Genomic DNA, 144,179 nt, shown 5'->3' on the forward strand with positions numbered 1-144,179 from the left:
TACAATATTTATTTTACAATTTGTAGTGGACTCTTTTAAATTTTTACTCAAATTGAATTAAATATTTCATTAATTGTAAATATTTTCAGCGTAATTTAATCAATTATTAAAAAATTGACCACCATATGGTATCCGCCATTTAAAATTTTTTAAATCTTATAATTTTTGAAAAATATTTCATTCTATTAGATTCGCCATAGTGAATTTTGAAAATCTGACAATAAATTTGTATAAGTAGCGAAACATAAAACTTTCGAATGATGATGTTTAAGCATTCTCGAATAATTTTGAAATGATTAGCGCCATTTTTGATTTGACATTTTGAATTTTGAAAAACTATCAACGGATTCGTAATTCCTGACTCCGAAAATCTTAGAATGATTATTTTCAAGCAGATCCAATCTATTTTTAAAATAATTGCTGCCATATTGCATCCGCAATTTTGAATTTCGAAAACCTGATAATGAACTTGTAATCAGCGACCAGGAAAACTCAAAAGTTGTGATTTTTAAGAGAAAAAATTGGTCAAAAATAGATTGCTATTTTAACCAATTTTTCGCCATATTAGAGACACCATTTTGAATTTACAAAAAAAAATTAAAATTTAATTATATATTATAAATTTAATAAATTTATAAAAAATTAACAAAAAATCTGTTTGTATTCGTGATCAATGACCCTAAATACACTTTAGTTTCAGAGCAAACCTTATACATATATGCGCATCACTATTTTCTTATTAACATATTATTATTATTATTTGTTATTATTATTATTATATTATTATTATTATTTTCGGACTAAAAATAATTTTTTTTAACATCTGTGATCTTTCCTATTAAAGCCTAGTTGGAGCCATGGCAGAATACATTCTCATAAAAATTTAGGCAATTGAAAAGTCAAGTCTGACTGTGAACACGTGCAATATGTCTTTCAAGCACGCTACGTACATAAACTATTTTTAGTCAGTATTTTAAACAATTCGAGGAAAGCATTGGAGCTTGCATTGATTTTGTCGCACAGTATTTTCTTTAACATAATTTCGCACCTTTATTGCAAAAATTTATCTAAATTAGATATACAAATTTATTAAAATAATTCCCAACAAATTATATATCTAAAAAATATATTTATTAAATAGTATTGAGGTTTAGGTGGACCGAGTAAAAAACATTGTACTACACAAGATTAATATTTATTATAAAGGGCAAGATAATTAAGAAAAGAGTTATACAAAAAACTACGATAGCATCGCGTCGTGTTCACTTGAACATTGATAAAACATTAGAAAGAACACTCGACAATATAGGTGGCGCACCAATCTGCATTACAAAGGAAATTGTCCTGAATCGTAAAATAACCGCGAATTGTAAAATAATAGTTATTCAACACTCCCCCTCGATTTAGGGACACTGTACACTAAGCAGTTAATTTCACAATTCCGAGATGATTGAGACATTTCGTGTGTTTGGGTTTTGGTAATCCTTTAGTGAGTACGTCGGCTGCCATTTCTTCTGTTGGAAGATACTCGATCACGATATCTCCTTTTTCTAGGGTTTCTCGAATATAATGATGACATACATCGATATGCTTCGTCCTATTATGGAATATTGGATTTTCTGCAATCTTTCGAGCGCTGTTGTTATCGCAATGAATTTTGATCTTTTTATTTACAGTGAATCCCAATTCACCGAAAAATCTCCTTAAGTACGTAGCCTCCTTTGCAGCTTCCGATAGAGCCATGTACTCGGCTTCCGTAGATGAGAGAGCCACAGTCTTTTGCTTCCTCGATTCCCAAGAAATAGCACACGAGCCGAGCAAGAAAGCAAATCCTGTGTAGGATTTCCTATCATTAGGACAATTCGCCCAGTGTGCATCCACGAGTCCTTCCAGATCTTTTCCTGATTTTTGGAACCATAATCCCGTCTCTTGTGTTCCCTGCAAATATCTGAGAACACGCTTTGCTGCTACCCAATGGCTGTGGTCGAAACAATTATTAAATTGGCTGAGATAGCTAGTTGCGTAAGCAATGTCTGGTCGTGTGCAGACAGATAAGTACATTAGAGCACCGACCAGCTCACGATATGGAAGTGTCTGTTCTTCTTGGCTTTGTTCTCTTCTAGCCTGCAACATCGTCCCAGGATCCAAAGGTGTAGAAACGGGTTTTGAGCCCGACGTTCCAAAACGCTGTAGGATATTTTCTATGTATCCACCTTGACTGATTTTTATACCTTCCCAGCTTACGTCGAATTCCATTCCGAGGCAATTTTTCACTGTCCTGAGGTTCCTGACTTCGAAAACCTTCGAAAGATGTCGTTCGAATTCTGTGATCCTGTTTTTCTTTTGAGAGGCGACTAAAAAATCATCGACATACATTGAAATGATGATTTAATCCTCCCCTTCTCCTTTCAAATAAACACATGGATCTGCAGAGGATTTCTTCGCTCCCAATTTTCTTAGTTCTTTGTCAATTTTAATGTTCCAGCAGCGTCCAGCTTGACGAAGACCGTAGATTGCTTTCTTTAACAATAGAACCTTTTCACCTTTCTTGAGTTCATTAAGCATTTGCTTAGCTTTTGTTCCTAGTTCACTGTTAACTTCTTCAACCACAATGTTCTCTAGGGCCTTGATAGTGTATTTTGGTACTTGCATGTACACTTTTTCTTCAAGTAGGCCGTTTAAATAGGCGATAGTTATGTCGAATTGTTGTATTGTCATCTTGTTTTCTACTGCCAATGCTGCTATCCTTCTGATCGAACTAAGACGTGCAACTGGTGCGAAAGTTTCGTCGAAATCGATGCCAGGTCTTTGAGCAAAACCCCTGGCTATGATACGAGCTTTTCTTCGCTCCAGTGTGCCGTCTTCCTTAAACTTGTTCCTCAACACTATTCTGCTGCCAATCACCTTTTAACCTTCGGGTTTGTCAACAACGATCCAAGTATCGTTTTTGATTATCGATTTCAGTTCGTCTGAGATGGCGAAACTCCATTCCTGTGCGTCCAGCCCATTTACGGCTTTTTCGATGGGAATTTCGGTGAGTGATGCCATTTCTTGTGCTTCTTCTGAAGAATTTATGAGCTTATATTGCTTCGTAGGTCTCCACCTCAGACCAGTCCTGATAATTGTCGGCCTACCTGGACCTCTTCGTTGTTGATTGTTTGATCGTTGACTTCACTTCTTTCTAAAATGTTCTCGTCGTTCTCACGGTTCGGTTCTTCTTGGTCGTCTCTTGAGTTGTCTTCTTCACTTTCCGGATTGCTCCAATTATCTTCTGCGTCATTCCAGTCACTATCAGTTTCGCTCTGATCGTGCTCGTTGTGATGATGAAGGTTGCTATTGATTCTAGGGGTGAGAATCAATTCCATCTGTGTGTTTCTGTCGACGATTTCCGGAACGTCGTTACCATTTTCTTTCGATATGATTTTTCTGGGAAGTCCAATGAATTTTACGTCTCTGGAAATGTCGATTCGTTGCTCGTCGGGAATCCAAATTCGATATGCTTTGGACTATTGCGAGTAACCGACGAATATTCCTTTCTTTGCACGAGATTCCAGTTTTGCCTTCGTAGGTGATCTGCTCAACGTATACACTTCTGATCCGAAAATTTGAAAATGACTGACATCAGGAACTCGACCTGTCCATTTTTCATAGGATGTCATTCCTTCAATGCTCCTGGATGGACATCGATTTCGGATGTAGTTGGCTGTGTTCATGGCCTCTGCCCAGAAAATAAGAGGAAGAGATGACTGTTTGAGGAGACACCCGGTAAGAAGGCTTGAATAAAAAGGTATTAAAAATTATTTCATCATCAATAAAAAGACGAAAATTTTAAATACTTCTGAATTCCTTTTTTGTCCGCTAAATTTAATACTTCTATTAAGTCAAATTCTACTATAAAATGAATCCTTTTCAATGCCCAAAGTTTACAATATTAGAATGAATACTTTTTAATCACTTAAAGTGGAATAAATTTGTGATCTATCTAATGCCTTTTAAATCCTTGTAAATCAAATGCTTGCTGGTGACAAAACAAAAATTGACCAATCAAAATCCAAGTTACTTGAGAAAAGAATGAAAAAAGAAAAGAAAATGGCTCTGTTCATTAACAGTTGTAATGTGCTTGACTTTGTAACTGGTGATAAATGGCGTCAACTGCGACTGTCCACGTGCATATAATCGGGTGCAAATTACCAAAGTGCAAATAAAATCCCACATAGCACCGAGAATTTCTCTAAACTAGACAGGATCTCGCCCAGTGAGGTTATAAATATTGCGTGGTAAAAGTCATGGAGAATGTGAGTAATAAGAATGTAATAATAAGGAAATATTGAATATCAAACTTGAGCAAAAATTTTACTGTGAATAATAACTTGACATGTTCAGGCAATATTGTATCAATGTTGCATGCAATATTCGCCCAATTATTAAATTTTCGTCTGCTAATATAAACTGAGCGATTTCCTGTCAAGTTTCAAGAAATTTTTGGTGCTGTGTGATTTTTATGTAAATCACGTATAATGTAAAACTTTTATTAAAACTTTATTTAATTTTAATTATTACTTTCCTTTATTTCACTTACTCGTAAAAAATTGACTTCCTGAGCATCACATTTTCCATAAATACCTATATTTAAAATTGAATACCTTTCTACACCTAACCTAAAATTATGTGCTTTTTAATTCCTTTCTTATACCTTGGTCCCCTTGATCAACGTTTATGTGACGATATTAAAGGGAATTAAAAATCTTTTATTTGTATACTTTTATTGGGAATTCGAAACTCAGGACAAAAAAGGAATTAAAAGGAATTCAATTTTTTCAATACTTTTTAATGCAAGCCTTTTTACCGGGCACCTTGTCTTACTCATCAACGTCAAATTCCGTCTCTCCGCTACTCCATTTTGTTGTGGTGTGTAAGTCGTCGTCAGTCTTCTCTTTATTCCATTTTCTTTTAGGAAGTTGTCAAATGCCGTATTCACGTATTTCTTTCCATTATCCGATTGGATAAACTGAATTTTGCATCCATGCTTGTTTTCCGCTTCGGCCTTGAAATCTTGGAACGCAGACAGAACGTCACTTTTCTTCTTCAAAATGTATATTTGACACCATCGAGAGTAATCGTCTATGAATGTTGCTACATATCTGCCTTTGCCTACGGAAGACACACGCATGGGACCACATACGTCTGTATGAATTATTTCCAGCACTTTTGATTGTCTAGTTGATGATTTCGGAAAAGAGGCTCTCGTCATCTTCTCACTGAGACAAATTTCACAATTACCAACGTCCTGCACATTTCCCAGACTCAAACCGCGCACTGTATCGTTTCGATCACTACCAAAAAGATCGCGAATGTTTAAATGTCCCATTTTCATATGCCATTTGGCTGTCTCATTATAACTTTGTTTTTCAATTTCGACATTCGAATTTCGTTCACTAACACTGTTTGTTTCCTGCACATAATAAAGACCGTCTTTTCGTAGAGCTGTGAGTACTTTGTTGCCATTTTCGTTGATGACCTCAGCTTTTTCTTTATCGAAGATAACTGTACAATTTCGATCAGTAATTTTTCCGACAGACAACAAATTTACACGTAATTTCGGAACGCACAACACTTCGCGAACTTCCACGTTTTTAGCGTTTCCATTTAGATCTGCACAAATAGTAACGGAACCTTTTCCTTCGATTGAAATCGACGATTTTTCACCGGCGTTTCACATTTCCCACACACGGTTGAATTTCACTTACGAATTCGGCGTCATTATTTGCCATGTGCGTTGAACAACCGCTGTCCAAGCAATACGATTTATTTTCTTGAGAATTTTCCGTTCCTAGGGCTTTCAATTCATTTACGACTATCACATGTGTATTTAAACAAAAGTCTTCCGCCGTGTTGGCGTTACCTTTATTTCCTTTCTATTTACAATTGATGGCTTTATGGCCAACTTTTCCACATCAATGACATCTGAATTTGAAAGGTTCACCTTTATGTCCATTTTCACTTTTTTCGCGATCGTTTTTCTGAGGGGCTTCACGAGGTTTACCGAATTTTTTCTTAACGAACAACGCTTTAGAATTGTCTTGGTTTCCGTGTTTTCGCGCATCGTGTTCTTCGACGATTTTAACTCGCAACACTTCGGGACTTGATAATTCGTCGCGGGACTCGAGGGCGCAACGAAAATTTTCGAAAGTGGGAGGAAGACTATAGTTTTTTCAATAGCGTGGCTTTCCGTTCTGGTCGGCTAGATTGATAAATCGATTTCAGTCTAAGCCACGCTTCTCTTGACGTATTGTATCCTTTGACTTGTTTCAATTCCGATGGTTTAATAGCGAGAATAATATCCGATCTAGCTTTCTTATCTTCGATCTGCCAAATTCTTACCGCTTCAGCCGACTCCGCGTTTCCTGCGACAACTTCGGGTTTAACCTTTTTCCCACTGATGTATCCCCACGCGTCGTTTTTCGTTAAAATCGCTTCCATTTGCATAGCCCAAGTGTCATAATTATCTTTGAAAAGTTGATCAATTCGAACTGATGTAGACGTCGCCATTTTTCGTTCACGCTTCCAAACAAAAAAAATGTCTACTGTGACTGTTCGTTTCACTGATCACACTTTTCACTATTCCTATGCTTTTACTTTATTTCCGGCCTGGGCCCATAACATATTGAGGTTTAGGTGGACCGAGTAAAAAACATTGTACTACACAAGATTAATATTTATTATAAAGGACAAGATAATTAAGAAAAGAGTTATACAAAAAACTACGATAGCATCGCGTCGTGTTCACTTGAACATTGATAAAACATTAAAAAGAACACTCGACAATATAGGTGGCGCACCAATCTGCATTACAAAGGAAATTGTCCTGAATCTTAAAATAACCGCGAATTGTAAAATAATAGTAATTCAACAAATAGAAAGGGATATTTGCAAATAAAAATATGTAAACGAATGAAATTTGGGAAACTAAATTTATTAAAGTATAAGAATGAATGAACTTATTTATTTATTAATGCAATTAAAATAAGAAAATGAAAAAATTTTTGGAGATTTTTTTTTGTAAATTATGAAATACGAAACAAGAGACATCTTTCTAAAGGCGTGCAAAGATTAATTATAAAATTAGGAAGACAAGTGATCGTTTAAAGTTGAAAGAGATTCGCCTATAAGAAACAATGTATATTTCACCAGCAATCGCGATATACTTTTTTTCAATTCTGATCCATATAAGTGAAGCATTTTATAGGATTAAATTTTGTCAATTATTTTCTATTTTATATTTTCTTAAATATTTCTTAAATCTTAGGATCATCAATGGCACAAATATATAAAATAAACACTAAAATCTAGACTAAAATATATTAAGAGCAAATTAATAATTCTTAAGAAAAAAGCACTATTTTTTGTTATGAAAAATTGTTAGATACAATTGTGAGAGTTTCTACATTTTAAGAAAAATTAAGGAAAATTAAATAATTACTTTCTATTGTCTTCGAAATCGTTTGAAACTGAGAACACCTTTTCGAGCAACAATCAATATTATTTTCGCAAGAATGCACATTTTCAATACACTTTGATAATTTAGTGTTAATCATCGTTAGTGTTAAAAATAATACACAAAATAGTATAAAAAATCTTAATAAAATTTTCATTTTGATGTCTGCGAAAATTGAAATTGAAAGACTAAGAAAATAGTTTATAAAAAAATTTTTTTTTTTTAAACAAATTATTTAAAAAATAATTTTTAAATAAACAATTTTTTGAAAAGTGCAATTTTTTTTGCTTTCAATAACAATAATTCGATTCCCACTAATTTCACGAATATTTTCCAAAAAAAAAATTGATGGAGGGTCTGAAACTTTAGGAGATATTGAATTTTTTGTCCTTGCGCGCAACCGTTAAAAGCGCATTTTCAGGCTATACTCAACATACAAACTAATGTTCAAAATCACCTATAATTCGTAAATTTTAACCGAATTCAATTTTTAGTAGATAAGCAGTGCCGGTTCTAACTAGAGATCCCTGCACCGACATGTTACCGACACTTTTAGCCCAGACTCAAACCATTTAGTCAAGACTCAAACCATTGTGTGTGGGGCGGAAATGACGTCATTCACAGATTCCTGCACCGACACTTTTAGCCCAGACTCAAACCATTTGGGGGAGGGTGCGATTCAGACCATGATTCTGAGGCGGATATGACATCACGGGGGAGGGTGTGATTCAGACCATGATGCTGAGATGGATATGGCGTCACACTTCCTAGAATTTTTGCTTGAGCAATTTGATATATTCTTATCTAAGGAATTTTTACCATTTACTTGTTGTTTATAATGTCTTTGATTTATCTAAGGAATTTTTCCCACATGTAATTTGATACCTATGTATTTCTTGGAATTATTGTCTTTATTTAAGCTATTGTTTTACATGTAATTCGATATCTTGTTTATTAGATTCTTATCTAAGGAATTCTTCCCATGTACTTGTTGTTTATGATATCTTTGATTTATTGCTTCCGGTCAACATTTTCGGTACTTTTCATAAAAATGCTTTTGATCTTACCGCAATTCTAAGAAAACTATAATTAAATTCAAGGTTAAATAGGTCATATCTTGTGTATATAAAGAGAGCTATTTTTCTAAACGAAATCATTCCTTCAGTTTAAGTTGGCTGATGAACATATTATTAGCAAAGCATAGTGAAATTCAAGTGCGATTAAACAAATTAATACAAGAAATTGATAAAGTTAAAAGTTTAATTGAAGAAAGGTCACAGTTAAATATTTTAGTGAAAAAATTGAAGTGATAAAAATGAATTTCAATAAATTAAACAAGGCAAAGTCTTGGTCACCAAAACCATAAAGGAGTTAACCATCGATGCATTCTATAAAGTAACAGACATTCGAAAAATTGATACGAAATTTGGTCCGAAAATTATTGCTGAAATAAATAATGAATTTAACATTAATGTAAAGTGTACAAAACATGCCACGGATTTTTTTAAAAAACATTACAGTAGAATACTTCAAAAAGTGATGGGAAGAACTAATGTTTTAAATTTAGAGACATTATTGCTGGAACTTGTCACATTTCACTGTAAACAAATATCAAATGAAGCTATTCAACAAATGTCAAATATTCAATATATCAATGGTAAATTATTGTAAAGAGAGGATAAATAAATACAAAAATGCATACAATTCAATTTATTTTTATTTTAACCTTTCTTAAATACATTATAATTCAGATTCGTTTATCCAACTGTTATGAGAATTATCAAAACCCAACCATTTTACAAATACATTAGATCCTCGCTTTTTTAATACTTTTTCAACTAAATATACATCTGGATATTTAACTTTAGAAAGTTCTTGCTCGTAAAAACATCCACTTATTACATTTTCCTGATAATCCTTCAAGATATATGTTTTTGGATTAGTATTTTTTACATCGCTTATAGTAAATATTTCCGTAGTCCAATTTGGCGTATAACCTTTTTCAAAAACATGCTTAACTTTACTTATACGTACTCTATCTCCAACTTTAAATTTCTTATTATATTTCCTGTTTACTGCAACTTTTTTAAATACATTTAACAATAAATTATTTTCATTTTGAGCATTTACATCTATTGGTTTCATTTTTATTGTTCGATGTTTACTATTATTATACGCATTTACTAAATCACTTAATAAATCTATCCATTTGTAATTACCGCGTAAACTAAATTGCATCCACATTTTATTCTTCAAAGTACGATTAAATCGTTCACAAATTGACGCTTTCAAATTACTATGAGTAGAATACAAATTAATGTTATAATTTTTAATAAGATTTTCAAAATGTGAATTATAAAATTCTTTTTCTTTATCTACTTGCAAATTTTTCGGTATGCGTTTTTTAATTAAAATAGATTTCATTGCCGCAGTCACATCTTCACCTTTTTTAGACTTTACTGGAACAGCCCAGGCAAACTTTGAAAATGTATCAATGACGGTTAACAGGTACTTGTAACCTTTATTTTCTCTCGCATAAGGTTGCATTTCAACAAGATCAGCTTGCCAAGTCTCGTCAAAACCTCGAATGTCAACACTTCTTCGCTTATAATTTTTTCTCGCTGGTTTATGTAACTCTTTCACCAACTGTAGTTTTTGATCCTCCATTGCTAATTACCTTCAAGTGTGCGCAGTCTGCTGTCTAATTGTAAAATAATGTCTTTGTTGGTAGACATCATCTCTATATTTCTTTCAATACTGATTCTTAGATTTTCAAAATATTTTTTTATCAAATCTTCTAAATCTAAAATCTTTACTACATTGTCATTTACATCATTTCTCACGGAACCGATTACATCATAGATGGCGTTCGCTTTAGATTCAATAACTTTGTTTACAATATTCAAGTTTACTGCATCACCGTTGCTCTCGGCAACAGCTACGTTACAAAGTTTCCTATTTTCAATAGTAAAATCTCCTTCAGCAGTCAACTTAAAACCAAGTCCTGGTGGACCTCGATTTGAAGTTTCTGTGCTTTTAAACTGACGTCCGAATATGTCGATACTCATCATGAAAATGATAAAAATTTCTACAACTGTTAATTAATAAACAATTCCAGCTTCTCTCAACTCTTCAATAATTGATATAATCTCATTATTATGACTGGGATTTCCAGCTGCTTGAGATGCCAAGAGCAATCTTAAACGATCAACCAATTCATTAGGATCATCCCAATAAACATAATCAATTTTTGCATCTTCTTGTTGAGTCATATATTCTGGAATTAAACCTTCACCAGAATGTACTGCTATATAGTTTAGATATTTTAAACTCTTTTTATCTCTAACAGCGCCATCTGCTTTGTAATATTTTTTATGAGCATTAGTTGATATTACAATATTTTTATAATTTTCCCGATCAACTACACTTAAATCAGCTTCTTCTGGAACTTTTTTGAATAAAAGCTCAAGTAAACCTTTCGTTGCAGGATATGTTTTATTACCTACACTAATATTATTTTGTTCAAAATTTATTCCTGAATTACCAATCATTAATTGCCCTTTAGATAATTTACGAACTCCATATGAAGGATCTAAATCTTTTCCCTTTTCATCCAACATTTGAAGATATAAAATAGCACCATCTTTCTCTGATTTATCTCCATCTCCATTATCATCTCCATCATCATCATCATAATCATCACCGTTATCGTCATCATCAGCAGCTGTTGCAAATGATAAGTCATCTCTTAAAAATGAATCATTTTCTCTCTTAACTTCTTGATCTTCTTCAAACTCTAAAGGAAGGTCTCCCTCTCTTTCAATTTTTACTGGTCGAATTTGTTTGACAATTTCAATGTCGTCAACTAATTTCTGAATTGGTGTCACTATAGGTTTAAAGGTATTATTTAAAGTCTGTTCAATTTCTTCCTTGCCCAATTTCATCAGTCTATGCTTTCGTCGAATAGCATCACTGGCTTTTGCAATTTGACCAAGAATATCTTTTTGTTTTCGCAAATGTTTCAAGTGTGTAGAAGACATGTTGATTGACCAATGTCTTGAATGAAACTGTTTATAAAGAATATCATTTCTCTAATTTTATAAAACAATCAAAACACTTTCTATATCTGCCTTCATTGATATCACGATCTTTATCAATCACTATAAAATCATGCTTATTTTTCCAACAAGAGTTGCAAAGTTTTTTAAATTCCATAAATGTCATATCAGTATTTACATGATCATCATAAATATGTCTAAGATTCATTTCATCTTGTTTGAATAAAACTAGTAAATTAACATTGTCACGTATTAAATGTTTTGGAATGCGCGCATATGTTTGACATAAATAAAAGCAATCCACCGCTTTGTGTCTTCCCATAGCAAAAAAAGCTTTAATATTATCTTGTTTTTTACATGCTACGTCATCAAATATAAATATTGAGTTTGGTAACGCATTGTTTGGGTCTACAACATCCACATGTTCATTAAATGGAAAGTAGCCAACACCCTCTACTGGTTGCAAAATGTTTTCTAAAAATTTGTATTTTGGTTGATATAACGATTTTGAGTACACATAAACATTTTCAAATCATAATCCATTGGGATGTATTAAAAGAGCAAGTAAAGCATTTGTCTCTCCACAATTTGACGGTCCACAAAATATTGCTCGCACACTATTTGGCAATAAATTTCCATGACGATTATCTGTTTTTTTATTACAATCTTGAACAAGAGTGTCAAAATTGTAAACTGGTAATTTAATCGATTGTGCTTCGAACTCCATTCTTACGATAACTGAGGTTAAAACTATAAATACAAGGTTTTTAATAGTTTCAATGTCAGTTTACTGTAGTCGCTTGTAACGTTTGCATGCAAGTCCAATAATAAGGTCCATGCTACTTTACAGCATCTGATTGCTAGGTCTAGTTTTTTAGGAGAGGTTTGCGATTTGGTGTCGATCGTCAACTCTTTCATGCTTTGGGCAAGGTCCACGTTTCCTACTGTCGGAGGCAATTAGGATAATTGACTATTACTGTGATAATTGACTATTGCTGTCATAATTTTTTTGTTAGATCATTAAAGGTCGACTGTTTGTAGTCAAATGGCAAAAAACTATAAATACATTGGTTATATAGATTTCCCCTTTAGTCTTGAAAAAGTTTTCTAACCGTAAAGAATATAAATATGGGTGTAAATAAAAAACAAATTAGTTTAAAGAAAACTTCGAAAAGAGTAAGACGAGGTAGAGGTATTTTGAATAAAATTATCAATAAATTACCTTTCGAACTTCATATACCTGGCTATCAATACTGTGGTCCAGGAACAAAATTAGCAAAGAGATTAGCACGAGGTGATCCAGGAATCAACCCTCTCGACGCTGCTTGTAAACAGCACGATATTTCTTATTCAAAAAATAGGGAAAGTGTAGAAGCGAGAAACGCAGCTGATAGAGTACTTGCTGATAAAGCTTGGCATCGTGTGTTTGCTCCTGACGCAAATTATAGTGAAAGAGCTGCAGCTTACGCAATAACAAATGCAATGAAGGTCAAATCAAAATTGGGTATGGGAATCAAGTCAAAAGAAAATATGAAGAAAAAGAGGGAAAATAAAAAATCAACGTTGAGGAAGATTGTAACCGCAGCTAAAAAATCTATGAAATTGGATACAAATGCCCAGTCTACTATTAAATCAGCACTTGAAGGTGCACGTTTGGCAGTTAAAATTGCTGGTGGCAGGCGAAAAATTAATAAACCTCGAGTTTTACCGATACCTTCTAAAGTGGGAGGAATTTTACCTTTTCTTATTCCTTTGTTTGCGGGTTTAAGTGCAACAGGGGCTCTAGCAGGGGGAGCAGCTGGCATAGCTAAAGCTGTAAATGATGCAAATTCTGCAAAACGTCAACTAGAGGAAAGCAAGCAACACAATCAAACAATGGAGTCTATTGCCTTAGGAAAAGGGCTCTATTTAAAACCATATAGGACAGGTCTAGGGTTACACCTTAAACCTTATAAAGCAGGACAAGGATGCAAGTCAAAAAACTTGAAGTAAAGCTACCTCACCGAGCCCTAACCGACTTAGATTTACTTAAATTTGCAAAGCTTTTAAAAATTCCATATTTTCGAGGAGTTTTTATGCGAAATGAACTACCTATGCGTGGTCCTAAAGAAACTGAATTTGAAATTATTAATCTAGATGATAAAAATGGTCCCGGTACACATTGGTGTGCATATAAAAAGAATAAAGATAAAATCGTATATTTTGATAGCTTCGGTAATCTTCGACCACCTTCGGATCTTGTTAAATATTTTGGTGTTGGTAGCATAAAATATAATCATAAACGATATCAAAACTATAATACATATGTATGCGGACATTTATGTCTTAAATTTTTATGTAAACAATTGAATATTCCTGATTTGTATACTCTGCATATAAATAAATGATATTCTTAGTTTAAACGTTAGTTATTACTTTGACCTCATCATGGACGATTCACTTATTTTAACGTTGTCTGGAAATTCTTCCATCTTAGAATCTCAATTTTTTCCACCAATAGAGTTGTCTAATTTTAAAAATTATGCTCTTGGTCTTGTTGAATTTTTAACTTTTAATTCTATTCCTAATATAGATGTTGGAAAGAATAAATTTTACGTAGGAAATGAAGAAATTATTATACCCACAGGAAGTTATGAAGTTAGTGATATTGATCAAGTTTTGCATTTAATTTTAAAAAATAAAGGAATTAATTTTAGAATCAAACCAAACAATAATACATTGAAATGTACAGTTTATTGTGATGAAGAAATTAATTTCAAACCCAATGATTCTATAGGTAGTTTGTTAGGATTTTCTCCTCGCAAATTAAAAGCTCAAGAATACCATGAGTCTGATCAACCAGTATCAATCATTAAAATAAATTCATTAAGAGTAGAATGTAATATAACAACGGGAGCATACATTAATGGTGAAAAAGTGCATACAATTCATGAATTTTTTCCTATTGTTCCACCAGGATATAAAATAGTGGAAGTACCAAATCACGTCATTTACTTGCCAGTCGCTGTCAAGACAATAGACTATATTCAATTGCGAATTGTAGACCAAGACGGAAATTTAGTTAATTTTCGAGGGGAAACTTTAACAATAAGGCTTCATATTAAATCCTTAAAGTAATGGGTATTGTTTTTAATAATAGAAAAAGGATTGGTTTTGGTTATAAAATTAAGACACCATGCCAGAAGCAAATCAGTCGTCGGCGAATCTTGAAGAGATTAACACCTCAGAACCTACAACTACTAAAAAATCTCGGTCTAAGGATTGTAAAAAAAGGAAGAGAGTAAAAAAGAGATTTAAGGTTATTTTTACTTGTATTTGTGCCTTTGTATTTCAACGTATTATTATTTGCTATGGAAGGGGAAATTTTAAATATTGATTCACCAGTAATTTTTGATGAATCTATTGCTCATTATGAAGTTCATGCGCAACAACCATACACCTCATCAACATACAACAATAGTGACGAAATCCGCATCACGGTACAGAATCAGGATCATTGCTTATTTCCAAGCAAAAGCTCGATTCACATCACTGGAAAACTTGTGAAACCTGATGGAACAGCTCTAGAGCGTACAAATTTAATTTCTAATGGCATATGTCATTTATTTGAAGAAGCAAAGTATGAACTTAATGGTGTAGAAATTGATAAAAATAAAAATGTTGGTCTTACAAGTTTAATGAAAAATTATATTTCTCTGGATGCTAGTCAAAATAAATTTCTTGAAAATGTTGGCTGGTTAGAATTTACGAATGAACCAACCTTAACAAATGCACAAGGTTATTTTGATGTTTGTATTCCTTTAAGTATGATTTTTGGTTTTGCTAAAGATTACCAAAAAGTTATTATTAACGCAAAACATGAGCTTATTTTAATCAGATCAAGAACTGATGCTAACGCAGTGTTGCAAGTAGCACCTTTAGAAGAGTTTAAAATTGTTATTGAAAAAATTGAATGGTTATTACCATACATAAAATTATCAGATGCTCGAAAATTTAAATTATTAAAATATATTGAAAAAGATCCATCTATTCCAATAAGTTTTAGAACTTGGGAATTGTATGAATATCCTTTATTACCAATTACTCCTAAGCATATTTGGAGTGTAAAAACTTCAAGTCAATTAGAGAAACCTAGATTTATTGTATTAGGGTTTCAGAGAAACAGAAAAAATAATACAGTTCAAAACTCTAGTTGTTTCGATCATTGTGATTTATCTGATGTAAAATTATTTTTAAATTCACAATGTTATCCTTATGGTAACATGAATCTGAATATTGGTAGAAATCAGTACTCTACTTTATATGAAATGTTTACAAATTTTCAAGCATCTTATTATAGTAAAGAGTCTCAACCAATTTTATCAAAAAAAGAATTTTTACAATATGCTCCTTTAGTTGTAGTAGATTGTTCAAAACAAAATTAGTCTTTAAAAAGTGGACCAGTTGATATCCGCTTAGAATTTGAATCAAAAGAAAATTTTCCCGCCAATACTTCAGCTTATTGCTTAGTTTTGCATGACCGCATCGTTGAATATAAACCAATCAGTGGAATTGTCAAAAAAATTGTTTAACTTTAAGCTTATATATATTTAACTCTTTACGCGTAATGAGATTAGTTGATTTAAAAATGCAGTACTTGATGGATGTGCAAGGATTTAAATTGCCAATTAATAAATTTGTTTTAAAAGAATTAGCTATAGTTTCTGTAAATAATGATTCAATACCAATAAATATGGTTTTCCAACCTCCTTGTCCATGGAATTGCGTCACAAACAAATATAAATGTATCAATCGTTGGTTAGAAAATAATTTCCATGGTATTCGTTGGAATGCTGGTGATGTACCGTACGTTTATTTAAAAGAAATTTTAGAAAATGTGTTTAAAGAAGCAAAGACAATTTATGTTAAAGGTTTAGAGAAGAAAAAATGGTTAAAAAGCTTAATCGATGAAAAATATTGTATAGAAATTATCGATATGAATGATTTAAATTGTCCTTTATTAAAAAAATTAAACATTGAAACATGTATTGGAACTTGTTCAAAACATTTAATCAACAAGAAAACTTTTACTTGTGCTCTTCAGAATGTTATAAACTTAAAAACTTGGTTCTGCAAAAACTGTAATATTTGAGTATTTTAGTTGAAAATGTATTCTATTTTTTTCCTCAATAAAATTATAAAATATCAATTGCACTGTAATTATTATTTCTAACCTAACCTTATTGTTTTCAGGAATAAGAAACGACATTTATTTTAAATACATTTATTTATTATAATAAATTACAATATTTTTTAAGTATAATTTATTGTAAAAATTGTATAAATCGAATAGCAGAGAACTAATACAAACTACATTTTAAATAAATATTTACATTTTATACATCAATTTCATCTATTTCTATTGGATCATGCTGTTGGTAACCCCAAGGAAAGGTGTCAGTTTTCCCTGGTATCAAAATTCTTTTATCATCCTGCCAACTGAGAGCAATTTTATTTTGTTTGACAGTAAATACTTCATGTTTTTTGCTGCGTATAAAGTGCTGAGATCGGATCAGGTTTTCATTTTCATTGAGAGTATGCTTAAAATCATCGAAACCTATTTTTTTTAAAGTTGAATATTTTACCCCTTTTGCTTTCTTTTTAGCTTCCTCATCACCCCATAACTTGAATGCATATAGTTTTGATCTTAAACCTATAAATTCGTCTACAATTTTACCGTTATTTTCGTCTTTCATAAGACCCAGGATTTTCTTGTTTGCAAGTGGTATATTATAAATGTTGTTTTCAGGATAATCGGATGTGTCGAATTTATGTAAATCTCTTTTAATATAATCATAAAAATTTGGCACTGTAATATGATAAGCAAGACTGTCAGTATCTGTGTAGAGTAATTTTGCAGAATCACTGAAAGTCTCTTTAATGTAATTGTAATGAAAGTCATATGTTATTATTTTTGATATGTCTAGAATAGTGAATCCTATGTAAATTGGTTTGTTAAAGTATACCTTTGTTTTATTCATCTCAATAATGACCATATCTTTATCGAATATGGTGCAACTATGAAAGTTTGGTTGAGCAATCAAATTTTTCGCGCAATACCTTCCCTCCCATTTTGTTATTAATCTAACATCTTTGTGTTTTCTAACATTTTCCATTGTCTTGCCAAATACGGAATTGTTCATTAGCTTGTAAAAATTCTTCTCAAATTCATTACTCGATTTTTTTCGAAGCTCGGTATTTAAATCAATGTAGGGTTTTAACCATTGCTTTTGCTTAAATTTTAAAACTCTATGTATTTTAGTTAATTTCATTCCCAAAGATAAATATAGCTTTAAATTTCTATAGTGAATTGTATAGTTCTTCTTTGGTAATAAATTTGGAATTAATTTAGGGATCGTACATTTTGGGAGAGGAGGTATGAAATGTTCAGGGCATAACGGCAAGTCTTTATGTGAATCATGAAGTTGAGTTAGATAATCTAAATCTACTTCAAGAATATATCCTTCAGGAGAATCATCTGGAATATTCAAGAAAAAGTCATTACTATAATTTTCTAACCATTCAAAATCTGTATATGGCAAACTTTCGCTCATAGAAGCACCATACTGATTATTTATATCGAAATACATGATATAAGATTCTGGTATTAAGGGATTAAAATCTTTTTCCATAAATCTATTATTAGCTTTCGCGTATCTGTTGGAGCATTGTGAAACTCCACCTCTTATTCCCTTTTCAATAAAAAGCAACATTTCCACATCTGTCAACAAATCAAGTTTTATGTCTGTGTACTTGAGCATAGCGTCAAATGCCAGTCCTGGGGCAGTGTAGTAATGTAACGCGTCCAAGTTATAAGTTGTAAAACATGTTTTTCTAAAATTTTCAAAAATGTCGGCAAGTAGTAGAACGTCAGTCTGTAAATACAAGTCAGAGTATTCTCCTATTGTTTTTAAATTAAACGTTTTCCATACATTACAAGCATGTTCATAGTCTTCGTCTGAAATATGAGCGTCATTTAATTTAGAGTAGAAAGAGTCTTTTACTGGCAATTGACCTTCTTCTAATTTCTCCCAGCTACTAACATATTCGTAAGGAAATATTCCTTTTCTTGTCAATAAATTAAACTCGTCCATATTTTTACAATACTTTTTTGTAATTGTTTTCTCATCGTTTTCAAGATAGGAGGATAATTTGTCTAAACTGCTTGGCATAAACCTAAATGAATCCAGAAATCTTAATACTACTTTGGTACCCTTCACATATTTTGAAAATGAAATGTACTTTTCTTTGTTTATTGGTAACAGTTTTATTTCACCCTCAAAAGACGTTGCTAAAGCTTTAATAATGAAATGTGCATCATATCCTGACAAGTTGTGAAAAATTATGGGAACAACATGTGAATCTTTATAATTTACATTGCAACCTTGATGTGCCGGACCACGATATTTTCCCGTGAAATGACAATGATCGCGGTGTTTAATGTCATCTTTTTTAAAAGGTTTTTCACAAATATGACAAACTGTTGCAGTATTAAATTGAATTTGTTGTAAAATAGTTAAATTTTCCATTGGAATAATATTTGTAAAATAAGAATTTGCTTTTTCAGCTAATTGTTTTAATTCTGTCATGAACCAATCAACACAATCTGGACCCCGATATGATTTAAATTCTGAAAGAGATTCATCAAAATTGCAATGTACATAGAAAGCAAAACTTGTCGGGATATGTTTTTGGTATGTTGATGTGTTTGTGTGTGTACTTGCTATAGGTTCTAAGAGACTTTCAGTGTCAGCATACACGACAAAGGGAACACTTTCTTTATTTCTATAGTTTTTAAATTTTAAAATTTTATCCTCTTCTTTAGGCAAAATTACTCGACACTTGTTTATTTTATCACAATCCAATTTATGATTATTAAATGATTTTTCGTGTACAAAATGGCATAAACACCTATCACAAAGTAACATTCTATGACTGTTTTTTGAGATCTGTGAATTTACTAATCGAGATAAATTATTGATTAATGCAAAATGATAAACTTTGTTATTTTGAAAATTATTATCATTATCATCATCGTCTAAATCAATTTCAGTATTTTCAATCATTAACAAATGATAAGTAGGTTCATTTGAGTTGTTTTTACTTAAATAAAGTGGAACAATTTCATTCTTTTTATTACTTTTATCAATTCCATAAACATTAATACTCAGGTTGTTTAATTTTTCAAATTTTGGAATATCGCTGAGAGAAATGGGGAATTCAAAATCATCAAACTTTAAATCAGTATCTTTAAAGTGAGGGTATGAACTTGTAAGGTCATGGTTCTTTTTAGCTGGATAACGTTGGGCAATAATAGACCATAAAAAACAGTATTTATCAAAATTTTTAACATTAATCACAGCTCTTTTCTCAATTATAAACTTTGGCATTCTTATAAAAGTTGAGTACCCAGCCGCAAGAGGGACATATTTATTTATATTAACACTTAAATTTATAATTTCATTTAAAGACCAACCTGACTTTTTTTGTTGAAAATCATCAATCTTAACTAGAAGCTTTTCACGAATTTTATGATCAAACCATTCGTTAAAATTTGTTGATTCTAAAATTTTTGAATTTTTAGTATTGAAATACTTAATATCTTCAATTGCCCTACCCTCTTCTAGAGCACTAAAATTTGCCGCAAGAATAACATTAACTTTCATGTTTCCCTTTTTTTTAAACGCATTTTTTAATCGAGAAATAATCATTTTTTTTGCATCACTAAGAAAACTGTCTATATTTTTATGTTTTAAATTAATAACTACACCTGTTCTAATTCGATTCTCAAAAGCATTCTCTAATTCTTCCCACCTGATCCATCTTTCATCCTTTTTAAATAAACCAGTTCCTGTTCTTCTTAATTTCTTAAACTTTCTGCTGTTTGCTTTCAATAGTCCAATAGTTGACAAAATCTTTCTTTTCTCTCCACATGACACGGATCCATTTCTTAACAATTTATTCAGCAATCTAATGTTCTTTACACTATTATTTATCCAAAAATTTAATTCCTCCGTTGTAGTTTTTTTACGTAATGTTTTAAAAGCATCGTTCATAATTTTCACAAACTCTTTACAATAACTGGAGCTTTTATCAGTTCCCATAACTTTGCTTGCTTTGTTTAATTTATCGAAATTCATTTTTATCACTTGTATTTAAACTGTCAATTTTTCACTACAATGATTAACTCCAATCAGACTAAAATTGAACTTTTAACTATAGCGATTTTTTAAAACGAGATGTTTAAGCGCACTTGAATTTCACTATGCTTTGCTAATAATATGTTCATCAGCCAACTTAAACTGAAGGAATGATTTCGTTTAGAAAAATAGCTCTCTTTATATACACAAGATATGACCTATTTAACCTTGAATTTAATTATAGTTTTCTTAGAATTGCGGTAAGATCAAAAACATTTTTAAGAAAAGTACCGAAAATGTTGACCGGAAGCAATAAATCAAAGATATCATAAACAACAAGTACATGGGAAGAATTCCTTAGATAAGAATCTAATAAACAAGATATCGAATTACATGTAAAACAATAGCTTAAATAAAGACAATAATTCCAAGAAATACATAGGTATCAAATTACATGTGGGAAAAATTCCTTAGATAAATCAAAGACATTATAAACAACAAGTAAATGGTAAAAATTCCTTAGATAAGAATATATCAAATTGCTCAAGCAAAAATTCTAGGAAGTGTGACGCCATATCCATCTCAGCATCATGGTCTGAATCACACCCTCCCCCGTGATGTCATATCCGCCTCAGAATCATAGTCTGAATCGCACCCTCCCCCTGAATCACACCCTCCCCCGTGATGTCATATCCGCCTCAGAATCATGGTCTGAATCGCACCCTCCCCCAAATGGTTTGAGTCTGGGCTAAAAGTGTCGGTGCAGGAATCTGTGAATGACGTCATTTCCGCCCCACACACAATGGTTTGAGTCTTGACTAAATGGTTTGAGTCTGGGCTAAAAGTGTCGGTAACATGTCGGTGCAGGGATCTCTAGTTAGAACCGGCACTGCTTATCTACTATTTTTCTTTTTGGAAAACGCCAGGCAATAAATTTTTAAGAATACTGTGCATTTTTTAAATTTCTATTTGTTTAAATAAATTATTATTATTGTTATTAATTACTAACTTGTTACATATTGTACCTATAGAGAGGTGTATTTGTTTCTAATTTTGCAATTTACCGGACCTTGCATAAATACCAATGCAGATTTAAAACATAATTTAAAAAATGTACAGTATTCTTACAAATTTATTGCCTGGCATTTTTCAAAAAGAAAAATTGAATTCAGTTAAAATTTACGAATTGTAGGTAATTTTGAACATTAGTTTGTATGTTGAGTATAGCCTGAAAATGCGCTTTTAACGATTGCGCGCAAGGACAAAAAATTCAATATCTCCTAAAGTTTCAGACCCTCCATTAATTTTTTTTTTGGAAAATACTCGTGAAATTAGTATAGGAATCGAATCATTGTTATTAAAAGCAAAAAAAATTGCACTTTTTAAAAAATTGTTTATTTAAAAATTATTTTTTAACCCTTTAATGGCCAAGTTTTTTGCCGTTATTATAATTGTACAATGTTTAGTAAATTCGATTATTCTATTATTCAATATGAGAAAACAGTTTTTTTAACATGTTCGACCCCTTAAAACCACCCCTAACGTATATTAGGTACTACCCAAAAAAATTGATAATTAATCTAGGTGATAAATTAAATATTTTTTAGCTCCTGTCTGCTTTATAATTATTTATAAATATTCTCTGGTTGTTCAAAAATGAAAAATAATTATAAATAACCACTTGAACACCACCCTCCAAGTCAAATAGCCACCCCTGGACGATAATAGTTTTTGTTAATATTTAAAAAAAATCGATACATTTTAAATGCATCTAAATTATAAAAAAGTGTTTCTAAGTGACACAAATATGGATAATAATCACACCCCCTTAGAAACACCCCCCTTAGAACCCACCCCTATTTCATAATTATTCTTACATACTGTCAATAGTTTTGAACAATTAAAAAAATAATTTTCATTGATTCTATACGTTTCGAAAATACGAAAAAATATTTTTATGATGACTAGGTAATGATAGTAAATATAAACTAAAAAAATAACACAGATATGGATAATATTAATAAGTACCCCCGTCAAAACCACCCCTATTGCATAACAAGATTCAGGCGAATCTGCTAATTTTTTATTTTTATGTCCGCCATATTGGATCTGCCATTTTGAATTTTTAAAAACTGACATCGGATTCGTAATAAGCGACCCCGAAATCCCCGGGTCACAAATTTTATGCGAATTTGGTAGATTTTTAAATTTATCGTCCGCCATATTGGATCCGCCATTTTGAATTTTTAAAAACTGACATCGGATTCGTAATCAGCGACCCCAAAAACCCCCGAGTAACAATTTTTAGACGAATCTGATGAGTTTTTAATTTATCGTCCGCCATATTGGATCCGCCATTATGAATTTTTGAAAACTAACATCGGATTCGTAAACAGCGATCCCGAAAACCCCCAAGTAACAAATTTTAGTCGAATTTGATAGATTTTTAAATTGTTTCGTTTTTTGGGGTAGTTTTCATTAATTTTTTTTACCCTGAGGTAAAATTTTGTTATTAATTTTTTTTCACAAAGTTTACAATATTCTAAAACATATTTTACTTTGAAAGCCGAAAAAAAAAATTTTTTCTTGAATTTATACCTTTTTAATTTTTGTCATTAAAAATTTTTTTTTTCAAATTTTTTGTGTCAGCAGGAGGTATAAGCTAACATATATCATAGTCAGTTTCTCAAAATTATCACTTACGTTAAAGAAATTTCAGTTTTACCAAAGTGCAATTTTATGATTTTTAAAAATGTTGGGGAATTGTGGGCCACTGCCTAAATTGAGTTCAAAATAAAAAATAACGATAAAATATATTTATTACATGGTTAGAAATATTAAAAATGTTTAATTACTAGTTTAAAATTCGAAAAGAAAAAGTAAGAAAATAAAATTAATCACAATCACAATTAATTAATTACAAATTTTTAAGTAAACAGCTTTATCGCATGAATCGCAATGAAACGAATGGTTTTTGTTAAATTACTATAACTATGAGTGATTTTAATAATATTTGCAATTAAATCTCCAAAAACAAGCAATAAATACTACCCCTAAAAAAAGTGGCCCACAATTCCCCAAATGCTTCATTTTACAAAAAGCTTTGTATTATTTATTCATTTTAATTTGATGCAAAGTTTTTTTTAGACTCAAAGTACCAATCCCACACAATAATTAAAATAATATTTTTCATAATTTATTCTTGAAAATCCTTGTAAAAACAATAAAAACATGAAGGTCCAAAATAAATATTTGAATGCAATTTTTCAGGTGATTTTTGTTTACGGTTTATATGTAATTATAAAGCGTTGTAAAGTAATGAAATGCTAATAAAAAATTTACTTTGGATGAACAAAAGAAAATAAAAAAAATTGGATGATCAAACTTATAAATATTATTAAATAATTGAGGTGGCCCACAATTCCCCAATCTCCCCTAGTATTTTGGAAAATGGTATTCATATGTAGTTGTTACTCTCGCTCACCCCTTGAAAATGAGACCTTAGCGGAGTTGATCCGTTAAGTTTTAAGACAGTTATGATTTTTTGAAGGAGGTGGTACGTATGTGTACCACTGGCCCTTAAAGGGTGAAATAATTTGTTTAAAAAAAATTTTTTTTATAAACTGTTTTCTTAAATTGTCTGTAAATAATAAACATTTCCTGAAAATTTCATTTATTTTTCTTTGAGATATATCATTTTCAAAATTAAAAAAAAAATTTAAAAACCTCGTAAATCCAATATTTTTCGAAATCAATTTTGGGCTTTTTATTGGCATGTATTCCACTTCAAAATTTCGAAGTTTCAACAAAATCGAATAAGTAGGGGACAACTTTGATTTTTTAGGCATGAACCTACCCACGTACAAAACAAAAAATTTGGTGGAATTATAATGACGTTTTTTATTGAAATAGGGAGTTTTAAAAATTTGTAAACTTGTGATTTATTTCACTTAGGGTGTCAACTTCAATATTCCGATGTGAAAAAGGATTTTAAATCTTACATAAATTTATTATAAACAATTTTGGTTGTGAATATCATGTGAGTGAACTGTGAAGAACTGTGAATATCACAGTGAGTGCGGTATCATTGAACCACCCGAAAAAGCATAGAATTTTTAATTTTAAGAGTGGTAAAGTTGTCTGCTCTATGTACTAATTAGTAAGAAAAATACTGAAAGACATGCTTTCATCACATTTGTCAACGTGATAAACTTAAACTGTCACTATTGTTACGTAACCTGACATCAAAATATATTAATCTCCTGTATTAACAAATAATACCTATTTTACAAATTTTCTATTTTTTTGAGTAGAAAATAAGACATTTTACAATGTGTAAGTGGAAATATTATTTTTGAAGTAAATTGTAGTGTTTTATTAGAGGTGGTTCAATGTAGACACACATCCTTCAAAATAAGAAAAGTGTAACTGGTTAGAAAAAAATTAAATTTAATTATTTAATCATAATATTTTTTGTTCGTAACGTGTGTATTAACTAAAGGAGTACTTCAGTTTTTGATGTTCTAAAAAGAATAATTTATTTTCAACACACAATAACTATTCCGGCAAATGCCACTATAGTGAAACCTGTCAACTTGGTTTTTAAAATTTGATTACAGTAAACAATCCTTAAAAAATTAATTTATGTATAATTTAATTTTGTCAAATTTTTATAATATTCTAGAACTAAGTGAAAATAATTCTTGTTGTACATTTTTAAATACAAAAAAAAAATTTAAATAGAGTTCCTAGTTTCTACTACTATATCAGGAAAATTTTGTCATGGCGCAAGAGTTGGAACAACAATTTAAAAAAATTGTTTAGTTTTGATTGCTTTAAAAATTATTTTTTGTATATTGGACAGGATTTCTTGGCGCAAAAAATTCTACTATACTTATTTTAAATTATTTAGTTTCGAATGCTTTAAAACTTTTCTACTGAATTGGATAAGATTTTTTGGCCCAATACACCTAGAGAAATGGTACATTTGGCTCAGAAATAACTAGACTTTTTATTTGTTCCAAATAAATTTTATTTGGCTCAAATATGTTTTATTTATGTCGAATAAAATTTTTATTTAAAAGAAATAAAAAGTCTAGTTGGTTCTGAGACAAATATACGTTTATTTAACTCAAATAAAATATATTTGGTTTAAATAATAATTTTCTCCGGGTGTAGTTTTAATAATTTAGAGAAATTTTTTAGTTTCGAATAATTAAAAAAATTACTTCTGAATTAGATAAGATTTCTTGCCTCAAGAATTTCAATAATTTTTTTAAATTCTTTGGTTTCGAAAATTTCAAAGCTCACTTTCATTATTAGACAAGCTTTTTGGCTCAAGAGATCCACTTCTTATATAAAATTGCTGGATTTCGAATATGTTAAAGATAATTTTCTTTACTAGACAAGATTTCTTGGCTTAAAAAAAATAATTTGAAAAATTGTCTGGTTTTGAATACTTCAAAGTTAAATTTCTTTTTTAGTTAAGATTTCCTAGTGCAAAAAAGTTATTTTAAAGTTTTTTCTTTTGGATAAGATTTTGTTTAGAGGAGAAATAGACAAAAAATTCATATATGTACCTTAATTTCTGATTAAAAGAAAACAAATATTTTTACCGAGTTTTTAAAGATACAAATTTTCGGAGTCATATAGGAAAAGAGAAGTAAAAGCAAATATAAAGGAATATGAAATGTTTTTATTTTATTTTTAAATAATTAACAATTTTAAGGCAGCAAATCACCTTTTTTTATATAAAGTGTTTTTTTTTGTTCTCTTGTGCTTAAAGGCACATAAACAATACACATGTATACTTTAATCATATGTATATTATTCACAAAAAAAGTATTCATTAAAAAGCCACGTATATAATAAAATTCGTACAAAATCATTTGTATAACAAAAACAGAAAAGTACGTCTAACATTGAGTATCTAAGCACTTTCCACAGCGCAAGTCTTGATTTTCTTTTTTTTCATTGACCATTTTCATAAAAATCTAAAAACTACATACACATACATTCTCTGAGTATATACCATCTAATTATCGCATTTTTCTTACACACTAACTATCTACATTCATTTTTTACTTTTTTTCTTTTAAAAACTAATATTGGCCTTCATGAATTGTATTTTGAGGTTTCATTTTTATAAATGTCGCTGACGGTCGTTTTTACAATGCGACCAAAAATTTTATCAAAATATTATCTTTTTTTCGTTTTTATTTTCTTCTATCACAGCGTCTACCACTCGGGCGAATAATGTAAATTAAACAAAAAAAAATTCACAAATTTTCTAAAATGAATTAGAATTTTTAAAAATACAAAATGCAAGATGGTTTTTTGGGTTCAGTGAGAACCTTAAGGCACAGTGTGAAGCCACAATTCGTGTGAAATTTTTTCATTTTTAATATCTAGATCATTTTATTTCTCTAACTCGTTTATCAGAAATTTATTTAGTAACCGGGATTTTGAATTTAAATTTTAAAAATTATAATTACTGTGCAAAACTGATTACTTTTGTCAAATTGATTAGTATATTTTGATATCCATTTGATTTGATAACCTTTTAATCCATTTGATTAGTGATAAATCGTAAGAGAGATAATAATCCCACCGCTGTCACCAAAAAGTTGATAATTTTTTAAGTAATCAGATAGCAATTTAATTCCACATGGGAATTAAAGGAGAATTTATTTTCCAAAATGATCAGCAAGAATATCTACTATTAAATCTATAATTTAAAATGTATTTTATTTTGGAATATAAAAATTTCGGATTTTGGATATCAAAATTAATATCTAACCAACGTCTTCAGTTTGCAAATTTCACACGAGTTCTTTAACCCTAAACTCCCTAATTGTGGTCTTTTGGTTCCAAAGAAGTCGATTTATGTTGACGTATTTTTTTTGACAATTTAGAAATTTTTTAGTACATTTTTACTTTTTTCAATTTTTTTACCACATTTTTCGAGATATCAAAAAACGAAGAAAATGCATCGTATTAAACTTTTTCTTGAATAAATAGAAACGTTTCTTGAACGAAATAATTTTGGGGTAGTTTAGTACCCCAATAACGTCTTTGTTTTGCAGTAACGTCTGAGTTTGCTATATTAGAGAGTCTAGGATTAGCAATTATTGTCTACTGAATCATTTGCAAATAACGATTTTCTTCGAGCAAAGAGCTGAGAGAAGATGTCATGTCATTGACGATCATATTAGCACTTGCTGGAAGAGGCTGCGGTAACGACATGGGATGGGTGGAGCTGGAGACACTTGCTTCATGAACTTGAGCAGTACCAGACCAATTTCTACATTGTTGAACATATTCAAGAGTCCTTCGATATGAATCCTGTCTCATTCCCTGCGGTGGTTTCATTGGAGATCCCTGTTGTGATTGACTGATATCCCTGCATTGAATTTCTTGTGTATTTCCAGACTGATTGTGATAACACTGATCGGCGCCATAATCCCATTGACATCCGTTTGTACAGTTGTAACGCGATGGATCATTAGTTTGCCCATGGCATCCATGAGAGCAGAATTGAACATGACAGTTATTTTCAGAGCAACCTCTTACTTCCTTAGGAGCATTGATTGCCGGTACTGTAAGATTGGAGCGATTTGGATGAGGACAGTTACCGACAATTTGGGGACAGGGAGATGTTTGCATTCGTTGTGGCGATTGAACACTCGTCATTAATGAATCCCGATTCATTGATTGTTTTTGATTGACGAGTCCCGATGGTGAACAGACGGGACCGACTCGATGGCACTGTTCCACAACTGTCATGGGTTGAACTGATGTTGGTGGTTTTGGAATATGTCTGTGCGGTTCGGAAATGTGCATCTGCTGATGGCATTGATCACTGGCGGGCGACATAGCGCATTGATTGTGGACCATGTTGCTAGGGATGGGTCGATGGTTTTGTAGTTGTTGGTCAGGGCAATGGGGTGAGAGAGGTTGGCAAGGTAGTGGACCACCAACTGGTCTGGACATATGTGCCGCTGAACAAGATTGTGGGGTTTGGGTGTGTAATGGAGAACAGGGTTGAGTGTTCATTTGTTGATTGTTGCAGTTGACGTTCGCTTGACCCTGACAGTAGCCTGGATAGAAGGCGTGATCGTTGTTTTGAGTGCAGTTTCTACTTAATTGAGCAGTGTTGTTTTGAAGATTTTGCTGTGCTTGTTGAGGGGGAAGAGCACCAGCCGCTGGGGAGTTAATTGGCTGATCGCTGATGTGGCTCGGTGCATAATGAGATCCTGGCGACATTACTTGAACAGATCCTGGACTAGCGATTTGTGAGGAACAATTTTGAGAGGGGAAATTTTGTGGTGGACAATAGGATTGTTGGGCAATGCGGGAATTTTGACATTGGTTGTAGGAGGAGGTGTTTCCGTAGTCGGAGCAATTTTGTTGTTGATTCGATTGTTGGGACATGTAGCAACGGGATATTTGATGCTGTTGATTGTAATTACAAGTTTGTTGTTGTCGTTGACAATGGAGTGGGTTTGTACAGATTGGAGAACGACAATTCGGTAGGGGACTTCCTCGATAACTGATTTGATTTCCACCCGCTTGGACTTGATTTAGATACTGTAGGAATTCGTCTGGCATGACGAGTTTATTCTCCACCATTTCTCCCTCGCCGACCTCGTCTAGAATTACTTCCTGATTGGGATGCAGTTCTGGTAATTGGGCTGATCTTGGTCTTGGAGGCATGGGTGGCGAGACTCTTTGTCCTAACTGCCTGGCGGGTTCGGACATTCGTCGATCTGCTGACGGTTGTTGAAAGTGACTCGTTGACATCCAGTCACTGGTAATACCCTGAGGACCCTGTAGAAGTATGTGAATGTTAGTTTCATCTAAAAAAATTATTTGCTAGTAAGTAATTAGTTGTTAGTAAGCTGTAAGTATACGAACCTGGAGTGACATGTTCTGGGTTTGGACGACTAAATTGCTGGTGGAGTAGGGTCCTTGAAGATGTACCGCAGGATTCATTCGACTGGAGGCTGTGCTCATTTGACTACTTCTCCTAGAAGTACCGGGACTGATGGGATCATAGAAACTTCCAGGTCCCATGGTTCCAATTCTGCCCATAACACTAACTCCACTAGCCTGGCTACTTCTTCTGCTACTGAAGTCTGTGGATTTCATGCTTCCGTAATAAGTACTGACAGTGCTGTTGCTGTCCCTTCGCGGCTCACTTAGGGGTTGCAGTCTCAATTGCAAGTCAGATAGACTCGTTTGTCTATTGGGTGCGCCCTCCATTTTGAGATCAGTGATTCTCTTGTTTAGGTCACCAATATTTCCCTGGGGTTCCATTAGTCCGCGGCTTCCTCTGATGCCTCCGGATGATATCTGGGAAATTGATGATGGTTTCGAACTCAATCTTCCCTTCAAACGGTTCCTTGAAAGGGGCTGAAGTTGTTGAACCTCGAGACCGCCAACCATAGCCCGAAGAGCGACTGGAAGATCAGCGATGTCCAGATCTTCTGGTTCTTCATTAAACGGCTCTTCGGCAAAGACGACTCCATCGGCGGACACTGGACCGATATTTACTCCATTCGAGTCTTCATTGCAGGTGGCTACGTGAAGAGGACTTCCTTGTTGTTGCATCATACTCGGAGGACTGTTGGCTTCACTTTCAGACTTGATGCTCGGACTCGATAAACTCGGAGTCTTGGGATGAAGATAGTCACTTCTGCTTGGACTGCTCTGACCTCCCATTCCAGGTTCATCACTTCCAGTTCCATCACCACCTCCTCCATTACCACCGCCACCACTTCCACCACCACTCGATCCACTTCCACTCCCGCCCTTGTGCTTCTTGTTCGCATAGAACTCTGCTCCATGAACTGTCTTGACGTGCTTTCGCAGGGATGACGGATCTGTATATCTCTTCGAACAACCTGGTGCCTTACAGACATACGGTTTCTGAAAAAGATTTCATTTTAATTCTCTTTCCGTTTACTACTCCGGGAAATTACATTGAAAGGAATTTCCACTCACCTCATTAGAATGTGTTCTGTTCTGATGTTTGGCTCTATCGCTGGCGTTGCTAAACGCTTTCTGACAATGAGGATATTCACAGGTGTACGGTTTCTCACCGGTATGAGATCGTAAATGCGTCTTTAGGTTCTCTAACCTCGAGTACGCCTTGAAACAGCCTTCGAACTACAAAAGAAGAAGAAGAAATAAGATTTCCAAGTTCAACTCCTAAAATTAATTTTCATCATCTGATACTGATCATCATTGCTGATACTTACAGTACATTTGTGTGGCTTTTCTCCTGTATGCCTTCTCATATGAACAACCAACATGTATTGAGCCTTGAACGGTTTTTCCTTCCTGGAACAATCTTCCCATCCACAAACGAAGCTCTTTTTGTTCGCATGGATATGATCGTTATTGATGTGCTTAACTAGTTCGTCCTGTTGAAATAAATCCACGTTAGAAAACCCCGAAAAGATTATCAGATTTTAATCAGATGTAAAAAAGTTATTTTTCAAAAGAAAAATTCAGCGAATTATGACAATTACCTGCGATGGAAACTCTTGACCACAATCCCTCCAATGACAATTGGTTTCAATAAAATCACCGGGTTCATCACGAAGGTCTTCACTTGGACTGTTACCTTGAGGATGACTTGGAGGTATCGTCGTCGTGGTAGTTGTTGTCGTGGCTGGCTCTTTCTTCACCTTTGTCGATGTCCTTCGACTCGATGTATCAGCCTCAGCGGTGATGGATCTACTCGAGACATCTGATGCTTTTCTACACGAATCCACATTCTGGAAAAAAAAAGTTGAGAAATTATTTGGAATGAAGATTTTAAATTGAAGATTTTATAGAATAAAGATTCAATTAAAATCGGATATAATTCTTAAAAATAGTCTAAATATAGTCTTGTATTATTGGATCGCTTTTTTGGGTAATTTTTCTAAAAGGAGAAATGTTATTGATATTTACAAACTATCGTAAAACATTAAAGAAGTCGAGTTCCCTGATATAGACGTAACTCCGGATACCCGTCTGAACGCGTGCACGTGCAAGTACGTGACTCCCCGCTACGCCCCTGGCAAAGAGCCTTTTTGCATTTTTCTTTCTCTTTTTCTACCCTCCCTCTATCAAGAGACAAACACAGACCCAAGCTTTAGATTTCTCTCTCTCCTTCTTCACTCGCGTGTTTTGTTTTTCCTTCTATAACCCCTCCATCACTTCATTCTCCCTACCATTTCTCATACCTGTGGCGAGCACAACAGTGCACACCATACTGAAAAGTATGCAGAAGCATCCACAACTCTAATGCCAAAAGGAGAGTAAAGGAGCGAAGTACAAGCCGATACAATCGGACTCGAGGCAGAGAGATGAACGAAGAAATAGGGGGTGGGGAGGGATTTACGAAAGGTTCTGAGATAAAAAATGAAAACGCCGCCGCGGATGTAAATAAATCAGGATGAAAAGAAAAAAGGAATTGTATGAAGACTGAAGCGAAATAATGTGCACGAGATTGGTTGTAACCCGAGGACTGTGCATAGTAACCCAATCCGTTTCAAAGAGGACCAAAAAGCAAAGTTCGAAGAACATTTTTTTTCGCAAAAGAATAAGTGAAGCGAAACAGTAGAACTGCAAAAAAAGAGAGAAAAACATGCCAACAGCATTTTGAAACGATTATTCAATATTATTTGTTTGTAATCTTTCTGTTTAGTTAGTCAACACTTGTCTCACTCGTCCACCTGTTTGGATTTATGCTTGTATTTTGCAAACAAGTTTATTTTCCCATCGTCTTAATGTTTTATTGATGCAATAATTTATCTCTTGTTTAATTTTTTGTAATAATTACAATTTCTTATTTTAAACAAAGTTTTGTTTTCTAGACTCTGTAATTGACAAAAATGCGCGCGCATTTTGTGGAAAAACCGTTGACCAATGAAACTTGGGTAAGGGGATGCGCGCGAATTTTCTGCAGGGGTTCTCAATTAGAAATTTATTTAAACTGAACTTAGAGATTTTTTTCAAATACTTACTTCGCTTTTGGTGGGTACTCCTCCAGCGTGGTTTGCGATGGCGGTCGTTCCCGTGGAATGTGGTGACACTGGGAAGAGCTGGGTGTGCGGACTGAGATTATGAGAATGACCATGTGAATGGACGTGGGGATGAGGATGGGAATGTGAATGTGGGTGTGAATGCCCATGGGGATGAGTGGCTTGTGCCGGTGGCGGTGGTGGAGGATGGGGTGGTTGTAAGGGATGAGCGTGTGGCAAAAGAGCCGCGGCAGCAGCGCTTCGCAACAGGTGAGCTTGCAATTGTTGAAGATGCGGTGTCATTCCAGGATGCATTCCCAGAGCTGGACTCATAGCTGCAACAAAAGGAATCAAACTTTACCACCAAATCTTTATTCTCCCTTTTCATTATTATCTTTATCTTTATTCTTTATATATTCGTTTATCATCATGAATAAAAATCATTCCAAAGAACTCGAAAATTAAAAAAAAAATTACAACTTCGGAATATTTGTAAGATTCGAAGAATCGATAAGTATACATGCAGAAGGTGTAATAATAAATTTTTCAATTAATAGTCTTCAAGGAGTCAGCCAACTTCCGGCAAGTGAACAGAATAAGAATTGAATTCTCCCTAAGAAACTTTTTCATACTTCATTTTGGTTGGAGAAAAATAATTTTTTTACCCCCAACGAGAAAATGTTGCACATTTATTTTTGAGACCAAAATAATTTATTTATCCAGAAGGCAGTTAAAATTGTGGAATATTTTTGAACCCGTTTAACAAAATGATGGTACACGCTCGTTACAACTTGTGAATTGAGAATGAAGACTACGGTTAACAAGTCACGCCCTCACGTTCGCCATTTGAATTCTAATTCCTTGATTACATTGATTTCATCGCAAAAGTAAACCTTCTAAAACAAATATGCACTTGGTCAGTTTATAGTTAAGAAATTAATAAAAATCTTGAGTTGTTTTCAAAGTAGTGCATTATTTAAATGAAGTGAAGAAACGTCCTTGAATCACACCTGCTGATCAATTAATGTATTCCTTATTGTTCTGTTATGAAACGATTCCCATCAAGTTCAAGGTCTGAACTGTTTTTTGTTTCTACTCTGCTATGAATTTTGAATAAAAAATTTCCAAATCAAATTTAATTTTCTAAAATGAAAATATGAAAGTTTAAATTTGGAGGAAAATTTTTCTAATTCGGCATTGTCTAATATCTACTTTATCGACTGTACACAGAGTGGAAACTTGGAAAAAGGAAGCTTACCTGCTGAAAGATGTCCATAACTACCGCTTGCGCTGCTACTTCGCGACCCATTAACTATGGACGCTAAACTATTTGGACTGATCCTAATCATACTGTCGATGTCGAAGCGATCCGAATATGGAGAACTACTCAAAGCTCTTTTACGACTCGCCCTTATTGCTGATGCTCGTGGACTTCCCAGTCTTGAACCTGTAAATTAAAGAATTAAATTTTACTTTTCAGAAGTTTGACTTATAATTATTTTTTGATTAACGAATTTTAATTTGTATATTTTCGAATTATAATCTAAACAATAATTGATGCCTAGCGTGACGTCCTTAAACTAGATAAATTGTCATCGAAATGCCACCTAGCGTAGCGTCCTGGAACTCCAAATTCCAAGAAATTGTCGCTTCAACGCCGCCAAGCTTTCCAGCTTTCAAATATTGAATTTTTCTATCAATTCCCACAACTTCAAAAATTGTCAATCTCTCAACAATACGAGAACTCGTAATCAAATCTCGTTATTCTTCCCCCCTCATCAGAGAATTGAAAATTGAATAAGACCTGTGACCTAAACGTTTTAACAGCAATTTGCCATTGACCGCAGGTAACCGACGTAATACAGGAACCATCGTACTCGTTTTCTTAAGTTCACCACACAATCTGAAGCACTCTCATATTGCAGAATGAAAAGAGTACTCAAATTGAGAATAATCCCCGCTTTAAGAACACATATGGCTGGTAGAAATAATTGTCCTTTTTTTCCCTTTTGCACATATAAGCGAACACGGAGAAGTGCCTGTTCGCGTTTTAACCGAGGAACTTCTTCGTTCTCAGTTTTCACCCGGCTGACCACACCATCAAGAGGACGCAAACAGTATAGAGTTACTCACATCAGTGAGTTCTCCTTTACTTTGAAAGAATTTGTTCTTTTTTCTTTTATCATCATCATCGAACCTATTACTTGGCCAATGGCCGCTTAACCAATTCGTTGAGCGATCAAATTTGCTGTGGTCACTCCAAAAAACGAGCGGCAACCTTTTAACACCGCAAAAATTTTCGAGACTTGACTTTTATTATAATAAAGAAGAATACGAAGAAGAAGGGTGATAAGTCTGGGTTAAAAAACATTGTGTGGTAAACCGCACCCAAGTTTACCACATTTTCTCTTTTTGATTTAACGGGTATTACTTTGTTGTACATAAGACGTCAATTATCCAATTTGTAACTTGGTATTTAATGTTTATGAATTTTTTATTTTATTAGAAGAGTAGAAAAAAGTCCATAAAGTATTTAAAATCTTTTAACTGTAATTCCCTTGTGTCTTTAAATGACTGTCGAAGGATTGCACTCAACGCCTTGTTCTTGAGTCTCGATCCCGTTCTGTTTTTCTCAAACCGAACATAAGATTGAGACATGTAAATTGGTACCTACGATCGGTTGCTTCGATCGTCTCGAAGCGTGCTACTCCGGGTGCATTCCAAAGATGTATAGGCTCATTCAAAAGTAAGGAAAAATTCCCTTGACTAAAATTTAGGGATAATTTTCTTTTCTGACGATTTTTGACTGAATTCAAAAGAGGGAATAATTGGAAAGAATTTAATCATGGAGAAAAATTGGGGAAGGGAATTTAGAAGGGGTATTTGGGTGGCAAGAAAGGCAAATCTACTGACGATGAAATGTGAGACAACCTGTAGGGTAGGCGTTAAGGTGTTAATGAGGTCGTGTCGCTCCGAGTCGATTCAATTATGCGGCAGTGGTACCGGCTAACGAGCTGCCCCGTCTAACCCTTCCTTCGTAATCGTCTCTTGTAGCTACTGCAACAACTACCTCTCTCTCCCTTTTCATCCGTATCTCAGTCTCTCTTTCATGTCCCTCGGTCCAACCTTGCTCTGTTCTCACCATTTTCTTTAGATATCTATCGATGTCTGTCCTCTTTGTCTCTTATATTTCACTCTAATACCTTATATTCAACATCCGTTTTCACGATTCGAAACAATCGTTCAAACTCCAAAAAGAGAATTCTATATACTTATTGAAAAAATCAACTTGTAGAAAACTTACCATCAATGGAAAATGGAAATTCCGATGAAGCAATTGTGCTACCAGGACCAGCAGCGTGCAAAAGGTATTCCGGTCCCAGACCACCCAGTCCTGAAAAGAAATTTTAATTATTGTTTGTCATTTCAATGTTTCCGGGTATAACACTTTTTTTACAGGAGACAATAAGTGAGTGCGGAAAAAAAATTGAATTGACAAATCAGAACGTAATTCTAGAGGATAAACACGTGGTTCAATGGAAATTATCGATAGGACCAAAAGAAAAAAAACATCCGCCGGAAATGCGGGCACTCTTTGACGATGCTTCTTTTTACAAAGCATACGAGCATCCGCCCGTATGAATAGCCATCTAGGCACACCAGGACAGTGAATTGAGTGTACGCGGAAGTTTTAAGATTCAGATGAAAATTGGGGCCGATGGCAAAAAGTTTGAGCATTCTTGTCTAGTAAAATCATTACCCAAGTATTTCCGGATGGGCAAAAGTTTTTGCTACATAAATCCAAGGATTTCAATCTACCTAGTCACCATTTTTTTGTAATATGGACAATACCTTGTTTTTAATTCTTTCGGTATTTTGGAATTTGTCAGTTTGAATCGGACTAAGAAAATGATCTCCGATTGTTGGCTAAAAGATTTTTAACAGCAATGGATTTTACAGGATACCTAAAAGATGACCTGTTCGTATCCGGAAATTAGGATATCTATTGGATGCCCTTAAGATATCTCAAGATGTTCCAAGGACAACCTACTGATAACCTGAATATCTGGATGCTATTAAGGATGTTAAGAATATCCCTGGGAGTGATATCCGAACTGCCGCAAGCAAATGGACAAACCAAGAACGCCCCAAGGTTATCCGGAAATATCCACTACTTGAGGATTAGTTAATATTTAATTATTTGCTCAAATTGTTTGAAATAGTTGGTCAATTACCGTGTAAGGAGGCGTTGGGACTGTGCGTGGACGCTTGGAGCTGGTGATAAAGGTGGTCCATGTAGTTGAGCCGATAGGCTGGATGGAGAGCCGTGTGCTCCGATAGGGGGTGACTTCTACGCAAGAAATCCCCACTCGAAGTCGTATTTCCAGTGGCCCCTTCACCACCTCCTCCACCCCCACCGCCACTACCTGGCCCGCCACTGTCTCCGCCGTTTCCGCCACCTCCAGTGTTACCACCCCCGTTACCACCTCCAGGACTTCCTAGTGCCGTGGTACTTCCGGACAATCTGCAAAAATACAAAAGAGACGCATGGTTAGAAATTTGTTGTCCCACTTGTTCAATTTAAAATGTAGGACATGATTAAATTGCAATTATTACAATTATAATAAATTAACTGTAATTAATTAATACCCTAACAGCATTGGGTTAACAAGGGACCCTAACAACATTTTATTATCATCTGTGGGAGGTTCTAGGGATATTTTTTCATCAGGTGGTTTGGGAATCTCTGGGCTGTCCCAGGGACATTCGCGAATGTCTACGCGTATACATATTTTGAACAGCCGCATCATGGAAATTTTCAAACCGTTAGTTAAAAAAAATTTCTTGGATTAAGTATATTCTTTGGAATATTCATATCAAATGGCAAGCAAAAATGGTTATCCCCAGGACATCCCTGTTAGGGTTCCAACCAATAGTGTTGCTACCATCACTTATTATTCCTACTCTTCACGAGAGCAGGAACCAATAAGTCATCCTAAATCCTTCCTTCTCAACGTAAATCTTCCTTGTCTTTAAATCTATAAATAGCCATCCTACTTGCTCTGCAACCAAATCATCAAAAAAATCACCAGACCATTTAAGAGAATAATAAAAAGATCTCTTCATTCATAAAAAAACAGATGATCTTTCTTCATGCACTGGAGAAAAATTCCACAAAATCAAGTTTAAAAATAAAACCCCAGACATCAGTAGCGTAAGAAATTGACAATTTTTTTGTTGGATAAAAACCACATGGGGTCTGTATTTTCTTTCCCCTAAAAAAAAACACTGGCGCCGTCCTTCAAGGACGGGGTCAGGTTTTTATTCCCGGAAAGGGAGAACGTACACTACCGGAAATGCAATTCTGGTTTTGTTCTTTCTCCTCCGACAGGTCACATATAAAAACAAGTAATACTGATTTTAAGAGTGTATTAATGAAAAGTTGTCCCTTTCACCGAGATCGTCCCACATGTGATTGAGAGACAGTGCGTGTCATTTTAACAAAAGAAGCTCCTTAGGTGTAAAACGATTGGGGAGGATTAACATGAAATTTAAATGGGGAAAGATAAACGGCATAATTACAAGGAAAAACATCGTCAAGTTTGTTGGTCACGGCTCATGGTGTTTTTTTTCTTCTTCTTTAGCATGAAAGAGAAGAGTTTTGTGCCGATTCTATTTTGAATTCTGTCGAGTGCCAGATGACTTGTATGGCGCTTCTTGATTCTTCCTCTCTCACATCAGTTAGGTGCCTCCTACATTCAGTTACTCTTCTCTCTCTCTCTCTCTCTCTCTTTTCTGTTTCATCTTTGCAATTCTTTACGCCCATGGCAACGCGCGCGTGTCTCTATCTTCTTATTCGAACCGGAGGCTGTGAACGACGGACAAGATTCAAGTCGTTAACACGACACGCCGGAAACCGACACATATCTATCTTTATCTATTACTTTATTTGTCCTCCCCTCGCATTTGCAAATCCCACGATACTTTTGCCAATAATTTCTTCACTTCCTATTCCACTTGGTGATTTAATGAAGCAAGTGAACCAATTTAGTGTAACCATCGCATCATGATGATGTTATAATGCAAATTTATCGTTCTAATGAAAAATTCAAATTCGAAGAAATTTTGGGTAAATGAAATGTGTACAAGACGAATGTTCACGCGGTTATTTATTGCCGTAAGTCTCGCTGAAACGTGGCGCACTAGCATGCTAAAAGATGAGGGAGGGAAAAACATATGGTGCGGTGAATTTTAAACTCCAAAAGATCAAGAAAGAGAAAAGGAAAGGGGGAGGAGTGGAAAGATGAAGCGACCAGGAAGAATAAAGACTGATGAGGGATGCTGGAAGACAGAAATATGAGAATTTGGTCAAATTTTCCCTCTCAACTGTCCTCAACTTTTTTTATACCATTTACAATCGTTAATGGATATTCCTCAAGTTTTTTATACTTTTGACAATGGTGTTGAAATTATTCCATTTGAAACAAGAAATTTAATTTTTTCTGAATAATAATAATGTAATTTCTTTTAGTCCAGATTGTGAATCATTTGGACTGTAAATTTTGGGGTTCTTTGGTCGTATAACGTTATATATAGCGCGACGGCAGACGCATCGTTTCGTAGACTTTACACGCAAAGTAGTTTTGAAACGGAGATGAGCATGTTGCTTTGATCGCGTGGCTTGACAAGCATTACGATATGTGACCATCATGAACCTTAGCGGAAAAATCAAAGGCGAGGGAAAAGAAACACGACTATTTCAAACAAGAAAAGTTAACTAACGGAGGAAAATTCAAAAAACTGTTTGAAGACTATTTTTCTAAGCTTTTTGAACTCTATTCACTATTTTTTACTGTTTATTTCCAAATAAGGGTACTTTGTTTTATTTCTTCCATAATAGCACCGAATCCTTCCGGATATTCTTGAGACGTCGAGGAGATATCAATTTGCCAATGGCGGTTTGAATATTCCTGGGCTGTCCGTGGACATCTGAACAGCAGAAGAAAAATTGACATTCCTTTATGCTTCATCATTATTACTTTTTTCACTCTCTAGATACATTAGGATATCCCTGGGACGTCCTGAAGATATCCATTTGCCTGAGGCAGTTTAAATATTCCCGGAATGTCCATGGACAACCGAACCGCAGAAAAAAAAATCTTTCTTTCTTAATATTTATTTTTTCACTCTCCAGATAGTTGGATATCCCTAGGACGTCCTGGAGATATTCATTTTCTAGCGGCGGTTTGAATATCCCCGAGATGCACATATATTCCTCAGCTGTCCATCGCCATCCAAACTTCAGAAAAGAAATCCCTTTTTCTCATTATTTCCTTTTTCACTTACCACTCACAAATTTGTATCTTCGTTAAAAATACAATTTCCTCTCACAGGAGAAATGAAAAAGGAATAATTCAGGTGAAGCATTCAATAGAATAAATAAATTAGATCCCGTAAGAGTGAAGAAATTTTTTTTTTTGAAGTGTTTTGGTGATAAAACGAAGGTATATAAGGCGCAGCACCCATGTATGTATATGTATATATAGTGAAAGAGAAGGAATTTTTTAAAGGCGTCATTAAAACGGAGACACAGGTCGGTGGAATCGTTTGTACGGTTACCTGTCTCCTTAATGAAGATATTTACACGCCTGTTCAGTCGCGCCCGCAGGAAACGCGCATTTTCGAAAGGTTCTCTCTTATATGCTTCGTTTTAAAAGTCTTTGCGTCGTTGGACTAGACTTTATTACCATTCATTGGACCTTGTGTGACATATATGATAAGTTCCAATATACATAAAGTTCTACAGCCAACAGACAATTTGAAAGTTAGGTCACACAACTCAACTCGACAAGTTTTTTTTTCTTGTTCCTTATGTTTTTTTTTTTTTGCTTTATAATGATCTCGGAATTTAAATAAAATTATCGTAAAGTATAAACTTTTGGTTATTAATCACCTATGTAGCGACAAAAACTAATCTCGTGTCACCAATTCGATATTCGAATTAAAATACTAATTTCGGAATTATAATAAGTTTTCGATAATTTTTTCATATTTTAGTTTATATTTCTATTTTTTATTTATTCTATATTTTACAAATAATTTCGAATTTGTCCACTTTGGTTATTCGATTTTTATTTGTCCACTTTGATAATGTTTGGTGACGTGTTTCCAACTCTCGCCGCTATGTTCGATTTGGCGCTTCATGACATAATCGAAGTCAATTTTTCATTTTCACTATATATTAAACTGCGTCTAATGTGTTGGGGACGATGTGAAAAATTGCTTACTGATTAATAAACATAAATTTTTCAACTCTGGGAACTCGTGATGAAAGTTTATCGTGAACACAGCGGGTGTCTGACTGGAAGCAATTGAATATAATTATCACTGCGTTGATCATTAAATGTTAGGGGGTCAGACATGAACGGCTAACAAGTAGAACGACCATTGAGATTGTAAATAATTACAAAATGCATTTAATCTCGCTTATTATAACAGCCAACATTGTAATACAAAAAAGGGCGGAGATTTCAGAAAATCAAATTTGTAAAACGAATCGTACAATTATTGTTATTAAATGGAAAATTAAAATAGCCCCAGGGTACTTGGCACGCGACTAATTATCTTATTTTTAACTTCTATATATGCTTACACAAAAGTAATTACCGCACATTCGTTACGGTATGATTCACTTGATGATATTTTAATCAGTTTGAAAATCATTCATTTTGCAGGAATCGTGAATGAATAAAATTACTTTATTAAAGACCGGTAGTTCTAATTATTGACTGTTTTCTAAACAATGATTTGTTTAGGAAATTACTATTTTTTGAAATTTTGAACTTTTTTAGAATTTTGATATTTGGAGGTTTGTCAAAAGAGGGATTTATGCACTTTGGAGAAGGAGGAATTTTGATTTGTCACCGTCAGACAAAATCGAGTTACGTATGTACTTTCGCGCTTACCAGGAGGCTCCGTAAGCAATCTCCAGGGCCAATCTCGTCTCCGCCCGTCGGTTCGTTCGTCCGCTAACTCTCTTTCTCGGTTTTAATGTCTTCATCGAATCTTGGCTTGCTCGAAGCCTGAGTTGGAAGTGTGTAGGTATATACATATGTGTATAGTGAGTGAGAAAAGAGGTATACGAAAAAGGATCGGCTCCTTTTCCTTCCAACCATCACTACAAATCTTTTTCGAGAAACATTTTACTCATGACAACAAGTTAAATTTGCAGACTTTTAATTTCACATATCCTGCTGTGTATGACGAGGGAATTTTAATATACATTTGCACCGTAAAACCTGTCGTCTCTGCGCGATCAACGATTTCACGACTACGAAATTATATCAATAAAATAGTTTTTAATGGAAAATAAATTTCACATGAAATGGAATTAAATCGTATCTAATATTCCAGTTCTTTGCATTTACATTTAGTAACTTTTTTGACATTTAACGTTAGGTGAACAGAATTGGAGAGGTGTACAAAGTTTTACTATCAGCGCCACACTGCGGACTTCTTCAGTATTAGGGAAAGTGTTTTCAAGTTAGTGGAGTTACCAGTAGTTAGTAATCTTTATCACCAAGATTGAGCCTAATTGCAGGCAAGATTCTTTGCAATAGGTTCTTGAATACTGTTCAAGTTTTTGTTTCATGAACTTTTCAAGAAAACGGGATAATTTTTTCAAGTTCAAAGACATGTATTGGTTACAAGAAGGGAAAAAATCGATTCAGATATAGAAGTAGTGTATGAGCACGCGTGAGACCTAAAAAGCAAACAATATTGTAAATACTCGTTTGTGGTACACCTACGTGTATATATATATATATATATATATATATATATATATATATATATATATATATATATATATATATATATATATATATATATATATATATATATAGTGCTGAAGGGACATGAGTCCTATGGTAAAAAGGAACGAGGGGAAACGAGGGTATGGTGCATGGCGACAACCCGCAGGAACGGGACTGCGAGTGTATCCGCCCACGTAATCTCGATCGTTCGCGTACCTTTACCAGCACCATTGCTCTTATAGTTATCGCCTCGCTTGCCAATGTTCATGCAAGTTTGCTCGCGCACGCGAACCAAGTTTTTCATTTTTATACTCCCAATGACAAACCTGTAAAAATGTGGATTAATTTTTCTCATGCAATGCTTGACTGCTTCTATATAAGCCAATTCCTTAACGGCATCTGGACATTCCGGATAACCGGAACTTATGCTATCCGTATGTTATCCTTTGCTGTTATGCGAATTCCTTAATATCATCAGGGTATTGAGGATATCTCACTGATAACCAAAACTTATGCTATCCGTATGCTACCCTCTGCTATTAGAATCGAATGCAAGAGCTAAAATTAACCAGAAAATTTATTGTTCGCCTCTAGGTCGAAAAAACCTAGAGGACCAATCGATAATCTCCCATCTGATGTAAACATAATCTGCATTTATTTACCAAGCCGTTTAAATTTTTGCTTTTTTTCTCTAAAAACCTAATTGACGGCAGCTGATGAGAGGCAGGTGTGTGGTTTTGCCGAATTCATTCCTTTGAATCCGACTAGAAAAGACGAATCAAGATGCCGGAATACACCTTTAGCACCTGAGGTTCAGTCTCCAGTGAAGGAGTCAAGTTGGAGAATGGAAGAGAGAGAGAGAGAGAGAGAGAGAGAGAGAGAGAGAACCCGTATAGGAGGATTTATGAACGACCGAAACAGTCTGCGAAACCAAGAGTCCATAGTCCTCTTTCGTTTAACTTTATTTTTTTCTCTTCTACTTTGTTTTTTAACCTTAGGAGTACCTGCAGCTGATTCTCTGTGACTGTATTGTATGTATGCATATATATTTCGCCTGCAACCTTACAATTTTACGACTCGACACTTTCTCGCGCTCCAGAATAAGAATTTGCAAACGTTCCTTTTGCCGGGGTTTCAAGTTACCTAATATAATCACTCGAATCCGATAATTTATTCTCTACGAAAAAAAAGATGGGAAATGCGGGTATTATCTACAAAACAAGAGTTTTTTCAATCCTTTATCATACGGGAAAAATTTTATTTGTTCTAATTGATGAGAACGGTAGTATTTTAAACGCCTATTAATCGTTTATTGAAGTAACTTAAAAAGTATTTATAAAACGGAAAACATTAATTCCGTCTGGTATTCATTTGAAACCTGGGAGTGAAACGTGTATGTGCGTTCGGCCCTTGATGGTAAAAAAAAAATTTTTTTTTGCCTTCGGGTAAATGAAGAGGGTGGGAACCGAAACGCCCACATTGGGTTCCAACCGATTCTTTCGACCCCCCGTGCATCGACAATATAGCCCCCCCCCCTCATCCCTTTTCTTTTTCTTCCTCCCAACACCAACGAACTTACCACTCGATTAAGTTATTACGTTGTGCAGATAGAATCGGAACTCAATTCCTGTAGCCCCTAAGCATTAAGATACGTTTGATGCTTTATGGTACCGGGTTTTATATTCTATGGTCTAAAAGATAATCTCTTCCTCCAAAGTCAAACATGGAGAGAAATTTATTGAATCGATAATGAGAATGATGATATGCAGTAATCGAGGGAAAAGTCATATTTCACTAAGTCGAGAATGATTTTGCTTTAATGATTTCATGAACTTCCCAGTTGATCTGCTGGACAAGCCTAACAAGTCCCGTTTGTCATAAGGTCGATAGTTGCATAGATGCTAAACGACTTTCGACCTAACTACAACTGCAACTTACTTTAAACAGCAGATCTGGATGAAAGCATAGATTATGAATCCGACTAAGAAGTTCCACCAAGAAAAACTTTCTTCAACCCCAAAAAAACAGTTCGAAGCTTCTTTTATTTCTTTTTATCAGAAAGCACATCGTATAAACAGGAACTGGTCTCAATTGTCACGAACAATGTGGAACCAATACCGTTTTACCTTCGTGCCTGACTCGATAAATCTACAGATTGGATCGGGGTTTTCGGTTTGGAAGATCGGATCATCTGATGCAAGAATTTTACGAATCTCTCTTTTCCCTCTCTCTTTCGGAATAAAAACAGAGAGAGAAAATTGGTATAACACAGAGAATATAATGCAAAAAATGAGCGGAGGAGACATGTTGACAGGAAGGGGAGGAGGGAAGGAAAGAAAAGTGGGGGAATGAGATGAAGGGCGATGTAACAAAGAGGGATGAGAGATATGGGAATGCCGTGCGTGGGTCTTGCCTCTTAGACATCGTGGCCAGGACCGTGTCTCTATCAGGTATCATAAATAATTCTCAGATAGGGCGCCTTGAATCTCTCTGGGGCGCTATGGTGTTTTTCACTCAACCTGTATGAGAATAACCTCGTGAAGATTGTGTCACGATTCAACCTCGCTTTTACTGCACTCGATTATCAATCATTTTTAATTACATATTAGTTTTTATTTTCCAATCGGGAATTGAAACATTACATACAAGAAATGTGTACTTATCATTTCTTGTATAGGTTCTGTCAGCATCACTAGATCTTGATAAAATAAAAAGGATCGAAAGCATTTTACAATCTGTATTTTCTAACGTCCTATAGTTAGATAGGATAGGGGTCATAGGGGACGTTACACGTCATTATTAGTGTAGAACACTCTTAAGATGGGAACAATCATTAGTGATGCATTAAAATAGACCAACGTAACTTTTTCCATCAGTTCAGAAAAGATATAAATTTACAGTAAAAAAGTACTACTTAAGTATAAAAAAAGTAATACTTCGAAACCAGACGGTAATATCTCCAAGGCGAAAATTGGAAAACTAAAGTTTTAATTGGATCTTTTAATATCTAATTTAGTCGCAAATGACATTCCAACTTTTTGCATTGGCAAAGCTAATTCCAATGGAAGAAACATAAAAATGGCACCCATCCGTAAAATAAAGACGGCTTTGGTGGAGAAAAAAAATTAATGAGCACAGGAGTGAATTTCCTGTAAGGCTAAAACAACACAAGTTTTCCGCAAGTATTTCCTTTTTGTTGTGCGTGTAATCGCATTTTTCTCTACCTTAACGTCGGCACCGGTCATTCATTCGTGTAATTACGCGCATGTACCGCAAGAAAAAGGTATCTCGCACTTAGTACCACTAATTACTACGGTCTTCTCTCGTCTGCGGTTTCCCCCCCCCCCCTCTCTCTCTCTCTCTCTCTTTTGCTCCAGTCACCCTTTGCTGGAAAAACTGTAACTTGGCGAGAGTGTCCAAGTGTATGTACACACACACATCGATATGGTTGTTGGACACTCTGTGTGTGTTGAAGCAAATGTTACCTGAATAAAGGACAAGAGGGAGAGAAAACGACTGCCGACGTACGTATAGAGAGTGTTTTATTCGAGTTTCAATCGGGAGACAGAAAGCCAACTATGAGCCGGAGGTCTTTATTCCGATTCTGAAGGCGAATCACGTTCTCAACAGAGAAAGAGACACTGTCTCGTAACAAATATGTAACTCCCTCGATTCTCTTATACACGTGAATACGTCTACCTGTGAATGACTACCACTACTTTGTTGAGTCCGGTTTCATCTTGGGGAATGAACGAGTTCGAACTGACGTTTGTGTTCCTTTATATAAAGTTCTATCCTTCTGGATAGGAGATGGCGATTGGCTGGACAAACAAAAACCAAACGGTTTTTTGTCTTTATGAACGTCTTTTTTTCTGAAAATTGTGATTGAGCTTCTAAATGTTGTCACCAGATGTTTGTGCAGTGTTTAGTCCGCACAGCATGGACAGAGGGCGACCCAAGCGGAGTTTCTGGGAGATTTGAACATCCAAAAACCTAGTGGACATTCTACCAGTTCTTACGATTCTTAGGGATGTCCTAAATTCCCCAGACAAATGGTAATCTCGAGGACATTAACTGATGATTCAGGTCCCAGAGGAACTAGTCCTAGACGTGCTGTTGGGGATTCCACTAGAAGGGAAGTGGTTGTTATCAGAATTGACAAAGGGCGACTCTAATGGCGACTACAGAAAACTGAAGCTTCTATAAATCGTCACCCGAGGCATCATCAATAAAGGAGAACCCAAAACCTAGTGGAGATTAGACCATTCTTAAACCTAATTGCGGCCACCAAAAGTTGCAATTATCATCGTCCACCAAGAGTGGTTTTTATTAGCATCGACATAGGGCGACCCCAACAGTTATTCCAAAAGACTAGAATTTAAAAAAATCGTCACTAGGCGTAATTATCATCACCACTAGCAAAGACCCTAGCAGTAACTGTATAGGATACTATAGTTTTTGAAAATCGCCACCAGTAACGTTATCAATTCTGGTAGATAAGGAGTCCCTAATGCAGACTAGAACTCCTAGAGACTAAAGTTTTTAGGGACAAGAACTTCTAGAGACTAAAGCTTTTAGGGGCTAGAACATACAGAGCTAAGAACTCCTAAAAGTTTCAGACACTTTTAGAACCAGACATAATTGTCATGACCACAAACAGATGGCGACACCTAACAGCAACTATAAAACACCGTTCACAGTGCGACTCAATACCACAACCGTCAAACTGTAAAGAACCAAAAAAACAACTCAATCTTCTTGACAAACGTAACAACTGGGTCACCTTCGACAAAAAAAAGTTCCAAACAAAAGAAACAAATTCTCAAGGCCTGACTAATAATATATTAAGAAAGAGTAAAAAAAAGAGAATTGATTGATTGAATTATTTGATCAGAGGATTTAGGATAAGATCGAGGACTTTGTTTGTGGCATGTATGTATTTAGAGAGAGGAAACTGGTCATGCCAACAAAGAGATGTCTGCTCTCGGTCGAAGCAGATTTCGTGTCGAGTGTCTGCGTGAGCGTCTCGCGTCACCATCTCTCGTGACTCTCTTATTCTCTCTCTCTCTCTCCTTTATTTTCTCTGTCTCTCTATTCCCTTTTCGTTTCGTATTTTATTCGTACACGAGAAATGCCGAACTCTCTTTCCAAGTCAAAGATCATCAACTTGACCACAACCCGCGGCATATTATCATTGCGACCACATTCGGCCTTCCGATACACATATACACATATATGTATCTGGTGAACCGAGAGCCTGTTTGAAAGGCTCGTCACGATTGAGACGTCGAGTAAACTTGTTCTCCAAAGCGGTTAGCTTCTGGTTCTTCAACAGTATCCGAAAATTAACGCTTTCGATCATTTCCCAAAACCGGCTGTATTGATGTTTATATATGGTTTCATGCTTTTTGTCACTTCATTCTTTTTTTGTTTTTGCGGATTTGTGATATAAGAAATTATTTGGATCAATTACTGCTTCCGAGAATACTCAACAAAGTATTTAAAGGGTGGATTCACAAAGTTTATTTTGTAAAACTCGAAAATAGTTCAATAATTTTAAATGTTTTCTGGAGTGTTTTTAGGATTTTTAATTCAAAAAATGATAGTGGAGTATTTAGAGGAAAAATAATAAACCCCGGTAAATGGAGCGGATAATAAATCGGATTATCTTCCCCTTTTCCGTTGGCTACATGATTTGGCTTCTCGACGTCATTGTTTGGCTTCTTGTTTGATTGCTTAGCGCCATGGCAGGAAAGGTGGCACACGCCTTCCTTTATTGTTATTTTCACGAACCCTTTTGTTTCACTACAGAAAGAAAATAATTATATTGTCAACACGCTTCAGTGATTTTAATTTCAATAACAGTTAATGCACAATATTTATCGAACACAAGTTCAATTGAATCTTAAAAAGGGGAAATAAACTGATTTTTCTATTGCTTTTTGTATTTGAATAAGGACAGCAGAGTCTATTTTGTAATCAAAATTTTTGTTTTCGGTGGTTCCGCCTCGTGTCAGCAATCATCCGTCATACACATCGATGAACCCATTTAGATAAATTGAAAGGGCGACAATTCGTGTCATTCGATTTTTTCCACTTCTCTTGTTTTACTATACATATAATACTCGATATAAAAAGTCAAGCGAAAATAAAACACAATAGTACTAAAAGTCGAATATACGCATACATGAGATTGAAGTACGGTAACGATGTTTTTCTTCCCAGTCAGTCGAGTGCGAACGTATAAATAATCGCGGGATTGCGCCCCGGCGCTCGTGCTGATATTTGCATACAATCCGCGACAAAGGTAAAGGCAAATATTTTTTCAACGAGCAACAACAGGGGTTGCCCGATGGCCTCTCTCTTTTCTCGTGTTTCTATAGTTCTTATCTGAACTCATATAGAGTCGACTCGTTTTTCCCCTTCAATGATCACTAAAAGACTCGACAAAAATTCGAACAAAAAAAGAAGAAGAAGACGAAAAAACAACACGAGTTCGAGGATAATAAATATATGTGGAGTTTTAATACTAGAGCAGGATCAGGAAACCTTACGAATGGCTTTTATCATAGGGCTTTAGATTTTGAATATAAATATTCGAAGCCCGATTAATGCACAAAATATATGGTTATTATTAATTTCCCTTTTTACTTATAGACATAGAATTCCATTAAATTTCAATAAATTAAGTTAAATTTAATTCTATTGAATTTTCTTAAATTGAATTAAATTTTCAACTGAGAAAATTAAAAATGCATACCTAATATTTTATTTCTGAAAATTTAAAAAGGAAACTAGAAATTGTAGAAAAGGGAATTTAGAAATCGGCGAATTTGGTCGAAGCTTAGGATAACCCGAAGCTTATATGCGATGAGAACTAGGAGAAGAGGACGATGAAGAAATTACGTAGTTAGATCTCTTAATTCTGACGAGACAAGTTTGATCCAACCCACAGTGGTGAGAGAAAGAGAGAGAGAAAGGGTTTATACACTCTCGAGAATTATTCTGGTCCTTCAGTTCCCTTTAGATGGAGCCAGAACCTTTTTGCAGAGCCTACGGGCCCATGGACAACCTATAATTATCTTTACTAAACTAGAATCTTCATGATTACATGTTTCATCCTCGCGCTTTCCCAGGTGCATGATGGTTTGCTAGCTCGTGCGACTATACATTTATTGCTCACAGCGGGGAAGGAGGCGACGTGTCGCTAGATATTACAACAAACACATCATTATTTTTCTTCTAAGTGGAAAAGACTCACCTCGCGAGTTAATTGAGTTGAAGAAACGAAAACAATTCATCGAAAATAAGATAGAAAGCATATGTTCATTTTGAGTGGTATGATCAAGAATACGATCATCCTGATCAAAAATATGATTATCCTGAGCAGTATAATCAAGAATACGATCATCCTAATCAAGATTAGACTCATCTTCATCAAGAATATGATCATCTTGAGCATTATGATCAAGAATACGATCATCCTGAGCAGTATAATCAAGAATACGATCATATTTATCCACAGGAGCAATAATACCATCATCTTGAGCAGTACGATCAAGAATACGATTATCCTGATCAATAATACGATCATCCTAAGCAGTATAATAAAGAATACTATTATCTTGGTCAAGAATAAGATCATTCTAATCAAGAATGGGATCATCTTGATTATCCTTAGCAGTATAATCAAAAATGCAATCATCCACACTGTAAAAAATTTCTGAATTTTATCCGATAATATAAACGGTAATTTTTCCGAAATTAGGGGGAAATCAGTTTTTCCGATTATTGAATAGGAAATATTTCCGAAAGTAGGTGGAAAAATACTAGTCGCATAAAAACCGGAAATTATTCCTTTATTTTCGGCAAAGTATCCGAAGATCGCGGATTTTTTACCAGTTTTTCTGTAACAATTTCCAAAGTTAAATGGAAAAATAATTTTTCCGACAAAAGTCGGAAATTATTCCATAATTTTTTGTAAAGTTTCCAAAGATAGTGGATTTTTCACCAGTATTATTATGAAATATTTCTGAAGCGAAGTAAAAGAACAGTTCTCCCAATACTTAATTGGAAGTATTTCCAAAGTTAAGAGGAAATACACATTTTCCGAATATTTAGTAGGAAATATTTCTTCTTTCCTAATCTGAATTAGTAAAAAATTCAACTTTGAAAGCAAAAATCAGTAAAAATTGTCTGTTAAGTAATTATCGAATTTTGACTTTTTTAACCATTTGTTAAGTATATCAATAAATTATTTTTTTACATTTAATTTATAATTATTAGTCAACGTTTTTTTCACTAATTACTAAAGAAAAAAATCCGATATGTGTATTTATATACTACTCTTTAAATCTAAAAAAGTGAAAATTTACTTAGAATACATCAAAAGTATTCCACGTAAGATAATAAGTATATATATATAATTAAAAATAAATGAAAAATCATTTATGAATTAGTCTACATGCACGTACTTTTTTACGTGAAAGACTTATGACGTAACTTTTCTAAGAGCATTTTCACTTACTTAAATTTGAAGAAAAATAATTAGTTTATTTTTACTGTTTTAAATTTAAAAACTGTTAAATAAGAAAAATAATTTTTCTATAAAAATGTGTCTGTGTATGCAGTAAATAGTTCTCAAATATTCCTCAAAAATCTAAATATATATATATCCTAAATTTAACGGAAATGTGAAAAAAAATGTTAACAATACTATGAATCGGTTGGTCAACAGTTTTAAAGAGATTGAACCTTTCGAAATTCCATAGAAGTTAGAAAGAACAGATTTTACTCCACATGTTTCTTAAAACTGATACTTTGCAGCAGATTCTCATAGCCTCCCTTGGTCGAGCGCGTCTAAGCGTGCGCTCCCAATGGTTGAAGGCTCCATTAAAAAAAACCCTACGCACAGACAGCACTATAAGGCTGACAGTTCAAATCGTGGTAGATAGATAAATAGATACTTCCGTAAAAATGTAAATAATAATTTTTTTTAAATTAATTTACATTTATTTTAATATATCAGAATGTAATATAAACAGTTTTGATTTTTTACATAAATATTCAAATGATTTAAGTAGAATTTCCGAATAAATAGTAGGAAATATTTCCGAAATTCATGGTAGATAATTCCTTTTATTTATTCGGAAAAATTTCCACCGTTTGGGGTTCCGTGCTGTCCGTATTTTTTCGGAAAAAATTCCGAAAAATTTTTTACAGTGCAGATCATTATGTCACAGAATATTATCTTATCTAACACCAGGAGCAAGAATATGGTAATCTGGAACAGTATGATCATTATCATCAACATCTAGTTCAGAAAAAAACGTCTTGATCAGTATGGTCAGGAAAATACTATAAAAGTCTCCTGAAAGTATCTCCTCCGTTTAAGGTTAAAGATGTTTCTAAAAACTTTTTTAACCCTTTTATCACCCAAATGCACAACATATTGTCATTAAGTTTGAGGACTTATTTCGGTTATACAAAAAATCAATAATTTATAAACAAAAAAGTTATTAATGTTTTTTATAAAAAAGTCCGATTTTTTTTTTAAATTTTTGTTTAATTTTCATTTTTTTCTAGTACGAAATATCGGAAAAGTAATTCCAAATGTTACTCGGAGTTTTTTCAATTTTTCAAAACCTCATTGGATTTGCTTTGAAATTTGGTACTCGAGGGTTCTTGTGGTAGCTGATTATGAATCTGAAATCCAATTTTCAAAATTCAAAATGGCTGATCCAATATGGCTGACTAAGTTTCGAATAAAAACTTATCGGTCCGTTGAAATTCGTTAATCACGTTCTTTACCCATTAAAATGTTGAGGTATACGTGAACTGAAAGCCTTTTTTTAATTTTTTAATTTTATATATATATTTTTTTTTAACTGACTTTTAACAAATTTATATTTTTTTACTTTCTTTCTATTTTTTTATTTTTAATGTAAAATAATGTATTTTTTTTAATTTATAAATTTTTTTTTATTTTTTATGTAAAAAAATATAAAATTTAAAAATTAAAAAAAAGACTTTTCAATTCACGTAAATGTTTGGTGATTGTTTGGCAACATTAAAAATATTTTAAACATTTTAATGGCTAATGAAAGTGATTAATTTGATTTTGAAAATTGAATTCGTAATTGAAAATTAAACAAAAATTGAAAAAAATCGGACTTTTTTATAAAAAACATTAATAACTTTTTTGTTTATAAATTTCTGATTTTGTTTGTAATGCCATTTGATAGAACGCACATGAAAACATAAGAAATGATGATTTATCAATTTTTCTATTGATTTTTAAATACCGAAATAAGTCCTCAAACTTCATGATAAAATTTTGTACATTTAGGCGTTAGAGGTTTAAGTCCATAAAATGGAAATTATTGAAATTTTCATCTCGATAAACCCAAAGTACCAGTTTTTGACGCTGAGAGTCGACGCTAATTTCAGGGACATCAATGATTGTGGAAATTTTCAAACGCGAACTAAACACGTGCGAGGATACGAACATAATTTACAACGTATAATTTTCCCCAATGATTAAATTGTTAAATAAAAGGGTTCTCTCTCTCTCTCGCATCCTCGTCTGTCCAATAAACTTGGTTAATTATCAACAAGTAACGAAAGGCATGCGCGCATATTTATCAAACGCACTTAACTTAATAGTGATAATGATACTGTATCTTTCACGCTTATTGTTAATTATGCCGTGACTTCTTTACAACTCACCTAATATAGTGTATACGTCTAGAATAAATTATACATCACGGGAAGAATATGTTATTAAAGGCTTAATCGACTAGAAAATCATTAGCGGTCTGTATTTATTTAACGATATTTTTTCTATTTTTTGATTTCGTTTCTTTTTGTTATTTTCTGTTTTATCTGTTTTTCTTTTATTTACAGTTTTTTTTGTTATTTTCTTTTTTTGTTTTTCTTTCTATTGTTTTTTTGATTTTCTTTTTGTTGCCTTTTTGGTTTTCCCGGTTTGGTAAATATTTTCACCCATTCTTCTCATTTTCTTTTTTTGGAAGTAATCATACTTTAAATTTTTATTAATTGCGATTTTAATTGCAAATATGGCGGAACATGTTTCATTCGGATCCGTTCTTGCATACTCGGGATACAAACGAAGTATTACCGACCCTGGAAACTTAAAAGTCTAATTTACCGACAGTAGGTTTTCAGTCGGTACAGAAATTTACTTGACAAAAAAGTAAAAAAGAAAAGTGAATTATAAAATTAGTTGAATCTAATTTTAACACTAATAAAATTTCTTAAAACTTCCAACAAAGAATAGTTAAAAATGATGATCTCAGCATTTTTAAAAGCAACAATTTTATTTTTTCGGGGCTATTTCTCGAAAACGGTAATAAAATTTAATGGATCATTGTTGGGGTTTTCTGGGCTTTTGTGAAAGTCTATATGGTCGGTTGGGATGTATTGTAAAGTTTCCTTGAACTTAAAATATGAAACTTTTTGAATGATGAAGGTACTACTACTACTCTATTCCTTCTCTTTTCTTTTTTATTTCTTTCATTCTCTCAAAGAGAGGAGAAAACATCAAGTTCTCAAAAGTCGTTTTTTTCCACGCTCTCGACACGCGGACCATGCAGACAGTGGTTACCGTGCTTGCCGTGCTATGCGTCATTATCGGACAACGAACGCAATGAAACGAGGGAACTGGTTCTCGGTGTTATGTTCGTTCGTACGTTCGTTCGCTCTGCGCTCGTGCGCGCCTTCATACAATTGTCTTATATACCCCTTTATGAACTTGCTATGTTTGATCAAGTAAATAACTCTCGAGTAAATAATCTTACAAACTCAATAAGAAAATTTTTTTCTCCTCTCTTTTCCCTTCTCATTGTTTTTTTCTTATTTTCAATTCGAAACTATAATAACAATTTTTGGACGAATTTTTTTGGGACTTTTTTGTGGATCATTTATCTTGGAGATTTGAAATTAAAAGAAGGCGAAGAAATCTCCGGGCCTAAGTCCCTGAAATATTTAGTACGTGTTTTTTTCGGACGGGTAAATCTCACACATTCGGCTATTAATAAAAAGTTAATATCCTTAAGTTGTAATTTATTTCCGAAGATGACTTTCAAGGAGCCGCGTTTATCTCCATGACAATAATAAAGTTATTTCTCCGAAAGTCGTCTTTTGTGAATTGACTTCCAGTTTTAGTGTCGTTTTCTAACAAAAGCCCAACTATAAAGAAGTCCCGTTTCCAGCTGAAGCACGTTGGAGCGGAAATAGGAGAAAATTTTTTCTCGACCCAAGAATCTTTCTATATACCTGAATCTTCAAGTTAATTTAGCCCTGGGCCTTCTAATTTGTTGTGAAATTAGGACTCACCTTCAGTATAAGAGAAGCTCTTCAAGTTGCTATCTTCTCTCCGTTGGGAAATTTTTTTGGTAAGAAAACTAAATACTTAAGGGGAAAGTTAGAAAAAAACAGTAACTACTGTTACTAAAAATTGATTCCTAGTGGAGAATTTGAAAATTCGATTTAGAAAAATAATCCTCGAGTGTTAAATAAACAGAATGAGGAATTGTTTTGGAATCACGTGATTACGGCGGCATATCACGTTGCACGTCTCATCTGAGCTGATCGATGATTGCCTCGCGGTTCTCACGTCCGTCCAATCATACACGATTGGCTCAATCCACGCTTTCCCACTAACCACTTCATCAAAACGTCCCTTTTAAATAAAACGGCTTTTGATTACACACCTTGTAACTTGTTGTTATTCGCTCTTATTCCTCTATCCCTTCCTCTCATGATCTCTTCTCCTTCTTGGCGGATAGTAACAGTTGAGAGCCTTTTTTCTCCCCCTCCTCACACAGCAGAGACGGATTCACATTCAAAAAAACCCTTTTGTAAAATTTTGGTCAATTTGAAAAAGTCAAAAGTGGCAAAAAAGTGCAAAATATCTCATAGGAAACTGTTAGCAAGATGTTGCACTGATCACTAATTTTTTTATCCAATTACACTATTGATACACTTTGGAATTTTTAACTTGTTTCACAAATGGTTTTTTTCTGAGACAATTATGAGCAATTGGTACAAAGGTCAAAAGAAAATGTTTGTTAGTGTTGACTTGAAGCGCGTCGGAACACAACTGAAGCGGTAGGACCACCCAGCCGGGCGAGGGCCCCTGCCACAACGAATACAGTCGTTGGACTATGCCGTGCAAGGACTCCCACTACCATCTTGGTCTGCCCCTGCAAACACCATAACCCTGATCGTACCGGACTCTAGCAGGTGCCTCAATGTCTTACTCCGGGGATGGAAGATTGGTTTGGCAAAAGGAAAGGACGACGACGACGGTAGGATGCGAATAAATAAATTGGAGGGAGCGAGATGAGTAGAGCCAAAACGATCATTAAAGTGAGTGAGAAAGATGAAAAGGGGAAGTTCAGGTAAAAGAGAGATTTCCGAACGGAGAAAGAGACGACAACAACAAAGTAGCAACAAAACAAACAAGAATCAGTGGAGGGGAAAAAATAACACAAGAGTTAGAAAATTAATGAAGATGTCTAATTTTTAATTCTTTGTTTGGCAACAAATTTTTGGGAATTTTCCGAATTTTTTTTTCTGAATTGCAAACTTGCTGCAAATGTTAAATGTTTCACCTATTGGAATACCTGGATATCAAGCAATTTCACAATGCAAATTTTCGAAACTTGCTGATTGATTGCAGTTTTCTGCATGCAAGTTTGTATGCTATCCGGAATATTATTCCTCGCAGAATTGTTTTAACGATATCAATTTGATTACTGTTTGCTGCATGCAATACTGTATGGTATCCAGGTTATTATTCCTCGCAATGTTTTTCTAAGAATATTAAATTGAGACAAAAAACGTATCAAATGTGTTTTAATACGATGCTGTTTGCTGCATATAACATTCTATGCTATCCAGAATATTATTCCTCGCACAATTTTTCTAAGGATATAAAATTGATTGCAGTTTGCTGCATGCAATACTGTATGCTATTCGGGATATTATTCCTCGCACAGTTTTTCTAAGGATATCAAATAGAGAAAAAAAGTATGAAAAGTGTTTTGATACGATGCAGTATGCTGTATACAACATTGTATGGTATCCGAGTTATTATTCCTTGCACAGTTTTTCTACGGATATCAAATTAATAGTAGTTTACTGCATTAAAAACTGTATATATGCTATCCGGGTTGTTATTCCTCAAAAAATGTTTTAAGAATATCAATTTGAGACAAAAAACGTAATAGTTTTGCTTTAAAACACTTTTACATTTTTTGCCTTAATTTGACATCCTTAGAAAAAAAATTTCAAAGCAGACATTCAAAAAATTTACTGTTTTTATAATCTGAAAATCGCGACGAATTTCTTGCTTTAAAGGAATTCATGTCCCCAGTGAATCGTTGCGCATATTACAGTGACAGCTTGGTCAAATCGAATGTCATGTTGGCATGCCTTGGCGATTATTTCTCGGGTGTAAAATGGACAACTGAAAAGCAAAGTTTCGAGAGTATACTCATATGGGACTAGCTTTAACACGTCGCTCGTTAGACGTTTCGTCGAAGCGTGTCGCTGCACACTGTGCTGTTGCTCTTGCTATACTTAGATGGTTCCCAGATACCAATCGCGTGTACTCACATGTGATGCCATGTAGTGGTACTTGCACTCACCCACCCTCTTTTTGCATATACATATATACATTCTCAAATATATATCCATCTAGAGAACGCATTACCATTTATGCACGATATTTAATTATCTAATTGTGCGCTCAACAAGCTCCACCGATGGTAACACGCGAGAAAGCATTTCAACAATACATCATGAAAATTCCTTCCAGCACTCAATCAGTAGGCGTGACTTTATTAAAATAATAAAATAATCAAGTTATATTTGTTTGATTTTATTTCTCAGTAGGAAGAATGGGATGAGATTTATCAATTGGATTGAGAATGTTGATAATATTGACCGATGTGATCAGGAATAACTCTTTTTTATCAAGATCATGAATATCAACGATGAGGATAAAGAATATCAATGATTAAGATCAAGAATATCAATGATTTAAGAGTAAAAATTATTTTAATAATCAAAATAATGAATATCAGTGGTTAAGATTAAGAATATATCAAAGATTAAAATCAAGAATATCAATTATCTATAGCAAAAATTTTGTCAACGTCATGAATATTAATGATCAAGATTGAGAATATCAATGATTAGGTTCAAGAATATTAATTATTATCAATAGCAGGAATTTCAATCGTCAAGATCAAGAATATAAGTGGTCCAAAAACAAGAATATCATCATCTTGATTAATATGGCCTAAAAGATGATCATCTTGATCACTACTGGACAAGAATATGATCTTCTTGATTAATATGAACAAGAATATAATTAAGTTAAACAATATTACGAAGAATATTATTATGTCCATCATAATCAAGAATATCATTGAGATGATAATATTGAAGTTGATAAATATGATTTAGTAAAATCTAGTAAAAATATCATCATCAATATCATCATATTGATATATAACCAAGAATATCATCAGTTTGGACAATATTTTCGAGAATACAATTACTGTGATCGATTCATCTCTATTAAAAAGATAGAAAAAATCATCAAGATGAAGATATATGACTAATGTGATCAAAAATATCATCGTCTCCATAAGTATGGTAAAAAATGTCATAAATTCGACCAGTATAATCAAGAATATCATCATCTAGATCAACATTATCTTGATTAATGTTATCGAAAATATCACCGATTTTATCAAGAATATCATCATTTTAATTAATAAAATCAGGAGTCCCATAAATCCCGCTCAAAAATAGCATCATCTTCATCATAATAATCCAGAAATCATTAATGTTTGGTAATCAACATTTTTCTCTAAAGAATATTAATTAGATCTGCAAAAATAGCTTCCCAGTGCGGAAATTGCTAAAACGACCACGCTAAAAAGGAGAAAAAGGAAGAAAAAAATAAGAGAATAAGGAAAAGAGAGGAGTAGCAACAAGTTTTTGTGTTTATACTCGTGCAAAAGGAGGACGAATTCTCTCACGCTATTTAGGAAAAGGCAAGTTGACCCTTGGTCAGATTAGAAGATAACCATTAGCGAGTCGCGTGGTCGCGATCATATCCGATCGTTACCGTTTTCCATGAATTTAAACTTCCTGTATTCTACATTTATAGAAAGAGTCAAAAATAAATCACTATGCTCACAGTCTGAAATTTATGTTTAGAAAAGACGATAAATTCCACTAATCTGTAATTTAATGCAAACGACTTAAGTACGTTCATGTCTGTTTTGTCCAAGTCGCACGTAAAATGTAAACACTCTCTATATTTAATCCTCACACACATGATTCTAATATTCCCTTTCGAATCAAATACCGCAACAGAATGAAATCATTTAAACTTTTGATACAATAAAATATTTCACGAATTTTAACCAATTTAATTTTTAAAAGTCACTTTGGGTTTATTGAGAAAAAAAAATTCTTGAGAAAACAATCATGAGAGGACTATCCAAGTTATGCCAGAAGCCCAGGATCGAGTGTATGAAAGAAGAGGAGGAGCGAAGCAGAGTGACTTGTGAAACTCGAACAGCAATCAGTCGCATCTCTTGAGAGACAGAAAAACGTGTGTACTGAACATTGAACACAAGCGTTTCTGATAATGGGAGGAAAAATAATTCCCGAAGATTGACTTGGGCAGGAAACTAAGAGCTAAGGGCTAAGAGAATAATAGAGAGAGAAGGTATTTTTTTACTGAATGGGTAAAAGGGGAGAAGGAGAAGAAGATTCAAAGGAAGAGAAAAGTTCTTGTGGAGGGAGCGCAAAAGGGTCCGAGTGAGAGATTTGAGAGTAAAAGAGGCAGATAGGCGGGTACGGACCCAGAGAGGATAATTGAGTTATTACTGCAATTGTAGACCACCTTGGAAGGCTCTGGAACGACCATAACAGGTTCTGAAAATCGCATACATATCTCCCTATGATTCTTGGGCTCCTTAGCGATAAAGGATTATCGTAAATGTCCGAGTGTTCACCTACTCTACAAGTTCAATGAACCTCCTATTCCTCATTCGCAATTTGAAAGGTCATGTGGTAACTATCAAGGTGAAGTTAGAAAAGTGAGGGTTAACCATTAGATTAATACGTTTCCACCAAGGTCAAACTTCTCACTACCTTTCTTTACCCGTTTCACTACTTTATTTAAGAATCACGTTTCTAACAATATCATTAGAAATGTACCCTTTGCGCACCATCTTCTGCGCAAACCAGTAAAAGTGAAATATTTTTAAAGGAATGCCTTTAATGCACACTGATACCAGTTAGCATTTTTTTTCCACTTGATAACAATTACGAAACAGGTATAAACACCGGCGATGTTTATGCAAATTGTATAAATACCAGTACATTTATAATAAATTGTTATGTTACAAAATGGTGTGGTATAGCTTTAGGCCTCGATACGTGACGTGAATTATGCGGCTATTTTAGAGTCCATTCTAGTTTATGGAAAACAATTCGGGGAAAAAGGAAGTTTTTTTGACTTTGGGCGAAAAGAATTTTTTTTCGAGACGAATTGAGTCGTTATTTTGGGGGCAGGTGTTTCGAAGAGTATTTTGCAGCACGGCATGGCGTGACACAACAGCATGTGTCGATTTTGGACGAGAGTGGAAAGAGGATTCACTGCATAAAGTTAATTAGTCAAGACTTTCAACGCATACGCGTTGAGCATCTCGTATCTCATCAACAGCATCTCTTTCTCGGTCCACACACTATTCGCGTTTAATTACTTTATAATCCCGCCTTTAACCATGAAATCTTTATTTGATCCATTTTCTGAAAAACTGGTTTGCGGAAGGGGGACATTGCGCAGATGATCTTGCGCAAGGGGGCATTGCGCAGCAGATCGTGCGCAATACTGTTTTTTCGTATGAATTAGACTCGGAAAGTGTTTCAAGATGAGAAGAATGGTAAATAGTGTTATCGGAGATGGAGTCAGTGTGTGTGCGCTCAACAGATATATAATTGTGTACACAATCAGAATTACGATGGAGATAAATATATATAAAAGGGACGGTGTACCAAGGCGTGTACGAGGCTCGAGACCTAGTAAGTTACACCTCCTGGACTCTTATCCGCTGAGATCGGCTCGACCACGCGGGTACTTGAATGCCCAGCTCTCTTCGAATAACTTTACTACCGGTTTCGTACCTCGCACCGGCCTCCTAAGCTTTCAGAGATAACCCGCCTCCTACGCTTCTGCTTCTCTTCTGCTTTATTTCTTCAGTTCGAGACATTGCGTGTTCCTCGAATACACATAGAAATCTTTCTCTTTCTCTCGATTTGCTCTCTTTTCTCCTGTTCAGCGTTTGTCTCATTTCGGAGAGACTGCTTCGTGAGACCAATCGAGGTGCTCTTCTTCTTCTTCTTTATCAGTTTATTTCTACTCTACCTTTTCTTTAGTCCATCCTAAGTTCTTCGTTCCATGGAGAAACTGCATTTGCATCAGGGCATGTTTTGCACAGAAGCTGTGACGGCTTATTAGCCCCAGAGCAGCTGCGTGTTGGTAATGAGGACCAACGTCTCTACGCCGTGGCACTTTTTCCCCTCAAAGGATAATTGGAAGCTTTCTTTCCCAAAAAACATGTCTGTGCGTTGAGTAATTCATTTTTAAACAAAAACGTTTATTTTTAGAAAAAAAAATAATTGTAGTTTCGATATATAATTTCAAGAGGAGAACAATTAGTTCCAATTAAAAATAGTTTTTAAGGAAATGAAATTGGGCTAAAAATGGAGAAATAGTTTGAATTACAGAAGATTACTACAGAAGTTACAAAAGTTTCCGCCAGGTGGAAATTTTCCTCCATGCAATTAAAAAAATAAATCAGAAATCAGATTGAATAATTACTTTTAAAAAAATATTTTTCAAGAAAGAATTATGCGCTTTTGAATGTTGACGAGCAATCTCGGTTCGGTTAACCGCAAAACACTCTAAAACACGGCAACTCTTTTAAAAGGACGTTTCTTTTATATCGCGCGGCGTACGATGACAGTGTTATCGGTATTTCAACGGTGGTTCGCTCAGTTGTATGCGCAGTAGTACATTTCCGAGAACAATGGTCAAAGTCGGTGGGAGACAGAAGGCGCAAGAAACACTGTGGGATGCTGTGGCGGAAGAAAATAGAAGCAGCAAAAAAAAGTATATAAAGGAAAGAAAAACAAACAAACAACTTAAAAGCAGGAAAAAAACTCGTTCGAAATCCCTTTAGATTACCTTGCGCGTTCATCACGAAAAAGGATAAAGGAGGTTTTGGACGCACGCGCTGACGCGACAACCTCATTTGTGCACGACGGCTTCCAGATGAGCAAGATGAAGAAGAAAGAAGGAGAAGAAGAAGAAGAGGAGCATGAGTGAAAAGGGACAGAGGAATTTACGGACTCTTTTTGATGATCAGAGAGAACATGATGCGAGAGAGGGAACTAGTTTGCAGATGGAGGCAATGAAGAGAGAAAAACATTCAGGGAATTCGAGAGAGAAAGAGAAAGTCGATAAAGACACAATGTGGAAGAAAGAGGAGCGTGGTCCAAATAGAGAGATGCTGGGGTCTAAAGAAGAAAGAGATATTGGAGATATGTGTGGTTGAAGTCAATGATTCTTCAACACCTTGTTCCCAAAAAGGACTACAAAACTTTTCAGCAATTATTATCTTTCACCAACAAAGGTCGACTAATTATTAATTGATAATCCCAGATAGTATAGTTCATCATAATTTATTAATTTCTTTTCAGCAGATATTTCAGAAACGTTTAAAACTTACTGACAATTACAGGTGGATATAATCAAGAAACACATTTTACTAAAAATCTATTAAAAGAAGATTCATCTCGGAATTCTAAAAGCAATATTTCCTTTGGTGACAGGGAAAACAGACTCAGTCATTTGAGTGTTTAGTTTAGATGAAATACTGTCAGTCATCACTTATTTCTGGATTTTCATCTGTGGGGTTTTTTTTCATTGCGATATAGTGAAACATCCGCTTTCCATCGCACATTAGAGAATTGACGAAAGCTTTTAATAATTTTTTTGTCTTCTATTCTGCTAAATGGTTTCTCTTTCATAATTGCTAAAGAAGCTAGGTGGAAGCAAACAATTTTAAAAGGGGGAATTGGCTCTTAATTATTGTCCAGAAGGAAATTTGTGGCTCATCAACCGGTACATGCAACCCTGCAACTTGGACGGACTTTACGAAGGTTTCGCGAGACTGTTTTTGCAGCAAAAGCCATCGTAGTGTCCTCGGTTTACTCCACGACGAGCAAAGAAGCAAACGCTCGAACGTTTCTCGTATATATACCCCATACACTATGTATCCAATCCCAGGGACGCATTTTCTTGACTTTTGAAACCGAAGAATCGTGTTGTAAATAATTATAATTTTTCACTTCTTCCCCCAAACAATTTAACTTTTTTCAAAGTGGTTTCCCACGTAGTGCGAAACGGAAAGGTATTCACCGCGGATCATTAATGTTTTCATTTCTCCGCGCTTGGTTTTAAATCCTAATGATGTTTTCTTTACCATCGAGTGTGTCACCTAATGAGGATTTATAACAATTTATCATCTTTCCTTTTATTGTAATAGAAATTTTCTAGCTTATCTTCTGGGTAATTATCGCAATTATTACATAGAAAGGTAATTAATTCTGACATTACTCAACATCTTCATTAACCATGATGAATTCCACGAAAAAGAAGTTCATGTCTCTAGAAGCATCCAAATAGGGACTAAATAAGGAAAACATTCCTGAAGAAACGTTTTAAGGACGAAATAATGATGAAGAGGAAACAAAAAGGAGTAATTCGCTTTGAAATTTGACGTGGTGGTATGTCAAATGGGTAATTAGAGGTTAGCAAGATTGTTCTAGCACCGCGAGAAGAAAGAAAGGAGAGAGGAGTGAGGTAGAAGGAGAAAGAACTCCAGGTATCGAGAGCGAACGTGATCTTCGATCCTCATACCCGACATCAAGACATTGGCGACTTGGACAGAGGAGCAAGATCGACTACAGCTCAATCACTCTTCGTCTTGTACCCTTTCCAATCCTCTTTCTCTTTCGATCGTGTGTGCTCTCTCTCTCACTCTCCCCTCCAGTTTTAGGTCCTCCTCTTTGTAAGCTCCCCATCTCTATTCATCCAACTCGTATCCTACTCTTTCCCTCTCGTGCGCGTTTCTTTTTAAACCGTTTTATCTCATCATGATCTCTGGCTTCACGTGGCGTGCCCTAATGACGTCTCGAACCCAAACGAGTACCACCGTCTAACGAGAACCCTTTTTTTCACGTTCCAATGCTAATTCACGTGCTCCACAATTTTTTTAAAAGCAAGTTGAGAAACGCTTTCCTTCCAAATTGACCAAAGCAAACGCCGGTGTGTTTATTAACTCCGGTGGATCGTAGCTCTTTCGCGCGAGACTGCTTTTGCTCCGCGGATTTTGTCGCTGAATTCGTCGACCTCCACCAAAAGGAAACGAGTTTCGATGCTAGGACCTGCAAAGCGCCTCGACACACAACGAATGGGTCCTTCTCTCGAACCAGTGCTGTGGATTGGTCGCGGACAAAAGAAAAAAAAGTTGTTGGAAGGGGAAACTGCCTCGGTTGGAATCTCTATCGAAGATCGTAGGGCCCAAAGAAAGAGAGAGAGAGAGAGAGCAGTAGCGAACTTTAAGAAAAAAGACCTTGACCGTGCCGATCCTGGAGGACTGCCGCGGGTCGAACCAGTCGCCAACCGCTAAAAACCTAATTAGATGTCATAATTATACTCAGTGATGCTCAACTCCTTCACCCCGATACTTCTGGTTTTACTTCTGGTTTGTGATTAAGAATTCGCTAAAAATTCCAAAGGTGGCAGTGAATTGTCAGGACTCTTTCGGGACTATCTGGATCGTAAGGTCCAGGTAGCACTGATTGATAAGAAAAAGTCGAAATGACTTTTGTAGGAAAAATTAAGAAAGAAAGTTGAGACGACCGAATAATGAATGAGGATGTTTCGTGAACATTGAGAATTACTAACGGGACAGTGTTAATTGTCCATGGATAAGGGTTGTTTATGTCAAAGTCACGCGTTTCAAATATGGGAATGATGCGAAACGACGACGCCACCTGTTACTCCAGAGGGAGTCTCTAGAAATGCTTTGTGAAACGTGTTTGAAAGGGCACTCACTGCGTAAGTGCGTGCGCAACTAACAGTGTTTATGAGTGCGTGTCTAGCTGATGTAGACAACCCTTTGCACCGCCTGTTGAGCTCCTCTGCGGTGGCCTTTGATGATTCATTGACGATTCGATCGTAACGACTCAAAATGTCTTCGCTGATACCTTATTATATACACACAATTTACGTCACAATCATTCTCGCAGACAGTTTTACAACCTCCTTTTCTCCCACTCTCAATCGGTGACAATATTTACCAAATATCAATTCTGTTTCTTTCTATTTCCATCCATCTATTCATCCGGCTATCCACTCGGCTGTCCGTTCAGCTAGCCATTATCAAATAATTTCGATAACAGTTTTTGCACTAACTAACTTTTTTCTAAATATCGTCAGAAAAAATCCCCGATAATTGCTTTTAGGGACAAAAATCATCGAAGGGAAATGTTAATTTGAATGTTCACTTGGTGAGTGAATATTTCGAGGAAATTGAGGGAGTGCGGCCCTGCAGCCTCCCGTCGTGGACCGGTTCAAAAATACCTCAGATGCCGGCACTGCAGTCGAGGGAGAGGGGTAGGAGAGAATAGGGAGAGAGAGCGGGGGCGATCGGGAGAGAAAGAGGCAAGAGAAAGACAAAACAAGATAGAAAGAGATCAGGATGAAGTGAGTAGAGGAGATGTTAGGTTTTGTGGTAGGGAGAAGGAAGAACGGAGAGAGAAAGATGTACCCACAAAAAAGAGAGTAAGAAAGAGAGAGAGAGAGAAAGGGAGAACGGAGTCTCAGAGGTTTACGGGGTGAGTGGAGGTAGAACGCGTCTTTATTATACGAAAGAGCGGACGACGACCAAGCAGCCCGCCTCCGATGATGTTGTACTCACGACTCTCTCGTTCTCTCGTATTATATCCACTCTCTACTCGTTTGCGTCTTACCTACACGTTTATTAAATCCACGCTACCTGTGCGTACGTGAACTCATAATATGTTTCTACTCCCTAAAAAAAAGAGGGTGTTTTCTAACCATCTTCCTCACTTTGTTTGCAATCGTCAAACATACTTCTCCCAACGAATTCTTAAGCCTTGCAAAACTCACTCAGAATGACTGGGATATAAAAGCATCCAATTAAGCTGGCATCACAGAGAGAAATAACTTCATTTTGAAGGCTTAGTACAATCCCAACTTGACAGATGTCATTCCAAAGAATCTTTTCCTCCGGAGGAATCAACTAATCGCCAACTGTTAATATTCAAATTCACCGCAAGGATTATCAACCAAAAAATTTATTTTTACATTTTAATTATGAATAGTTTGTGAACAATTTTCGAAATAATTATGGTGTGGGCGCAGTAAAATGAAGATGTATGTGGCAGTGTTGGGGTATGTTATAAGAAACAACGGCAAAGAATTTTACAAGCACTGTTTATTGGCTGACCACTGGGGTCTAATAAACATAAGTAAGACCCCTATAAAGTCGTAGAATTCCTTCTTATTATACGCTGGATGAGCGTTTCGCTTGGTCCCACGTAAAAGAGGAGAGAGAGAAAGAGAGTGTGTGTGAATATAGCTTCCACATTCGAGGGCGGCATGTAGACGGGGGATAAAAAGTGGAAGCTTGAAAATGAAAGAAAGAAAAAGGCGCTAAAAAGGTGAGGCGCTTATAAAATCGTACTCGCTCCTTTATTGGTTACCGGGGCGGGAAATTATGTTTACATTCCAAGAAAACCTGTTTTTGGTGTGTTTCTCAGTTATATATAATTGGTATATAAGTTTTGAGTAGCCGGGAACATTGGATTCACTTGAGTACGACTGTATTTGTTCTGCATATAACACCCACAATGTTGGTGGATTCTGTTCTTATGTTTGCTAATGGATTTCAATTGGTGAAAACTCAGCGTTATTGATGCTGTATAGGAGTTCGTGTATAGTATCCTGATGCATATCCTATCTTCTTTCTATTCCTATGATTTTATATAGAAGCAAAAAAGGTTTGTGATTGTTCCGTGTGGAAACAGAAAAATGGCAAATTCCAACAAACCATGGCCAATGACAAAAATAGTTTAAGATCAAAGAATGTGGATATAGTCGAAATATACAAATTTGCAGGTTTTAAGCATATTTTATCGTTGGCCATGATTTGCAAGATTTTGACCATGGTTATATAGAAATTTTTAGGGTTTTAAATAATGTTGTCGTTCTCCGTGTTTTGCTAAATTTTGACCAAGGCTTAAAAATATAGAAATTTTTTGGGTAAAAAATATTTTTGTCAATAGCCATGGTTTGACAGTTTTTGTCCAAAGGTTTGTTTTTAAATATTTTTATCGTTAGTCATGGTTCTATAGAATTTATCCTTCATTAAAGTATGTAATTTTTCAGATTTGTAAATATTTTTGTCGTTCGCCATTGTTTTTCCAAATTGTGACCATAGTCCCAATATAGAAATTTTCTGATTTAAACTAGTTTTTCCATTCGCCATGGTTTGCTAGATTATCGAATATAGTCAAAATATGGATATTTTGGAGGTTTAAATACTTTTGTCGTTGCCTCATGGTTCATCAGATTTTGACCGCATAGTCAAAATATAAAAGTTTTAAGGCTTTAAACTAATTTTAGCCTTTACCCATGATTCTCTATATATAAATTTTTTTTAAACGTTCGGTCCGTCATCATCCAATTAATAACGATAGTCAAGTGGATAACAAAATCCTCCGGATGATGGAACAAAAATAACTTAATTAAAAAACAAGAGAAAACGGAACTTTTCCCTCTTCCAAAACTTTTTCTCATCGTAATCGTGCGAAGGAAAAATAAACCCACGATCATTGATTAAAATGAATATATCTAAATTGTGGAAAGTAATTTGTTGGGTCCTGATAGTGCTGTCAAGATGTAATATTTATTCGAGCCTAATTAAAATTCTTCGACTTTTGAGCAGAGCGAGCAGAGAACCTAATTAAAGAGAGTGACGAAAATGACACGGCATCTTTCAACCCAACAAATTAGTAAGACCAGAACACGCTTTTGCACTCCCAATAAGAATTAAAACATATTTATATTTATCGCCCTAACAATTACAAACATTTTGCTCAATTCGTATAACTTAATTTCGTTAAATCAATTCTAAACAAATATTTGAAAAGTATATACACTGCAAAAAGAAGTATCTTAATTTAAGATGTTTTAGTAGACACTTTTTAGTTACTTGAAACATCTTAATTTAAGATGTTAAAAGTATCTTCGTACACATTTTCTGTGGTATTTTTGGGACAAAAAGTTTTGAGGTTAACTATGGGCTCTTATGGAAAACACTTAATGTATCTTAGTTTTTAGTAACTTATACACTTATGGCGCATCTTACGATTCTCAAGTAACTTATCGCTAAACATCTTATTGCAACAGAAACATCTTAATTTAAGATACTTTAAAGAACTTACAAAAGTATCTTACTTTTCTAAGATAGAAGAAATATCTTCATCACTGATAAAACGTATAAAGCATCTTAAATATCAGTAAGATGCTTTAGAAAACATCTTATTTTAAGATGTAAGATACCATTTTTCTATCTTACATCTTATTTTAAGATATCAAAAAAGACACCTATTTTTGCAGTGTAGTTCATCAAAAAGAAAAAAATTTATTTTTATCTCTATAATCTCTATAAAAAACGGAGAGTTGAATGAGTCTACAAAATTCCTTACTATCAATCGATCATTTATTTTTGGAGAGTGCAAGGTGCATCATCGGAACGATGAGGGTTTAGTTTGAAAGTTATGGCTGTATTATTTAGGTGCGGATGGTTTCTAAGTCCCCTATTCCCTCTCTCTAACCGATTGCTGTCAACGCTTTGATGATAATTATTTAGAATTCATGGAACATGGCAAATCTTTTCTCGGATCGTTCTTTTTAGAGATTATCAGCAAAATGTTGGGAGCGCTATAAAGTCCACATGAGAGAATTTATTCTGCAAATGATTCAATCTTATAAACTGATGTTAACGATTGTGATGAGTTCCCCGAAATGATGATGAGTGTCTATATAATCGTCTAACGTTACTCGATTTGTCAGCGTTGGCGTATGTGTGTAAGAGAACCAATACTTCGAAAATTTTGATGATGACCATAGCAGACGCTTAAAATCGCGACGAGTTATTTTAATAAATATTAAAGGAGCGATATCAGTGAACTCATGAGCCAACAGTGCTCTCATTGAATTCCCCATTTTTCCCCCTTCAACCATTCTATGTCTTATTGGCCAACAAGAAGAAAGCAACCAGCAAACTAATTTCAACAAAACGTCTCTGGGTTTTGCAAAAGTCTTATTTCAATTCATCAAATATGATTCTCTATTTAGGTATATACCATGTGTGACTATCATTCCACTTGAGAATATACAGAAACTATTGATGATTTATGATGCTACACTATTTTTTATAATGATCCGTCATTCTCCTTTTGTATTCGATGAAATTCTTTTCTCCTTCCCATAAAGTCTTTGAAACCAATTTGGCAACGTTTTCTATTAATTAAACATTATTTCTATGAATATTATTTCAATAAAAATTTCTATAAATATTTCTATATAAATATTTCTATTAATATTATTTCTACTCATATTATTTCTACTAATGAAAAATGTGAGAGGAGAATTTTTTTGTTCGAGAAGAAATTTTTAATTTTAGAGTGATGAATTCGTGTACATGCGCTATACGAAGGGAATGAATAAAAAACTTTCTTCTTGATTGAAATTGAAGTATAAAGATCGCTTGTTATATTTAAATACAAGGAGTCTGTTATGTTTCGCGTTTGGTTATATACAAAATGTTATCTTAACGTGATTACGACGTTTGGATCAACTTTCAATTGATCCACCGCTCAATAATAAACACCAGTTTTATTATTAAAAGCAGTGTGTCACTTGTGAGAATATTTCGTCTATATTGGCAATCGTGAAGGAATGTTTTCGCTAATCACAGAATGACATCTTTTCTGAAGAGAAATTAAATACAAGGGTAAATCCACAGAACCGGTCGATTTCATGTTACTGACAAATTTTTCTATTTTTAAAGTATTGTATTAATTATTTTCATATTTATACTACTTTATAAAAGTTCTGAGAATTTACTGAATTAAGAAAATTAAATAAATTTTAACCTACTTCCCTTATATTAAGAATAAAACAGATTAAATTAATTTAAAACATGAAATTTGCAGTGTTACTCAAGGTACTTTTTTCTATTCTTATAGGCATAACTTTTTTGGCATACAACGAAACAATTCTAAACGATGGTGAATTATACTTTACTATTTGTAGAATGTATTGAAGGCTAAAAAAAAGATGTGCTCTTAATTACAAAGAAATTGTAGTACAGGTAAATAGTGTTACTCATTATTTTTGAATAATACAATTTCTGGAAACTTTGCATAATAACTTTTGTGGCGTTTGATCAATTAAAATTTCTTACAACAGTACTTATTCGTCTTCATCAGACGAATAAATCTTCGTATTGTAAAATAATGTGCCTTTAGAAATAAAGAAAATATTAAAATAATTATCACCTGAAACTTGACCGTGAACAACTCTAAACTTTGCCTTTTTCTAGGAGCACATCTACAGATTCGAGTGAAATGAATTGAAAACGTTCGTGATTATTAAAAAGCGTTATTATAATTCTTTTATTAAAATGCCAAATTCTATTTCTAATTTATAATGTCGAAAAATTGAGAATTACAATCAATTTTTCATTATTATTAATTCATTTAGTTCATTATGAATGTATCAGTCAATGCAAAGAATTGACTGTCTTTTCATTTGTTATTTTTTAAACTTGCGCTTGCGTCAAAATTAAGATAATTCAACTTATAAAATTAAAAAAAATTAATGTCAAAATAATATTACTATTAATTAAATATTATATTAATCATAAATATGTTAATATTAATTATCTTACACAAATAATTATAATTAATCCTATTTGATTCTTCATTTTTTGCACATATTACAAAAATATATATAGAAAACAAAAGAAGAAAGAAATTCACATTTTTAATTTTATTTTCTGAAAAAACTCATTTTCGTTTTTGGCTTTTACTTTGCACGGCATTAAAATAAAATAAATCACGTAAAAAGATAATCGTTCTGAAATAAATTTCGAAAAAAATGAACCATAAATGAAAGCTGTGCTTGCAATTAGAATGTTTTCATTTTTATAAGTAAAAATCAACCAGTTCCATGGATTTGCCCACAAGTGTTTATAATTAGAATTCTACCGCAAATTTGCACGAAAAAATATTCCGTAATGATGCATTTTTATTTAACATTATAGAATATGCAATGTAGAAAATTGTAATTTCGTATCTATTGTAAATTGCATAACTTAAAATTCTTCTTCTTCTTCTTCTTGTAAAAAATATATATAGTGAACAACAAGTAATACTAAAGGTATACTATTATGGTGTTTATCGTATACCTGCAATCACCTGTAAAGAGCGCTATTGTATCGTTCAAAAGTATTTTTTTGCGGTACTGCAAGATATACAATTTGAGATTATGTACAATAAAGTGTAATTGTATTACTTGTTACTACAATTTATGATATATCTACTGTTTCCAACAGTGATCGCGGTAATGTTTTTGCATGCGAGGGTATCGTGAATATATTATATGGAGCAGAAAAAATTAGTCCCACGTTCCTGATTACTAGGTGATTTTTTTTTCTATTCGGAAATTGTTATATTGCGTAGAAAATCTTCCTATATGCAGTTTTGAGAGATTTTAATCATGATTTGTGGAAAAGGAGAATTTAATATACGGTAATCGAATGGCACATTTATGTTTTATCGTGCGCGACTAATCAGTTGAGGGATCAGTTTGTATAGTGCTAACGTTTACCATCTGCTGATGCGGATTCTGGAATTATATGGAAAATGCAGGTTGATGATTATTTTTCACCAGATAGTAGTGGATGATGATGTTCATCAACTGGGTGAAGGATAATCTGGTCGTTACTGGTGGGTGATCATTGTCCACTGGATACTGTTTGATGATCGTCAAATAGCCGGAGGATAAATCAACGATTACTGGTGGGTGATCATCACCAGATGTAACCATCGGATGATGATCAACCACCTAAGTAATAGCTGGTTTATTCTCTTCAATGATCATCAACTAGCTGAAGGATAATCCAACTGTTACTGGTGGATGATGATCATCAATTAGTGGTTACTATTGCACAACCATTGTTAATACTGAATAATCATTGTCCGACAGTTATTGTTTATCGTCATCCAGTTGACATCGGCAAAGTATGGCGAACCTTGGGAAGAAGAAAAGCGGTTTTTTTATATTTGCAAACTGTGGGCAAAGTATGTTAAACAATCAGATTTTCTTCCTATGTTTCGCCATACTTTGCCCACAGATTCGATCATTACTTTGCCACAATTTATCAAACTTGGTACCATATTTTGCCATCTTTAGCCCATTGTTCCATTAATTCTTCCACTTGTTTCGATCAAGTTATTAGAAGATTATCCACTAGTTGCTAATGATCAATCATCAAATACTATTTTCTCATCAGTGATTCACGAAGAAAGAAAAATCCTAAAACAATTTCTCTCCCTTGATTAAATTAGAAGAAAAGAGGATACCCTTCTTCCAGGAAAGGGTATCCTTTTTTTCTAATTTAATAGTAATAATAATAATAATAATAATAATAATAATAAGGAAGCGTTGCTTAAAAAAAAGTTCCAAAATAATTCAAAAATCATAACTTTCCACCGAACCCAAATTTACCTAATGATCCATAAGGTGTCAGAAAGCCTATACCCTTTTCAAAATGAAAATCCCCCCTGTAAAAGAGTAATTTCAAAGAAAATTAGTACTAACTTGAACACCATAAATATACATATACAAAAAAAGGAATGAGGTTTTGACTGTATATTTATAATATTAAAATAGAGTAAAAGTCCAAGTGAGAATAAAAAGAGTCTTAGGTAAAAATAATCTTTGGACATGATGGTAAAAAATTTCCAAGTGTTTTTTGGCCTCTTACTGTGCTGCCGGCTCTGTCCCGCGTTTAATCCTGATTAATGCCCTTGGAAGCCAGCACTAATGCTAATGCCAGCCGCAGCCAGTCAACTGTGTGCTTGGGACTGCCGGTTTATGCCATCAGTGCCCTAGCACGAAAGCGCACTTTCAAGATATATACATTTTAAGGCGCGACGTTAATTCTTTTTTTCAAGTTATTAACACTCGATTAAAATCCCTTGCGGGGCGTGAATTTGAGACACCAACAGAAAAAAAAGAAAAGATCGAGTTTAATCCAAACTTTTTCTTATAATACAAGTGCTTCCAATTTGTAATTAGAAAGTTTTCTTGCATAGTACATGCAAATGAATTTGGAATCATTGCTGAATAATCCTCAAAAAATGAAAAGCGAATAACAACACTTTCTGATTATGATGTTGAAAAATTTTACACAAAACTAGATGGGCAATTAAATGCACATTTAGATTTAATTGCAGGAATAACGCTTTTAGAAATTCCAGACTAATCCTTTGAATTCTAATCCAGATGTCGAGAGTCTATTGCGTCTGAAATGATGATCGCATCCTTTCAACTTGTTTTCATGAAAGTGTTTCGTGGGATTTGGATGTAATTTAGTAATTTTATTTGGATATTTCAAGAGGGAATTCAAAATGGGAGGTCTCGGGTATAATAGGTGAAAACGGGCAGAATAAGGCGTTAGAGGTAGCGCGCATGATGGTTTATATATACATATATAGTTGGAACTGAAATGGGGAAGTGCAATTTCGGAAATGAGTATATAGTGAGTGATCTTGGCGTATAAATGTATAGGAGGGAGTGGTGAAAATTTGCCCGTGGGGTGAGCATCTGGCCATAATTACTAAATTATCCCTTGACTGGCCTGTTTCAGTAAAGCGGAGCGCGATTTTATCCTCCATGGAAGAAGAGGAGGAGGTAGATTGTGTGCTTCTCGCTTCTTTTTACTTGGAAATGGTCTCTCTCTCTCTCTCTCTCCTTATTCCATCCTCCTTGGTCTTGAATATCAAAAAGTTGAACAATAGTTCCAGTATAGAGAATATTTCCAGTAGATGATACGTACAGGACCGCGAGGAAGAATCTTCATGGGAAGACGGCACGCGGCCAAAATGGAAGAGAACAAAACTGATCAAAGATGGAAGCAGGAGGGAATGAGGTGGATGAATGCCCGGGGAGAGAGACAAGGAGAGAAAGAGAAATGTAGATAAAGAGAAGAAGGAAAAGGGAGAAGGACAGAAAGAGAGTAAGAAAACAAGAGTAAGAGTAGAGTTAAGAGAGCAAAAGAATAAGAGAGAAAGAGAGAACCAGAGGAAGATGGAATGATAGAGAGAATGAAGGCAGGGCAACGAATGGGAAGGTGGAGAATCGAGCTGTCCGGAAGATGATGCATGATACCTCGATTCACTGCACAGTCGTGCGCTACTACGTCTTTACGAACTTTATCCTCGAGACACGGACCTTATACCAACGAGTAATTCTAGATGAAAAAATACACAATATTTCTTAAACAAATGTCCGCTTATTGATGGAAGATTTCTGGGATTACAAATTCTTGCTCCACATGAATATTTCTGGAATTTATGGGACAATTTTATCTCAGTGACAAATTACATAGACGAAATTTTGTTAGTAGATGGATTGTCATCGTCCAATCGTAACCATCAACTGCTTTTAGACAGTTATTTCATAATTTGATTGGTGTTCAAACTGGAATCTCATTAGGATAATAGACATATAGAGATGATATTCTGATTAGAATGATAGAGATAATGTTCTAATAACAAAGAAAGAAAATCACTAATAGACCAGTAACTAAATTGATAAAGAAAGTTTCCCAAGGTGGCAGTGAGAAGTAGTATTACTAGTATATTCTAATTCTAATTGGGATAATAGACATATGTTCTAAAACAATGAATGAAAATAACTGATAGACCACTATCTAATTATTGGTGGATAATTGATGGAAAAACTTTCCCAAGGTGTCAGGGAGAATTTGAAAATTATCATTCTGTTGGTGATGGTGTGCTATTGTCTATTTTCTAGTGGATCATCATCCGCAAGTAAAAATGTCCATATGCAGAATGTCTGCAAACTTTTGGATTTTCAGTGGACTCTTGTCTGCAGAATGTCTATGGTGGTCCAAAAAATATAAAAAATGTTTTGAATCTTTTAAACCACTAGACTTTCTGGAGAGACAGGAGTCTGCTGAAGTTTGGCAAAAAGTTTGCATTCTCTCTGTAGATATTTTTACTTGTGTCGTCTGTTGGTTACCGCAGTGAGAGATCATTTTCCAACGGTTATTGTTTGATTATCATCATCCAGTTGTTACTAAAGAATAAAAATCCACTAACTATTCTTGGAGTATCATCAAACTAATCATTTATGTACTCTAGATAGTGGTGTCATTATCATCAGTGGTATCATCAAATAATTATGGACGAATAATTACAATCCACTGGTTATTCCTTCTCATTTTTCTTGTGGTTGATCAGCTAACCGAAGGATACCAAAAAATTATTATTAGCGGACTATTTTATACTTCGTGCCTTATTGTTAATCCTCTACTATAATAATTAGCGGATGATGATTATGATGATTGTGTTTTGTTAATCCTCTACTAATAAATAATGAGTGGATGATGATTGTGTATTATCAATCCTCTACTAATAATTAGTGGATGATGATTATGACTTGTTAATCCTCTAATAATAATTAGTGGATGATGATTACTTTTTAGTAACAACTGGACAGAAAGTCTGATGGTTTAAAAGATTCAAAAATTATGGAACAACTAATTATTAGTAAAAGGATCATCACGTTGTGTCAGCCTCTAGTTGATGGATTACCATCATCATCGTGATGAACTACAAGATAAAGACAATTTTCTCATCTTTTAATTCACGTAATCAAAAAATTACAACTCTAAGTAGAATATCCAAGAGAAAATTCTCAACTTAAAAGAAAATATTCAACTAATTCCAAATAAATCAAAATGTGTAATTACTAATGAATAATGAAGTGCACCAAAATGTGTAATTACCAATGAATAATGAATCGCACTGAAGAAAAAAGTTGTATTCATTTTGCGTAGGCGTGAAATTGCCTTCGTTGTGTATATATATAAATGTACAACGTTGATTGTGTGCGGATATAAAACTTGGTAAAATCCTCGAGAATCGAACAAGTTTAAACGAGCCAGGTAAGCCGTTGTTTGCACGAGAAAAACATTTGCTCTATTGGTTAAGAAGTCTATCAGTGTGTACATGTACAAGAAAGTTGTTGCACAAGTGCTCCCTGCCACGTGGCTCTGTGTACCTTCGATCAACATCAACTCGGCACGAGGACCACTCTTTCTCTCGATGTCTAAGCTCATTACACAACTGAAAAGTGAGAAATTAAGAAGTCGTAATTTCCTTTCCTTCAGCTGCGCTCGCGGCTAATTAATTGTTTTCACAATGTAACAAACATATTCCTCGAGCACTTTTACACTCTTTCTGTCTATATAAATGCATACATACATCTATAAATTAACTACGAGCCAAAAAGACATTTTTTTTCCAACTTTAGTACAAATTCCTCTCAATCGCATTTCTATTTTCAAAATTAATTTATTTTATCTAGTTCAATTCTCTAATAATTAGAAACTGAAAGAAAATGCAGTAACTGCTTTTCTAAGTTTCTAAGTCTAATCGCCTTCAACTTGAAGCTATTGTTTGATGATAATACATCTGACAAAATTTTGGTGAATTTCAAAATCAAGGAACTGAAAATACTTTTTCCGAAGGTTTTTGACATTATCTATAAATCAGAATCTGATAGCAGAATTTTCCCAGCATATTAGATTTTCGAGATATTGTGACCTTAAAGTTCAAAAAATAATTAATTATTCGAAATATAATGTATTTGAAGCAAAAACTGCAAAATTCAAAATGGCGGATCCAATATGGCGGATAAGTTTTTAAAAACTCGACAAATTTGTTACTTGGGGGTTTCCGGGGTCGCTAATTACGAATCTGATATTAGATTTTCCAAATTCTAAATTACAGTTGACGCTACAAACTTTTAGAAAAAAAAATTTCTATTAATTTTTGCATTACTTTAAAATTACTTCAAGAATTACGAAAAAAATGTGTTTTTTACACTTTTAAGTAATATCTCAAAAACCTGACGTGCTGGGAAAATTGTAAGTTCAGTTTCGAAAAATCTTTGCGGAAAAGTATTGCAGTTGTTGGTTATGAATTTCAGCAAAAACTTTTGTAAATCTGAGTAGAAAACTAATTCCATTTTTTCATTATTCGAAATTGGCAGTAAATATTAAATGAATTAGCGATTGCAAATTCTGTTTTTATAATGATAAATGATAATTATAAGCGGATGTATTAAATGCGATATGTGATAAAAGTACCTACATTAATGATGCCTCGCTATTTATTCCTTATTGTAACCAGAGATTCTTAACGATATCAAGCGCGACAATTGCAATAAGATTTGATAAAATATTGATTGAATTTTTTGTCGTCACATAAAAATAGTCACAAGAAGAAGAGTTCAATGCTTGCTGATATAAATAAATACATTTCTATTTCTTTCATTTTTATCTCGTTTGCCTTTGAGGAAATTATTTCTACTTTTTCTCATATTTTGTTTTGGTTTTTCGAAATATTTTTTTGCTTTTCTATTTGTTTTGCTTTTTTTGTTTGTTTTTCTATAATTGTTTTGCTTTTTTTGTTTTTTATTTAGTTTCTTTTTTTTGTTCATTTGTATGCTTTATATACATTCATTTTATCCTATTTATTTTTTCAAGAAGTTTAAAAAATTTTCCTCTTACGAGAATAAAGTAATAATTTTTTCTTTTTGGCTAAATTGAGGACAAGATGAAAATATATCTACGAAATGTTTGGTGCAATTCAGTATAGAGACATGTGTGTGGATCGTGTGGATTCTCAAGAGAGGAAGCTGAAACAGTAGCTTTTGCGAGCTCGTTAAAATTTTCAGTATCCGGGTCTGAAAAGTCGAAAGAGGCATTTTGAAATTAAACAAACGCTCTCGCATCACATGGTGAACACATTCTTGTTCGGGAATAACTTAGGCATGTCCGAATATTTACGTAGGATGGCACTGATTTCCCATCATTCCATATGTGGTTCGATTTCACTTTTTTTTGTCATTTATTTTTAGACTACAGAAAAATTAGTTCATTTCAAATGGGTTCGGAATTAACTTTTTATATTTCCACTAAATTAATAGTACTAATAGTAATTAATAGTAAATTAATAATAATTAAATTAAACATTAATTCACAACGATGTATTATTAAAAAAACAGTAAAATAACAAAAATTGACAAATAATAAATAAATTGTTAATAATAAAACCAAAAAGAGTGCATTTTGCATTTCATCAAATGTACCGTAATTCTTTTTGTCAATTTCACTTTAATAATAATTAAATTTTAAGTTCTTTCTAACGGAGAGAATCTCTGAGAATATAATAAGAGAGCAAGAGAAGAGCATTCCTTTATGATACAAAATTTTTTTTTTCTTTTTTTTTGACATGTTAATTAGAATTTCTTGGAATATTAATCACGAAAAAAATATTCGTTGTTGTATATTTGCATTTTCAAGTATTACGGTAGTGTCAGTCCTGTTGCAGTGCAGCGAGACTGTCTGAAATAAACGCATGACAACAGTTGAGACTAATTTGCATTCGAGCAAGATAATTATTATCTTTTCGATTTAAGACACTATATAGATATAGTCAATTTAAAATTTATTGTTTCATGTTCTCATGCCTCATTAACCTCTCAAGGGACTTATCTAAATACTCTTTAAATGGATAAATACAAAAACAATAGAGATATAATTTATTATCGTAATATTGAATCAACTATTAGTTTCATATTACTTTGATCTCTTGTTTTTGATATATTTATTAATTTAAAAGTAAATTAAAATGTTATTTTCCCCCTAAATTTCAAATCGTCTTCTTTCGGAGTAAATTTTGAAATTTTAGGAAGTCGCACTAAAAGTATAATTGAGATTTTTTCCAATATGACAGAAAATATTAAGCAGTGACACATGAGGAGATAACAATCAAGAAGATTGTAAAGAAATGATTCTTGTGGAAATGAAAATTCAACAGTTGACACAGCGTAACAAGGAGGTTGTCAAGAACCGTTAGTAAAATATTTTTGCGCATATACAATTATTTTTAGAGTGAGAAGACAAAATAGAAGAAGAAGTACGTTAGAAATATGGCTTAATTGTCTCATTAAAACGATTAGTTTGTTTGTTTGAACGTTTTGCGTACCACCTGTAAATAATCAAGATATTCAGGAATAATTCAATAATAAACAAAGTGAAGATATTTATATTTTCCAGTATTCTGAGGCAAAATGATAATAATGATCTAGAACTAATTTGTTTCAATTTTTTTATTTATGAATTTAATAACAATACCTTTTTTGAATGCAAATTTAAACTGGAAATGACTATGTTTAGTGAGAACTTATTTTAATGTTATTTAATATATCTGAATTCAAAAAAGAAGAAACAGACCTAAACTGACCTAAATTGACAGGAAATAATTTAACCTAACAACTGAATCCACCCGAAACTGATCCTAAGTTACGAGTTTACTTATACCTACCCCAAGCTTTCGTAATCAAAATAAATCAGAAGAACATAAGCTGACCAGAATTGACCTAAACTGCCCTGAAATTGACCTGAACGACCTTAATTTAAAAACTGAATCGACTAGAATCTAAACTGACCAATACTGATCAGATCTCACCAATCTCTACTTCCCTTGAAAGATTAATTCCTTATCGAACCAATAAATCTATACCTCTGTATTAGAATTAATCAAAACGGGCCTGAACTGATCTAAACTGATCTGAACTGACCTCAATTGTCTAAATCTACTAGAAAACAAGCTATATCTAGTATTTAGGTCAGTTTGGATAAGTTTATAGATAAGTTCAGGTCAATTTAGGTCAGTTTAGGTCGGTTCAGGTCAATTTAGATCAGTTGAGTTCAGTTTAGGTCGATTCAGCCTAGTCTACGTTCAGGTAAATTGTCATAACACTAGAAGAATATATTACAAAAATGTAAAAAGAATAAAAAAAATTTTGAGTATACCTGATAGAAAAATTACACTTTCAATTATAAGATTTCATTAGTTTTGGATGTGAAACATTTTTCGTCGCAACAAAAATTTGAACTCCATGGCAATTGTTTTAAATCTCGCGTTTGACAATTTGCATATATATATATATATATATATATAAGAGATAATGCAAGTGAAGAGTCAAATTATCGCGATGTGTCGTATCGAGTGTCTCTCGCATAAGGTACGTTGTTGTACCGCGTGAGCTCAACAGAACGTTATGAATGTGCGGAATTTATCAATGGACGAGAGACGCACCAATGATAAATTGTGCGAGTGGATGGTATCGCTCTATAGTGTATATATATGTTTGTAGAGGGTGTACGTGTACATTTCTATATATGCCTTTAAGGAAAAAAAGACCATATAAGCATCATGCAAAGAAAGAGAAAGGGGGAATGGCAATAATACAAGAATGGATTGATCCAAGCGATATCAAATCTTTTTCGCTTATCAGACATTAGTCATTTTTCAAGATTTAATATCATATATACAGAGACAGAGAAAATAGAGACGCGCAGGTGCATTGGGCGAAGAAAGATTAATCTATCTGTTTATATTCTTTCGCACTATTTTTATCTGTAGTAGGTTTTATGTATAATTAAAAGTCTTTTTTCTATTCTGTATCACTATAAATAAACAAGTCATTAATACATTATTTTTAAATTCAACCTGATCTTCTTAAAATTTTTTGGCTTTGAAGTTTGACAAATTTCATGACCTATTTCACAGTTTTGGCCCACTTTTAGTAAAAAGTTGAAAATTGTGGGCGTTTCCGAAAATTCATAATGTTTTCTTCCTACTTCGTATTAGTAGGAGAGACCGAGGAGGAAAGTAACAAAAATCAGTTTATTCATTGTAGCGTTCAAACTGTTTAACGAATAATTTTTGTTGACACCTTAATTGAAAGCTTGCACTTTCACCTGTTAAATAAAATTTGAATTAGACATTTAGATTAAATAACCAGTTCACAGTATGACTTTTTCACGACCTCTGCATTTGTTACTTTCCTCCTAACCCCCGAGTAACGTTATAGAATTATGGCTAATTTTACAATTTGAAGACTATTATTATTTAAAAATATTTTTATTATGAACTTAGAAAAATACAAAGATACTTAGTACAAATTGTACACGTTTGGCACAAATTTAATATATATTTAACACATTATGGTACAATTAGTGTCTTCTAGATATTATCTTCTTATCCATATCATAGATAAAGCATCTAATTCCCAAAGTTTCGTACGTGCAATATTAAATTATTAAAATGTGTAACAAAAATACTAAGCCTTCAGTTTAAGTTAAATTATTAATAATTAATAATAAATTAACAGCTTTCACTACATCAGGAGTAACAACACTCTTGAGGCAGACATAGAGGCTAATTGTTGATAATTTGTTTTGGGAAAATGAAAAAAGAAATAGGATTTCTTTTTGGAGGGTTTGTTTAATACATATTGAAATATAAAAAAAAAATTATTTAAAATTTTATAACCAAATGGCGGCGATAAATTTCATAGACAAAATCGACTATTTTCTTATGACCAAAATGCGAGCCAAAATGTCAGGACAATTTTTTTTTAAAGTTTATAAGTCCTGAAACAGAAAGAAATTTAATGATCTATATAATATAAACTTTGGTAGCACATATGGGATTTTTTATATTAATTCTTGTAAAAATTGCGCACTTTTTGAGTAAAATAATCGATTTTTTGCCCAAAAATAAACAGTAAATTCTTTACAAAATATAAAGTTTACATTATGATTTTTCAACTTGAAAGTTGAAAAATCTATATGTACTTCCAAATTTTATAGTAAACAGATTATAAAATTTTTTTGTTTCTTGTTCTAAGACTTAAGGCTATGTCCAAGTTGTGAAATGTAAACAAACCAAAAGGTTACTATACCAGCACTAAAATCGCAATTTTGCGACAGCCAATTCTCCCACAAAAAATAACATTTTTACACTTTCTTTACGAAAATGGAAAATTAGAGTTTCAAAGTGTCCAAGAAAATTGTTTTTTACTATCAGCAATAAAAAGCAATTAGTAAAATAACTAATTAAAATTACCGGTAAAATAGCATTTTTGACGCGTCGCGAAAAATAAACTGTTTGAGTATATCAACCGCACGGATGATGAAGAAGTTCCATGTCAGCGATTGGACCTTTAGCATGTGGAAAGGGAAATTTTTCCCTTTCCTCCTTGAAATTACAAGAGAAAGGGTAAAAACTTCTTCATCGTCCGTGCGGTTGATATAGTCAAACAGTTTAATTTTTCGCGACGTGAACTCTGTTGCTCGCTGCGCGTGCGCAGACCGTACCAAGGTCGCAATGACATCACCATGAAAAAAGGCACATTTTGTTTTTGACTGAAACTCAGTGGATTTCTCATTTCTTTAGTTATTCAAAGTTTAGTAACCAAATTCGATACTTTAGTTCGCCATTTCCATAAAGAAAATGTGAATTTATATTTATGTACGAAAATGGGAACCGCGAAAAAATGCTTCACTATTCGGTCTATAATGAAGCATTTTTTCGCGGTTCCCATATGCGTAAATAAATATAAATTCACATTTTCTTTATGGAAATGGTGAACTAAAGTATCGAATTTGGTTACTAAACTTTGAATAACTAAAAAAATGAAAAATCCACTGAGTTTCAGTCAAAAACAAAATGTGCCTTTTTTCATGGTGATGTCATTGCGACCTTGGTACGGTCTGCGCACGCGCAGCGAGCAACAGAGTTCACGACGCGAAAAATTAAAGTGTTTGACTATATCAACCGCACGGACGATGAAGAAGTTTTTACCCTTTCTCTTGTAATTTCAAGGAGGAAAGGGAAAAATTTACCCTTCCACATGTTGAAGGTCCAATCGCTGACATGGAACTTCTTCATCATCCGTGCGGTTGATATACTCAAACAGTTTATTTTTCGCGACGCGTCAAAAATGCTGGTTTACAGGTCATTTTAATTAGTTAGTTTACTAATTGCTTTTTATTTCTCATAGCCAAACATGATATTTTTGGACATTTTGAAACTCTAATTTTTCATTTTTGTAGAGAAAGTGTAAAATTGTTATTTTTTGTGGGAGGATTGGCTGTCGAAAAATTGCGATTTTAGTGCTGGTATAGTAACCTTTTGGTTTGTTTACATTTCACAACTTGGACATAGCCTTAAACTTTTCAAAAAAGTATTCTGGCCGTAAAAATAGTCGATTTTGAACATAAAAACTTACCGCCGCCATTTTGTTATATAATGTAAACAAAAAGTTTTTTTTCATAATTCAATAAGTATTTAATAAACCTTCTAAAAAGAAATCCTATTCCATTTTTAATTTTCTCAAAACAACCCACACAGCACATGATATTTCCTAAATATTTCCTGAATATTTCACTGAAAGATTGAAATATTTCAGTGCAAAGTTCTAGAAATATTTCTGCAAACAGGAAAATGTCCGCTTATGTGGGAATATTGACGCGAAAGTTGAGAAAATATTTCATTGAAATATTCCTGTAATATTACACATAAAGATTCTGCAATATTGTGAAAATATTTCACAAAATGGAAAAATTTATTAAACACCTCAAACCAATAGGAATTTTCTGAAATATTTTAAAACCCATAGGATATAGTAAGCCAAAAACTACTGCGCAGCTCTACAGGCCATAGAAACTGAGTTCGACCAGTGCGCATCATTTCAGTTGAATATTTCCAAAATATTTCAATGAAATGTTTTCTCAACTTTCGCGTCAATATTCCCACATAAGCGGACATTTTCCTGTTTGCAGAAATATTTCTAGAACTTTGCACTGAAATATTTCAATCTTTCAGTGAAATATTCAGGAAATATTTAGGAAATATCATGTGCTGTGTGGGAAATCATCAAATATATAGGTCTCATTTTCAGCCTCTATAGAGTGTGTTACCCCTTAAAAAAGGAGCCAAATTTTTTATGTTTCATATTTTTGGCATATTAAACAAAATAAACAATAAAACATTAATCTTTTAAAACATGAAAATAACTTTATCTAAAATTTAAAAGCAAAAATTAACAATTATGACAAACATAAAATAAAACAAAATATGAACGCAGAATAAAAATGTTTTCTGGTTCAATAAATCATTTTTAAGTTACGTTAATATGTCAAAACGAAAGTCAATTTACTTGTAATTCATTATTTTTAACAAACAAAATCTAATCTGTAACTTTAAATATGATTTACTTCACTCATTTCATAAAGTATTCATAATATTTAAACGAGGAGGAAAGTAACAACGTGTTACTTTCCTTCTCACTCTATTTTTCAACAAAAAAGTTAAAATTACAGAAAAGTATTACACGTAATTTAAAAATACACTGTTACTACTTAAAGGCAGATAATAATTAAGCTACAAAAAAACGAAACGCACATTTTATAAAACTGTGTAATTAAAAAAATATGAGGTTTTGAAAATTTAAACAAAAACTTATTTTTGACGTATTTTTGTAACGTCATATCACTAGCGGACCTAACCAAACCGGAAATGCTCTTGCACACTTTGGAGAAGTTGTAGGGGGCACTACTGATTAAAAAAAAATTTTAACTTTGTAAAACTTATTATTAGAATTGTTTTCATAATAGTTATTACAACTAATTTTGAACTGTTTGACAATCTTTTTTCATTTTTTGACTCATTTTTACTGGTATTAAGTTTATTCAAACTCTTGTCACACTAATGAAAATGATTACAAACATGTTAGAATTTGGAAAACGGTTTGATTGGAAAACGGTTTTATCCAAATTTTTAAAAGTCATGAACTTGTAGGAACAAGTTTCCCCACACAGCACATGATATTTCCTAAATATATCCTGAATATTTCACTGAAAGATTGAAATATTTCAGTGCTACGTTCTTTAAATATTGCTGCAAACAGGAAAATATCCGCTTATGTGGAAATATTGACGCGAAAGTTGAGAAAATATTTCATTGAAATATTTTGGAAATGTTCAACTGAAATGATGCGCACTGGTCGAACTCAGTTTCTATGGCCTGTAGAGCTGCGCAGTAGTTTTTGGCTTTTTAGTCCTATGGGTTTTAAAATATTTCAAAAAATTCCTATTGGTTTCAGGTGTTTAACAAATTTTTTTTATTTTGTGAAATATTTTCACAATATTGCAGAAAAGTCATGTGTAATATTGCAGGAATATTTCAATGAAATATTTTCTCAACTTTCGCGTCAATATTTCCACATAAGCGGACATTTTCCTGTTTGCAGCAATATTTCAAGAACGTTGCACTGAAATATTTCAATCTTTCAGTGAAATATTCAGGAAATATTTAGGAAATATCATGTGCTGTGTGGGTCTTATACATAAAAATAAATAAACAGTGTTAACAGGGATATTGAAATATTCTAAACCGTTTCTTTAACTTATTAAGAGTAATTTTAAATATTTAAAAATATTTTCTTTTTGAAGAAGAATACAATTCGCGATAAATTATTCAATGACATTTTTGACTTATTAAAATTCATATGTTCGTGCACGAGACCATTATTATGGGTGCGTGTCACAAAAGAATAACGCAGGCGCTTTTCGTTATGTATATCCTTTGACTAACAATTAGATCAACACTTGCAGATTACACTTGCACATTGTCTTTTGTCGGGACTTGAACATGTGTGTAATTAAAAATTACTTACCGGAACAAATTTCTGTCGCTTTTAAGTATAAAAACTCTCTGTTATCTCGTTACGGTTAAACTATATATATATACTGTACAAATTGTAGAAAATCTACAAATATGCAAATCAGGTGATTCTATATAATTATTTATAATTTTAGAATTTTTTTTTTTGAAACTATTCCATGTTAGTAAATTTTGAAAGAGGGAGAAAAAGTATATTTGTCAGAGAAAAAAAGTTGCTTTTGTTTTGCAATTTCAAACAATAGCATAAATAACATTTTTTCTTTTTGAGTCTTTCGGGTTATAAATTGAAGAGTGCTGATGTCAGGAAGGAAATTATCGTCTCCCTTAATTAAGAAGTAGGTTCTAAATCCATTTGAGAGACACTCATGAGATCTATTTTTCATGAACGTCTGACATTTTGGTTTGTTTTCGTCTTTTTTTCTTTTTTTTTTATTTTCACCAGGACTGTCGCTTGGAATTTGTGCGAAAAAAATTAGAGGCTTTTGGTAACGAGACTTCGATCCATGAAACAGAGAAACTGCCGATGTAAAAATACACAAATGTGTATCGTATTTTCGTACATGTATATATGCGGATAGTGCGACAAAAATAGCAAGTCGTAGGTAAGATGGAGTCGAAGAAAAGGAAATCAAAAGATATGGTGCGAGAGGAAGAAAAAAAAGAAGAAACAGAAGGCAAAAACACACTATGGAGACTCGCTGACACAGTAGAGAGACGCGAATTTTCTGTCTGCCGTCGCATCGCAATTGGCCGCGCACGCCAGATGCTAGCAAACTCTTTTCACATCGTTGAATATTAGAGGCGTTAAAAGTTAAAATTGTCTCACGTTCGTGCCATTAAAATTTGTGATATTCGATAAATTTTATTGCCACGTCCTTAAAAAACACTCTTCCAAGAAAAAATAAATAATTCTCTAATTATATTTCTCTCAAAGTAATAACAATCCTATAAATACCAAGAATATTTTTTTTCGAGATTGATACTTCAATATTTAAATTCAATTAATTAAATTCGATGCGATAAAATTGATCAAAATATTAAAAAATATTTTTTAGAGAAAATTTGTAATATACAAAGTGAATAGAAATCTAAACATGAAGGCGGTTTTGATAGTAATAAAAAAAATAACACGCCTTTTTTTAGGAGAAAAAAAAGATTCTCGCCAATCATAGTCTCGTTACCCTAATCTTCGAAATGTAAGAGAACCTATAAAGTGAGAAGAGTCTTAATTAACTTGAATTGAGACATCGTTTCAATCGTCGACATGCTAACGTCTGAATCTTTCACCTATGACGACGCTCTACTATAGTATATATAGTTGAGTTGCCCATTCTCATTTCCTTTCCCCTCGAAGATATTACCATTTCACACTTAATTCACCGTAAAGCGTGGCAAAGACACACTCTTCCAACATTTTGGATCCTCTTCGTTGAAACGACAATCTTATAAATAATATACGTATATATACATATTTAGTCACAAAATTTTTCTCCTCATCCACATCATTATATGTATATATGTATATAATATAGATATATAACGATATTCAAAGAAATTTCGAAATAAATTAGAATATTCCTTTTTTTTACCTTTTCAAGAAATGTTGAAATTCATATAATCTAAATATAAAGTTTAACGTGTAAATTATGATACAGCATAAAATTACAGTAAATAGTGCGAGCAAAGTTTAAGACTACTTTCAAAAATATTAAAACCACTTTTAAATAATATGAATTATTGTAATTACAAATTCTTTTGAAAAATTAGAATTTAAAATTCTCTTTTTTGGAAAAAATTGTCTGATTGGGTTAAAAATCATTTTTCATATGTTTAAAACTAGTTTATATAAGTTTAAATAAGTTAAAATAAGTAAATATATATAGTTAAAGAAGTTAAAAAATGTTTAATAGATTTAAACTAGTTTAAACAGTTTGAAAACAGCATAAATAAGTTTGAAACAACTTCATGCAATTAACTGATTAGAACAAGTTTAAAACTAATTGAAACGGTTTAGAAGTGGTTAGGACAAGGTTACAAATAAAATCTAAATAAGTTTCAAATCACTTCTAAAAGTCTTAACTGCGGTTAAAACAGCTTTAAAACTAATTCAAACAACTTTGAAGTAGTTACAACAAGTTTTGTAATATAGTTGTAAATATAGTTTCAAACAACTTTTTACAATGTCTTAAACTATTTCAACTAGTTTAAAACAAATTTAAACCTATTCAGTTCTATTGAAACATTTTCCAACTAATTGGAAAGAAAAACTAAACACAAACACACAAACTAAAACAGTTTGAAAACTAGTTCCGACTAGTTCAAAACAACTTCTCACAAATCTAAACTCGTTGGAACACGTACAAAACAAACTGTTTTTAAAAGTTTCAACTAGTTAAAAAATTCCTAAACTGTTCTTTAAAAGTTTTAACTCGTTAGAACAAGAAAAAAATGTTTTTTAAAAGTTTCAACTAGCTAGAACAAGTACAAAACTGTTTTAAAAAGTTTCAAATAGTTAGAACAAGTAAAAAACAGTTTTTAAATGTTTCAACAACTTAGAAAAAGTAAAAAATTGTTTTTAAATGTTTCAACTATACTTAGAAAAAGTAAAAAACTGTTTTTGAAATTTTAAACTTGATAGAACAAGTACAAACCTGTTTTTTAAAAGCTTCAATTATTTAGAACAAGTACAAAACTATTTTTAAATTGTTAAAATGAAGTTTAAACAAGTTTAAAACCACTTGTTACAAGTCTTTTTAAGTTGAAAATCAATTGAAATAGTTTCGAAGTAGTTACAGCAGAGTTAAAATAGTTCTAATCATTTGAAAACCAATTTTTGCAAGTCTTGAATAATTAGAAAAAGTTTGAAACTAATTTAAACTGGTCATAAATAATTAGAACAAGATGTGAAATATTTCAAAACAGTTTTAAACCACTTCTTATAAATTTCAACTATAGTTGAATATGAGTTTCAAATAGTTAAAACAAGTTTAAAGTCGGTTCAAACCTACTCAATTGTATTCAAACTGTTTTAAAACAGAGTTAAGACATTTTAAATAGTTCCAGACAGTTTAAAATCGCAATTGGAACAGTTTGGAAGTAGTTAATACAAGGTTTATAATAGTTTCAACCGCAGTTATAAACCATTTCTTGTAAGTTTTAATTGAAAAAGGTTTAAAACTGATTGAAACGGTTTGGAAGAAGTTCTAACAAGATATGAAATAATTCTAACCAACTGAAACAGTTTCGAAGTAGTTACATCAGGATTTAAAATAGTTCTGACCAGTTCCAAACTACTTCTTACAAGTTAAAATTAATTTGAAATAAGTTTAAAACTAATTCAAACAGTTTAGAAGTAGTTTGAATAAGATTTGAAATAATCCCAATCAGTTTAAAAATACTTCTGACAAGTTTTAACTCGTTGAAATAAATTTAAAACTAATTCAAACAGTTTTGAAGTAGTTGCAATAAGATTTAAAATAGTTCTAACCAGTTCCAAACCACTTCTTACGAGTCTTTAATTAATTTGAAACAAGTTTAAAACTTGTTTTAATTGTTGTTTTTTTCATCAGCAACTAATTTAAACAGTTTTAAAATGAACATTTCAAATAGTTTCAGCCAATTTGAAACCAGTTTCTACAAGTATTAACTAATTGGAACTAGTTTAAAACCAAAACAAATAGTTTAGAAGTTGTTGCTATACAGACTTTGAAATAGTTTAAACCATATTAAAGCTATTTTTTGCAAGTTTGAACCAATTGGAACTAGTTTCAATCCTATTTAAGTATTAGTTGCAAATTTGAATTATCCAGTTAAAACCTGTTGAGAAATACTTCTAACTAATTTATAAATAATTTTTCAAGTTTTAACCTGTTTAAACAAGTTCAAAATCAATTTGAAGTCTTTAAAAATTGTTTTAAGAATATTAGTAAAAAAAAGATAAAAATAATAATAATAATAATCTTATTTATTTTTTTTTTATTTATTTATTTATTTATTTTTTTAAATTTTTTTTAGTTTAAGAATATTTCTAATAAATTTAAAATAATCCCCTCACGACTTTAACATGTTTGCGGAATGAGTTTAAATATGATTGAATAAGTTAAATGTTTTTATATTATTTAAGAAGATTGACAACATGTATAAAACTATTTTTAAAGAAATCTAGAATAAATTTTGAAATATACAGGAGTATGAACATGCTGAGAATAGATTAAAATCAAGTTGAACGATTTACAATTAGCTACAATCAGGTTGAATGTTAGGACAAGTGGAAAACTATATAGCTATATACAACTAATTTAATAATTCAGCATCAGTTTTAATTACTTTTTCATAAGTTTATGTGTCAAAAGTACTCATGTCAGTTAGTGCAACAGAGAATGGAAAAAGAAAAATTTATCTAGTAAGCGAAAGCTTAAACAATAGGAAAACTTTCCCTGACCCGATGAGGTTAATTTGTGTGGTTCTTGAGCTGATAATTTTGCTCCCATTTTCCTCTTATGTATATTCATAAAGCCCACACAGCACATGATATTTCCTAAATATTTCCTGAATATTTCACTGAAAGATTGAAATATTTCTGTGCAAGGTTCTTGAAATATTTCTGCAAACAGGAAAATGTCCGCTTCTGTGGAAATATTGACGCGAAAGTTGAGAAAATATTTCATTGAAATATTCCTGCAATATTACACATAAAGATTCTGCAATATTGTGAAAATATTTCACAAAATGGAAAAATTTGTTAAACACCTGAAACCAATAGGAATTTTCTGAAATATTTTAAAACCCATAGGATATAGTAAGCCAAAAACTATTGCGCAGCTCTACAGGCCATAGAAACTGAGTTCGACCAGTGCGCATCATTTCAGTTGAATATTTCCAAAATATTTTCTCAACTTTCGCGTCAATATTTCCACAGAAGCGGACATTTTCCTGTTTGCAGAAATATTTCAAGGACCTTGCACTGAAATATTTCAATCTTTCAGTGAAATATTCAGGAAATATTTAGGAAATATCATGTGCTGTGTGGGAGGGGTTTTCATACATCGTGTCCACAATTTCTTATCTCCTATTAAAGAACTCTTATACATATATGTATAGTGAAAATCTTTTCCTATATCTCTTTCACCATTTTTTCGTTCAATTTTTTTCAGTTATAAATCGTTTTTCTATTGTATTAGGAACATAATAATTTGCAATACATAGTTTTTGTTTTGCAAACCACATTTTTTCCTGTTCGAAATATTATTATAGCAATTAAGTTCAATTTTTACTTTTTTTCTTTCGAAAACGATAAGTTTTAGAGCTCATAAAATGTGTTTTATTTATTTTTTGAAGAATGCGGTCAAATTTAGCCTTCTAATGGTGAACGGATGTTCTGCATGATGATGTATCGTACATCATATCAAACGTCTGAACCTGATAGAAGAATTTTTATAACTTCTTTTATGTGTTAAAAAAATTTATCTTTATAAATTTCATTTTGAAAATTTTCCAATTTACTAATAATTTTTATGTTTTTTAATCAAACAAACTTATTACCTATAGTGGATTATTTCAACTAAAAAAATTTAGTCCTTCCGTGTTATAGTTAATAGCATGATCTGTGTAATGTATGAGTCGTAAATTTCATTTAAGTATAAATAATACACTCTTCATTGCTTGAAACGCATTCTAAACTCCAACACATAAAATGCAATTTCTTGTCCTGGTGGCATTAACTGACTGATGTTGTCTATTTGTTCAGCAGTAAAGCTCATAATGCAAATTTAAAGCAACAGTAACAGATATTACTATAACAATTGTTTATCTCTTTAGTGTCACGTGTACAAAGACGAATTATAATTAATTTATAACAAGCGAATCTGAGTGCTAGTTTTTAAATCAAATTTCAATCATTTTTCTTGTAAAATCTTTCAATTCAATTTCAAATTTAAAATGTCTTTAAACCACCCTTAACGCTGACAAATAGTTATAAACAGTTAAAATATTCTTCATAGTTAATAACCAATTATAATACTGCCGTCCAGTTTAAAAAAGGCACTATCTACATATTTTATGAAAAATGAGTTTTTTATACCGTTGAATTCGTAATGAAAAGACGAATCTAATAGTCGTATTCGTAAGTGAAAATTTTAATTAGATTAGAAGATAATTAGCGGTCAATTAAACTATCTACAGAGATTTTCGAGAAATATTTTTTAAAGTGTCACTATCTGCAGGAGGAGACGACCTATCTACAAAATTTTCAGGATTTTCAACCCACTTGACCCCTGAAATCCTGATTCACGAGCACTATGTACATAGGTTAGTCAGTAAACTGGTCTCAAAAGTCACAAAAGTAGAGAACTATGTACATAGTAACGTTTTTCGTACATATTTTTCTCGAACTTTGGTTAACTTTCCGCGAGAGAGAGCACTATCTACAAGTTTAATTATGCAAATAAAATAAAAATAATACAATAATTTGCAAATAAAGCTTTTATTTTGTATTAACACATATATTTAATGCAAATTAAAAGCAATTTTAATTATTCTTTTTGTAAAGTTAACATTTAATTTAATAAAAATTTCATGCAGAACATAATAATCAAATAAAATAAAGTTATAATGGTAAATAAAATTTATGTATTGAGGGGCTGATAGTAAAAATGGTTTAAAATAATAACGGGAGCAAAAGTAGAATAAGTGACTTAGAAGGAAAAACAGATTAAAATGATTGTGTAATTTCTTGATAAATTAATTATAATAATTACAAAATATTAATTCAAATAAAATAAGTTTTTTTATTATTGACAATATTTTTTAAGCATTAATATAATTAATTTATCAAGAAATTACATAATCATTTTCACCCGTTTTTGCTCTCAAGTCACTTATTCTACTTTTGCTTCCATTATTATTATTATAAACCATTTTTACTATAAGCCCCTCTATTGTTCGTCATTTTTCGTTCGGTATTTTCAAAATTAAAAAATATAATATAATTATAAATAAAATAAAATATAAAATAATAATAAAAATATAACAGAAATAAAGGATTGTGTTAGAAAATAATGTAGATAGTGACGCTTTAAACAGGAAAGTGGACCGACAAAGCAATTTTAAACGTACTATCTACCACATAGTGCACTTTTCATGTATTCTCCATAATTTTTGGATAAAAAATGTGCACTATCTACAGTTTTATTAATAAATAATTAATATTAATATTTTTTTTTGCACCAATGAAAAGAGCGTGTACGAATTAGTCAAGAACATAAGTTTGTTTACAAAATTTTTAATTTTATTAAGAGATCCAGATGCAAACGCGTTTCCTTCAATATCTCCGATTGAGCTAAAATGTACATAGTGTCTTTTTTAAAAAGGACGGCAGAATAAGTTTAAAACCAATTCTATCAAGTTTAAAACCGTTTCAAACAAGTTCTAAACAATAATAAATATATAGACAAAGATAGTCCCTCTAATTATGCGCTTAAATTAGGCACAATCAGGCGACTAAAATAGCTAAATTATACACTAATTATGCGCTAAAATGAGAATGATTATGCAGAATTATGTTATTAAAAAAATTCTACTTTAATTTATTATAAGCTAAAAAATTCTCATTTTGCAAAATTATGTTGTGTTTTAAAAAATGTTGATTTGTAATAAATATTTTTTAATCGTAATTTTTCAGAAACGCAAAAGTGTCTACAAAATTCTCAAAATAAATTGACATGTTGATACTAATAAATAATTTAATAAAAATAAAAAAAGAGGGAAAAAGATTATATATGTAATAACTTACAGAGAAATGAAATAAATAGAGGTGTGCAAAAAGCTCGAATAGCCGAGCCGAGCCGGGCCGCAATTTTTTCGAGCCGAGCCCGAGCCGGGCTCGATGTATCGGGTACCCGAAATTTTCGAGTACCCGAAACATTCGGGTACCCGAATTCACTCGAGTACTCGAATATTTCGGGTACTCGAATGAATTCGGGTACCCGAAATTTTCGAGTACTCGATTTAATTCGAGCTTTTAAATTAAAAAAATTTTTTTTTTTACAAAAAAAAATTTAATTAAAAATTAATGTAGAAAATTTTGGATTTTCTCAAGGGCTCGAATCAAATCGAGTACTCGAAAATTTCGAGTACCCGAAAGTTTCGGGTACCCGAAAAATTCGAGTACCCGAAATTATTCGAGCTTTTTATAAAGCTCGGCTCGGCCCGAGCTCGGCTCGAGCTCGAACTGAATAGGCTCGGCTCGGCTCGGCTCGAAAAATGAAAAGCTCGAAAATACCCGCTCGAGCTTCGGGTTTCGAGCTTTTTGCACACCTCTAGAAATAAATTAGTAGGAATTGATTTTCTTAATGAACACATAAAACAAAAATGAAAATGTTTCTATTAATATATTTTACTAAGAAACTTATTAATATAAAATATTTTTGTAATGTTGAATAATAATAACAATAGAAGCTAAAATTAGTTTCTAAAACTTAACATTTATTACTGCTATCTTACAGTTATAATTTTTTAAAATTTGATAAATCTCAAATTTTCAAAAAAAACATTCAATAAGTTAGTTAACAGTTAAAAACTTTCATTTGTAGAGTCAAATTTTTGTACTGATTCCCTCACCCTCTCTGAAATATATATATTTCTATATAGATGCTATGATGTGCATATTATAATGCACATCATATAAAAAATATTATAAAAAATAAAGAAACTAAACAAATTTTTTCATGGTTTAGTTAAAAAAGCACTATTTTGGAAATTTTGAGCCAATTATATGTGATCATTATGCAAAAAGAGTAAAATTATGCGATGAGTAAAAAATTATGCAACATTATGCGCTCTAAAATTATGTTGTAAAAGATTTAAAACACGAATTAACATAATATTAGTATGTTTTTACTTGATTTTAAAAAATTATACATTTATGCAAACGCATAATCTGTACTTTTCTCTAATAATAACTTTTTTCAAAACCATGGTTTTGAATTCAACTGCAGTTGAAAAAAAGTTTTAAGATATTTAAAACAGTTTGAAACCACTTCTTACTAGTTTAAAACATGTTGGAACAAGTTTTATATATAGTTTAAAGTAATTGAAATTAGATTTTTAATACTTTCAATCAATTTAAATCACTTTCAAAAAGTTTGAAATGTTTCAAAAACCCTATTCATGTAAGTTTCAAACTGATTGGAACAAGTTTAAAACCATTTCAAATAGTTTAAAAGTATTTAAAACAAAATTGCTTGTTTCTACCAATTTCTAACGAATTTCAAACTATTTGGAACAAGTTGAGAACTATTTATAGTCATTAAAAGTAATTGAAACCAGCCTTTAAATAGTTCCAAACAGTTTAAAGTCAAAAAAATATTTTTACTTGTTGAAATAAGTTTGAACTTATTTCAAACATTTTGAAAGTAATTTAGAATGGATTTTAATTAATTTTAAATAATTTAAACAAACTTTAAACAAGGTTTAAACTTTTGAAACAAGTTTAAAAACCTTTCAAACAGCTTAGAAATGACTTCAAAGACATAGCTTATTTTACGTAAAATTTAATCAGCTTTCTAACCGTATTTAAGATTTTTTTATATCTCCTTTTATTTACGAGATATGATTGAAAAAGTGATGGCATGTTTTTTGATAGAGTCGCGTGTAATCGTCCTGATACTCGTGAACGGTAGTGTATTTGAAACAAGTTATAAACTATTTGAAATAGATTCAAAACTACATTGAACTTGTTCCATTTTACGTAAAATATAGATTCGAAAATATTTAAAACAGTTTGAAATTATTCAATATAATTTCTGAACTACTGTGAATGATTTTAAATGATATTTACCCACTTTTCAAATTGGTATAACATTAATCAATTTGAAACTAATTCAAACTTGTTGTAACTTATAAGAAGTAGTTTTAAACTGTTCAGAATTATTTTTACTCCAGTTTTAATACTTATTAAACGATTTGAAATGGTTTTAAACTTATTTAAAATCTTTATAACTCGTTAGAGGTAGTTTTAAACTGTCTAGAAATTTAAAACTCCAGTTTTCTCGAGGGGGTATTTACTTGTGTATTGACGTGTACGCTCCTCACGTAATAGTCATGTAATAGTCACGTAATAGAGTGTAATAGAGCATTATTACGTCAGTGTAATACCACATAATATAGAGGTAATATTCTGTAATAATCAATAATACCCTGTAATAGTTCCGTAATACCCTGTAATACTGGATAATACGCATAATAGCAAGAAAATTTAGTGTATTAGAGTTGTACACCATTTTAATCAGTAATTACCCCCTCAAGTTTTCTCTACTTTTAAACTGTTTTAAATGGTTTTAAACTAGTTCAAATTTATTATAACTTATAAGAAGTAGTTTTAATTGATTTGAAACTTGTTCAAAATCGTTACAACTTGTAAAAAGTAGTTTAAATAAACTATTTAGAACTATATTTATACTCCAGTTGTATCTATATTTTTAAACTGTTTCAAATAGTTCTATAAACTTATTCAAACGTTTTTTAACTTATAAAAAATAGTTTAAAACTTTGTAAAATTATTTTACATTAGTTGTTATTACCTTTAAATGGTTTGAAATGATTTCAAACTTGTTCAAACTTATTATAACTTATAAGAAATAATTTTAAACTTTTCAGAACTATTTTTACTCCAGTTTTAATACTTTTAACCTATTCAAAACTTGTTTAAAATGGTTATAACTTGTAAGACTCAGTTTTAAACTTTTTAGAACTATTTATACTGCATAGTTTTATGTACTTTTAAACTGTTTCAAATGGTTTTACACTTGTTCAGAATAGTTATAACTATAATAAGAAGCAGTTTTAAAGTATTGAAAACTATTTATACTCTAATTGTACCTATTTTTAAACTATTTTAAATGGTTTTAAACTTGTTTAAAATTGTTATAAGTTATAAGAAGTAGTTTAAAACTTTGTAAAACTATTTTACATTAGTTGTTATTACCTTTAAACGGTTTAAAATGCTTTTAAACTTTTAAACTTGTTCGAAGTAGTTTTCATTATATGCTATTGTCTTATTTCAATGATATTTTATTATATTTCGATACTATTTGCAACAAGTTCGAAAATACTTGAAACATGTTCAAAATATTTGAAACTATTTTAAACAAGTTTAAAACTTGTTAGAAAAGGTTCAAATACATTTTAAACAATTGAAAGTAGTTTCGACGTTAAATATTGAGTTATTTCAACATTTAAAAGTAATGACAAAGTACAATTTTGTCATATTCAGTGATTGAAGGTAAAAATTAAAAATCATTAATTACTTTATCCTGATTACAAGAATAGTAAAGTAAAACAAGGCTGGTAAATTACTTATTCTTTTTCTTTCGCTTATACAAATAAAATAATAAAGATTTAAGTAAATAAATAAATAAACATTAAGTACTCACGGATGATGTGGTGGTGCATGAAAGACAGCGGCAGCTGCCGCCGCTGCGGCCGCGTGATGTTCCCATGCTACCGCAGCCGCTGCCGCCGCTGCTGCAGCGGCGGAACCATGTCCATGATGCGGATGAAATGGCGACGGCGCTGGGGGATGTGGATGCGGATGAAATGCCGCATGAAAAGCCGAATGCGGGTGATGGGGTGGTGGTGGCAATAGAGAAAACGCCTCCTGATGATAAGCCACTTCCTTTTCAGGCATTTCTGTAACCGTCGCTCTTCACTCCTTCTATCAGATTCTCCTTTTCTTTGAAATAACACTTCCAATCAAGATAACACTTTCTTCCCAATCCACTCTGGAATCTTCCCGCGGATTTCTCTGCCCAACACACACATAGTCCATCCGTTCTTCAATTAATGTCTTCATCCACCTTTTAATCCTTTTTGTGCGTTAATAATCCCTTTTCAATGGAACACTTTCTTCTTCTTCAGTTCCATCTCCAAGAAGATGGAATTTTTCATTTTTTTGTTACTCTCCAGTCGATAATATTCTTTGAAGATGTAATAATTTTTCAGAACAATTTGTATAAGTGGGGATAATTTGACGTAATATCTTTTTCTTTAGGGGAGTTTAAAATTAGCCAGGAGGGAATCAATCAAGATGACAATTCTTCTGAAGATAAGGGTATTATTAAGGATTGTTTGGTGCAAAATCTCTTTTGAAGAGATACCTTTTTTTACAGCATTTATTTATTTTCTTATTAATCTTTCTTAACTAGCTCATAAAAAAGATTCTCAAAAGTTTTGTGTTAGGAAAGAATTCCTAAAATTGAGGATAATTGAGGAAATTTTTATTCAGTTTAAGCTTCAGGAATATTGGAGACAAATCCTGGATTTTGGGTTCAGTTCGACAACAAGGTCACAAAACCAAAAACACAGATCACTCACAAAATCCGCAAAAATTCGGTAAACGAAATCCTTGTTAAAATCCTGGTGCACTGACCTCGAGGTACAAAACAAAAACAATCACTTCAAAATCAACAAAAGTTTTGTTGATTTTTTCTTTTTGTGAAAAAAAAATTTTTTTCGCACACAAACCACCAGAGAAATTAATGACTCGCGATCACACGTTGACACGAGTTAGGCACTATTAAAAGCAGCAACCGGTCACGGTGCTTATAGTTTGGCGGATATGGCGGTACTGAGTCTGACTGAGTCCTTCTCTGGAAGAGGGGTAGTCATGCCGAAGCAGTCGTGCATTCTCAGTGGGCGTGCGACGGAGAGATTCAAGAGAAAACTCAAAAATAAGAGCGAGAGAGAAAAGTGAGTAAAGGACGGTATTCAAGATGAACTCTGGATGGAGTTTTTAAACTGAGGCAGTGAGTGGAAGAAGGAGAAACTGATTGAAAGAGAAATAAAGAAAGAGAGTGAGAGAGAGTGAGTTAGTGAAGGCAGAGCTAGGGTGAGAGGGAGGTAAAGTAAGGGTCCATTCCGGAAGTGAAAGAGAGATGGAATGATGATGATGTGGAGGGGTGCTCCCCGTTTATGGGAAGAGAGAAAGAGAGATGCGGTAGTGTACTGAAGAAAGATGGCTCGTACCATGGAAGAGAGAGGGAGAGGGAACGCGTGTCAGTTCGACAACTCAACTAGCACCAGCCGTGCCTGACTCCCACTACCACGACACCGAACCTCCTTCTTCTTCTTCTCCTCTGCATCCCTTCCACAGGATCAGACTCGTATGTGTGACTTTCCTTTACCACGGCCCTTAAGAAGGGCCCTCTTCTCAAATGGTTGAACATCGTATCTCAACTTAAAATCCGTTTGTTAAAATTATTATCATTTACGGTACAAACAGTATTTTACTATCGAACTATTGACAGCAAATATTGAATATGCAACTACAAATTAACAGATAAAACATCTTCAAACAACGTATAACTGATTTAAAACTACTTTAAATATGTTCAAAACAGCTTGGAATATTTTATAACTACTTGCAGAAGTTTGTACAAAAGCAAATTTTATGATCCTGGAAATTTAAACACGTTTAAAATCACTTCAAACAAGTTTAAAACCAGTTCAGATAAGTTTAAATCCAATTTGGAAGTTTAAAAGTGTTTACAAACAATGCAGACAAATTGCCAACAAATTACCAGTACGCAGAAGTTCAAAACTCGTTAAACATGTTTAGAATTTCTTTATTAAACAAGTTTAGATATAGATAGGTTAAAATTGTATTCAAACAATTTAAAACCAGTTACAATCAAGTTAAACACATAGGTAGCAAAACTAAGAAAAAAATTTCGATCAACTTGAAACAATTTGAGAACTGGTATAAATAAGTTCTAATTCAAATTAAAAAGTTTAAAACTAAACAACTTCAAATAAGTTTAGAATCCCTCTAAACATGTTTAGAACTAGTTCAGATCGGTTAAAATCTAATCCAAACAATATAAACCTAATGACAAACATTTCTGTCAAATAAAGACTAAAAATAAGTTACAAGTATAAAGAAATTTAAATATCTTTAAACATATTTAGAACCACTTTAAGATTGTTTAAAACTTCTTCGAACAAGTTCCGAAGTAAAAATAAAATAAAAGATAAATTCGAGTTCAATTCATGCAGTTTAAAGCTAGTAGAAATAGTTTAAAACCAATTCGAGAACCTATTCAAATATTTAAAAAATAGTTTTAAGAAAATTTCAAATAGTTTTAATTAGTTAAAAATCGCTTTTAACAAGTTTAAAACCAGTGCAGATAAGTTCAAATCAAATTGAGAAGTTTAAAAGTGTTTACTTACGAAGTTTAGACCTCGTTAAACAAGTTTAGAATTGCTATAAACAAGTTGAGAACTAGTTTAGATAGATTTAAATTGCATTCAAACAGTTTAAAGCCTGTCAAACAAGTCGGATATATATAGCATTCAAGCAATCAAAAGTTTAAACTTCTTCAAACCTGTTTGAAACCACTTTAACTCTCTGCTGATGCTAACGACCGTTATCGCCATTCTGGACGCCTGGTGGGGACTATGGGAGTTACGTGCTTTGGCGATAGAGTGGGGATAAGTTAGCATCAGCAAAGGGTTAAATAAGTTAAAACTAGTATTTTAGCAATTTACAAGCGCACTCAAAAGTTAAAACCTTTTCAAAACTGTTTAAAACCACTTTAACCCTAGAAGGAGTAACTGGGGTGTCTGAACACCCCAAGCAAAATTCAAAGTATTCCCATGGCTTAACCAATAATTTTTTTACGCTCAAAACCCGTTGATAATTTAGTTTGACCCTCTATATTTTGACACCTGTATGTGCCGCCAAAAGTTTTGCTCTAGGAAGAGCTCTATCTCCTGTTAAAATACGTCTGGGGTGTCTGGACACCCTAGTTACTCCCTAACGTAAGAAAAATTGTCAAGATAAGTAAATTCAAATTTTTTTAAAAAATCGTTTTTAATCAGTTAAAATCATCTGATAAAGTATAAATTGATAGGTTATGCATGAAAAAGTTGTATTTTATAAAAAAGAAACATTTTTATACAAAAATTTTATTTTTATGAAAAATAGACATTCTGTATTTGTAACAACTTATGAAATTTGAGTTTAGATTTATTAAAAATTTCTGTGCTCTCTCTACAGTCAGACATTAAATTCTAATACAGAAAAATGTAGTATATGACAGTCAAATTTAAATTATAAATTCTATATTGTTAATAATATTTTAACATATATTAGAGGTATTAAGAATTATTAATTAAAACTTTGATTAAATATTAATTTACGGAATCATTTCATAAGTTATTAATTTTATATTCAGATATATTAAGTTTGTAAAATTTTTAATTTATAACACCATTTTTAGTAAATATTAATTGTTTAAGTCCATTTTATAGTTCATTTTTATGATTTTCACTATTCGTCAATTGTCTTTAATTTCTTTCACTTCAGATGTTCAAATAATTATGTTTTTTGGAAGTAATACAAAAACTAATTTTTTCCCCTAAAAGTGTATCTATTCCCGAGATGACATTTTCAACTTACATTGGCCCATAAAAACCTAGTTTAAAACTGATTCAAACCTTTTAACTATTGTTTGACCTTTATGGCATTACTTTAACCTTTAATCAACCTTCGATTGTACATTTTCAACCCTAAAAGGAACCTTATGAACCTCAAAAGAATTTCTTAATTTTATGATTCTGAAATAGTCAACCTTACTAACCTTCCTTTAACCCTAACATACACTACTTTCTTCCTCACCAACTTCGTTTGAACCTAAAAAATTGATTTTCGAATCTCCTTTGTCCCAAAAATATCCTTTTTCGTTTCCAGAAACAGACCATAAAAATGTAGGCAATCATAAAAATGGGACAAAAAATTACTAGCAATCCTAAAGTAAGTGTTTAAAGATCTTTAGCTTAGTGGAGCTTAGTGGATATGAATAGAAGTATATATGAATAAATATACACAAAATATAGTTTTGGGATTTCCAAATTTCCCACCCAAAAATTTACTATAGTAAAAACAAAGTTTGCACTCATTTTTTGAAAGTGTCGAATAAAATTTGATTTGAACAAAATTTATGTAATAAAAATATAAAAAAAACAATTTTGTGCTTGTGTGGTGGGTGACAAGTAAGATAAAAACTATCAAGGAGTAGGTGGACCCTAATGAACAGAAATCAAAATGTTAATTAGCAACGATTGTAATGTTTGGAGATAAGTTATATTTATTTTGTGCGTAATAACATTAAATAACTTCAAATATCACGGGTATTAGGCGTCAAAACACAATATCCATTGTTAACCCTACATTAAAAAAATTATTTGAATCAAATGTTATAATATACTGAGGCAATAATGAAACGATATTATACCAAGCATTTTCGCATAGTATTAAATATTTTGTATTTAGAACAAATATTATAAATTATTTCAACGTTGTCTCCAGTTCATCACAATAAAAATTACCGCCCAACGGGAAGTTGCCAATGTTAACGATTGGTTCAATAATGGGCCATGCTTGGTACCCAATGGTTTTTTCTTGGCAAAACAATTGGCAACCATCATTGGACCACCAATGGTTTAAACTTGGGATGATCACGCTACTGCCAATGATCGGTAGCCAAGCATCGGGCCAATATTAGTTGCCAAGGAATTGCCAAGGAAACAAAATCGATTTTCAAAAGCTTGATTTTTTATTGGCAGCCAACAAAAAACCAAGGTTTTGAAAATTGATTTTTTTAAATTATTAATTAAAATATATTTTTCAAAAATTTATTTAAAAAAAAAAATATTTTTCAAAAATATATATTTTTTTTTAAATTGATAGAACATATTAATTTAATTTTTCACCTCTGGTAAAACAAAGATGAAAGACTGATAAATTCCCTCACTTTATATCTTACAGTGGAGGGATAACTGTGAATGTCTTTGCGAGAGAGGAGCAGGTACTTATATAGAGCCAGTGAAACAGGTCACAAGCGAGAAGAAATCACTAGCATGCACTCTGGCGGCGCTTGTCGGAACTGTTTTCTGGCGCGCATGCATATCCTGACGTTATCGACACAGCGCTTGGCAACCAACGTTGCGCCACTTCCGACAAGCGCCGCCAGAGTGCATGCTAGTGATTTCTTCTCGCTTGTGACCTGTTTCACTGGCTCTATATAAGTACCTGCTCCTCTCTCGCAAAGACATTCACAGTTATCCCTCCACTGTAAGATATAAAGTGAGGGAATTTATCAGTCTTTCATCTTTGTTTTACCAGAGGTGACAAATTAAATTAATATGTTCTATCAATTTAAAAAAAAATATATATTTTTGAAAAATATTTTTTTTTTTAAAATAAATTTTTGAAAAATATATTTTAATTAATAATTTAAAAAAATCAATTTTCAAAACCTTGGTTTTTTGTTGGCTGCCAATAAAAAATCAAGCTTTTAAAAATCGATTTTGTTTCCTTGGCAATTCCTTGGCAACTAATATTGGCCCGATGCTTGGCTACCGATCATTGGCAGTAGCGTGATCATCCCAAGTTTAAACCATTGGTGGTCCAATGATGGTTGCCATTAATGTTCCAATAATGGAACGGAGTTCGCCAAGCATGGCCCATTATTGAACCAATCGTTTACTTCCCATTGGGCGTTGTATTGAATGACAATACTACCTGAATATTTTCGAGCATCGACACTACAATGTCGCCATGCTTTATTGCTTCAAGTCGAATATAACATTTGCAAAAATATTGGCAATATTTCTATGCAATATTAATCTATTTTATTTATTGTTTGGAATGGACGAGAAGATTGTTAACTGGATGATGTAAAGCTGACAAGGGCCGATTATATCAACATCATGAATAAAAAAGATTCCTACAAAATATTTATAAAATACAAAAAGAAAAAAGAGCAATAATTTTAATTTATCAAAATATGAATAATATTATTGTATTCCTTACTAAAAAACCAATCAATTCATTATAATAAATTTTTTTACGTCAAATACAAACCTAATAAAATAAGTTTAAAGCGTGGGGTGTCGGGACACCCCAGTTATTCCTTAGAGGGTGAGTAAATTAACGTACTCCTTCTAGGGTTAAGTAAGTTTAAAACTAGTTCCTTCTACATTTTTCAACAAAATTTTCAAAAAAGTCTTATTTTCCAAAATTTTTTATTTTTAAAAGTTTAATATCTCCAGTCAATATGGACGAAAAATGTTCAATTAGGGCTCAAAAGATGCGTCTAAAAAAACTGTACAAAATTATGGAAAAACATTTATAAGTGTCCTAACATTTTTTTTAAAGTTATGGGCAAAAAACGTTTTTTTGCAAAATTAAAAATCAAAATAAAATTTAGTTAAACTTTATTAATTTATCTCAAAGTACTCTTATTTTATGTCCGCAGATGAGATCTACAATTCAAAAAAAAATTCAACCCAAAAGCTATTCATGATTTCGAGATATTTATAAAAATATGATGTTTACACACAAACACACATACGGAATGACATTTTTTAAAATTGTCATTTTTGAACTCCTCAGGTCAAATAACATAAAGATATGTCAAAAAATCGAACTCGAAAAATTTTGGTATTGCAATATAATCAATATTACAATATAATATTACAATATAATCACATAAAGTATTTTTACATTTTACTTCCTCATAGAAAAAGTATTGTAATACCAAAATTTTTCGAGTTCGATTTTTTGACATATCTTTATGTTATTTGACCTCAGGAGTTCAAAAATGACAATTTTAAAAAATGTCATTCCGTATGTGTATTTGTGTGTAAACATCACATTTTTATAAATATCTCGAAATCATGAATAGCTTTTGGGTTGAATTTTTTTAAATTGTAGATCTCACCTGCGGACATGAAATGAGAATTCTTTGAGATAGATTAATAAGGTTTAACTAGATTTTTTTTGGATTTTTAATTTTTCAAAAAAACGTTTTTTGCCCATGACTTTAAAAAAATGTTAGGACACCTATAAATGTTTTTCCATAATTTTTTAGAGTTTTTTAGACGCATCTTTTGAGCAGTAATTGAAAATTTTTCGTATATATATATTGACTGGAGATATTAAACTTTTAAAAATCAAAAATTTTGGAAAATAAGACTTTTTTGAAAATTTTGCTGAAAAATGTAGAAGTAACTTTTAAAATTATCATTACCAAATTATAGAGCATTAAAAAACGCTTCGATTGACCTATTTTTGAACCTAATTCGATAATAGATTTCGAAATTATTGGTTTTTTAAAAACCAAAAATTGTGGGAAATGATATTTTCCCAACTTTTCTGTTTGCAAATTTTTGTTTAACTATTAAACTATTATAACTATCTTGTAGGGTATTTAAAAATACATTGATTGAGCCAAAATTCAATCACTTTTGCCATATTTATAGAAAGTTATTCATATATTTCTATTGTTATTATCTCTATGAGGAAGCAAAGTGTTCATGAAATCAGCACCAAAATCATAAAAGAAATATACAACTTGGAAGCGGTTTTTATTTTATAATAAAAAAAATTCCGAAATATGCTTTCAAAACAAGCTCGAACATCAGAGAACACTGCAAAAACAGGTGTCTATATTTGAGACACTTTTGTCCTCATTTGTAAGACGTTTTGGGATGTCTTTCAGGAAGACGTTAAAAGTGACTATTTTGGAGACGTTCAAAGTGTCTTCATTCAGATGAAATTTCTGCTTGAATCGATACATAACCTAAAAATGCATGTATGCATTGATATTGCGCGGGAAACTTTCATCGAGACGAGGCAAGACGAATATTACAGAAGATAGTCGAATACACAAAATGTCTTTTATTCAAAGTGTCTTACTTCGAAAACGTCTTAAATTAGCAAAAATGACTTAAATGTAGACACTTTTACCGTCTACATTATATGTCTTAAATTATAAGCACTGAAAGTGACTTGCTTACATTTGTAAGACGCAAGAAGTGTCTCAAATTTTTAGACACTTTGCATGAAAGACAGATGAATTAGTCATTTATTCCAGACTAGACGTTTTCAAAACGTCTAATGTCTTAAAATAAGACGTTTCGAAGACGCTAGTTTTTGCAGTGAACCCTCTTAAATAATGTTTAGGACTAGGATCAGATGAGTTAATATCTTGTTTAAACATAGTTAAAAAATTATAGTTATATAGATATTAATTCGAACAAAAATAATAAACAATTTACAAGTATTTAGAGGATTATATCCCTATATAAACGTGTTTAAAACTATACTGAGAAAATGTTTCGATTAACTTGAAACAATTTAAGAACTGGTATAAATATGTATAGATTCAATTTTAAATAAAACAGTGTAAAACTATAACTCAGAAATATTATTACTAAGCCACAAGTATCCAAGTCTCAAATTTCCAACCTCTTTAAACTTGTTTAGAATCAAAAAATTTTCTTTAAAATGTCCACTTGAGCTTCTAAGAAATTAAATAATTAAGATTATATAGTTTCAATTACACAGGCCTACAAATTTCAGACCCAGAAACGGGATAAGTCATTTCCGATGTAATTTGTCACCCTGAATCCAAAACTGGCAGCGAAATTGCTCTATCACGTCAGGATTCTGAGATATTCTAACCTAAAAGAGTAAAAAAGGCCATTTTTGGCAACATTCGACTCTCAATAAAATCCACAAAAAATTTTTTTTATCATTCGAACAAATTTTAAAGGAAAGTATAATTATTCACCTTTCAAAATATTTTACACCCGATCCGATCCGACTTTTTTTCACTAAGGTACAACAATTTAAAGTTTAGGTTACACGACCTAAAAACTGAAAAAACGAATAAAAGAATAATTGGAAAGGACTTTAACTTAAGCATCTGATTCTTAATATTTTGGGATTGTTGATTAGAAAACCGATGTCGGATTTTCAAAATTCAAAATGGCGGATCCAATATGGCGGCCGTCAAAATAAAAAATTGATCGGATTCGCTTGAAACTTTTTACTCGGGGGTTTTTAAGGTCGCTAATTACGAATCTGATGTCAGATTTTCGAAATTCAAAATGGCGGATGTAATATGGCGTCATATTTTTAAAAAATTTAACGGATTTGCTTGAAACTCTTCACTCAGGTGTTTTTAAGGTCGCTTATTACGAATCTGATGTCACATTTTCGAAATTTAAAATAATTGTGGATCTAATGTGGTATTATATGTTAGTAAAATCGAAAAACGTGAAATTCGAAGTCTTTGGCGTACTTGAAAAAAAGATTTCCACACCCATAGATATCTAAATTGAGAAAAGATGTATTTACAGGTCTAGATATAAGCAAAGAAGTGATTCTGTATTATATTCTAAAAACGAAACCAACTATACGAAAATCTTTTGAAGAAAAATGTGTAAAGGTTCATAAAGAAAAATAAAACTTTAAATTTTCTTTACTAAAAGAGTGTATAAATTATGCCCTAAATGTTCGAATTTTACGTTCTTCGATTTTACTAACATATAATACCATATTAGATCCACAGTAATTTTAAATTTCGAAAATGTGACATCAGATTTGTAATAAGCGACTTTAAAAACACCCGAGTGAAGAGTTTCAAGCAAATCCGTTAAATTTTTTAAAAATATGTCGCCATATTACATCCGCCATTTTGAATTTCGAAAATCTGACATCAGATTCGTAATTAGGGACGGAACCCTTATGAAATCACTCGTGTGTCCGTCCCAGCTACGCAAAATGGGCTGTCCCCCCTTAACTTTTACAAATCTCAACCTAGTGAGCTGAAATTCGGTAGAGATCTTTAGTTTTAAGTGCAGATTACAGGAAAAATATAGCGAACCCAATTGACGGACATATTTGCGAACTAGGAGGGAAAGAAATTGAATTTTTCAGAAAAAATTACAAAAAATGACCCTGTCCCCCCTCCTTAATTTTTTCAAATCTCAACCTGGTAAGCTGAAATTCGGTAAGGATTTTCAGTTTTAAGTGCAGATTACAGGAAAAATATAGTGAACCCAATTGACGGACATATTTGCGAACTAGGAGGGAAAGAAATTCAATTTTTTCGAAAAAATTAAAAAAATTACCCTGTCCCCCCCTTTAACTTTTACAAATCTTAACTTGATAAGCTGAAATTCGGTAGTGATCATCAGTTTTAAGTGCAGATTACAAGAAAAATATAGCGAACCTGATTGGTGGAGATATTTGGGAACTAGAAGGGAAAGAAATTGAATTTTTTTGAAACAATTACAAAAAATGACCCTGTCCCCCCCCCTTAACTTCTACAAATCTCAACCTGGTGAGTTGAAATTCGGTAGGGATCTTCAGTTTTAAGTGTAGAATACAGGAAAAATATAGCGAACCCGATTGACAAACATATTTGCAAAATAGGAGGGAAAGAAATTCAATTTTTTCGAAAAAAATGCTAAAAATGACCCTGTCCCCCCCCTTAACTTTTACAAATCTCAACCTAGTGAGCTGAAATTCGGTAGGGATCTTCAGTTTTAAGTGTAGATTACAGGAGAAATATAGCGAACCTGATTGGTGGAGATATTTGGGAACTAGAAGGGAAAGAAATTGAATTTTTTTGAAAAAATTGCAAAAAATGACCCTGTCCCCCCCCCCTTAACTTTTACAAATCTTATCCTGTTGATCTGAAATTCGGTAGGGATCTTAAGTTTCAAGTGTAGATTACAGGAAAAATATAGCTAACTCGATTGACGGACATATTTGCGAACTAGGAGGGAAAGAAATTTAATTTTTACGAAAAAATTGCAAAAAATGACACTTTTCTCTCCCCCTTTTGAACTTTTAGGAATCTTGATTTGATGAGCTGAAATTCGGTAGGGATCTTCATTTTTAAGTGAAGATTAAGGTAAAAAAAATATAGCGAACATGATTGTTTGAGATATTTGCGAAATTTAAGGGCAAGAATTTGAATTTTTTGAAAAAACTACAGTGTCACTAATTTAACTTTTATAAATTTCAATGTGGTGAGTTAAAATTCAGTTTGTATATTTTTTTTAAGTGCAAATTACAGAAAAATAAAGATAATGTGATTGGCGAAGATAAAAATAAAATAAAAATAAAATAAAATAAAATAAAAAGAAAATAAAAAAATAATATAAAATAAAATAATAAAAATATTTATTCCAAATTTAAAAAAATATATTAGCATTTTTTTAATTATATTTTTTTATATTTTTAAGAATTGTTGAAATAATTAAAAATAACAAAATTTATTTGAATATGAGCTATAGATAAAAAAAATGAAGATAGATAAAAAAAATATTATTATTATTATTATTATTATTATTATAATTAATAATATAAGTATCTTTTGTTAGTTTATATCCAATATATTATTTTAAATATTATCTCTAATCAGGTAAAATATATATTTTTTGTTATTTGTAAATAAAACATAAGAATTCAATGTGGATTATAGTTATAGTTTTTTTTAATCTATATGTAATAAAAATACATATGTGTACCGAATTTCAGCTTAATAGGTTTATATATGTTAATATTAATCAATTATATTTCTTATATATATTTTTTTTTATAAAAAATGAGTTTTATTTTGGTGTACGGAACCCTCGATTTTATTTTGACGGCCGCCATATTGGATCCGCCATTTTGAATTTTGAAAATCCGACATCGGTTTTCTAATCAACGATCCCAAAATATTAAGAATCAGATGCTTAAGTTAAAGTCCTTTCCAATTATTCTTTTCTTCGTTTTTTCAGTTTTTAGGTCGTGTAACCTAAACTTTAAATTGTTGTACCTTAGTGAAAAAAGTCGGATCGGATCGGGTGTAGAATATTTTGAAAGGTGAATAATTGTACTTTCCTTTAAAATTTGTTCGAATGATAAAAAAATTTTTTTGTGGATTTTATTGAGAGTCGAATGTTGCCAAAAATGGCCTTTTTTACTCTTTTAGGTTAGAATATCTCAGAATCCTGACGTGATAGAGCAATTTCGCTGCCAGTTTTGGATTCAGGGTGACAAATTACATCGGAAATGATTTATCCCGTTTGTGGGTCTGACAAAATTCTAAATTTTGTAGGCCTGTGTTATTTTAGGTACTGATTACCGTAAAACTTGTGGAAAATTCGTTTATTGTGAAAATCTGGTCAATTTAGAGGTTTGTCTCAAATTTTCATTAAAAAGTCCACTTTTACTGGATAACCGTAACATTTTTGGAAAATTCATTTAATATAATAATCTGCTGAATGTAGAAGATTGTTAACAAATTTTCAAAAAAAATTCCAATTGAGGCCTTGGATCCAATAACTCGCCCGACGCTCGGAGACTCGCGCTAATGCCAGTCGGGTAGCAGTGAGTGGCCCAGAGGCGCTCACTGCTCACTGACTGGTAGTTGCGCGTTCCTCCGAGCGTCGGGCGAGTTATTGGATCCAAGGCCTCAATTGAACTCCTAAGAAACTAAATAATTAAGATTAGTTTTAATTATTTTAGGTTTAGTGATTAATGTAAAACTTGTGAAAAATTAATTTAGTGTGAGAGTCTGCTCAATGTGGAATTTTGACAACAAATTTTCTTTAAAAAGTCCACTTGAACTCCTAAGAAACTATATATATAATTAAGATTAGTTTAAATTATATTAGGTACTGCTTACTTTAACTTTTGTGGAAAATTCATTTAATATAAAAATCTGCTGATTGAGCTCCTAAGAAGCTGAATAATTATGATTAGTTTCAATTACTTTAGGTATTGATTACTTTAACATTCGTGAAAAATTTGTTTATTATGAGAATCTGATCTCTAAAACTGAATCAGTGAGATTTGACTGGGAATCAGTGACTCTATTCTCACGATTTGAATCAGTATAGAATTTCACTGAAGATCAGTTAAAAATGATTGAAATTTCAGTCATTTTTCACTGATTAGTCAATTAAAAAATAACTGAAATTTTCAGTAATTTTTTAATTGTCAAATCAGTGAAAAATGACTGATATTTCAGTAATTTTTAACTGATTTTGAGTGCAATTCTACTGATTCAAATCGCGAGAATAGAGTCACTGATTCTTAGTCAAATTTCACTGATCTTCAGTGGAATTTCACTGATTCAGATTTAGAGAGTGGACAATGTCGACAAATTTTCATTAAAATACTATTTGATCTCCTATACAAGATCTGAAACAGTTTGGATCTAGTTACAATCAATTTTAAAATAGTTTTTACGAGTTATAAAGTCGATTTTTACGAGTTTTTTTTACGATTTTACGAGTATAACGTCTTTTGAAATATAATTGAGACAAAAATGTATCAAAATCACACATTTTAAAAGCAGTTGAAAATCTAAAAATTGTTTTTTCAAGAATTAAATAAATAAATAAATAAATATTAATCAACTTCGTACAGTTCAGGACTAGTTTGAAACCAGTTCTAACAAAAATCTTACAAGTTTTGAACCAATTTTGATTATATCAAATTTGATTAAAAACTTATTCACACATGCAAGTTTTGAGATCTGTTTAATTCAGAACAAGAGCAATTGAGTTAAAACTTATTCAGTGTTTAAAATTAGTTGCAATTAATTTAAAAGTAGTTACAATTAGTTTAAGGGTAATGAAACACATTATCACTAATTACTAACTATTATGGAGCTTCTACAATTCCAGTCGTATTGCTTACCTACCATAAAAAGTTCATTTTTAGCACAAACAAGTAGAATCTTACAACCTACTTTTGTTTTGTTTTTTGCTTTTTAAAAAATTTATAGAGCATTAGATATAGAGAAAAAAATGTGGGAGAGGAAGTGACACATCAGAATGAAGCAATTAGTACCTGACAACAAATGGTCAGTTATGAGAGTTTGGTACTTTTTTCTATTAGATGATTATGAGCAGAAAAATAAATACGTTCTGGTCGGAAACCTGTGTCAAACCAACCGAGGTGCCGATTTCCGGTTGTTTCTCTAGCTCGATGACCATTCTTCGAAAACCTCTCGCCTTTCAATGTATCTTCCCCATCCCCTTTTCTTTCGTTAAATAACAATGGGAAACAACATTGTATCCGCTTTCAGGTCTAAGAGAAGTCGAATTTTTCCAAGATGTGTAACAGATTATTTCCACACTCTATTTCGAAACAAATTACTATATTTTTAATCTTCTTACATTTTTCATTTCTTTTTATTTTTTCAATTTCATAAAAAATTATTGTTCAATTATTTTTTTTCGTTTCTGTATTTAATAGATATTTATTTACTTCTTCTTAAAATAAAAAAAATATTATTTAATATTTATATATTATTATTATTATTTGTCTTTTTAATATACATATATTCTTAGTTTTTATATTTATAGGTATTATTAATATTGTTATTATCTATATTTTTATTGTTATAAATTTTACTAATAAATTTATAAATTTAGCAAATACATCTTTAGATAATTATTGTGATTTAATTAGTATGTAAAGTGTGTTATTGTATTTGAATTATCACGGTTACACTACTGCAGAGTCATAATTATCAAATATTTGACTCGCAAATGTTTGTCTTTCTCTCAAATATAGTAAATGATATATTGGGGAATTATTTCTGTTAACTTAGGAAAAAAGTAAATTATTTTAGTTAGTTTTGGTAAAATTTGAGAATTTACCAATTTCAGAAAACAAAATTTTACTTTTAAATTATAAATATATTTTATTTTTACTTTCACATTTAATTTCACTTTTAACTTAATAAATTTTTATTTTTATTTTTATGGAAAGTGAAAAAAGAATCAGTTAAAGTAAAATTGATACGGCAACAAAATTTTTTCAAAGTTAAAATGAAAGTAAAAATAAAAGTCTTACAATTTTTACTTTCAGTTTAATAATTTTGTTTAATTTTAATTAATTAATTAATTATTACTTTTTCTTTCACTTTAATAAATAAAAATCTGTCAAAGTGAAAGCTTTGTCAAAAGTTGAAAAGTTAAGTTAAAAATGTTGACAAAACAAAGTTTTCTTGTCACAAATGTTCTAATTTTTTTTTCTTTTCTTTTCTTAATTATGATATTCTCAATAGTGTATATTTTCTGGGGTCGTTGAATACAAATCTTTGGTCAGAATTTAAACATTCAAAATGGCGGCTGCAAAATGGCGACCGAGAAATTTTGAAGTTGACAGAATGTGTCTGAAAATATTTACTGTGGGGATTTTGGGGTTGATGAATCTAAATCTTCGATCAAAATTAAAAAATTCAAAATGGCTACTAAAAAAATGTTTAATGAATGATTCAGATTCTGTGATTTTTATGACTATAAGTTAAAAGTCATTTCTTCAACAATTTTTTTCCTTTTTTGAAAATAATTGATTTTAAAATTTTAATAGAAATAAGTACAGTATGAATTGAAGCGTATCTGCGAATAAAATATACAATTCAATTTAAATAGGATTTTTTAAAGCTTCTTCGTATATCTATATATTTAGTTTGTACAAAGCAAAGACATAAAGGCTTCCGTGACGAAGTAACCGATAATCATCGGTATGAAGGGACGAAGTGCATAAAGTCATTAACTAACTAACGTACTAGCTAGTGACTCGTTGCGGTTATCCTCCTCATGGATTGCCTTTCCAACCTTTCGCCTCGCTCAAACGTCTTTCCTCGTCATTCTCTGTGCTTAACAAACACCCGATACTTCCCATTATCTTTCTTTTCAATTTTTTTCTCATCTTTGTTTCCTTTTATTTTTCGAGGTTGATCGATTTTGTCTATATATACAGAGATCTTCTTTTTCCATCCATGCAAAACATATAATTATCTAATTCACCAAAATACTTGGTCATCTAATCGATAAAGAATGTATTACAGGTATTAAAAATTAGTTTGTACTTGTTTGAAAATCGTTTTAGGATTCGTGATTTTAGACTAATTTTGGTAAATTGATTCGAAACAATTTATTTATAAATAAATTGTTAATTATTCATTTCTGCATTACATATAGACGAAGAGTTAAATGCTTCGCATTTTTAAGTGTTGAATAAATTGTTCATATTAATATTTAGTATATCTCAAAAATTAAAAAAAGGAATTTTAATAATACCTACTATAAATGCTTCTTTTATTTTTTATTTTCACAAAAAATAAAAAAAGTATTTATAGTAGAAATTTAAAAATGGCCCGAAAATATTTGTAACTTGTTTTAAAAAAAGTTTTTACATTTTTAGCAACTGTTTGAATGTGTTTTGTTTCGATATTCTTAACTTATTTTAAACTTTATCCAAACAAGTTGTAAATAGTTCAAAACTGTATAGTTTCAGTCAGTTTGAAACTAAATAAAAACATGTTTGGTTTTAACAGTCCAAACTAGTTTCAAACTAGTTATATAATTATTATTTTATTAAAAATATTTTTGATTTAGTTGTATTATTCAAAAAACTGTAACATCAAACTGGAGTTAATGTTAAAATATTAGATAATAATATTCAGGCTAGTTGTAAATTAATGGAAAGTAGATTAAAATGGTCCCCAATCAATAAGGAATATATTTGGCTTTAATATTTCGAAATTGATGTTAAATGGGTACAAATAAGTATTTGGAATTAGTTTAAAATATATTCTCAAATATTTTGTTACTGTTTGCAACTTTTTTCACATTGGTTTCATAACTTTAAATCAGTCTGACTCTACAGTTTGGGACTAGCATTATTAATTTGAAACAATTTTTTGTATACTTTTTTGGTTAATAGTAAGTTTCATCTGTTTTAAATTGTTTATAACTGGTATCAACTTGTTCGAAATTCATATCAACTTGTCTTAAATTTGTCCAACAAAGTTTTTAATTTGATTGTTATAATTTAAAACAATTTTTGTTTTTTAGTAATTTTCGGCCTTTATTATTTGTTCGATGTTTTAATTTGTTTTTAATCCCTTGGCGCAACGCCGGGACAACTAAGATCTACACTCTGGCGCCACCCTGGCTTATGAACGTTTCCCAGGCAATGGGAAAAGCTTGTTTTTACCGCGTCTGAAGAACTTTGAATTTTTTTCAAATTTTATACAATTGCCAACACCACGACAACCGTGGGATCAGATTTTGCCGTTCTAAAGGTCGCTAAAACCGTGGCTAAAGAACATTGAAATTTTTTTACAATTTTTTGTAACATTATTCAACCCTGGGATCAGATTTTGCTGTTCTTAAGGTCGCTAAAACCGTGGCTGATGAACTTTAAATTTTTTTGAAATTTTATTTACATTTTCCAACACTGGGACAACCCTCGGATCAAATTTTGCCGTTCTAAAGGTAGTTAAAACCGTGGCTGATGAACTTTAAATTTTTTTTTCAAGTTTTTTACATTATCCAACACCGGGACAACTCTGGGATCACTTTTTTCTTACCTTAAGATTGCCAAAACCGCGACTAATAAGAACTTTGAATTTTATAAATCGAGATAATAATAAAATTTGTTTGTTTTTATTTTTTTAAATTTCTTTTTTTTAATACTTACTTTCTTTTTTTAAGTTTCCAATTAAACTTAATTTAAGATAAATAACGAAAAGAGTAGAAAATGATCAAAACAATATACAATTATAAAGATAAGTTGTTTTTTAAAATAATTTTCTTTATAGGGGGCTCCAAATCCCCCACGCTCTTCTAATCCAGTAAATAATTAATAAATTTATAATTTAATAATAAATAAATAAATAATAATTAATTGTTGAATAATAAATAAAGTGAACAACAATAATAAACAAGTATGTAATTAATAAATTGTAAATTTCATAATAAATAAATAAATAATAATTAATTGTTGAATAATAAATAAAGTGAACAACAATAATAAACAAGTATGTAATTAATAAATTGTAAATTTCATAATAAATTAATAAATAATAATTAATTATTGAATAATAAATAAAGTGAACAACAATAATAAACAAGCATGTAATTAATAAATTGATAATTTCGTATTATATTAATAAATAAGCAATTAATTATTAATAAAGAAAATAAATAACAATAATAAACTAGTAAATAACAAATAAAATAAATATGTTAATAGTTTATCAATTTAAAATCTAGTAATAAAACATAGTTATACTAAATAAATAATAATGGTAATTAAAGATATCTGTAATTAATCAGGTATAAATTAATTGATAACTTAAATTATAGATAATTCAATAAGAATAAATTGAAAATGAAAAAGATCTAAAAAGGATTTAATTTTTTATTAACCAAAACAATATTTAATTTACCGTTTCTAGCTAAGATTTTCATTTGCAAGAAATCTCTTTGTCAACAAAATTAGTTTCTTCTGTGTCATTTATATACTTTAATATTTTTGGTCCTTCGATAATGCTATACGTTTAATCTTTACCAAAAAAAAGTAAACAAATTATTTTTTCTGGATGCCATTTTTGACTTTTCCGAAGATAGTGACATATGACTAGAATGAATTTAATCACTTAAAACAAACGCAAATAATTTTATTCTATTCATATGTCACTATCTTCGGAAAAGTCAAAAATAATTTCTGTTTACTTTTTTTGGTGAAGATTAAACCTAGCATTATCGAAGAACTAAAAACGATAAAGTATATAACTGACAAAGAGGAAACTAATTTTGTTGACGAAGGGATTTCTTACAAAATAAAAAAATAAGCTAGAAACGGTAAATAAAATATTATTTTAGTTAATAAAAAATAAAATTCTTTTGACATATTTTGATTTTTTAATTTATTATTGTTAAATTATCTATTATTATTTAATTTATTCATTAATTATTATTTATTATATATAAATATATAAATAATAATAAATTATTATTTATTTTATTTATTACTCATTAATTAATTATTATTTACTAGTTTAATATTGTTATTTATTTTAGATGTCGTTCACAAACTCCTTCCTTTAAAATTCTTACACGAGCTAAGCTAATTGATAATTTACTACTTTGTTAATAAATTTTATATTTATTTATTAATTATTTACTTATTTATTATTCAGGGGTACTACAGGTCAGGGAATTCAGGGAAAAGTCAGTGATTTTTATTAAAAGTAATGTAAAATATTAAATTGTTAAAATTATTTTCAAATGTAATAAAATTTTTCTAAGAAATTCAATTATTTAAAAAAATTAATCAAGAATTCAATTATCTTTAAAGTAGCAAAATTTTCTTAAAAAATTAAATTATTTTCATCGCAGAATTTTATATACTTTAAATACAATTTTAAATAAATTTCTCGAAAAATGCGATAATTCTTAAAAATTTTATTAAAACTTGACGAAAGAATTGAATTTAAAAAACATTCAATTATTCAATAAAATAATAAAATTCGATTAAATAAGTCAATTAATTAATTCATCACAGAAAACGAAATATTTTTAAAAAATTGTAAGTAACTTTGCAAAAGAATTCAAATACCTTGGTAAACAACAAAATTCTTCTCATAAACTCAATTATTTTAAGAAATTTTAATAAAATGCTTTCCAAAAATTCAAATATTTTGATAATTAACAAAATGCGTAACAATCTAATTGTTTTCTTTTAATTACTTATATATTATTATTACACACTCTTTAAGAACGGCAAAATATGATCCCATGGTTGTCCCAAGGTTGAATAATATAAAAAAAAATTGAAAAAAATTCAAAGCTCTGTAGCCTCGGTTTTTGAGATCTTAAAAGAAGCAAAAAGTGATCCCAGGGTTGTCCCCGGGTAGAAAATTGAAAAAAAAATTCAAATTTCTTTAGCCACGGTTTTAGCGACGCCTTAAGAAAGGAAAAATCTGATCCCAGGGTTGTCCCAGTGTTGGAAAATGTAAAAAAATTGAAAAAAAATTCAAAGTTCTTCAGCCGCGGTTTTAACTACCTTTAGAACGGCAAAATTTGATCCCACGGTTGTCGTGGTGTTGGCAATTGTATAAAATTGAAAAAAATTCAAAGTTCTTCAGCCGCGGTAAAAAAAAAGCTTTTCCCATTGCCTGGGAAACGTTCATAAGCCAGGGTGGCGCCAGAGTGTAGATCTTAGTTGTCCCGGCGTTGCACCAAGGTTTTCACTTGCTTTTTGAAACCTTTACCCAGGGTGTTGCCGGCCTTATGTCATTTTTACATTATCTAACATAGATAATAGTTTGCATATTAATTCGAAACAAATTCTTATAATACACTTTTCAACTTGTTTGTATTGGTTTGAAACTGTTATGAACTTGTTTAAAACTAGTTTCAAGCAATGAAATCAGTTTGAAACCTAAATTTTTGATAAAATTTAGAACCGTTGTCGTTAATTTCCTATCTTTAGTATAATTTTCAGATGATGTACGTAGTTTTGTAGTTCGTACACGGAAAAAGTATCGGCACGTCAGATGTACAGGTTGTGTCAAATTTTCTTCTACATTTATTTTGCACGCCATCTGTGCCAGTTTGGCGTATCTGACGTGCATTACGTACGTCTGATATCTCGAAATATGGCACCTCAGACGTGCAAAATGAAATGTACTGCTGTTGACACTGTCCTTGGCGCATCTAATGTCCCGGAATTTTTTCTGTATAGTTTTGTAACTATAGTATCAACTAGTTGGAAACTTATATTAACTTATTAAAATCTGACCACAGTTAGTTTAGTTGTCCCAAACTGGTTTCAATTTGTCTAAAAGAGTTTCTGAACTGTTTGGTACAGTTAAAATTGTTTAAAATCTATTTCTAACCGAATTTATTTATTGTTTTGAATTAAATTAGTCCAGAACAATTATCAACTTGCTTGTATTGGACCTAAGCTGTTTTTAACATGTCTAATACTATAGTGTCGAACATTAAAACCAGTTTGGCGCTACTGTTTTTGACTAATATCTCTAATAAAAAACTATTTTTACTATAGTTTCTGATCGTCAATAATTTTAGTTCTGATTTAATTTGTCTCTAAATATTATAAACCAGTACGAAACTCATGTAATTTGTTTTAAACGGCTCAAAACTAGTTTACACTGGTCTAAAATTGTTTTTAACTTGCCGAAGACGCGGTTTTTAACTTGTTTTGTACAAACACTGTAAAAAATTTGGGGATTTTTCCCTGAGGTTCCTTGTGGAATATTCCACAAATTCACGGGGAAAAGTATTTTCACTACGATTTTGGGGAATTTTCCACAAATTAGTGAAATTTTGAACAAACTTGGGGAAAAGTGATAAAATATTAGGGAATTTTCTACAAAGCGAATGGGAAAAAATTTTTTACTACAATTTTGTGCAATTTTCCACATAATAGTGAAAATTTCAACAATATTATAGGGAAATTTGTATATAATTTTAGGGAATTTTCCACATATTAGTAAGAAAATGTCATTTTATGAAAGCTTTGTGGAATTTTCCCAAATTTAATAAAAATTTCCACAAAGTTGAAAAAACTTTTTTAAATTTTATAAAATGGGTTAATTTTTACTAAATTGCATGTACAAAATTATTAACATTTTTACAAAATGTATGATTTAGGGGCTAAAAAATTAAAATTTATATTACAGTGAAATGTTTTTTTATAATACTTCATTAAATTAATGTTTTAAACAAATGAGCTTTGTCTAATTTATAATTTAAATAACAATTTTTACTAGAAAAAGCATTTAGAAGAAATGAAATTAATTAAACTTTACAATTATTATAATTTTAATAATTTAATAATTATATAATAAAAAATACTTTCACTATGAACTACATAAATTTTTTGTTCTACTTATAGTAAAAATTTTATCTTAAAAATACAATTAATACTTTGGTAAAAAATTTTTTAATAAAGCATGTTTAACAAACAATTATAAACTATTTTTCACTTATAAAAAGCATTGCCATAAATAGTTAGGTTTATTAAAAGATATATACTATGGGGGGCCTTAAAATTTTTTTGCTCTTAGTCGAAAGTATAAAATGTTTTGAAGCATTTTCTCATTTTGAAAGATTTGGCACATCTGGTTTGTCTTTGGATGACCAACAATACCTAAGGGTTTCTCGTTGCAAGGGGACGTATTTTATGAGTTTCTCGCAGGACCCGTTTTTTTCTTATAAATTTATTTAGCTAGAATGTTTGAGAAATTCTCAAGAAGTCTTCTTCGAAAAGTCTTTCAAGATGATTTTACATGTTAGTTGCTTTTCAGCCTTCGTAAGAGTAAAACCTTGAGTGAAAAAAATATTCAAAGTTATTAAATATATAGTGATGGTTATATGTATAATAGTGAAGTGGACAATTTGACAATATTTAATAATATTCTAGAACGATATTTAAGGATTATTTAAAAATTATTAAAAAGGTAAATAATATTTAAAGATATATTATAATTATATTGTAAGTGTAACATATTGTATTGTAAAGTTTTTTAAAACTATTTTTGGTTTTATCAAAAAATTTAGTTAGTTATTCATATTTTGCCATATAATGTTAATTTAACAATTGACTTATAGAATTCAATTAATTTTTAATATTTTAGTTAGATAACGTAGTTTAGGTATTTTTTATATTTTAATCAAAATAAAAATTTTTTAATTTATTTTAAAAATATATAAATAAAAATATGAAATATAATATTGAATTAGAAAAGTCAAAACCCTATTACTACTATATATTCATAGTTTTTGGTAAATATATTATTGTTCAATTTAATTTTTATGTATTTTTTTGTCAATTGTAAAAGGTAAATAATAATTTATTTTTACAGTATGTTGTTGGACAATCAACCCCCTAAAGGCAATATAAACGGAGAACTTTCGCATGACACAAAGACTATTTGCGATCCGAAAGCAAAAAATTAATTATTAATGTTGTAAAGTTCAGATGTAGTACTTTTAACTGAAGTACTTATCGTTCACTGACAGTACCTAATATAATAAACAGTATTTAAAAAATTTGTTCAAGATTTATTCAACCTTACAAACCAATCTTCCCAAATATGAAAGGATAAAATTTACTGAAAAATTCTGTACTATTTTACAGTAAAAATATCCCAACGTTCGAAGAGAAAAATTCCATAATAAGTAATTTAAAAGAGAAATTTTCTAAGAATTTACAAGAAAAATTTTCCAAGGTTGCAAAGGGAAGATTCCCCAAGATTTCAAAGGGAACAATTCCCAAGGATGCAAAGGGAAAATTCCACAAGATTTTAAAGGGAAATTTCCTCGAGTTTCTTGGGGAAAATTCCCCAAGATTTCAAAGGGAAAATTCCTAAAGTTTTTTGGGGAAAATTCCCCAAGATTATAAAGGGAAAATTCCCCAAGGGTTTAAAGGGAAAATTCCACAAGATTTTAAAGGGAAAATTCCTCTAGTTTTCTTGGGGAAAATTCCCCAAGTTTTCTTGGTGGAAATTTACCTTTTTTGGTTAAAATTGCGTCACCAAGATTTTGGGGAATTTTCCCCAAAAATTTTTTACAGTGAAGAAAAAGGTTTTAAATTCGTTTCCAACCGGTTTTATTTAAAATTTTTTTAAATTAATTTTTAATTTGTTCATATTGGTTCAAACTTGTTAGTTACTTGTCAACTACGGTAAGTCCGGGGGAGATGGCCATAGTTTTTTTAAAGTACTGTCAAAATTATAAAAAAGCGATTTATGTCTAAACTTTTATTGATAATTAAACATTGAACTCTTAACTTTGAAGTAACGAAAAATAAAATAAAATATTTTCATTGGAACAATCTCAAAATCTACATTTTGTAAAAAGTGCATTTGGCCATCTCTCCCTTAATATCCGGGAGAGATGGCCAATATATGCTTATAATTTTTTACTTTTAGCTTAAACTTAATTTTTAATCATTCAAATTACTTTTCTCTTATTCTGGTCACATTTTGAACATTTATTATGGGATTCAATGCAGTTTTCATGTAGCCAAAAATTTAAAATCCAATTTTCAATCAATCTCGTCTGATTGTAACTTATTTCTACTGAACCTACAAATATATCTCCATCTCTGGTGTCAATTAGATGAATTATTTTGTTCTCAGACATTTTTAATTTGTTTTTCTTTAATATTTCTTAAGTATCTAACATTAATATAAAAAATTTTACATAAAAGTCATTAATGGCCATCCCACCTAATAATACATGACAAAAGTAAACATTAAAATATTAAATAAATAAAATAATTTTCCCATTCATTTTTTGTGTATATCGAAGCAAGGGTTATGCACTACTCAATAAAACTTTAAATTAAATAATCAGTTAAAAAATAACAATATAGCAATAAGAAATGTAAAATTCTCAAATTATTTTGGACCCATGCAAAAAAAAAGGTAGAAGGATTACGCTTACATTTTAATTATTTTTTAACAATTTGTTGTTTAAATTTATTAGTAGTCACAAAAGGTTGAAGAATTACCCATAATAAGTGATATTTATTAACAAATACTGTAAAATATTTCAACTGGCCATCTCTCCCATATGGCCATCTCCCCCGGACTTACTCTTTACACAGAAAAAACTTGGTCTCATTTTTGTTGCATCTCATTTTGAGTACTACTCAATTTGAACAAATTACTAACTTCAAGTTGCTCAAAATGAGTATTACCTGTCGATAAACATTTTCAAAATGTTGGGTTGGTAACATTTGCAATTTTGTGATATTTCATATATATATTTACTGTGAAAAATATTGATTTTCATTAATTTGAAAATATTTTAATGTCTTTTTATTTAAAAATCAATTTATTAATTAAAAATTAACTTAATTAAAGTAAATTACAAATAACAGGATGAATAAATTTTCAAACTTAGCGCCATTTAATTGAAGTAAGTTGTGTGAAATCAGATTGGCACTACTGGTATGCAGGCCTGCTGGTATGTCAACAAACATTTATAACCTAAAAATTTGCTTGCCTTTATTGAAAAATTGTAGGCAAAATATGTGTGAAATGAATATTACATAATATTTTTTACGTCATTTACGCACAGTTAATTAATATATTTTATATTTTTATTGGGTTATTCATTATTTGATAAAAATTTCCACGTATCTTTTATACTCATAATGAATATGATTTGTCTCATTATGAGTAATTTTTATGTAAGCTCAAAATGAGACTAGGGCTGTTTTCGGCACTCGCCCCGAGTTAACTCCGGGTTAATGGTGATTGGTTAGACCAACAGAATGTTTTTGATGATTGGATAATATTTAACTCGGGGTTAACCCTGGGTGAGTGCTGAAAACAGCCAAGGAGTCTCATTTTTGTTGCAACTCATTTTGAGTATCGTACGCTACTCATTTTGAGACTAAGTTTTTTCTGTGTACTTTAACACTCTTTTGAAATATTATAACTATTTTTACGCTATATAGTGTTTGGCTAATACCGCACTAATTTACTACTAATTTCATGCGTTTTTGAAACTCGTTTGAAACTAGTTTGATGTTGTTTTATATTGCCTGTGCTATTTTATTTCGTCCGAAGTCTTTCTGTAAGGTATAAACGGATTCATGATTTTCACTTTTTGTTTTTGCATAATCATACACAGTATAAATATAAAATAAGAAGAAAAAAAAGGCTTTAAAGAGAGGAGAAGTGAAGTAATGAGAGAGGGAAAGATGTTAAAAGACTCATGTTTTGAAATGTCCCATGATTGCTCTTGACTATTACCGATGATCGATCTATCCTTTCTGATCTGACCAGTATAGAAAAAGTGGTTACCACGCTTCGTGGTATCCGTGTAATCTGGTGTAAATAAAAAAGATAAAATAAAATAAAATAAAAACATTGTACGTAAGTACAGCACACAACTTTGAAGCGACGACCTGGCAACATCGCCACTCGTTACATTTCTGATCTGGATACATATACGAGAGTTAAAGATCGCGTCTTTTCGTTCATCCTCATCTTGTCCAAGCTAATGTTGCTCAGCTCTTCTCTCTCACTCTCTTTGCTCTCTTTTTTTCCTTATTTCTCTCTCTCTCTCTCAATCTTTTTTTTCTCTTTTTCTCTATTTTTTTCCTTATTTCTCTCTCTCACTCTTTTCTCTCTTTTCTTCTACTCTTTCTTCTTTCTCTTAATCAAGAGTTTGAGAGAGAGAGAGAGAGAGAGAGAGAGAGAGAGAGAGAGAGAGAGAGAGAGACAGAGAGAGAGAGAGAGAGAGAGAGAGAGAGAGAGAGAGAGAGAGAGAGAGAGAGAGAGAGAGAGAGAGAGAGAGAGAGAGAGAGAGAGAGAGAATGATCGAGTCGACGTTTGCAATAGCCCGAAGCAATCGCCCCTCTTCGATTAGCTTCGGGATCCTTTCAAATGAAATATAGGCAACGTAGAGAATGCGAAAGCGATCGCACGAATTAAGACGTTATTACCTCGTAATATTAATCTCGACGCACTGATATAATGCCCCTCTTCGTGGGCTGCCAACACGAGCGCTCACATATATGAGAAAAGCAAAACCCGCAGGACGATCTGAACAGACATTTATTAAGGAGATATATGCAGCTTAAGACTAACGATTTTTTAACGTTTAATTACATTCAATGTGTGTCATTAAACATGTCGAAAAATATCAACGTTAAAGAAAATATTTTTTTCTTCATTTTTTTTAAATAAAATAAAATACCGAAACAAACTTCCAGAGATGTTTGGTGTCAATATCATCCCGATATGGAAGCCTTTTTTAATGAAAGCTTTTTATTTTATCCCCGAACATAATTTTAATTGAAGCAGCGAAAAGGAGAGAAGAAGAAAATTTGGTGATTCTTTTGGACTTCTGATATTTTTGACCGGAAATCCGATTCGGATTCTTATTCTACCTTTTTTTATTTTCTATTGGAATTTTAAGTATATTTTGCTTCCAATTTGGCATTAGGGAATCTTTCGGGAAATACTATGAAATTTTTAAGGAATTTTGTTAGTATATTGACGAAATTTTATTTTATATTTTTTTATTATTCAAAACGATTCAATATTTAAAAATTAAGATATAAATATTAAACGTATAGAATATAGTTTTGGGAGGTATAGAGACGCCTTTGGGCAAAACTCGACATCTCCATATGTGGTCCAATCTTGTCTCTATTTTGAATACGTATAGGTACTTTATGTCGACAAATATATCACTGTTACCCTCACAATATTATTTAAATTTAATTAATTAATTAACATTTTCAAAAATTCTATATATTATATTCTTAAATTGACCACAAGTTGGAAAGTTCCATTAAAAAAAATTTTTTGCTCATAAATTTATTTTTACTACTTTTACATGTTATGTAACAAAAATATATAGAATAGCTTCAGATAATTTGTAAGTAATTCTCGGAGTAATTATAAAAACATGTTTGGTTTTCAAACTGTGGATCAAAACTTGCCTGAATTTTTTTGAACAACAGATTCAGATAGAGTGCAACAAATTCAGAACAAGTTTAGTTATTAAATTTTGAGCCAGGTTCAAATTGGATGCAAAATATAGTTGTAATTTGTTTCAAAAAACAGGTTTGGTATTAACCCAATGGGAAATGCCAGTGTAGTGCCGATGTTCACCACTGGCTTAGTACTCAGACGATTGTTCGGCGTAGTCTAGCCGAGCCTCGACAATTAGTGCTGGCGCAGTACAGAATTTTTGTTTCGCCAGAGCTTGGACAAGCCACGGCGGTAAGTGCTGGCTGAGTATAGAAAAATTGTTCACGACGCTCTTTGCCAACATTGCTTTTTTGACATAAACTTGAAAAAAATTATAAAAAAAGTTTATAAATGTTTATAAATATAAATTTATTGAAAAAAATTAATATTTTACTTTTCAGTTGTTCATTTTTTATTCTTAATAAATTTAATAATAACAATTTAACACAATTGTCTAATTTTGTAAATAATAAATTATTTAAACAAATTAAAATTATAAACAAAATTTAAACTTTAATCTCAATAATAATTTGGTTCCTATTAAAATACTATTATACTTCTTACTATGAATAAAAAATTATTAAAAAATTACCACGTAATTTAAGAATTACGTAAAATGTTAAATGCAATAAATAAAATAATTTAATTTAATTATTAAAAATTTAGTTTAACTTATTTTACTTCAATTTATTATTTCTAACGTATCCCTATTTTTTTCTCATCTTTGACTCAATAATTGTATGTCTGAATGATACTGAGATATTAATACTTTACTGTACACATGTGTCGTTAGCATAGTGGTTAGAGCGTTAGTCTGTTAGTCCGTAGGTCGTAGGTTCGATTCCCCTCGTCAGCAATTTTGTTTATTTTCATAGGTTTGCGATATTTCTAGATTCCAATCGTTAGGTACTAAAATATGAAAATCTAATGCACACTTACTGTAATTGTTTATTATTTAATTTTTAAATGTTATAAACAATTTTTTTCTACTTCATTTACTATATCCGCATTGTTAGTCTCCATCTTTAATACAATTTCTTTAAGAAGAGAAATATTTTATGAATAATAACTATTTATTAATATTATTTACCATTTTGTTGTTAAATTATTTATAATTAGGAATTTACGACTAATTAATAACAATACGGCATTTATTGCGGCAATATTCTCAGCCAGCACTGGTCCAGTGCTGCGCCAGCGCTGTCTGGCAGCACTGACAGACAGTACTTCGGCAGCGCCGGACGGCGTTATCATCCCAGTGCCATGCCAGTGCTGGCTCTCAGCCTTGCCGCCAGTGCTGCCAGTGCTGGCGCAGTACTACGCCAGTTGTAAATTTCCCATTGGGTAAGATCCAAACAAGTTTCAAACTGAATTCAAATTAGTTTCAATTGTTGGTAAATAGTTTTAAATACCAATAATACCAATTGGTATACCAACCACCCAATGGGAAATGCCAGTGTAGTGCCGATGTTCACCACTGGCTTAGTACTCAGACAATTGTTCGGCGTAGTCTAGCCGAGCCTCGACAATTAGTGCTGGCGCAATACAGAATTTTTGTTTCGCAAAAGCTTGGACAAGCCACGGCGGCAAGTGCTGGCTGAGTATAGAAAAATTGTTCACAACGCTCTTTGCCAACATTGCTTTTTTGACATAAACTTGAAAAAAATTATAAAAAAAGTTTATGAATGTTTATAAATATAAATTTTATTGAAAAAAATTAATATTTTACTTTTCAGTTGTTCATTTTTTATTTTTATTAAATTTAATAATAATAATTTAACTTAATTGTCTAATTTTGTAAATAATAAATTATTTAAACAAAGTAAAATTATAAACAAAATTTAAACTTTAATCTCAATAATAATTTAGTTCTTATTAAAATACTATTATACTTCTTACTATGAATAAAAAATTATTAAAAAATTACGACGTAGTTTAAGAATTACGTAAAATGTTAAATTCAATAAGTAAAGTAATTTAATTTAATTATTAAAAATTTAGTTTAATTTATTTTATTTCAATTTATTATTTCTAACGTATCCCTTTTTTTTTCTCATCTTTGACTCAATAATTGTATGTCTGAATGATACTGAGATGTTAATACTTAATTACTGTACACATGTGTCGTTAGCATAGTGGTTAGAGCGTTAGTCTGTAAGTCCGTAGGTCGTAGGTTCGATTCCCCTCGTCAGCAATTTTGTTTATTTTCATAGGTTTGCGATATTTCTAGATTCCAATCGTTAGGTACTAAAATATGAAAATCTAATGCACACTTACTGTAATTGTTTATTATTTAATTTTTAAATGTTATAAACAATTTTTTTCTACTTCATTTACTATATCCATTGTTAGTCTCCATCTTTAATACAATTTCTTTAAGAAGAGAAATATTTTATGAATAATAACTATTTATTAATATTATTTACCATTTTGTTGTTAAATTATTTATAATTATGAATTTACGACTAATTAATAACAATACGGCATTTATTGCGGCAATATTCTCAGCCAGCACTGGTCCAGTGCTGCGCCAGCGCTGTCTGGCAGCACTGGCAGGCAGTACTTCGCCAGCGTTAGACAGCGTTATCATCCCAGAGTTATGCCAGTGCTGTCTGTCAGCGTAGCTGCCAGTACTGCCAGTGCTGGCGCATTACTCCGCCAGTTGTAAATTTCCCATTGGGCAATTGGAAACATGATTGGTTTTAAGGTTTCAAACTGGATCCATACGAATTGTTAATTTTTTATAAATAGTTTAAAATACAATTAAGAACAATTAAGAAAATTTTTGGTTTTAATATTTCGAAATAGCTAAAAAGTGTGGATACAAATAGGGTTAATGTGGGTATTACCGTGGTTTTAAAATCTAACGCAGACTTAGTCAATACATTGTGAACAAACCTCACAAAATATTTGTATAATTTTCTTTTTAATTTGACATTTGTCTTAATTTGTTTAATTAAAAAAATTAAGAATGTCGTATAGCGTATATTTTATTAAATAATAAATATTTTGAAAATTGATGCAAGTGCAGGTATTACCGTGGTGCTAAAAGCTTTAGGATCGGAATACCGTGTGCCAAATACCGTGGATGATCTAATTACCGCGTGTGCCTTATACCGCGAAAATTTTAACTTGTATAGGATTCGCAAACGGTTGAATAAAATTAAGCAAATTTGAAACAATGGTTTATATTAATTTAACAATAAATATTCTTATATTTTAGCAGATACTATAATAATAATCACAGAATTCGTTATAAATCTATTAATAACTTTATTTATAGTGCCTAATAACATTTAATTAAATATCTTTTATGATAATAGTGATTATTATTAACATAACAATAGTATTTTGTCTAAACCATTTTGAAATTATTTTTTAATTCCTGCGGTTCTCCTTTAACTTGAAAAGCACGATTTGTCACTTTACATATTATTTGTAATGATAATAACGATCCACGGTATTTGGCGCACAAGTTCAAAACGTTATCATAATTTACTACGAAGTTTTGACTTTAAAAATACATTAATTAATCGAATATACAAAAATTAACAAGTTTAAAAGTATTAATAATAAAAAAGCGACTTATATAAAATTGTATTTTTGCATTACAATGAGCAATTCATCAAACTTTCTGCACCTATACAAGATTTAGAATTTTTTGAAACGAGAAATATAAGTTAAATAACTACAATTATTTTTTAATTATTAAACACGTACAATATGAAATTAACTATTTCAATTTTTTAAGTTAACAAATTGGGTGATAAATGACAAAGTTTTCCAAAAATAGCGAAACTACGGTAACTCATGCACCCACGGTGCTACTAAAACTAAAAAGGTGTTTAGTTTCAAAAGAATTTACAGCTTGACAAACTAATGAATCGGAGCTCAAATATTCTCTTCTTCTTACTCAATTTGGTTTAGATGAGTGACTCTTCCTGACAAACTAATCTATTAGGAATCGGTTGATTTTTTTATTTCATTTAAATCGGTTTAGATTGACTCTTCCTGACAAACTTATCTATTATTAGGATTTTTTCACATAGAATAACTTCAAAATTGCTTCTCATGATATAATTTCTATTAGTTAGTAACTTGTTTAGCACTTTAGTAATATTTAATTAATTAATAAAAATTTTCGAAAATTCTGTTTAAACGTTAAGAAAATATTCTCCATTTTTAAGTGGACCACAAGATATAAAGTTACAATAAAAGAAAACTTGCGCTCATAAATTTATTTTAGTATACATCTACATTTTTCCTAAAAAAATTTATAAAATGGCTTCTAAACTATAGTGTAAATTCACTGATGACTTATGGAATGTTATTGAACAGTTAAAATTAATAATGACATATGTAGTGTGAAAAATTTTTTTTTTGAATGAAAGTATAAAGGAAAATGTATCAATTTAAAAAACATTGAGACATCACAATATAATACGTTTTATTTCCATTTTACGATTTGTTCATTGGGAGCCATCCGTCTTTGCCAGGGATGAAAGGTGACAAAGATTTTCCTTCAAGTTCACCACACCCCCAAGGCGACAATTCTTGTTTTTAAAGGTTTCAATTTCTACAAATCCATCTATACGGGTGCTACCTGTTCATGTATATGAAGAAAAAAAAGATATTGAAGGACCAGAAAAGTGACATTCATCTGTAAAATCCTCTGTGTAGTACACATGTTGGCCCCTCCATCATTTGTACTTACAAAAAAAAAATGGGACCACAAGTAGAAGCAGAAGTGAGAAAAAAATTTCTCCCACTTCTGGGAAAATGTCTCATGCTCCCGATGCTTCCACTTAAAATCAGAAAAATTTTTCCCAAGTACCTGTTTTTTTTCACGTCTGGTATTTTCTGATATTTCCAAATATCTCATGTCTGGTATTTTATTTATCATTTCATTTTAATTATTACGCAAGAGATAATAATTCTTCTCATAGGGATTTCAAAAATATAGTCACACTACAATAATATTCAAATATTTATTAGAGAATACTCGAAAATATGAGCTTTTGATATGTAAATTGTTTTGACACCCGAAGGTGGTTATCCAATTTCATAAACATATCCATAAAATTCTTTTAATTCCCAGAAACCGATCTCGGCACTTCTTTCCTAAAAAAAGTAAAAAAGAGAGATCTAAAAAGAACCCAAGATTAAGATTTAAGTATCAACGGTACAGATTACCATTCTGATTAATCACTTAGATCAAGGGGGAAAGAGAGAGGGAAAAAGAGAAGTGGAAAAGAGATAGAGAGAGAGTGGGACAAGTGCGAGAGTTTATTATAAGGATCGTTATAACAGCAAATCGACAAACCAGTCGAAGTAGGTTCGAACACGTGTAACTAATAGGCTGAATCGATGGGGACTTACCGGTAGCGTTCCAGTCATTTCCTCGAAATAGACCCATCATCGACGATGATAGAAAAGGGGATAGCGTGTCTCGCGAGTTTAGTTCTTCGCGCGCTGGCCATTCTTGTTGATGCGCGAAGCAAAAAACCCTTTCCCTATAGCCACTACTGATCAGGAGGGGGGTTGAGGAGAATTGAACCAATGACGAGCCCTTTGGAAAAGAGTGGGGGAATCGTGGACCAGGTGAGGCCCACTCCCCCCCTCCACTGGTCTCTCATTGTCTGAACATTCTCCTTCTCTCACGTCTGCACCTTATTTCCTTCTTCTCAACTCACTATATCTCTATTAGTTTCTACCTTGTCCGTTAATATCTTTCTCCTATCATTCTCTTTCAGTATTTTTCTGTGCTTTTCGTACTTTCGTATTCTTTTAATACATTCATATTCTTTCAGTGCTTTCGTCTTTAGTTCGCTTTTAGTACTTTAGTATTATTTTTAGTATTCCTTTTCTATTTTCGATTCCTCTAATCAGGATTTGACCATAATTTCAATTTGGGAAGGGAAATGGACCGGACGTAAAGTGGAATGCAATTCTCGACTTCTTGGAATAGAATTCGAAGGTGAGGGCAAAGTCGGAACTTTTTGGGTTCACGTTGTAACCCCCCGCGGTTCGAGCTCATTAACCGCCTTCTTTCTTTCCTTTCAGCGTTTCAAAAAGTTGGTGGCGTGACGAGTTCGCGTGTGCCTATATGTAGGAGAGAGCGTGTATGCGTGTGCGTCTTCGCTGATCAGGTAAGAAAGGAGCCGCCTAAACTGACACGCGGGGCGCTAGACACTGGGTTCGTTAGTTAAGAAGAAAAAGAGACAGAAAGAGAGAATTCTTGATTGAGGATAAAGTGAGAGGCAAATTGCCTCCTGTCTCTTTCTCTCTCTCTCTCCTCCCCCCCCCCTTGCGTTGTCGAGTCGACTCCTTCTGACGAGATAATTTGTTTCTCGTTTCCTGGGATTTTTTTAGAGGAACCGATATATACCCATACACAAGGCGAAGATTGCCAGGAGTGTCCAGATACCGCGGCATGTCTTATTATTACAGGCCTCCGAACACTCGGGCGTGGGAAAAGGACACAAACATGAGCGTTCAGTGGCTCTTGCCAGGTTCATCCAAAAAAAGACTCCCAAATACATGGACCGTCATTCGATCGTTATCCGGTTACATCTTCTTTCACCTTCGCCAGACTTTTCAACGTTTATGTCAATCAGTGCTTTGAACAGTTTTACAAATATTTTTTCTTTCTTATCGACAAAACAAATCCCTCGATAATTACAATTATCCCCACCCTAACTTAGAGACATTATTTGAAGCTCCGTTTGCTCCTAACACTTAGAATACTTTTAGAAAAATTTTCAGTCTGGAAGCAAACGGAGTTCCATTAGCTCCCAGATTAAAAAATTTTTTCGCTCTTGAGAAAGTCAAGAAGGAGAAAAGCGTTTAGGAGGCGTTAGAGAATAATGGACAAAGGATTTATTGAAAACTGGAATAGAGAATAAAATAATTTTTTTTTTGGAGAAAAGATTTTTTGCGAGTCAATAGGACGATTGAGAGGAGGATGAAAAGAAGTGTATATATAGAAGAAGGATGGGAGGGAAAGGTGAGGATGAAAGGTGGTGAGGGATGGTGATGGCGTGGGGCGTTTGTGGCAAGAGGCAAAAGGTAGGGTTCTTTACGGAGGTGGCGCGAGACACAAACCAGGCAGACAGGTTGGTCCGTTCGCCACCCGGGGGCGACCCAAGGTGGCCGTTGCTCGCACGTCGAGCCCCACGGACCAACACGATAAAGGTCCACGCAACGCGCACCCAACAAGACCGACAGAGACGCCGTAACTTCAAAGCAACATGGTGGCCTCGCCCCACGCGAAGAAACTCGAAGACCTCCGAAGAAGGACCCGAACACACTCAACAACTTGTTCCACTTCCCCTGAACTCCCTTTTCTTTTCCTCCTCCTCCTCCCCTTTCCAATTCTCCAAAAATTATTCCCTGATTCCCAATTTCATTTCTCCTAGATTAACATATATTCAATTCGCTTCTCCTTTCTTAAAATTACTTCATTTCGCTTCAAATTATTTTAATTCGTGTTTATCCATGAGTCATTCGTTTCCTAAATCTTTGAAATAATTTTTAATTTTCCTTTAATCCACTTCTGAAATCATCTCAAGGAGAATACCACTATTTATGGGGGTATCCTAATTCTAAATCCAAATCCTTATTCCATAATGAAATAAGTTTATAAAAATCTGGAACAATAACTGATGATTTCATCATTAATTATTGGGGAGTCTTAAAGACATCTTCCCTGATAGCATTCGGATATTCATGGGATTATCAGAATTACCGACTATGCCTAGGATATCCATAGGATATCCTGGAATACGCGTTGCTGTTAGAGCTGTTATCAAGAGACGTCCTGGACATTAAATGTCTTTAGGACCTTAGGATATCCATTTCAGAACGTTCTTAGGGCATTGTAAAAAATCATCTTTAAAATATCATAAAGATATCTTAACAATTTTTTTTAATTGAATTGACATGGAACGTCTTATGGACCTTTTATGGTCACTTTTTTCATACCCCAAGGACATGAAAAGTTATGCTGAACATTTTAGAACATATTCTTAGGACATTCTTAAGTCATCCTACTGCCCACTGGGTATGAAGATTCCCAATCAGGAATCTCGAAAATCCCCGGGTAATAAGTTTCAAGCTATGTCGGTTAGTTTTAAATTTTATCCTCTGCCATATTGGATCCGCTATTTTGAGTTTTGAAAAACTGATGTTTGAGCCATGTTTGAAACGTGTTTGTAGCACACATGTTGAATGAATCATAGACATCTTCAGAGCGTTCTAAGGCATGTTTGAGACATTCTTGGGTCATGTTTGGGACGAATTTCTGGCAAATTTGGGACATTCTAAAAACACGTTTAGAACATTTTATTTAGAATATTTTCAGGTCATTACCATCCCAAACAGCACTGAAAGTTTCCTAAAAGTATTACAATTAACTTGACTGACACCTTCCGAAACTTAAGGGGTTACACCACTGTATAAATGCCTCAAAAACAACGTTTTTCAAGAATTTCTTTTGAATGGAAGGAAAGGACATACAGTTGTAATGTTTTAGGAAGTTATTAACTGTATATTTAAGTAAAAAATTACAAACTTTGATCAATAAATATTCCAAAACGACACCTAATTGTTTAAGACAATTGTGTAAATTGATTTATCAAAAAACCGCTACGTATTTCTTTTCGAAATTCAATTTTAAATATGTATAGTAAAAACTGATTAAAAATATTTAAAATTGTTTGAGTTATGCTGCGTGCAGATTTCAAAAACTGCGTTTTGAGGAAAACGCGTTTAATAGGCAACACTACTCTCTAAATCTGAATATGTAAGTGAAATTTCACTTATTCCATGTTTCAAAACTCTTCCACGTAGAATAAGTGAATATTCACACATCAAATAAGTGAATTATACACGGAAAAAAAAGTTCACGAATCTCTCGTGAACTAGTATATCACTTTTGGATGGGATACAAAATTCTTGAAAATCAACAAACACAGTTCGTCAAAATTTCATCAACTCCTTCACTAGAAACATAGTTCGGTTTCCGAACTTTTCGTCAAAGTTAACGAAAAATTCGTGAACTTTTAAAAAATGCTAAAAACAAGAAAAAATAATTTCCAGACACTACTTTTTTATAGTATTTCACTTAATTTGATAACTGAGGATTCGCGACTTGGCGAGAGACGTGACAAGTCGGTCTCAAAATTCTGTGTTTTTCTGTGTGCGAGATAAAGTCTCGCTATTCTGAAATCAGCGATATAGTGTTTGGCTACCTGCTTTGCAAGAGGCCATATAACCAAAAAAAAAAAAAAAAAAAAAAATTTGATAACTTGACGCCTATACGCACCCAACTACACAGAATACATAATTTTATCGCCATTAAAATTCGTTATTCGCTTCACGGGATTCGAACCTAGTACCCTATACCCTATAACATAATATTTCTAACAACTAACCGCCACGGCTAAACCTATATACACAGTACTTTTGCAAATGATACGATTAGCTTTGTCTGCTGTAAAACTCAGGACCGTGCAAAGTAGAAAAAGACCCTTGTCGTAACCTTTAATTTATTTTATGAATTATTTGTTTCACAAAAGAAATTACCACACAAAAATATTCACTAAATAATAAAAAACACTGTTTCAAAATAATTGATCAGTTATATTTGATGTGCATTACGAACTGCGCATATACTACTGAAACTCGCGAGTTCACGATTTTTTCGTGAACTTGTACCTCTACTTTTGACGAACTACTCATCCTTAACACAGTTCATCAAAAATTCATTAACTTTGTTTCAGTTTTTCGTTGACGTTCGCCATTTCTAATCAAAAGTGAATGAAAATTTTGAAATTTTGTGTCCCATCCAAAAGTGATATACTACACTAGAACCTCCAACGATTGCAGCGTGACCTTCTTGTGTGCAATAGATGGAGGTTTTCACCTTGGCGCCATCTTTCCATAAAAGTGTCAACACTCAGGGCCGTACACTCTCACATATTTTGTATTGGCGTAAAATGTCATTTTTATCCTCGCCATTTTTTATTTTTTTTTAAATATTATGTTTAGTTTCAATGCCTAAGTGCGTTCTTTTACGTTTTTGACCTTTTTCAGTCTCATGTTGAAATATGAAAATACAACTTTAAAAAACGGGGCGCAAAAGAACACTAAACTTAGTACAATACTGCCTTCGCATTAATATGGCGGTGTCCTCCCCCTCTCACCCCCCTAGTGGATGACCACCAAACTTTCGTAAACAACTGCAATAGATAGAGATGCAATCGTTGGAGGTTCTAGTGTAGTTCACGAGAGATTCGTAAACTTTTTTTCCGTGTATTCACTTATAAAATAAGTACATAATAATTATGAATAAGTGAATATTTAATTATAAAATAAGTGAAGACTCACACATTAAGAAGTGAATTATATTAACTTATTAAATAAGTTAAAATATATTTCTTAATGAATGTAAATAAATAATCGGGATTAATATTATATAAAAAAAAATATTTATTTACTATAAACTATTTAACACTCTCTTCTCTTCTCATTATCAATCTGAAACTTATAAACATATAAATTTTTCACATTTTTTAAGCTAAATCCCCAAACGGTCACCCATCCTAATATTAACCGCAAGCAATGTCGCTTAACTTTGATGATCAACGAGAAACACTACAATGCCACTTAATAAGTTGCCTTATACTCATAGGAAATTATTGGGTGCCACTTATAAAGAGTTAGTTTATTGTGTTATACTTTAACGTTTTGTTCAAGATTTCTCTTATTATATATTATATAAATACTAAGCAAATAAAAAGTTGGTTATTAGATTACTGTTAATATAATATTTAACTGAATATTTTTTAAAAAATTTATTAAATTATAAATGACAATTTTCATAATTAAATAAAATAAAAAATTTCTAATATATTAACTGAAATGATAAAAACATTGTTTTTAAACATTTAAAAGTTGGTATAAATAATAAATTGTAATATAATGCGCAGATGAATTTCTTTTTAACTACATAAATATTTCACTTATACATAAGTGCGGATTTCACTTATTGATAAGTGAAAACAAGTTCACACATAAAAAAATGAATATTTCACTTATGTATAAGTAGATTCTACTTATTAATAAGTGAGAAAAAGGTTCACACATAAAAAAAGTGAAAATTTCACTTATTCAGATTTAGAGAGTTCGCATCAGACATTTTATTGGGGTCGCTTATTATGAATCTGAAGTCGTATTTTTAAAACTTAAAATGGTGGACTTAAAATAGTAGATGATAAAATTAAAAATAATTTTAATTTGCTCGAGAATTTGCTTGAAAATATATATCTCTAGAACAACTTTTACATAAAATCGCAAGAACCTTTCCCAAAAGGTTTCTATAGGGATGTAGTAGGAACACCCCACGGATTTCGATGTCCACTTGCGGATATACTTTAATACAACGAATTAAAAAGTATCCAAAAGACGACTATATAGTCTATAGGACATAAAATATATCTTTAAGACCTCCTTTCAACGGACATTATCGTGTCCAAAAGATATTCAAAATATATCCTACGTCCCAAAATCCACCGCTATGATGAAATACTCACTTTAATCTAACGAATTAACTTGTTTTCCGAATTGACAATAAACGTCAAAATATTTGTCATCAAGATTATTGCCATACATTAAAATGTCTCACACGTTGAGTTTCGAATATTTCTAAAACACTCATCTCCCGATCGTGCTAATTAGTATAATGGTATAAAAGTTTCTTAACACATTTTCGATATATTATGACTGGTATCATCCATTAGGACTGAACTATAAAATTCGAAAACTGTTTATTGCTTTCTATACCCGGATAGAAATCATTGGAGAATTTTTGTGCCTTTTTGCGGTTTGTCTCCTCTAATCATGGACTGCGAAGGCCGCCACCACTCATACCCCCGTCGATGGGAAACGGAATAAAGACGTTCTACAGCCTAATTGCTGTATATATGGGCGCATGGTAAAAGAGTTGGCCGACCAATCACGTTTTTCGTCTGCGCGCGCGAAAGGTTATTAACTCGCTTCAGGGCAATACACATACGAAAAAGATTTTTGCAAACTGTAATAGGATACGTATAATCTGACTTTTGCTTCGCCCCCTAAAGGGGTGTGCAGGTGTCATAAAACCAAGTTCCGACATGGAAATGAACTTGTTCGGGTCCTATATAACTTTTGAAATTATGTTCCATATGGAACAAATTCGTTTAGAGAGAGAAGGAGTCGTATTGGTCAATGGTTTCGACGACGTGCCACATTTGAAAAGAATTTCTGTTCCTCAAAAAGGAATTTTTTACTTTTTTAGACGGTTCACAATTAGTTTTACTTGATCTGAAACAAATGAGCGTGAGAAGACTTTTGAGTACTGTAAAATTAGAGCGTCCAAAGAAGGTAATCTGGTAAAATGCTTTGTGTTTGTGTTGTGAGAAAGGGCGGTATTATAGACATTCAAAAGTGTGCGAAATTAATTTATTTATTTTAAAAATATTTTTTGTTCATTTTTTTTGGTTGTTTATGATTATACTTTACTTTTACCAGAGTTATCACTTGTCCAAATTTAATTTTTACTTTTTACAATATGAAATGTCTGCTCATATAGAATTTTGTAAAACATAATTTTAAAATAAACAGCATTTTGAAATTACGTTATCAAATAAAGGTTTTTGACTGTAGTTAAAAACTTGTCCAGTTTTGTGAAATATTTATAAGATATCAATCTTACTGAGTAAAAATATTATTTATTATATATTCGTTAGTGAATTTATCCCTTTTGAAAATTCATAAGCGACCATAAGCGACAATTTTCCCTCAAGTTGCGAGCGCAAAAAGCTGGGAGTGGGGGAACGACGCTATCCCTACTTGCCGTAGACAGCGCGCGCAACCTCAATGAAAATTATCGTTCCATCACTTCTCAGTATATTTACTACATAATCGTACCTCATTTTTATCGTATCGCAGTAAACGTTAATTGCAAACTAAAGATATATCTATAAATCACCGCTTTCTTGACAAGTGACGAACATCATAATCACGAATTTGTACATATCTATACAAACTTCAAGCGTATCCAACTTTCCGCTGAATTATCGAGAGATGGCGCTTCCGAAATGATTACATCGATTGAAGAGCGTGGATAAGAAAAAAAGCAAGATACGTGTGTGTGTGTGTGTTTCAAAACCCAGCAAAGAAGAATCAATTTTGGTTTTTCTCGTGGTCAGAGGAAACGGACCAGGTAGAACAAATATGAAACAAAAGGCTGTTCATAGTGACTTGCAAAGGTGAATTGCTTGCTTCGTTCATCGCGTTTCTTTCTTTCCATCCCTCGCGTTCTTAACGCTCGTAAAGACCAGCTTCAGAATCCTTCCAATTCGCCACGATATAGACGATGAAGAGGCTCAAGAAAAAAGAGAGGGGGAGAGAGTGAGAAAGAAAGACAGATAGGGGCATTTATTATACCACGGCAGGGAGCACACTCAGTACGATATTGAAAAATACATTTTAATAAACTGCCTGTCCTAACTTTGAATCACTAAATTAGAGCGATAAAAATCATCCATTTTTTTATATAATCAAGATGTTCATATAATAATATTGAATAGTTTTTATTTGTTTTTAACTAGGGGGGGGGGGTGCTATTTAAGTGATTCGCAATGACTCCCAAGTTGATATTTTTCATTTAAATGGAGTGGGGATAGCGTCATTCTCCCACTCCCGATTTTCTGCGTGCGCACAACCTTTTGAAATAATTATTCAAAATTCTAATTCTTTAGTGATTCCGGATAAATCATAAGTTGCAATTGCATATTTGTAACTACCAGTACAATTATCCACACTCCACTACTCATTAGCAATGGAGTGGGGATAGCGACAGCAGCAAATTTGTAACTATCAGTAATTGAGTAGTGGAGTGGGGATAGTGTCATTCCCCCACTCCTAGTTGTCTGCGCGCCCACATTATTTTAAAACATTTATTCACATAGGAAGAATATTTAGTGCCCTTTAGAAACAATAATTCCAATTCTTAACTCTGTTATTAGTATCTCAGGAAGACTTCCAAGTGACACCTGCAAAATTATCAATGACAGAAATGACCAAAAGTCACTATTGAGTCACCATAAGACACTCAAAGGTCCAAATGAGTCGTTCTAACTCTAAGAATCTTTTTTCAAACATCTGTTTCGAAATCCAGTTTCCTATTCGTATCCATTTCTTGAAAATCGCCACTTTCTCCACACAATTCTCATTTTGAAAGAAAACACATCTTAGAAACAATTTCCGTTACAAATACTATATCGACCTAAGAAAACAACAAAAAAAACCACTCTCAATTATGTCTTCATAAAAGTGGAAGATTTAAAAATTGAGACACTTTACTCAAAGTGCTCTCAAAAGAAAAAAGAGTGATTATAGTGTCTTTATAGTGATTGTTGGACATGGTATTAAAATCTAAATTTTTTAGCACTTTCTCCATAGTTTTCCAGGATCTGAACACCTTAAGTGTTCAGCCTCTTCTCTTGAGATTGTAGTGCGACAATCCACGAATAACTTTGAAAATGAGAGAGAAGAATCTGTTTCGGATAAACGAACGGAGACAATAATTCGAAGTCAAGTGATCGTTCAAGAGAATGCTTCTGGGATGAAGCAACAAGATCAAAGTCGGCATCGCGCTCTTCTTTAAGTTTACCGTAATTTTTTAAAGCTTTCGCACGCACAAGCAAGCTGATTTTTTCTGTTTATTGTGGAAAAAAAAGTGTGCGCCTTCATTGCAAAATAGTTGACTATCAGAAGAGAAAACAAATGGCCCTTACAGGAACTCTAAGTATGAAGTTTCCCATCCTTCTTCTTCACTATGGGATTCAAAGGGTGATTCAAGTGTTGCGCATTCACTTCGGACAACTGTATTTCAGAGTATAAATTGATGCCAATTAAAGGGAACAATTTCTTTTTGTGAATTATAATTCCGCATGGAAAATGTGTTTCATTTTTTTGTATTCGTATAAGCATGTGACAATTTGCTTCGTATTTTAACCTATTTCGTCCGAGAGACACAAACATTGAAAAAAAAATTTTGTTTCCATATCGCTCTTAATTTTATAGTTGCAATGGATGTAGAGGTTAAAAATTGTTTAACATTGTTGTTTAACAATGTTATAAACAAATTAAGAATTGTCAACAATTGAAGCTGAAAAATATTGCGTCTTCTTCCACTGACTTTTTTTTACTGTTCTTTTAATAAATCTTTGAGATACAAATTATCGACCACAATTATTTAACAACTTTATAAGCAATTGTTATAAACAAATTACAAAATTAGCAAAAAGTAAACGTGTAAAAATTTATTTTTTCTCCTATATTTCTTCTAGAGGGTAAACGAATCTTGAAACTTTAATATACACTTATTAATATTTTTCATCAACCCATTAACGCCTGAAACCTCTGAAAATTTGTGTGTAATTAAAGATTTAATTTCATATACTGAAAATACTCCCTGCACAAGTAACTAAAGTGTTTCTTTATGTTTTCGGGGTCGCTCTACAAGATTCCGGGCTTAGATTTTAAATTTATCGAAAAGAAAATTAAATATGGCGAATTTTGTGCATTAAATTGCAAAAAAAATAAAAATTTTTTTTAAAAATAATTATGTCTTACTGAAAACATTTTTTTTACACGAATACAAGTGTCACAATTTGGCACAAACTTATTAAACTTTCAAAATATGCAATAGCGGAAATAAAAAAACAAAATGGCGGCTTCAAAATAGTGCTAATTTGAGAAAAAAATTATTCAATTCTTTTTATGGTGCACCGATATTTACCATAGCTATGAAATGTAATAGAACTTAGTGCTTATGAGGCATTTTACGTGAAATGTCCTAAGTTGAAATTTCAACTTCTTGAAAAAAATTGAAACTCAGGGAATTTGTTGTTCTATCAAGTAGAAATATGCCCAAAAAATATTTTTGATTTTTTCGAAAATTTGGAGGGTCAATTTGACCAATTTTTCTAACACCGGCTACTTTGTGAATTTTTTCTGACCATACTTGTGATGGGAAAAATTTTTTAGAATATGTTTCTGAAAGGTTTTTTCGTCCTCTTTCCAATGGTGTTTTTTATTTTTTAATATTTTAAAAACTTACCCTAATTTTTAATAATTAATATTTAATTTTCAATTTTCCAAAAATCAGTCCGTTTTTTTTTAAATAAATTATTGCAAACGAAAGCTGAGGTTTTTTTCTATCGGCATGTAAATTTTCAGAATGCCCTTTTTTTTGTTGTTGAGTTATTAAATTTCAAAGAATAAATTGCGGCGCGCTGCGTCGCGGTTGCACTGAGCCGCGTGGCAACCGGCGTGAGGCGAGGCGCCCGCGACGCAATTTATTCTTTGAAATTTAATAACTCAAAAACAAAAAAAGGGCATTCTGAAAATTTACATGCCGATAGGAAAAAACCTCAGCTTTCGTTTGCAATAATTTATTTAAAAAAAAAACGGACCGATTTTTGGGAAATTGAAAATTAAATATTAATTATCAAAAATTAGGGTAAATTTTTAAAATATTAAAAAATAAAATACACCATTGGAAAGAGGACGAAAAAACCTTTCAGAAACATATTCTAAAAAATTTTTCCCATTACAAGTATGGTCAGAAAAAATTCACAAAGTAGCCGGTGTTAGCAAAATTGGTCAAATTGACCCTCCAAATTTTCGAAAAAATCAAAAATATTTTTTGGGCATATTTCTACTTGATAGAACAACAAATTCCCTGAGTTTCAATTTTTTTCAAGAAGTTGAAATTTCAACTTAGGACATTTCACGCGACAAAATATTTGAAAATTTACTCGATTGGCTTGAATTTTGTTACTCAGGGGTTTTTAGGGTCGCAGATTATAAATCTACAATCGGATTTTCAAAATTCAAAATGGCGGATCCAATATGGCCGACAAATTTTTTTTAAATTTACTCGATTCGTTTAAATTTTGTTACTCAGGGGTTTTTGGGGTCGCAGATTATGAATTTGCTATCGGATTTTCAAAATTCAAAATGACGGATCCAATATGTATGACAAATTTTTTTAAAATTTACTCGATTCGCTTGAATTTTGTTACTCAGGGGTTTTTGGGGTCGCATATTATAAATTTGCAATTGGATTCTCAAAATACAAAATGTGGGATCCAATATGGAGGACAAAAATTATTTAAATTTACCAGATTCGCTTGAAACTTGTTTCTCAGGGGTTTTTGAGGTCGCTGATTATGAATCTGCAATTGTATTTTCAAAATTCAAAATGGCGGATCCAATATGTCGGACAAAAATTATTTTAATTTACTAGATTCGCTTGAAGATTCCTTATCTGTCATCTGAAATTGTTTCATCAACAATGTATTTAAATTTATTTCCATTTAAATGGCATAAATAATTAAAAATAAATAGTTTTTGACAAGTGTATAAAATTGTGTACTCGAAATGTATAAAACATCATCTGATTAAGTATTGTATTTTGACTCGAAAATCTAGTGTCTATTAAAAATTTGAAATACCAAGTCGTGTTTAGTGTAGTGGTTATCGTTCCGAGTTTCAAAGTGCGTATTCGTTAGGTTCAGGTGCTCGCGTCCCCCCTGAGTCAAATATTTATTTCATAAGTTTAAATTAATTCTAAGGTGTATAAATACAAAGTCAAATATAAATATGTTTAATAAAATAATTAATTATTTTTTTTAATTATATTTACTTTTTCTCTTTTATTGGATAATAAGAATTTGATTAAGAATTTCAAATAATTATGATACACAGTGTAAATCTAATATTATTATCCTAGTAATTTTGACTATTTTTTCCTGATTGCATCGACTAATTTTCCTGGTCACTTTAACTATGCTTGAATTTTATTATTTTGACTAGGATTCTATAGTTGGCTCCTCTCGTAACTAGGAAACCTAGGCAATTCCTGGTATACGGGTCCTAGGCATTTTTTTCGGTGTTGCAAAGTTAACCAAATGGAAGAATTTTTCAAATAATTTGTTCTGCCATTTATAGAATTAAATATTTAATATTCAAAACTAGTGAAAATTAATTAAACAGGTGAAATTTTAAAAATTATAAACAAATTAAGTTAACAAACATTGACAGCTATAACAAATTGTAAAAAAAGACAATATCTTTAATGGATTTTAATAAAATTCGTCCCTCGGGGGTTTTTGGGGTCGCTGATTACAAATCGGATGTTAGTTTTTTAATATTCAAAATGGCGGATCCAATATGGCGGACGTCAAAGATAAAAATTCATCAGATTTACACTGCAAGCCCGATCAGCGGTCACCCGATCAGTGGTCACTTAGTTTACGTCGTTTGTAGATAGGGCGGGCGAGGGGCCATGAGGGAGTCGAAAAGTTGTGGCAGTAGCGTATACATTAAAGACGCTCTGGCCCCTTAAAAAAAAATTCAGTAGTCAAGTAATGGTAACCCATCATAAAACAGTTTGTACGGTCCTATATGTTTACGCCCGATCAGCGGTAAAGCACCCCCGGAGCTGACCGCTGATCGGGCTTGCAGTGTACTTGAAATTCGTTACTCGGGGGTTTTTGGGGTCGCTGATTACGAGTCGGATGTTCGTTTTAAAAAATTCAAAATGGCGGATCCAATATGGCGGACGTCAAAGTTTAAAATTCATCTGATTTACTTGAAATTCGTTACTCGGGGGTTTTTGGGGGCGCTGATTACGAATCAAATGTTCGTTTTTAAAAAATCAAAATGGCGGATCCAATATGGCGGACGTCAAAGTTAGAAATTCATCAGATTTACTTAAAAATCGTTACTTGGGGGTTTTTTGGGTCGCTGATTACAAATTAGATGTTAGTTTTTTAACATTTTAAATAGCGGACGTCAAAAATACAAATTTATCTGATTTACTTTAAAATCATTACTCCGGAGTTCCTACTTACCAAAGCTAATGATGATTAATTTTTTGGTGTTTGAAACAATGTATTAGCTCTGAAAAGGGCAGATTGAATGCTGATTTTTTGTTTTTCTTTATGTAATAAACACAGTTCATACAAACTTCGAATTACATATTTTCAACATTAAGGGAGTTTGTACATCTACACAATCAATTCATGAAAAAATAATTTATCAGAAATTGTAGATGAAATGATTATGCAATTATTACAATAACATTTAAAATAACAATCGTCCACGCGAAGTTTCAATGCCAAAGTTGGCATTCTCTTTCGGCATAAATAAACATTTCTCTAATTCGACATTAAAGCT

The 144,179-nt window shown here is 32.1% G+C and overlaps 1 protein-coding gene across 1 annotated transcript; it reads right to left on the bottom strand.

Moving 5' to 3' along the window:
* Positions 1-26,407: 26,407 nt before the first annotated feature.
* Positions 26,408-98,398, bottom strand: LOC122509143 (transcriptional activator cubitus interruptus). The gene is made up of 10 exons (XM_043622956.1): positions 97,134-98,398; positions 36,985-37,274; positions 36,054-36,143; positions 34,008-34,196; positions 32,753-33,084; positions 31,268-31,516; positions 30,995-31,159; positions 30,738-30,902; positions 29,649-30,662; positions 26,408-29,561 (listed from the first exon to the last, which is right to left on the bottom strand). Exons 1-10 carry the CDS (start codon positions 97,385-97,387, stop codon positions 27,867-27,869), a joined length of 4,443 nt encoding a protein of 1,480 aa, XP_043478891.1. The 5' UTR covers positions 97,388-98,398; the 3' UTR covers positions 26,408-27,866.
* Between the last annotated feature and the right edge of the window lie 45,781 nt (positions 98,399-144,179).

The sequence above is a fragment of the Leptopilina heterotoma genome, unplaced genomic scaffold (assembly GCF_015476425.1).
Source record: "Leptopilina heterotoma isolate Lh14 unplaced genomic scaffold, ASM1547642v1 Lhet_6, whole genome shotgun sequence".
Taxonomy (NCBI): Eukaryota; Metazoa; Arthropoda; class Insecta; order Hymenoptera; family Figitidae; genus Leptopilina; species Leptopilina heterotoma.

Coding starts and splice junctions, on each gene's coding strand:
- LOC122509143 (XM_043622956.1), bottom strand. CDS start 97,387: ATGCCTGAAAAGGAAGTGGCTTATCATCAGGAGGCGTTTTCTCTATTG. Junction 36,144..36,984: donor TCCCAACGCCTCCTTACACG/GTAATTGACCAA, acceptor ATTTCTTTTCAG/GACTGGGTGGTCTGGGACCG. Junction 34,197..36,053: donor ATTTCCATTTTCCATTGATG/GTAAGTTTTCTA, acceptor TTTAATTTACAG/GTTCAAGACTGGGAAGTCCA.